General features: G+C 41.6%; 6 protein-coding genes across 9 annotated transcripts in view; 3 read left to right on the plus strand and 3 right to left on the minus strand.

Moving 5' to 3' along the window:
* Positions 1–2,577: 2,577 nt before the first annotated feature.
* Positions 2,578–26,938, minus strand: ubl3a (ubiquitin-like 3a). Its single transcript, XM_012828445.3, has 5 exons — positions 26,169–26,938; positions 9,782–9,890; positions 7,607–7,693; positions 4,759–4,836; positions 2,578–4,417 (listed from the first exon to the last, which is right to left on the minus strand). Exons 1-5 carry the CDS (start codon positions 26,193–26,195, stop codon positions 4,365–4,367), a joined length of 354 nt encoding a protein of 117 aa, XP_012683899.1. The 5' UTR covers positions 26,196–26,938; the 3' UTR covers positions 2,578–4,364.
* Positions 26,939–36,535: 9,597 nt separating this feature from the next.
* katnal1 (katanin p60 subunit A-like 1) lies at positions 36,536–52,347 on the minus strand. The gene is made up of 11 exons (XM_031571789.2): positions 52,239–52,347; positions 51,435–51,606; positions 44,108–44,268; positions 43,639–43,798; positions 43,378–43,505; positions 41,937–42,042; positions 41,164–41,322; positions 40,896–41,022; positions 39,425–39,559; positions 38,119–38,245; positions 36,536–37,304 (listed from the first exon to the last, which is right to left on the minus strand). Exons 2-11 carry the CDS (start codon positions 51,597–51,599, stop codon positions 37,106–37,108), a joined length of 1,467 nt encoding a protein of 488 aa, XP_031427649.1. The 5' UTR covers positions 51,600–51,606; positions 52,239–52,347; the 3' UTR covers positions 36,536–37,105.
* A 1,279-nt stretch (positions 52,348–53,626) lies between these two features.
* hmgb1a (high mobility group box 1a) lies at positions 53,627–57,484 on the minus strand. Of its 2 annotated transcripts, none has more exons than XM_012828444.3 (5): positions 57,335–57,484; positions 55,063–55,223; positions 54,825–54,970; positions 54,428–54,602; positions 53,627–54,324 (listed from the first exon to the last, which is right to left on the minus strand). In XM_012828444.3, the coding sequence occupies exons 2-5, from the start codon at positions 55,207–55,209 to the stop codon at positions 54,166–54,168; spliced, it is 627 nt and encodes a 208-aa protein (XP_012683898.1). In that variant the 5' UTR covers positions 55,210–55,223; positions 57,335–57,484; the 3' UTR covers positions 53,627–54,165. The 2 variants fall into 2 exon arrangements, with proteins under 2 accessions (XP_012683898.1, XP_031427650.1); XM_031571790.2 differs by lacking the exon at positions 57,335–57,484 and adding an exon at positions 56,268–56,412.
* A 5,195-nt stretch (positions 57,485–62,679) lies between these two features.
* On the plus strand, positions 62,680–65,269 carry LOC105901046 (arachidonate 5-lipoxygenase-activating protein). The gene is made up of 5 exons (XM_012828438.2): positions 62,680–62,895; positions 63,033–63,105; positions 64,071–64,141; positions 64,527–64,608; positions 64,976–65,269. The coding sequence occupies exons 1-5, from the start codon at positions 62,826–62,828 to the stop codon at positions 65,136–65,138; spliced, it is 459 nt and encodes a 152-aa protein (XP_012683892.1). The 5' UTR covers positions 62,680–62,825; the 3' UTR covers positions 65,139–65,269.
* A 2,351-nt stretch (positions 65,270–67,620) lies between these two features.
* LOC105901045 (beta-1,3-glucosyltransferase-like) lies at positions 67,621–90,351 on the plus strand. The gene is made up of 15 exons (XM_012828437.3): positions 67,621–67,825; positions 70,600–70,646; positions 71,132–71,162; positions 72,175–72,284; positions 74,918–74,994; positions 75,469–75,580; positions 78,233–78,369; positions 78,505–78,568; positions 79,994–80,122; positions 81,726–81,795; positions 84,058–84,171; positions 86,590–86,689; positions 88,346–88,465; positions 88,790–88,934; positions 89,955–90,351. The coding sequence occupies exons 1-15, from the start codon at positions 67,762–67,764 to the stop codon at positions 90,117–90,119; spliced, it is 1,485 nt and encodes a 494-aa protein (XP_012683891.1). The 5' UTR covers positions 67,621–67,761; the 3' UTR covers positions 90,120–90,351.
* A 19,493-nt stretch (positions 90,352–109,844) lies between these two features.
* Positions 109,845–144,179, plus strand: part of LOC105901033 (relaxin family peptide receptor 2) — a 40,366-nt gene continuing 6,031 nt past the window's right edge. Inside the window, exons 1-15 of one of the 3 annotated variants that reach the window (XM_031571792.2) lie at positions 109,898–110,272; positions 113,912–114,058; positions 115,607–115,687; positions 116,341–116,446; positions 116,817–116,888; positions 118,606–118,677; positions 119,350–119,421; positions 121,747–121,818; positions 123,076–123,150; positions 132,175–132,246; positions 132,966–133,037; positions 133,194–133,265; positions 133,380–133,451; positions 133,686–133,757; positions 134,075–134,304. In XM_031571792.2, coding sequence (XP_031427652.1) covers positions 110,191–110,272; positions 113,912–114,058; positions 115,607–115,687; positions 116,341–116,446; positions 116,817–116,888; positions 118,606–118,677; positions 119,350–119,421; positions 121,747–121,818; positions 123,076–123,150; positions 132,175–132,246; positions 132,966–133,037; positions 133,194–133,265; positions 133,380–133,451; positions 133,686–133,757; positions 134,075–134,304 — 1,369 coding nt within the window. In that variant the 5' untranslated portion in view covers positions 109,898–110,190. Of the gene's footprint in view, positions 110,273–113,911; positions 114,059–115,606; positions 115,688–116,340; positions 116,447–116,816; positions 116,889–118,605; positions 118,678–119,349; positions 119,422–121,746; positions 121,819–123,075; positions 123,151–132,174; positions 132,247–132,965; positions 133,038–133,193; positions 133,266–133,379; positions 133,452–133,685; positions 133,758–134,074; positions 134,305–144,179 lie in introns of all 3 variants that reach the window. The other 2 variants (XM_031571794.2, XM_031571793.2) reach the window with 2 other exon arrangements.

The raw sequence follows: 144,179 nt of genomic DNA on the forward strand, positions 1-144,179 counted from the left end.
GTCCCTCTCTACCTTTAAGAAGCTTTTGAAGACCCAACTCTTCAGAGAGCACCTCCCTTCCTAACTGGCACTTCGACTAGTGCTTAACTTGCACTTATAGCAGTTACATTCCTGCACTTCGTTTTTATTTCCTATTTCGTTTTTCTATTTCTTATGTAAAGTAGTATTTATTGTTACACTAGGTCTCTATTGCTCGTAGCTTGACTGTTCTATCCCTTGTACGTCGCTTTGGACAAAATTGTCTGCTAAATGACTAAATGTAATGTACACGAACACTGCAAATGTAAGTGAATAAATAAATAAGCACTAAACTCAATTACGTTGATATAGCTATAGTGGAATAGAATGGACACATCTACATCCTGCAACAGTCCATCTCTGCACCGTTCAAGTCATAGACATATATAGTTGAAGTTAGATCTGCGTTTACTCGAGGGTGATCGCTTTCTGCTTTGACATGACTCGTTTACGAGTTGCTTTCGTGTAGATTCGGTCGATTCCGACTGCACACGTCACTACGGTTGCGTGCCCTTATAAGGAGCTGGCAGGGCGTGTATGTATGCAAATTCAGGAGCACGAGAACGCGCTTTCAATTTAAGAAAACTCTTCCGGGGGAGCACAGCCCAGAAAACTTCTGCTGCGTAGGACCACATTTTCAAGCGTGCATGAATTTGGCGGATGTCTTTTGCTTACGTTGTTTTTCCGAAGCCCGTAAGAAACATTTCAGAAGAAACTTCAGAAAATGTTCGAGAATGAGGGCCAATGTCATGGGCTGTAAACATCTTGATGACACTGCACACAGTGGACACAGGAACATTAAGATCTCTGGAGATGGACTTGTAGCCTTGAGATTGTCCATGCTTTTCTACAATTTTGGTTCTCAAATCCTCAGACAATTCTTTGCTCTTCTTACTTTTCTCCATGCTCAGTGCGGTATACACAGACACACAACACAAAGATTGAGTCAACTTTGCTCCATTTTAACTGGTTGCAAATGTGATTTCTATATTACCAGCATCCGTGACTTGCGACAGGTGAGTTTAAATACAAATTAAAGGAGCATTACATGCTTGAAATACAATTATTTCTTACAATTTTGAAAGGTGCCAATCATTTTGTCCAGTCCACTTTTGGAGATTTGTGTGGAATCATGTCAGATTTGGCTTTTCTTCTCTGCTTTTTTGCGTTGTTCCAATGCAAACAATAGAAATCAACATGTGAATACCAAAGAATTTGTAATTGCGACATTTTTCTGGGAGAATTGGTACATTATCTGACAGAAGTGCAGGGGTGCCAATATTTTTGTCCATGACCGTAGCTAATGGACCTACTGCCTACTACATAGCGATGGCTATAAAGCATTTCTATGAATTCTCATGTTACACATTTTTGTGTGCTTTGTCATTTATTATTATTACTACTAATACTATTATTATTATTATTAATAATAATAATAATAATAATAATAATAATAATAATAATCTACAGTTAGATTCTGCTCTTTAAGGGGTAGGATGTATATTGGAGGTCCTATGTCCTATGCGTGTGCGTGTCCTGTATCGCCTCCATATATCCACTTGTGTGTTGCAGTGTGTCGCTTGTGCAATAAAAAAACTGACTGAAGTCAGCCTTGTTTTAAAAAAAAAACTGACTGAAGTCAGCCTTGTTTGAAAACATCATCGGGCAAAGATTTACACATTTCCTGTCATGGCTTGCTGGAACTATTTCTGACCACAAGATGGAACCAGACACACAAATATTGGCCAGTGTGGCAAATACATTATGTCTCATTCTCATGTCAAGACCGTTGAGAATAGTATAATGTTCTGTGTTGAGTCTTACCAGAGCAGAAATCACCATCTGAGGTAGGATAACTTATGCTCAGTGATTTAAGAAACCTTTCTGTGTATTGAAACGGCAGAATCAGTCATTCAATGTCATTCAGAGCAAGAGAAGTTATAGTCACTGAGATCACTTTTTAGCAACATATCTACTTTTTCACAGAAGCACACTTTGAGGAAAAATTCTTTCCAGATTTTAACACCTCAGTTAACATTGATTACACTGAAAAACAAAACCATACACTGAGTTTGTCATTCTGTGGCAGTTATCCATGTCGATTGGTGCCACACAGGTCAAAGTACGCCAGATTAACCACTGTGGGAAAAACAAAGGGAATTTGCATCAAGTAAATATTTATGGCAGGAAATCAAAGCTTTCCACCATCACAAGTCACTAAAGTTGTTATGAGACAGGCTGTTGGTGAACAAGGAAGAGGAACAAGGAACTTCATAAGCCTTTGTGACTACACTTCCGAGGTTACTGCTGGTCATATTGCGTCATTTCTCAGCACCTGAAGGATGCGATTGTCATATAAAAACAGCAATAATAGTAGTAAAATGCAAAATTATAGCTTCACATTGACCAAACACTAGTAACACTCAGGTCTTAGAAAGTCGATAATGTACCTCAAACTGGGACAGTAACTTTGTGAGTCGGGTATATGTATGAATTGATCTCACCAAGCCATTTTTCATCAACTGTGAGAAGAAAATACAAAAGAAAATGAAGCACTGATCCACTTCAATAGTTCTTTTATTCTGTTTATAGAGTTTCTCCATTTGTAGTTGGAAGGGGAAAGCATTAGTTCTATTTACAGTCAGTTTGAAAACATTTTGCTATGTACAGATTTGAATCCTGATCAATATGAACAATACTCTTTAAGACCTAGCAATGTGTTATAAAGCATTTCCTTAAAGCAAAAACCCACAAGAGAATTGATCATATCATCAACAGCTGAAAACAAAAAGTAAGGAAAAACACAGTACAACTTGTAAATGATTAGGGGGTATCCTGCTGTAAGTACGAGACACTGTCAGCAAGTGACATTTTCTAATGTACTAATCATATTGACAATCATACACTAAACACCTATATATACCAATAAGATCTATAGTTATGTTCTATATAAGATTCATATTAAATATAATCTACACATATGTAACCTTGGAATACAATTCCCATTTTGGAAAAATATCAAAAGAAACAAAATTACAGGTTAAGATGAAAGAGCACATGCTTCACTGTTGTGCAAATGGATTTCATTACATGAAGACCAAACAAATTCCAACGTCACTCCATAATCATCTTCTGGCTTAGATTGCAAACCTCGATTTCCACTATGTTTAGACAAAAACAAAACAAACAAACATGAAAAAAAAAAACATGAAAAAATTTAATATAAATCGAGAAGTTGTTAAATTCCCTACACAACAAAGCCGTTTCAAACTGATGAAGGCAGACAACACTGATTGGTCAAAAAGTGTGGACTGTTAAAACGCGTTGTTATGCACTGATTAGACCTTCATATGAGAGTAAGGGGAACAACATATCTACCTTGTCTGCATCAAGTATTGGAATTGCACTACTAAGTATTAGGAGTTACATCCATATAATGTGCACTTCAGAAATGCATTCAGAAATTAAGGGAAAAAATAAAACAGATAAACAAAGCATCAGCCAGATTCCCTATGCTTTCAATCAGGCACGTCATCACTTGGTCTACTGCACTGAAAAAATGATTACGCGTGTTGATTAAATCAGTGGTTAGAACACTACTTGTGTCCTGGTCAGAGCAGCACAGCGCGCGCACATGGGAGAAAGCGTCCTCTGCCTCAGTTGGGCAACACGGCTGCCTGGGAACATCCCTTCACTTTGAAAGTATGACGTGGACAACCAATTAGGAGAATAAGTAGCTAACTGTATCTGCCTCTTTATTTCATTTGGTGGGGTGGGGGCTGTACGGCCCATCTGACCCTGTGAATTTCCTTCTCTCACACCGACCGACAGTCTCAAAGCCCCAGAAGTAATGAGAGCAGCCCTGGCTCGGAAGAATCATTTGCTATGTGCAATAACATGATGAACAAGATGGCCTTCTCCATGTGCAAACTATGTGTGTGTGTGTGTGTGTGTGTGTGTGTGTATATATGAGTGTGTGTGCGTGTGTGTGTGTAAATGAGAGAGTGAGAGATAGAGGGAGAGAGTTCATAAAAGGCCATAGACAGGAGTTAAGATTCTAGGGGCAGGATGCATGGACAGCATAGTGCTGAAACTAATGGAGAGACACTAAGCTCTGAGTCCTTCCTCATTCTCTAACCTAGGTCTAATGCTGCATCCTTTTCTTTCCATATTGCAATGTCTTCACTGTTCCTATTCATTCATTTTCTCCTGGACGTGTGTGTGTGTGTGTGTGTGTGTGTGTGTGTGTGTGTGTGTGTGTGTGTGTGTGTGTGTGTGTGTTTCAGCAGCATGGGAGGCAAACTACGAATGCATCCTGTTCAGCTTGGGGGATGGAGGCGATGTATTTACAGAATCACACAGCAGTTGCTCTCTCCGGTCTTCTCGCGGTTTCTCTGCCCTGAAAATTAAAGGAAATTAGTATATAAGACACTGCAGTTATAGAAATGAATCTGTTTTATGTATCTTTACATGGCCTGCCATCGTGCAAAGTTCTACACATACTGTATACATCCACGTACAAACACACACACACACACACAGTGGCACACAAAAGCCTGTTCATTTGAGACTTTTGGAATTAAAGTTGGTGGTCCAAAGAGAACAAGAGAGAGATAGAGAGGAATGGATATGGAACAAAAAAGGACATGTAGAACACAGGCTGTGCAGAGTATATAGTGAGGCCTGCAGCTTGGGAACGGGTGAAACTCGCACGAAGGCATGAAATTCAAAAATGGTTACCTTGGGAATTTGGCTCGGGCAACGTCTCTCTGGCGACTAAATGCATCACTGTGGTCTTTCCATGGGGCAGTTTTAATGCTGCAACACACACAAACACAAAAACATTACAGGGGTTATAGTGAGTATTACTGGGCAGTGCATCAGGGAAGACATCAATCAAATCCTTTTCAGATCCCTTTCTTTCAGCGTGATAAACCTTAATGAGCAGTACCTGTGGAAGGTAATGAAACAGCACATTAACCCTGTATTAAACCCATATTAGGGCTTTTAGAGTGAGTGTCAACATAGGGCAGGGAGCCACAGTAGGCTTCCCTCCTCACGGCAAGCCTGTCTACTATCAGTCTGGTATGTTGGTTGCTGTTCTCGGCCCCAGATGGTGTCGGTACGGATTGTAGAGTCTGACATTTTTTGTTCGAAGACCTGACTGTGCCTTGGCGCAGAATACAAACACCGACAATGATGTGAGGCTTTAATCCAGCCTCATCCCTGGTGCATATGTTGTCTAATGCGAGAGGGAAAGGTGAACGCCCAATCACCATAATGCCACTGTGTGAACTAGATATGCTCGGTGTTGGGGAGGCTACTTTTAACTAGTAGCTTGCAAAGCTATGCTTTCATTCACACTGGAAGAAGTTGAACAACAGCAAAGCTACCCTATGGAGAAATGTAGTTTGATTAACTAAAGCTACTTAGAAAAAGTAGTTAAAAAAATGTTTTTGACAATGTACATACAAAACAAACTAGAAGGGCACTTGGAGGGTGCAGGCCTCGACCCAAAACTAGATGCCCTATCTTGCAATGTTAACGATAGTGAAAAATAATTTGTGGATCCACCCCGTGATTCGGATCTGCTCTGACTACTGACTACAGATCAAATCTGACTACTGTTTGTAGTTTTAGTAGTCAAATACCCCAAAAATGGAATCACCATACAACTATGAATGCAGTTGACCTACCAGCAGGCTACTGCAAAATGCAGTTTAACTACTAGTTTAGTTCACTGCTCCCCAACACTGGATATACTATGTATATCCATATGCTGTGGTGTGCTGGGGAGGCAGCATAAAGAAGAGGGATGCAGGGCGACCAGACAGGCTGGTGAGAAAGGCAGGAGCTGTTGTTGGCACGGAACTGGACTGCCTAACATCAGTGGCGGAGAGAAGGACCCTGAGTAGGTTGCTGACCATCTTGGACAATGACCACCACCCACTACATAGTACTCTTAACGGAGAGAGGAGCATATTCAGTGGCAGACTCCTGTCACTGTCATGCTCATCGGACAGGCTGAGGAAGTCCTTTGTCCCCAGGGCCACATAGCTTTATAACGGCACGCAGAAGGGGAGGGGGAGGGAGATGGACTTCTCTGCATGAGTCTACCTCAGTCTCCCCTCCTCTTCTCACCTCATTATATTCCATCCCACTGTCCATCTTTTTACTGGCTATACTAACCCCTTGCACAGACTTTACTATTTATATCACTTTGCACTATCCTCACACACACAAGCACTCTATCTTTGCACTATCCACACAAGCACATGAACACTATCTCTCTGCACTACTTTCCTCGTGGATATCAACACTGTCACAATGAATGCACACTGTAATATAGGGCCAGATCTATCCTGTATCTGTATACACCCCACTCCCTGTGAACACGTTCTCCCTATGTGTATTGTTTTTTTACTGTGATTTATGTATGTATGTTTGTGAGTTAAGTGTATAAGTTAAGTGTATAAGCTACTGGATGACCTAAATTTCCCTCGGGATTAATAAAGTATCCATCTATCTATCTATCTATCTATCTATCTATCTATCTATCTATCTATGTTGCTGTTTTATAATTGCCTTGTGCTGTATGCTAACTTGAGGTTTATTGGCAGTGGTTGTACATGTTTGATTTGTCATGCTTTTTAAATTTAGAGTTGTCTAGAGAGCTCTTCCAATACATCCTGTGTATTCCTGATGACCATGATTAACAAGGATTTGTGATGCTCATAACAATATGGATTAAACTTGAGTGGGATAACAATCTCATAAAATTAATGAAATATAATAATTGTATAAAACAATCATGTCTTGTATTGCCCGTGTTGCACCCATAAAAGCAACAGGAGCGCCTGAGCAACTGAAAGGCCTATGTGGAATCTTCCCCCTATTTTTCCCCTTTTTCTCTTTTTGGAAAAGGGAGGAGTGCCAGCTTCTCTCTCTCTCTCTCGCTCTCTCTCTGCCTTCTCTTTCCATACCTCCTCATTCTGACGATTCCTTCTACACCCTCTCCTTCTCCTCCCCACCTAGGTTAACCTCTGTCTGAGGGCCAGCCAAACAAAAACACGCCAGCTGCCCACCATTGGCCATAACTATTTCCTTTCCACCCTGTTCTTCTGAAAGCAGGTCTGTCCTCCAGACTGGAACCCAACTGTTCACACACACACACACACACACACAACACTGCCACACAAACATCCCTTCTGCCATTCAATGTATCTATTTATACACAAAACCTTTCATGCCAGCCCCACCTAAATGAAACAGCTTCTTGATCCTTTTCAGTGTAATATTTTTGGTGTGTTTCCGTTGCACGAAACATCCGTTTGTCTGGTGGTCTCTGTCTCTGTCTCTGTCTCTGTCTCTGTCTCTGTCTCTGTCTCTGTCTCTGTCTCTGTCTCTGTCTCTGTCTCTGTCTCTGTCTCTGTCACAGAGCAGCTCCCCCTTCTTACCCATCACCCAGACTTGGGCGGGGGCACTTGGGTGGCAGCTAGAGTCAGCGGTGTCCCAGGGGACTCCTCTCTGACCACGGCTGCCTCAGCAAAGGAACGAGAGAGACAGGTGGACTTGGCGGCGCCCTCACCTCCTAGTGTCACGTTGCCATGCAGGAACCGGCCCTGGTAGATGAGCCTCAGGATGTTAGGACTGCTAACCTGCTCCTCCTCCCAGTCTGTGGAATGAGGGAAAGGGGGAACAAAGAGGAGGAAAGAAAGGGAGCCAGAGAGAAAAGCGGTAGAAGGGCAGAGAGGGAGAGGAGGAATCAGAGAGGGAGAGGAGGAATCAGAGAGGGAGAGGAGGAGGCAGAGAGGGAGAGGAGGAATCAGAGAGGGAGAGGAAGAGAGGGAGAGGAGGAGGCAGAGAGGGAGAGGACGAATCAGAGAGGAAGAGGCAGAGAGGGAGAGGAGGAGGCAGAGAGGGAGAGGAGGAATCAGAGAGGGGATAGAGAGAAAGGTAACATATAGGGACAGGGACAATAATTACATTTTCTCAAAATAGAACCTCAGTTTTAAACATTTGACTTTTTTTGCACAAAGTCTTGCAGTAAAGTTTCAGCTTCACAGTTAAAGGATATACCATAGGCCTACTTTAAAAGTATATGTTATATGAATTTACACCTAATTTTGGTAGTCATAATCTATATTTTCACACTCTGTTGATAGTGAAAAATACATGGTTACCGTTAGGATCAAGGCTGGGGGCTTCTTATGATTAGACCTAGGGTTGGAGTTTATGTGAGGTGAGGGTTAGAGTTCGACAGGCCTTTGGTCCTATCTACATTATTTAGTGACAGTGCCTTTAATGTCTAAAGCCATATGTGGTGTTTACTGAAATAACAACCATCATTTATCCTTGGAATGCCTGACTCTGCATCTCTCTCTCTCTCTCTCTCTCTCTCTGTGTGTGTGTGACCTTCTAGGGTGGCTACGCTGAGGACAGTGGAGCAAGCAGTCATGAGTTTTATATTAAATCCATTTTGCGCTGGTGACGCTCTTCCTCTCTCCAATTACCCGAAGGCTGATTCAATGCATCCCCTTTAGAATTATGACAAGCAACACATTTTTGTATTTTCTTTCAAATGTCATTACCCCATGTGATCATTTCTGGAAAATCTACAAATCCCAGTGTCTAGTGTCTAATGTCAAAATGAATTCAAGTTTTAAATACATCAATTATATATTTTCAGAGGCAATACAACCTTGCCTCTGTGAAGAAAAGAAAGCGGTTTTGTGTTAAACTAGGTATTTACAAGCAACGAGAATTAGACCTGGTTCAAACCCTCACTAGCTGTGATAGAGCTCAAGTTTAATGAGTTTCACAGAGGGCAGGAAGAAACGAGACTGACATGGAAAGACCATCACAGAGAACAGAAGATGAAAGGGATATCTGGACACCATCTGTACCATCATCCTTGCAGAAAGAAGGGAGTTTTCAGCCTGCTCCTTCTGTTTGTGGGTGTGTTTCTTGATAATAGGTTCCAGATACAGGTGCCCTTGCAGAGGTGTTTTGTCTCATGCCAAAGGCTTTGAGCACGTTATCCTCCTAGATTGGCTGATCGTGCTTTACTCTCAAAATACATCCATCCATCCAGCCATCCTTCTTTCTCTTTCTCTTCTCTTTCCTTCTCACTTAATGTTTTTTTTCCCATTCTCAATGTTGACCTTTGAGTCTTAATGTTCGACTTGTCATTTTTCTTTTTTGTGGGGCTCACCGGCATCCATGCCAGTAAACTAAGGTGAATGTCTCCAAAGGGGATTATTTATCTAGAGCTGGGCTCAGATGAGATCAGCTCCGTCGCACAGTAAAGATTAACCAAGGATAATAAAGCATTATGCAAACAAATGAAACCAGCAACCTTCAGCATGGAAGGACAACAACAACCTTGGGGACTGAGACTCTGTCCAGCCCTGTCCTTTACTATAAAGAAGTCATGGGATTATGGTATGCATCACCAGAGTGTAATGTCAAGTGTTGGGTCACTCTTGATTTATTTTTACACAATGTATAGGAGTGTATGAAAAACTATTATTTGTTACACTTAATCTAGAGACAGCAACCCAACATCAGATAAGTGACGCTGCATTGTAGCATTGTCACAGGCATGGGGGTTGTGACACAAATATACTATTGAGCATTAAATGTGGCTTCAACAGTTTTACGTAGCTACTCTCTGGGTGCTTTCACAAGATTGATCATTCGCTGTATCTTGTGCTATAACATATAATTGTGGGGTGCGGGGGAGTTCTGTGAGGTCACTTACCCATAGGCCAGTTATCGTACACATGTTTGGCGATGTCTGCAGCTGAGTCGTTGGGTGAGAACAGGAACTCCTTTGTTTTTCCGCTCACCAAAATGAGCCTCAAGTTGATCTGGAACACACACAAAAGGTCGGGTTGTTAGGACCTCAAGCGGGAGAAAGAGAGCCCTGGGCCCTTCCTTTTTCATTCTCCGGCGGCGTGCTGCCAAGCCCCTCGCGCCACACACACACACACACACACACACACACACACACACACACACACACACACACACACACACACGGTCATAGATTTACTGCCAGAGCTCAGATTGCACTGGAGTATCAGTCATCATACAAATGCCCAGTGAAAACCCCTGTGTGTCTGTGTGTCTGTGTGTGTGTGTGTGTGTATCTGCGTGCAGAGACTCCCTGATTCCAAAACCTTGTGATTTCAATACATTTATTTTCTCTCTAACTGTATATAAAAAATTAAAACATTTGTGTTTGATATTAGGCAAGCCTGTGGCTATAGGGTCAAAGACAGAAACTGCCCAACAGGAAGAAACCTCAAACAGAAGTAAACTCTAACAGGAGAGGAACAATGGAAACAGGAAGTAAGGGGAGCAGGTAATGGAGCAGGTAACAAAAGAAGTAGGTATGAAAACAACACTCCCATGACCTACACAGCAGTATAGATGCTGCTATATACTAGTCAATGGCAATGGTAGCATGAATTGTTACGCTCTGAAACAAGCTGGAGCACTATCTACTCCAGTGATTTTAGACGATGAAATTACATCCATTTCAGAAACCATTTCATACTACTGCTAAAACCAGAGCAACATGCTCCCTGTCGTCTGAGTGTTAAAAAAAAACATATGAAAATCCTTTTGAATGACTCGTTCATGCTCCATGTCCAGCAGGCCGCTATGGCTAGCAGCAGGGCCTATGAGGTGCATGGCTCATGTAACAATATAGATATCTGGGTCATTTCTTTCAGAAACATTGTGAATGTAGATTCCCAATGTTGACACTCTCCCTCTCTTCCTCATGTCATTTATTTGGTCTCTCTGTCTCGTCTCTCCTCTCCTCTCCTCTCCTCTCCTCTCCTCTCCTCTCCTCCCCTCCCCTCCCCTCCGCTGTTTTCTCCCTCCAGCTGTTGGCTAGGCATGTCAGATGCACGTGAGCATCATTATGCGAGTGTGCTTCCATGTGCCTCGTGTATGTGAGTCCACTACATCACCACCCCCCCCCCCCCCCCCCCCCCCAACCTCCACTCTTTCCCCAGCCAAGTACACCCACGCATACACACACACACAAAGTTGGGTGGGTGATGTAACAGAACTAACACCAACGGATATTGAAACAGAGATCCTCCTAAGCACTTTATCAAATCAGATTAGAGCTGCACGCAGGAGAGAACACTCAAACACTCACACAGCCAAATAAAAATACGCTCATATCTCTCTGATAATATCAAATCACATTTAACACACAAAGCCAGACAAATTAATTTCTATGCATTTTGGCAATAGGCACATTACTTCAGAATCAGAATCATGTTTATCGGCCAAGTAAGTTTGTAAGTAAGTAACTGAGTCAGTAATTCTGAAAGCACCGAGCTTCATTACAGTGCATCTCACACAAGGTACACAAGAAGAAGGCAAAACATAATACTCCAGAATCATGAGAAAAATGGGTAACCGGAGTAATAATATTTGTTGGTCTGGAGTTTAGGGAAAAGCTTTGAATAGCTTTGGGAAAATGGCAGGTTGTATATACTGATGTACAGGGAAACACCCCCAGTGTTTAGTTTTGTCCCTCTACAAATCTTTATTAAGAGATATTAGCAGCCTACAAAACACACACAATAACAACACTAGAGGCTGCCCTCACATTCCTCTCTCTGAGGTCGTGCTTAGATTGGGGCAGCCCATGTGCGCACTGCCCCGAGGACTGGAGGACCAGAGTGGCCCTGACACATCCACCAGCGGCCATCTGATGGGCAGAGAGGCCGGGCCGTGCGGTGCGGTGCCCTGAGTGTGAGTGTGCCGTCAGCCTGAGTGTGCCGCACTGGCGGCGGACACTCGCTCTGTGCTGACATCATCAGCTGACCGCGTGCCTGCGCCTTGCGCCTGGCTCCAGATGTCTGCTCCGCTCCTCTCCTCTCCTCGTGGCTGGCCCAGAGCCACGTAGCTGTGGTCAGAGTCCAGAGACTCTTCAAAAACACAGCTGCTGTAGGTCAGTTTTTCTTATTACTGTAAGGTGGGCCTGGCTTTTTTGGGATCCGTGCGGGTCGGGTTAAGCAGCATCTTTACAGTAGAGAACTGTACATTTAAAAGGGCAAGCGTGTGAGAAAGATTCAGTATTCAGACAGAGAGAAAGCCTTTAAGTACTCCTCACGAAATAACACCCAACATAAACTCAGATCCGATTATATTTTCCTCCCATTATAACAAGCAGTGCCATGGCAATATCCAGGTAAGACAAGTACCTGGCACTTTGCATGAAAAAGAAATCTGTTGAATTCCAAACAATGGAAATGCCTCTGAAACACTCTAGGGCTTTCTTCCTTGTTGTTTGCACAAAAACCGTGACGTCATGCCGTATAGTCTTTTTTTCCTCTTGAAAGGAGCACAGGGCTGCACAACAATGAAAAGAGGATAACAGACACCTTGTTCTTGTTTCCATAGCGACAGGCCAGGTTGGGAGCTACAGCTTACTGGGGAAACACCTCCAGGCAAGTGTTCTTCCTGTTCCACTGCTTTCTCTCTCTCTCTCTCCAGTTTTATCCACATCTCTCTCTCTCTCCCTCTCTCTCAACCTCTCCCTCTTATTCTCTCTCTCTCTTTGTCTTTATTTGTTGTGCAGGTAGGCCCACAATGCATGTCAATGAGGCTTCAGAGAGAAGTGAAGGAAATCCATTCAGTGATATGTAAACAAAGTAATCCTGCTCTGAGTAGGGGGTGGTGGTTGGGGGAGACCCACACCTAAGCGGCTCCATGCCCACTGCAGGTGCTCGCCACTGAGCTAAGCTGCGCGTCACTGCAGGGAAGGGAATGATGTCATTGCATGCTAGTTCTGTAACACATGGGAGAGCACACAGGAGGGTTGGGGAGAGACATCCTCAAAGGAACGCCTGACAGGAAACACGGTTAGCTGCCTGAGCTCCTGGGGGTGTGCTCACACACACACACACCCCACACACACACACACACACACACACACACACACACACACACACACACACACACACACACACACACACACACACACACACACACACACACACACACACACACACACACACACACACACACATCCTTCGGGTCTGTGGAGGCTAGACAGTGCATGGCGATGGCTACCCAGGAGAGGAGGGCACTGGAGAGAGACAGAGAGGAAGAGCAAAGGATGACTGCCTACCAGGGGAGGCTTAGAAGAAAAACAACAGCAGCTGACTGCATACAAATGACGAGAAAAAGCCATCATAACAAGTAGGCTTATGCACCTTCAGCTACTGACTCTAAGCTGTTAAGGTAATGGCTACCAGCTTTACGTTTGTGCTGGGACCAACAAGCGCGCAATCTTTTCTCTCCGCTTCTGCCTCCGCCCCATCACATCACATACGCACCCCTTATACACACAGACTGAGCTGTCTTATCATAAGATCCTTATGCAATAGCACATCAGTGAGAGTAACATTGGAAACAACGCCGCTGGCAAGGATTTCTCTAAATAAGTCCAGTGAATGTTTTAGAGTGGAAAGAAATTAGTAAGCTCCCTACTGCTAGCCAAATGTGTACCCATACTAAGAATGAAGCAGTCTGGGAGGGCTCAGCACACCTGTTTAGGAGTCCCTATTCGTTGTTAACAAATAAATAAATAACTACCATCACCAGTTTCAACAGTAAAGCAGTAAATTTGTTCTTGTTCTCTGATGAACACTCTGAACAGTGACTCAGTGATTTCACATTAGACAGATGAGAGCAGCGGATCTGAGGGTGACTAATGATAAACAGGCAAATATCAGATATATATTTGGTGCAGCGCATTCTCTTCTCACAATTGTGGCAGGCAGTATTCCACACAGGACGATACAAAATCTTTCATTCTAACACAATTACATAGAAAAGGACTGAAAGAAATAGAACAGAGCAGGAGAGTGGGTATGAAAAAGACAGAGAACTAAAAAAGGAAGAGAAAAGGAGAAAAGGCAGTGGTTGTGAGAGGCTCGTTCGCTGTATTTTATGAATAATAGGTGATGACGTCAAGCTTGTTTTCAAGAGGAACTGCCCGTGTGATTTATGCTAGAAACACACCGCACGTCAACACACCGCAGACGTAGCTTAAACATTTGTCATTTCAGTTCAAACCAACACATCAGTCAATGAAAAATATGCAGAAAATGTACTTGGAACATCTTACCTATCCTGTCAGGATTTTTTTTAAAGAGATCTCATTTTACCGACTTCAAGTAAATTCCCCTGTTAAGCCAGTCACGGCACTAAGAGTTTAGGGGTCGATCAAAATCATTGGCTTTTGGAAAGCTGAACAGTGTACAAAATTAGAAAAAAACGTCATAATATGTGACAGAAGTAACATTGCTATTTTTTTCCTATTTGCATGTAACTATGGACTGGAAAGCCTTCCAAGGCTTATCATAGTGTATTGACTGAATGATGTAAGGACTGTAAGGATGTATATGAATGTAAGTGTCTAAAAATAGCCCAAGAGCGAGCACAGACACACACCTCATTCCCCTCTCCCTCTTTCCTGCAGCGTCCATTTTCATTAGCTTGATCAATCCAGGCTCGGCCTCACTTCAACAGCTGCAACCCGGCGAATAAAGCAGGAGTGACAGGGCGACACACTACCCCCCTTCTCCTCCCCACCCTTCCCTTCTTCTCTTTTCTCTTCCCTTCCCTACCTCAAGTGTTCCCAGCATTCAGACAGGTATCACTCTCTCAACACCTGACAGCACAGCACTCACGTGGCAAAATGGCAGCCATCAGCCACACTATCCACACTCCACTAATTCCCCCTACTTTCTTTCTTTTTCAGGGGGGCAGGTGTCACCTTGACTTCACATCATTTCCAGGACAGTGACTATTGACAGGAGGTTGTTAAGAAGGAGGGTCAGGGCTTAAGGGCATGAGGCCCGGTGGACTGCTAATCTCAGACTACAAGTAAGATCAGAACATGTGATAAAAGCTATCATCATAAACACTGTTACCACACAGTACAACCTTGCAAACTCATATTGCTGTGAACCTTCAACCATTTCCCCTAATGTCCCAGAAGTGAAAAGTCAAATAATCTAAACCTAGCTTGTCACTCCTCCTAAATGAAAACATTTGGCTCTGTGTAGTTTCATTTTCACTAGGTCCTGTAAATAAAGTACTGAATAGGGATCATGACCAGGCCTTTGTGTAAGGTAACTCAAATAAAGAGCTCCTAAAACAGACCCCAGGGAAAGCAAAGACAATAGACAGAGAGGCTAACTGATTTGGTAGCGTATGGGTATATGATGATAACCACTGATATACTCTGGTTTCAGGCTTGAGGGCATTAACGGGGGCCTGAATGGTGGAAGATTATTCTCCAGTGACCATTTGTTGAAAGGTGTTGAAAATCCTGAAAGCTCTGGGTGTTGATGTTCATCTTCCTGCCTTGCTCCAGACAGAGGGACTCCTGCTTGTTCTCTGTCACTCTCAGAGGATGAGGTCTCCGGTGAACAGGATTAATGAAAAGACCTGACCTTAGACCCAATAATCCTTGAAAAACAACACCAACTGCCCTCCCCATTCCTGGATAACAATGACTTAAGCTAAATCGACCTTCTGTGTGTGCTGGGTGTGCTAGTTGCCTGGCCATTATTACCACTGGTCAAACTACTGGCAGTGGTTGCAGTGGAGTGCCTTTTATGAGACACCAATAACAGCAATGCACTTGGATCCCTCAACCCCCCCTCCCCTCCCCTCATCGCAGCAGCACAAAGGCTCCCTTTTTACCACACAGGACACCAGTCAGTACTCGACCCCGAGTCAGAACATCACAGGAAGCCATTCATCAGCATGTGATGGCTGTCCTGCGTCAGGCCCATTTACGAAAAATGTTAAAACGGGCAGCAAAAAAAAAAGAAAAGGAGATAATTTCATTACAATATGGGCCAAGATTTGAATAGCCCACTAGACATATTTAGAAAGCTGCCAAGAGGCAAGTGGTGGGAAGGAAAAGGGGTGAGGGTTGTGGGGGAGGGAGTGCTACACAGCGCTCTCACGAGAAGCTAATTTGGTCTCCGATGACCCCTGTAGAGTTCAGAGCTAAAAGGTGAGTGGGTGGGGACCCGAAGGTTCCAGGCCTCTGAGTGACAGACATGTCTGTGTAACAACCACAAGACGAGACCCAGTTTTCTGTGGTTGTTTAATGAGGGATCAGTGCCCCACTACCTTAATCTGTTTCATTACAGAATAGGCCTGGCCCTATGACATCACCTGTTTTGACTGCTTGGAAGGACAGTTAATGAGGCAGCAAAATGGTGGTGTTGTCTAGCAGCATATTTTGATATCAGAAAAAAAACATCCACTCTGGTATTACAATATCAAAACCAGTAAAATGTGTCTTTCAACAGGCTGCAGTCTGTTCATTCACAAAGTGATATTATATTTCAGCATATAGTTTTAAGCATGAATAAGTGTTACCAAACATCAAATATAGCCTATTTGGCAAATATCAATCAAATATACCCTAAACTGGTCCTTGGTTCCTCTACAATGTTAAGTAAGACTTCACTGGTGTTATTGAAAGCCACAGCTTAGGTGACTTCCACATATGTTACAATGTGTACATGGCCAGATCATGCTGCAGTAGTACTAAAGCCCCTAAAGTAAAGATTAGCTGTGACATTACCACTCTGACTTATGGTTTAGCCTAGCATGGACAGGTACCAACATTCTATACCGCTACTCTGTGACCAACAGACACACAATAGCAAACCACATCTGAAAAAGAGCCAACAGCTTTTGCTTGTTTCCGGGGATACAGTGTGTTCTCATTCAGTTCTTCATTTGTGGATCCCCACCCTGTTGTCATCATCCCTTTGCTGATCTCGGGTGGGCTTTCTCCACGGGCCAATTACAGACAGATGGAGAGGCGGGTGAAGGGGATATTCAGCTAAGACCTCTGAAATCTCTCTCCAATGCTCCTGGGATCTAATGCAGAGTGACACGTCGATCTGAGGACTGACGTGATTCTCGCTTCCCATGCTGTGTGTGTGTGTGTGTGTGTGTGTGTGTGTGTGTGTGAGTGTGAGTGTGAGAGAGAGAGAGAGAGAGAGAGAAATACAGAGAGTATGAGAGAGGGGGTGAAGGAAAGGGAGAAAGGGAGAGACATCTCGTGAAACTCTCCATAGAGCGTGTGCAGGGAGGATCCTATGTGAACATGTGTGTGAGAGAGTGTAGGTTTGCAGGACTGTGTTATGGTGTCAGGTTATCTTTGAGTATGCATGTGCTTTGCATTTGTATGTACTCCGAGTGTGCGCATGTAAGTATATGGGTGTTGGAAGATAAGTGGTTTACACAGTGTAGTAGAGTGAGGCTACAGTGCCTCTTAAAGTGCTAATATGACAGCTTTCAGAGCACTCAAGCACTGATTCAAAAACACAGGTGTACTCAAGCCCACTCCATTCCATGGATAAAATACTACACCATGAAATACTGAGGACGAAAAGTCTTCTACGTAGACTACGTAGAGTATATACACAACCTATAAAAAGGCAAAAAAAAAAGTACTGAACTAGTATTTCAACAGTATTAGTATGTATGAAAAGCTAAACTTAATTGACTTGGCTGATACGGACACTGGAGCAGCAGGGCTATTTTAATCCAGTCGAGTCACAGCCCAGCATGCTGCCTCTTTAATTTCTGTTTTAGGCCCCTGCTTTCTACCAACGGCCAATTGTTCATAATTGCCAACACTTTCCCAGGGCATGACCTTTGTGCCAGGGTGTGAGAACGAGCAGGTGTCCTCCTTTGACTTCAATTGCAAAGTTCAGACAATTATCCCTCTTAAGAGCCTCTTAACGACAATAATTCACCTATTCGAATAGGAGACTTCTCGCCCTCATCCTGTCGCAAACACAGATGGTGTTTTTTTTTTGTCTCACTGAGGAAGGTGTCACAATCCTTTCAGTCAGGCAGTGCCTCTTGTCACCTCTACTCACCTCTTGGCTTCATATGTCAGTCAGGTGAAACAGTTTCACATCCAAATGAACCTAGAATGGCTAGAGGGATGGCTCTGAGGGGACTTCGCTGAAGATCTACAAGAAGATGTCATCACGCAACTAAGGAAACATGGCCAAAGGCGTTCCCTGGTCACATTTATCAAATGGTTTATCAAAATGCTAGACGGTATCTGCAAAGGCACCACAAGAAGGATCGAGACGCTCTTTCATTAAAACTGCAACTGAGATCTTGAGTCTTCTAAACCAAATTCTCAAAAGAGGCCCGGTTATTTGCTGATTTCCTTACACAAATATGACACACGCAACACAAAGGCTGGCGGCTCTGTAAACACACTGACCCACCTCCAGTGCTCTGAGACCTTCATTCAGCACACACACACACGACTGGAGAAGACGTTCTGCTGATGCAGAAAAATTGCGGTCTGAGAGCAGCCTTGGGATGATGAATTAGTAATGGTATGTTTTACTCCACTCAGCTGTATCTACTGTGCACACACTGTGTGTAGTTAACAATGACGAAGACTGAGGGAGGAAGGAGAACACGATGAGGCCGTGGCATTTGGCTAACTCAGAGGTCTGCCTCACTACACAGACAGGGCCTGGCCTCTCTGAGCCATTAGCATCTGTGGTAAACCACGAGCACAGCACAATAGCAGCTGCAGGTTTGGGCATGTCCAAACGCTCGTTCAGCACTCCTGAAGGACATCCTGTCCAGACACCAATAGGCTGGTATATGGAAGAGACAGACAGACAGAGCGAGAGAGAGAAAGAGAGAGGGAGGGAGGGAGGGAGGGAGAGAGAGAGAGGGGGGGGGGGGGGGGGGGAGAGACAGAATGTACAGAGCAACAAAGCAAACACGAAACCTGGACACTTTAAGGAACTTGAAGTGTTATTACTGGGGAATCAATAATACAGACCATGTGGATGGCTTTTATGAGGGAGAATGCTTACGAACTGAGCTCATGCTTTGACCATCCCTTATCCCTTTCCACACACAAATGCTACAGCAGCCAACCAGGCAAAGCAGATCCAGAGGAATTAGCACAGGTTGAGGCCTCTAGCATTTACCAAGCTCAGGTCAAAAGGCATTCAGACGTAAGACTGCACTGTGAACCTGTCCCTGTGTCCCTGAAGCATGAGCTAGGAGAGGGAGCTGTGATGCTGAATTATTATAGTTGTATGTCATCATCCACACACTAGCACACAGAATGTAAAGAGAGAACCATAACAGAGGAACAGGTATTCCCATTCCTGATGAATATAGGGCAATTTATGCCTGCTTTTGCAAAGTCGGTTATAGCCTAACAACTGTTTTCTGCCTGCCATGGATAATTAAAACAAAGTGAACCATCAAAGGAAGAGGAAGGGCTTGATGCTTACATGGATCCTGATGCCGGGAACCGGCAACAGGATGCATTAGACAGACTATGTCAGTGAGGATCACAAAAACTGGATCACTGAAGTCCCAGAAGACAACACCCCAACACACACCACACAATGCATAAGATGTAATGTGAAAAGCGGTCCATTAAAACTGGTGAGTCTAAGAGGGGTAGACGAAAGGAGAGTTGATGCACGTGCGCACATTCAGAGAGAGAGAGAGAGACAGAGAGAGAGAGATTGAGAGAGAAATTGACAGAGAAAGAAAGAGGCAGATGAGAGAAACATAAATAAACAGTGAACTAGACAGGAGGATGGGACAGAGAGAGAGAGAGACAGAGAGACAGAAAGAGCGAGACAGAGGGAGGGAGACTTGTATCTCTTTGCCAAACGAAAGCAGGCAGCCCCTTGCCCTGGAGCCACTGGGCACGTGCTTTGCAGCAGTAAAGGGCAGACATCTGCAGAGACACGGTGTTGAAGAGGGCAGGGAGGGGGGAACGGAACTGCTGGGCAAATTGAAATGTCCTTATCCTGGAATTGCCAGATGGCACAGAAAACTTCCAGGAGCACATTCTCTTTCATCTTGCTGGCCTCTGTGCTTTATACAATATGCCCCTGTGTCTCGTTAGCGTTGCTCCGTGGCCTGGTCTCGTCAGACAAACACCTCGTTGAACAGCCCTTTAAAAGATACATGCATGGGGTTTTTATGGAGACTTCTTCCTTTCAGACTCTGATTTCTATTTCATAAAAAAAAAGTAAAATAGCTCTACTGTTTATTAACGGCATCTGAGATAAAAACCCTCACATTCCCACATCAGCACATCATCATGTAAACATAATTACATTTTAACCACCAGCGGCAGACATTCTAAAAGCAACACAAAATGTACCAAATTGCAGACCTTTAGTTTTCTCTACCTTGTTATTTAGGCCGTGATGGAACACACTATTATGTCATCACACATCAGCAAGAGCTCCAATCAATAATGCTGCATCCTTAATTACTTAAATGGGTCCATCAATGTGCAATCAGAACATAATCTAAGTGTTCTACAGTCCTACAATGAGTTGAGAAGGATTTACCATTTTCGGTTTTCATTCTATGTTTTGCTACACGTTACATCATCATCATCATCAAAGCTCAACAATGTAACAGGCTACTTTGAGGCCTCCGTTCAGCTGCATGTCATGCAGACCAATTAAAACAGAGACATAACTGCCTTCAGTTTAATTCAGCCCAGCAATAGTTCTTGGAAATGCTACTAGATGTAACATAAATTCTCATTCACAAAACGATACGTTTATTAACACTAACTCCTTAAGACTTTCATTGTCTCCCTCATTTCTACCACATTAAAATCATTGGACCATAAACCAGCCTGTCCACCCCACCTCATTTGGACATAAACTCCCTAAGGTTAATTGGCCTCAGTAACATTTTTACGGTTCTCATGCTTCATGCACACAATGTCAAAACATAAGCTGCCTTTTGAGCTTCCATGCATGTTGATTTGAAGCAAGTAGCACAATGCTATGGACATACCGTGTGCTATTCATTTCTTCAGTTCTTCCATTAACAACATATTTTCATGAATGCTCTACCATTTGAGTTTCCTGGTTGTCATTTTTCCTTCTAACGTGGAATACAGGGTATTCTCAATTAGTAACAACCTCTTCATTTGCAGAGCCTTGCCGAGTAATTGTCCAGTTTGGTATTAGGTCAGACAGGCCATGGCAGTCTGCAACCACCCGCCTTAATAAATGATACTCAACTGACAGGCAATTACCGTCCACAATCTTTTTGTATTTAGGGCAGCCTATTTTAAAATCAATTATTCTCCAGCTCTGCCTACTGTTGCCTCAGTTTGGTGGACTACTGTCTGGTAAATGGTCACAATCACCCAAGCTCGTCTCTCTTCTTCTCTCTGAACTGTAAACTTGTACTGTGCACTACCAGTGTAAGATCACATGCACTAGAGCATTCTAACTAGTTTGTTCATTCTAGTGTAGAATTGTAGATTGTATAGTCATGCTGGTAATTAACCCTTCAATTAATCTGTCATCTCACAGCCGGTTGATTGTACTCTTCCCGGTTTAAGCTCAGAGTAAGCAAGGGAGGGCGATGAACCACAACAGCTTTTCCATCCAGAAATACCTTCAGTGCAACATCCTGTCTAAGCTTCAACAAAAATAATGGACCAGCTGATGAAGCTTCCGTGCTAACCTCTTCAGGCACAGCTCCAGTTGTAGCTGGTTGTCAAAAAATCAGAGAGAATATCATTTTGAACACTCTCTCGCTTAGTTAGCGTGACTGTTGCACAACAATGCTTTCGGAAAATGCAAACCAGGTCAATCAATTCTCAGCTAAAGGTGTCCAGATGAATATCTCAAAGCAAATATTTATCTGCCAAACATTAGGCTGGCAGCACCAGGCTATATGAACTAGGCTATATGGCAGGTATAGGGAGGAGGCACAATACAGAAGAGAATATAGGCCTGTACCACCAGCTGGGAAAATACAATACCAGTATATATATAATATATAGTATATATATAATATAACCAAAATCTTATAGGCTAAGTCTTTCATGACCACATAGGAGAGAGGTGAATTTCTCACGTGACTGTGTTTGATCAGAAATGAACTGTGAGGTAATGCACAAAAAAACAACCATCCAAGGGAAGACAGACCGAATTCAGCACATCAGACAGACTGAGACTAAATCACAAGATATTGACAGCAAGTAGGATGCGCTAAAGGAGCAGCTTGAACAGGAGTGGGCTAAGCATTTATAAATGTGTGCACCTCTCTCAGACTGCTGTAAATTGTCCTCAGTCGAGTTGAAAAGCTCCTTTATTGAGTGAGTCTGTGCCACTTCCTCTCTCCCTCCCCCTCTCTCACTCTCTCTCTCACACTCTCTCTCTCTGTCTCTCCCTCAAGTCTTTAACCCCCTCATGGCCACTCTGCTGCAGGGCTTTTTCCAGGCTAATCTCCTCTTCTGCTCCCAACATTTGATGAACCTTTTTTTGTCCCCCCCACCCTCTACCCTGGAGCATCAACTAAAACTCTAAGTCTCTCCCTCTTCTTCTTCTTCCTCTAACTTCCATCCATCTATACTGACAGGGAGGGGATGCATTCAGGGGTAGCCAACTGTGACGTCCAATTCGGGTCAGGGGTTGGTGGGGCTCTCGTCCATCATGCCTTTTCCCACTCCCGCTCTATAAATGACCTCATCAGCACCCATTGTGCTAGGGTGGAACAGTACTTCCTGCCTTTCTCCTTATCTGGAATATGATTTGTGATTGTGTAAACGTCTAAAATGACACAGCATTTCTGTCAGGAAAAACAGGTTTGGCTTGATAGCCTTTAAAACCTTATCTGCTCCAGGTTGTATTCAAAATGTGCTAACAGCTGGCACATAACCACACATTACATTACATGTATAATACAGCACTAGGGCAAGAGAGTAAGATTACGTTTATGTAATAAATATAATGTACATTCAAAGGGTGGCGCATTTCTTGAAAGCGACATTGTCTAACCACCGTCACAATCTCCATCATTACAACCGTGATTCAGCAATTTGGTGTTTCTCAAACGCGTAGTTCCAACAATCAGTTGCATGGTTGCAAAGTTGTGTGGTTGAAACTACAGCTTGCGACCACCCGTTAGAAGCGTTGTTCCTGGAGAGTTGCTGTTGTCAACATTTTAATTGCGTTAGTTTGACAAGATTGACCATCTCCCTGCCTACCTGAACACCCACCAACTGAGAATTTCACTTCATAAATTCATCATAAATTTAAAAATGAATACTCATCTTGAATAATGTAAGCATTAACATAATTGTAAACAATTACAAACAGCTTATCTGTGAGAAATAACACTGACAGATGTACCGAACAACAATTTTGCTGGGACTATGGTGGTATGAAGGAAGTGGGGATTTGCTACATAGCTACTATGGCTTCGACAAACAATCGTGAGTTGGCCGGTGTTTCAGCCAACAATGCAGCGTACCACCGAGGTTCAGCAGGGACTTCTGTCGTTCTTTGAGAAATGCCCCCCTGAATAGGAGCAGCCTATTTAGACAGAATAGGAGGCTTTTCCTTCCAAATCAATAAAACAACCGCCAAAAGAGTCCATTGGTCTATGGATTCATGACACCAACACTCAGCTATTGAACAGTGTTAATGCAACCACATGAAGTCCTCTAACCATCAACGACTCAGACAGTCAAACTAGACACAATAAAGGATCCATTCACAGATTACTTCCCATCATACAAGCGGAAACTAAACAAGATTATCATATTATATATGTGCAAAAGCTTACAGTAAACTTGTATTATTTCATGTCTTGTTGAAACACAAGAATAATCCTGACTTTAAATGGAATTTCATGTTGACTTATTGCATCCTATAGGAAGCGTGTGAGACTTCACCTGCCCACAGTTCGATGCGAACGACTGAGTCAGAACAGGGGCTAATGAACAACCTTCCAATGAGGGAATGTCAGCAATGTCCCGTTCACCGCCCATTACATTGTTTCAATCTGTTAAGAATTGTTGGGATAGGCTATGACGGCAGGGCTGGAACCTCAAGGGACATCTCCCATTTACCACCCTTCTCCTACAAACATAGTAATCCTTTATTTGCTAAAATTAGAAAGGCAAAGAAATGGTAAAGTATTTTAGTGAAGAAATGTGTGGATTTAGTGTGTGGATTTATCATAAAGGTGCCAAAAAGGATAGCTGTAGTGAAAAGTACAGTTTATTCGTGTCAAATGTCTGCAATCTGCTCAAGACTATTTGACCCACTGCTACACAACATTGGTCTACTTATCAAGCATGTGTATCTACAGCTGTAAGTTGACATCCATGACATCGTTGGAGTTTTAAAACTTTTGAGTATAAGCCTATGCATGTTTCCTACCAATGTGATCATCTCAACACAGTGGACTGTGTTGAGGCAGTTGTTGTGGACAGCTATGTGCTGGCAGAGACGAATATGGCTGGAGTGCTAACAATGTGGACAAACTTGGGAAAATGCTAGAACAAAAGTGTCAACATTTGCAAATGGCTAACGGCACGTCCAGTTTCATTGTGTATTCTGGGGACTGTGGTGTTGTTTGTCTGGAGATGTGGTTCACACCAGTCATGTCTGGATGTACACCAACAAGGCTCAAAGACATCACAAAAGTTCTGTGGATACTACAACAGACAAGAGAGGTGTCTCTACATGGCCATGGTTTTATGAAGAATATCGATGCTTGACGACATCAGTACACTCAGTGTCAGTAACAGTATCACCAAATGCAAAACTTCTGCTAATTCTTGAGCTTTCTTTGTCACAGAACAAGAAGGTCTAGGTTGAGATTGTAATCTACTACATACTTGCCAAACTAAAGTAAATATGAAGTGGTACCAATATCACCGCATAAGAGCTGCCTCTTTTTATTAAAAAAAAGGACGTCTTTTTATAAACACGTCTTGGCAATTAACAACAAAGAAGCCAATGTAGGGTCAGTGGCCTATCTGATGTGCTGTTTCCTTTTAAATGTTTTGAGAGTGTCTGAGAAACTGAGAGGAAAGGAGAAGGGGGGCAAAAGGGAAATCTTCCACAAGGATAATGACACATACCCTTTCACACACACACACACACACACACACACACACACACACACAGTCATTGTTTGACACCCCAGCCCCACACACCTCCCCCACCTACCCACCCCTGGATGTGGACCACACACTGATGTGCCAAAACTGCTCTGGTTAATTTTACATGACCATTACAACAAACTACGAAGAAATCTGATCCCTGAGCCTAACACATAGGTGGTGCAAAAGACACCAGTGGATATTATGCCAACATAACATTCCTTTTTACAGGCATGATAAGACATTTAACTGCACAGTATATCCCACACATACCATTTAGGCTAACTAGTTTTTGGATCACCGAGAGCTCTAAATGAGGAAGGCTCTCTGCTGAGATCTTGAAACCTACCATGTCCTCACAGCCAGTAAGCTGAAAGCTAGATCAGTCAAGAAGCACACAAATCAAATTTCCATATGTGAATGCATGGCCAGAGATTCACTGGATATTTCCCACCTGTTATGTTATCTCTTATCATTTTTGTTATGCTGTCTGACGAAGGGGGAAAAAAATGTCATTACAACACAGCCAAGTGATCAAACAAAACTAACTAGGATATAGGACTATGTGAGTTAATTGAGGAACTACAAACTAGTCCAGTAGGCTACAGTTTCGGCTGAGTTCAGTAAAGCGAAATAGGCCAGACATAACTTCTAAAAGGCGTTCTTACGACTGGCCGATTTGTATGGGAAACAGTTGCCCAGGTAGGCTGTTTCAGAACAATACCCAATATTCAAGGTTGGCGAATTACCCCCCACCGAGCCGTCAATGATTAGCCAACACTGAGCTGAAAAATCAGTCGACGACAAGTGTGCAATGCGTTGCTTATATCTCCTTATCTCTCACTACGCAAAGTAGGCCTAGGTTAGTTCAGCAATGGTTGAATATGAAAATGCATGGAAGTAGTCTCTTATAAAAACAGAGGGGGGACCCGTGAGCGTCATCCGCGTAGTCCTGTACGTTAGCTATTTGCAGATGTTGTCATTCTCAAGACTGTATACTAGTCTCAAAGTTCTACTACAAACCTGAAATTGCACGAGTTTAATGAAACACAGTTAAAAAACTTTATGAGAGTAAGGAACTTGCTTGGTAGGCTATTCCAAAGAGTGACTAATAAAGCGTTCTCACCATATCCGCTGGGATAGTGCCCGTCATCTTAGAACAGTGTCCTTTCGCAGTTTCACAGTAGAAAGTATTTCCTTGAATTCACTTCGTTCTTTTCTGTCTTTGTTTTAACAACTGATTAACCATAGGCTATGCTGAGGTCAATCAAATACCCTTCAAAAAATTGTATTCGTTACTCATGTCCCCACCACGAATACGCAGAGGTAGTTGGGCAAATGCAGGAATGTGTTGTTATATTATTCATTTGTTTAGGAATTCTTCAGATTCACTTTATAAAAAAAATAGCCGAAATTTCTTTTGCGTGGGAGGTCCCACTCCCATTCCCCAGAAAAGAAAATATATCAATATTGAAAAGAGGTTCCTACGCCATAGGAAAACGGAATTATGATGAAATATCCAAGGGTCGACCTCGACGTAATTTCGTGCTTTTTACCAAAATATCTTCAAAAGAACATAGCTTCCCTATTCCGCTAATGTAGACGACAAAAATAATAGCAGTGCGTCCGGTATTTCGTTAAAATGTCGTTTTTCACTAACTGTGCTCCTCTGCGCCGCTCACTGCTGTCATCCTGTCTCACAAAAACATGGCGGCACTTCTCATGAGAAAAAAAACTGAACAAGGAACTGTGGCTGGTTAGCTAGATAAAAAGAGCACGATGTCGTTTGGTAGGCCTATGTAAATGCATAGCCTACGCCTCCGTACGAATTTTGTGAAGGGGCGGAGAATGTTTTGTTTTTTTCTTGGCTATGAAGCACGCCTCCCTCCTCAAAGGTCGATGCTCATATCGCATAGAGCAGCCTCGTGTGATCTTCATGGATTCAGTCAGATGACCATATAGCCAGGTGTTTTTTTTTTATTGAATAGCATACAATTATTTTATTTATAAGTATTGACAGAAGGGTATATGTAGGCCTATAGATTTATTTCGTTTTTGGTAGGCCTATATGTAATTCATTCTAGTCAATAGCATTATTTATTAACAGATAATGTACTAATGATCCAAGCTTTGACAATTCCTACAATATTTTCCCTGCGTGCACAACGATGCTAGTTCATTGTAGCTAAACCTTTAATAGACATCTCTCAAACAATCCTATCAAGACACATTTGTGTATATTCTGGTGATTCTGAATAATGGTTCTTTAGGGCCAAATGTGTTTACACTCAAGTCAATCTATACATGGTTGAATCTCCTTAATTATTAATTTTTTGCATTGGAGGATGGTTGTTGATATGGAGGTTCTTTTCAGAGCTCCTAGAACAGATTAGGCTTTTAATCAGCCGCCAATGCTGTTGTACTATTGTGGAAAATGGTTCTGTGTTGCTTTTAGCTAAACCCAAATCTCATTTCTAGGACACCATAGTGGTTAATCCAGGTACTCCTGCATGTGTGTATCTGTGCTTGCACACAGAGTGGATTTTTACTTTGTATATGTGTGTGAGCGAACACTGTCACCTCATAAGAAATTGTTGTGTTAGGGACACATTCAATAATACAAGCGGGATTATTTACAGAGACAGTAAGCAACAATTTGCCACTTTTTGAAGCATTTTCTTATAAGCAACTAGAACTGGTATCATCTTCAAATTAATTTACATGGTATATGGTCATGTGAAGGACAGTTAAAGACGACTGTCTTTCAAACTAGCCACCTACTATTTCCCCAAAAGACATGAGTTAGCATGCTAGCAAGCCTTTCAGTGCCAACTGTGCTGCATGCCTTTTCGGCAGTTAGATTAGTAGTTTTCTACCAAACCTGCTTACTAGCCTACTGCTTTAATGTGCCAACACATCTATACAAAGTTACAAAAGGCAAAAAAAAACAACAACACTTATTTGTCACACAAACCTTATTTGTCACACATCTCAGTGGAGTAGGGAAAGCTTATGATAGGAGTAAGCACAGACTGAGTGTGGCAGCTTAAAGAGGCCAAATGGAATCCATTTGCATGTGGCCAGCCCTAATAAACAAGGAATTGCATAAAGCTCATTAACCTGGATGTAAAGAGAATATTCCACGTTCCAGCCATGACCTGCCAGAGTCACATACACACAGTACAGTAGTACCTGTTTCACAACAACAGGTGTGTTTGTATATATGCCCCCTTTGGTCTTAACTGTATGTTTAGCTCTATAAAATCCCACCCTGAAATACACATTTAACATTAACTCTTGACCTGTAATTTAAAGGAGCTCCGTTGCTTCATAATGATTTATTTCTAGACCTTCTTGACAGTTTTGCCCACTTCAATTTATTTACTAGACGTTTACTCTCTGAATCACATTTTCAACCTTGTGTTCAGGTAATTATTAACCTTCTCTTTGACAGACATTATTATTTTTTAGTGCCACTGTACCTTAGCCCTGTTTAAAGTACAGACATCACAAGGTATTTTTACTTGTTGTCATCTTAACTATTTACTATTAACTATTATGATTTACTACTATGCTGTTTATTATTATTATTTACTATTAACTATTTAATTACTTTTCATTAAGACAACTGACAAGTTTCTCAGCACCATTTTCAATTTTCATTCTCAATAATTTTTTTTTAAAGAACACAGTTTTACTTCTAAAGTTTTCTCAACTGTCTATGTTAGACCTTGACAGCTTGACACAGGTTGTATACAGTAGATGTCAGTAAAATGGGTGGCCATTGCTTAGCAAAATGGACAGGCCCCAGAAACCCCTCATTCTGGCTGAGCATGCACTTGATGTTTAGTCTTCCTCTGGCTGTCCAGCTTTTTTCCCTCCTGGGAGTGGCGAAAAGAGCAGTAGCTGCATGTCCAAAGAAGACCTTTGGTTAGACATTTAGCCCTGAGCTCTATTATGGTGTATGAGTAACTGAGTTCATGTTGGTGTGTTTGCTGCTATTTTTAATCCTGTTTTCTGCTGGATCCAAAGGGCAAGTGGTAGGGTTGCATGCGGCTGTACACAGATTGCCTTTTGTACTGATATATTTTGGGTTCTGAATTTCTGACGTGCGTATGGCTATGGCTTTCTAAACATGTTCCTCAGAATGGTTAATAAGGTATATTTAAAGTACATTTCAAATATATCCTGTTGGGTTTTACACTGCTGTACAACTTGTACAAATGGACTCATATGAAAGTTTAACAGTGCCAAATGTGCTCAATGCAAAATGGCATGTTGACATTACATTGACTGAATGAAAACACATCACAATAATAATGCCTGAATGTTTATGCACTGCAATTTGACACAAATTGAAAAAACTGCGATAATAATGCTTGAATTTCGCACCTTGCACACCTGTGGAAAAATAAGTCTGGGAATTTTGTGAAATTTCCAAAAACAAGAGTCATATAGTTGTTTGTCTAATTGCTGAACCAAAATTTGCATGTATGTTGATCTTACCAAGTTGTGGCTTTGGTCAGAGGGCCTGTTTTACCAGAATCTGTGTAATGCCGATCATTTTCCTTCATGGACTTTTTCCCTCTGCTTTCCACTAAACAGTTCCTTCTACTTGTGTTTTTCTTTCCAGACAAATGCCAACCTGTCTGGCGTGCCCTCAAACTTTCCGCCATTTCATTTGCATGTATATTCATCATATCATAACGTTTGACTGGATCATTGAGGCCAGTTGATTTGGCGCTGAGGAAACAAAAAACACATTCCAAAAGACACAGAGCTTCCATGATTTGAGATCAAATAAAAAGACTAAATTCTTTTTAAGTGTATAATTATACAGCCCCAGCACCATAACTGTTTGTCCAAGACACATGGAATACTAAAGCGCACACAGAAAATTAACTCCACCCATGTATCTGGGAAAGGATATGTTTTTCATCTTAGAATAATATTAGTGAAAGGCATGCAGTTGGAAAGGACAGATGGAATGGGAGCTGGGCGTGTTTTAGATGGTGAAATGGATGGTTAGCATGTACTTCTGACAATGCTGCAGCTGTCCACTGATGTAGCACCATGTGTATTTATACTGAGGTAATCGACTTAAAATCAATCACATGTGAACACTCTGTTCTTCAAATGGTGACATGGCTCTCTCTTTGTCTTTATCAAAGCCGGTTATGAAAAAGTGTATAAATTGCATCACATAGGAGACCTATAGGAGGTTATTCATTACATCAACGTAATTTAGTGTCATCAAAGTGTTAAAGGGACTAATCTGTCCATTTGGTCTAATTTGTACATAGAAATGACTTCAAATAAGAAATGTATTTCAGATTTAGTCCAAACAATTTGTAGAAATTAAAACTGATGCTATCTCTTCCTAGTTCATTCTTTAGTTATAGGATTTGTGGTAAGGGTCTAACACAGCATTATTCCTAATTCCCTAATTCCTCTTCTTTAAATATCTTTACATTTTCTCTAAATGTCAGACTTACAAACTACAGAAAGAGAGTTGAACTTTTTATAGATCTCTGTGCCTCTAACCCTGAGCAGAGTATCTGACCTGAAGAGGCACGATCCTCTGTTCATCCATCATGAGGGAGAAGACAGGGAAGAAGGCATCTGCCCAGTTGTCTCATAACCCAACAGAACCAATATAAGTGTGTGCATGTGTGTGGCTGTTCTGAACCAGGAGAGACATTCCAATACTGTATGAACTACCTGGCTCGCGCCCTCCCCTCAGAAACATCCATTCGTCACTACTACTTCTCCTCACCTCTCTAAAAACAAAACAACACAAGGGCTTTGTCACCAGTATGACACAATGACCTTTACATTGCTAAAATAAGATCTGTGTTTATGTGTTTTCTATGTGTGTGTGTTGGTCAGTGTATTACCCTACCCCTGGAGTCTAAGTGCTGAGTTTTCCATTGTTATGCTGATGTCATGCCAACTAAACCACACCCTTGTGAGCAGATATAGTCTACGAGGGTGGATCTCAGGTTAGCATTATGGAAACTCAGCGTTGTTATTTCAGCAGACACTGGAGTCTGCTTAGCCAAGTTGCAATCAATATCCACTCCAAAGAGTCAATGACACAGCCAAACAGAGATATCTATCTGGTAGCTGACATGCTGCCGAGAGGTGACTGGCATCTGATAAAAATTTAAACCACTGTCTAGATAAAAACTGAGCCCCTTGTGCCACCTTTGTGTGTGAGAGAGAGAGTGTGTGTGTGTGTGTGTGTGTGTGTGTGTGTGTGTGTGTGTGTGTGTGTGTGTGTGTGTGTGTGTGTGAGAGAGAGAGAGAGTGTGTGTGTGTGTGTGCGTGTGCAGGAGTGTGTTTTGTTTGTTCAGACATCAAGATGACGTGTTAATTTGGAGGAGTCAGGTTGTTATCAATGTGAAATGTGAGTGTGTGTTTGTGTGTGCGTTTGTATCATCACAAAGTCTCTATTTAAGAGCCATCATTAAAACTGTCAAGTCACGCCAAGACAAGGCCTGTCATTATCACGTGCATCCTCCAACGTGAGTTTAAGTAAGAACAAACCTTATAAATAGGGGCATTTCTAGTGGTCAAGTGTTGCTCTGGATAGAGGTTGGCTTTGCAAAAATGGTCATTATATTTGTGACACCTTCTGTAATTACATATCAAGGCCAACCGCCGTGGCCAACCGTTATGCACATTTTAAAGTAACAGTGAGGCTATATCATAATCAATATAAAATATGTTCCATGATTTGTATTGGTTGTTGTCACTGTAAACAAAGAAATGTGTTTATGTTTTCATTTCAATTTTGCATTTAGGACTAAATGCTTGTAATATTTATATCATGATCATTTTTGTAATTATTTCACCACAACAACAATAGTAATTATATTTAATTCTCTGTTTGTCTCAGAGGTATGGACACCTGTTGGTTGAAAGAGTCAGCAGAAGTTATTGTTGAGACTGGCATGAGAAGGGTGCCACCGTAATAAAGCTCACTTCCCCTAACCCTTACCCACTGTAATAAAGCTCACTTCCTCAGAATTCTGTGAAATCAATGCGTCTGCTATGCAGTCCAATCCAGCAGAGCTACAGCACATTAATGACTTTGGGAAAGGGTATATAGCAAACAGGGGATAGTTTCAATGGAGACAAGCATATCCACAACTTAAACAACTAGTGGTAGAGGGTTTGTATGTATGTGTGTGTGTGTGTGTGTGTGTGTGTGTGTGTGTGTGTGTTTGTGTGTTTGTGTGTGGGGAGAGCTCTGTTATGTCACCAGTGCTGGGAAGCCCTGAAGCCTTCGGTGGCTGTTTGTTAATCAACACGGATAACAACCGCCTCCCCACCCCCTTAGGGATATCCTGTATCTGTGTTCTGCCATTGTCATAGCACAGGGCCTGGCTGTCTGCACCTCGTCTCCATACTAAGTGGGGAGGCCATGCGATCAGTACCCTGGCTGCACTCCAGCCACAGCATGCGAGAGAACAGGGGAGTGGAGGGGCTAACAGGAAGACAGACGCCAGTGAGCCAGTCAGTGTGTGGACAGAGGAGAGATAGAGGGCTGAGCAAGAGAATTCACAGGAGTTTGTTAATGGCCTGCTGAAAGTTTGCCAGTGAGGTTGCTCATAGAGTGATAACAGATTTGATTTTCTTCATGGAAAAATGAATTTCTGCTTTCGTGTTTCTATTGCAGATGAAATATTTTAGTTTGATAGTGTTACTGTCTGGAATATAACAAACTTGATCAACAGTCACAGTTGTCTGGAATGGAAAACAGTAATACCCATTCAACACAGGACAGACTTACACAAATACACAAATATTCAAACATACAGATATACACAGGAGTTACAGTTGCAATTACAACCACAGGCAGGTTTCTCAATCGAACACATCATTGTTTATAGGCACTGATGAGCGCAGTCAGTAACACTAATTAGGCATTTTAGTTTTTGCGGTTTTAAACCACGGTTATGCAACGACTGATGCCAACGTTCACTTCAGAGACACGGCAATCAGCCTTGGGTGTGATGGGTGTACAAAACAAATTTAGCGAATGACTTCAGTGACAGTAATATCTCCTGCTCCGGTAGCATAGCATGTGTAGTCGTTAATATGGCCATGGACTGTCATTTGTAATATTATGTTATCCTCTGTTCCATGATCAGTAATTTGGAGTTGTGAAAGAAAAAGAGTGGATTCTGTAGCCACAACTTAACACTATCAATGCCTCACATTTACTGAACAAATATGCATATGAGGAGAGAAACATATGTTGTATTTAGACATGGGTTATATCCCAGTGTTACATTATTGCCCTTATTTCACAGTCATTACTTCCTGAAACTATTTATCATTTGAGGTATTTAGTCAATGAGGCAATTGACATCAGTTCCACATTAACATAATTGTTTTCGCTAACATTGATTTGAAGTCTTGCTATGCTCTTCCTGTGTTTCAGAATGCAGAATATGAATTTCAGGAAGTGCCATTCTGTCTGGAGGGAGAGTGCTGGCATGCATGTGCGAGTATACATCAGCACCCAGAAGTCCTTTCATGTGTGAAGGTTCTTTAAGGGCAATACCCAGCCATTGTGGAACAGAATGTCAGATTGCATCAATGGCGCTGACCCAGGGGAGACAGAGCAGGGCCCAGAAGAGCTGTGGTCCACATCCGTTAGGGGCCCCACCTAGAGCTGAGCGTTAGCAGCAGAAAGCTGTGCCCTGAGATAAAAATCAACACACATGCTTCGGTAACCAACCCTCTACCCCCCCCCCCCCCCCCCCCATATCCAGGCAGCGCAAATAGACCTTCAGAGACCTTTTACCCTTATTGTTGTAAACCTGACAGATTTAGCAGATTTTAAAGGAGCAGTTGTGTTTTTTTTATTGTAAAAAATGACATTAGAATAATGACAATATTCTGAATATGCAGCAAAGATGTAATGTTACCTGGGATTACTGCACATTCTGTGCATCTGAAGTCTTTCTTTCAAGTGTTCTGACGTAATTGCTAAACCTTTTCAGAGTTTGAAAAAATGTACAGATATACAGTGAAAGAAACGAATACTGAGAATACTGGGGAACTCGAAGTCATACCGTCAGAATGACATCATTGTTGCCATCTAATGAGCTGTAATGTAATCTGTTCATCTGGAATTATACAAACGATCATATTCAGCAAACTCAAGGCTAGTAGTGAAATAATGCATGTGTCTGCTGGTGTCCATCTTAATTTCATCAGTGTTAGAATACTTCTGGTTAGTGGCTCTGTGCCTGAACAGAGGCAATCGTAAATGGCCCTGCTCACAGAAATATGACTTGACAGAGGTAGCATAATGGGTCTTTAACAGAGATCTTTTCCCTCCGTTTCAAAGAGCGCATGAATGGTTGTCACCTGCTGCCTTCGATATAGGCAGCTCTCACCACTTCTGCTTCAAAAAAAGCTGGACAGGGTCACTCAGGGGGCAAACCCTCTTCCTTACTGTTCTGGGTAGGGGGTGAGAGTATTTTCCCATGATGCATCTTGAAACTTTTGGTCCTTCATAGATGTCTAAAAATAGAAGCATTAGATGCCCCAGCAAGCAACCCCTCTCCCTACACCATTCCTGCTAGACCGACCACACCATTGGAGTAGGGGAAAAGGCAGTCATTACTTCACTTTTCTACCTTTCTCTTTCTCCAATCTCTTTCTTTCACACACTCTCACACACATCAGTTCAGACACACTTCTGTTCACAATTTTTTTTATAGAACCCAGGACAGAGTTAATGTGTAGAACTGCTGCTGATACTGATGAGGGCACACAGCACAGTCACCCATCATCTCTGGCAGGAATTCACATTCTGTCTCAGGTTTTTGCGTCTTCATACATAGGTACAACCATTTCAATCAGCGGACATTTGCAGTACAATCACATGAGGCATTTTGATAAAAAAGAGATGGAAAGCTACATTTGTAATAGTATTAAATCGTATTATAATTTTGTATCGTAATAAACCAATGTTTTTTTCCTAGCATTCACTTTTCCTATCCGACAGATTTGTGTTCATTCTTTGCCTACTCCATCATTTTCTGTCAGACTGTTCAGTGTCAGTTTTAGAATTCCCATTTGTATTCGTGGTCCACCTATTTTCTGTGACACTCTACCCACCATCACTAACAAAAGCACATACACCTCCATACTTTTGTCCATAACTTGCTCACTTATTTCTCTCTGAATGTCAGCATGGCTGAGTAAGACAGACAGCATGACAAAACGAGACAAATGGCAGCCCATGGAGGTGTGTGTGTGTGTGTGTGTGTGTACACTCACGCAGCGATGACAGTACCAGTGTGACACGGACAGGCGGCTGTCCTTCAGATTTAGAAGCATTGGCATGGGGCGAGCGTTGGCACAGTCACGGCGAGGCCCGTGTGCCCACACTCACACCCCTCACCAGCCCTGGCGGTCAGTGCCAGGCCAGGCCAGGCCAGCATCGTGCATCTGCTGCTCTCAGCAGCTCTGCAGGCTGAGTCACGCCGGCCTGTTGGCAGTCATGAACAGGCCCCACAGACCGCAGTGTGCTCAGTGCAATTTCATTTTTGTATTAGTATTAGTATATGTATTAGTCTCTCACATACATGATGTTGCCCTTTAGAATACTGTAGAATTAGGCAGGGAAATATGAAAACGGCAAGACAAAAATAACCTGAAAAATAAACAAAAATAACAAATAACAATAACAAACATTCCCTTACATGAGTTGTTAATGGGGTAAAATGACTGTACAGTCCAATTCCTTTCAATTTCAACTCAAGCAATAGGCCACATCTTAAGGCAAAGGGGGATTTGTCTTCGTAGTATTCTAGTTGCCTCCCAGACGGAGCCATTTTCTTATGGAAAAAAAGAGGCATTCTTCATAGACAAATATGCCCTTTTCACTCATGGAAACTATTAGAACATTTGTGTGTGCTCTAATCCACTATTTTAAGTCCTACTTCAGGCAACATTTATTCAAAGGACTTATTATTGTAACATGAAAAGAGATTTTCAAAACCTCAAAATAGCTGTTGAATAGATTCATTGTTCTGGATTCATCACGTCCAGTCATACAGGGACGAAAAATGTCTGCTGTAATTTTGAGGTCAAATCCGGTCACACATTAGAGGGTACCCAGACATAGACATATATCTGATAGCACATACAGAGACTTGGGTAATGCATTACATGTTGGGTCTGGATACCCATAGAGGAAACCCAGGAGAACTGAAACCATCCACATCCCTTCACACGTGTGTAAGCATCTGGTCACCCCCCTCATTTACACAGCTTGGCAAGTTTCAGAAAGGAACTGAAAAACCAACCAAGGACTTAGACAAACAAAGATGATTGAACCATGACATGTCTAGCTACATGTCTAGCATTACAAAGCCATAGGAACTGGACACTTTAAGACAACCTCGCTTAAAAGTGGTCCAGGCAAACAGTAGTTTGTCCCCAGAAAAATGACAAAAGTCCCTGGATTATCAACATTTTAATGACAAATTTAGTAAAACTGTTGCGTACCTGAACACTTTCGAATCAGCACTTTTCCCCTGTACATTCATTACATTCAACACACACACACGCGCACACACACACACACACACACACACACACACACACACACACACACTCAACATTACCAAAGCAGGTCCTTTACATGAGGATGACATGCTGCAAATTGGTAACATGACACAAAGTAGACTGCACACGCACATTCTCTTCAACATTCTCTCACAGCCCTTCACACTATTTTCAGTCAGTGCAACACCAGCACTAGTGCTTTATAAGTAAAGGGGGCTCACAAAAATGGGTTTGTACCACTTCAGACATTAAAAAACAAAACAAAACAAGACCTAAAACATTGGAGCCATTTCCCAGGTGCACTCCTAAAACACCAAACTACAGTATTGCTGAACACTAAACAGTTTCAAGTATTCGCCCTGGCAACACAAGACGACAGGACTCAGGAATGATTAGGTCATCCAGTGGTGTTCCTTACACCACTCTTCCCCCTCTCCTTCTCTTCCTCCTCTTCCTCCTCTCCGGCTACACAGATCCGAACTCTGCCATCCAGGACTCATACTTCTCCAGGTCGGCGGAGGAGACGGACTTGGAGATCTTCTTCAGCGTGAGCTCAAAGTCCTCCATGGTGACGGGCATCTGGAGCTCTTCCTTGGAGAGCGCTCGGATCTCCTCTGGGCTCAGGCCCTGGATCCTGCGGCGCATAGCCATCATGGCCGCATCCCTGAGGACACACAGAGCAGTTCCTGTTATATGACGTATTATGACTGATATTAGACAGGAGAGATGCTGTTTACAACTCTACTGCTTTATACCAATGACATCCAAAAGTTGGCCTTTGAGCAGTGTTTGTATTGTCTTTGGCTATTGGGTTAGAAAAGGACAGCTGTTTTATTGTTTTCTCCTCTACAAAGCTTTTACAAACACACTGTTGCATTGATTGCTTTCTCAGTAAAGCACTACAGAGTCCAGTGAACCCACCCAACACATATACACACACACACACTCACACACACACACACAGAGTTACGTAATAATCAAAGGCATGTTTGTGGAATCAGGAATGGCAAATGCCAGGAAGCCATTTGACAAAATCACTGTGCAGAAAAACAATCACAAACTCAGGCGTTTCACTGGAAATATAACAGGACTGAAGGACAGGCAGTACATACACATCCTGTTCTGCTTCAAAAAGAGGAGGAAGTACAACCAAAAGTACAACCACAACAATTACAGGGGGGACAGTCTATTCAATCTTCATATCTTGAAATATCAACTAAATAAAATCTTTAATTAATCAATTTATAGTGTTTTACACTTACACAACATTACAATTTTTTCTAAAAAAGGTGAACAATCTGCAATTAGAAATGATATAATATCTCATTGCACTGGTAATCAGGCCTTCACAGAAATGCCTTTGAAGCATAAGACAATTTCTTCCATTTCATAGATGTGTATCCGCTCTTTCTGCTATTTAACAAACACTCAAAAAATTACTGTGGGACTTCATGCAGCCCTGTGGGTGACTGGCTGACCTGCAGACGTTGGTGATGTCAGCTCCGGAGTAGCCCTGGATCTTCTCGGCGATCAGGGCCAGATTGACGTCGGGCGCCACCTCCACCTCCCTCAGGCTGATCCGCAGCAGTTCGGCACGGCCCTTCGCTGGGGAACAGATTAGAGCAACAGACCAGACCATAGTCACAGGCGCCCACACAGCCTCCACAATGTGTCATCTAGCATGCAGTCACGAGCCACTACACGAGGTGGTGGTGAGGGGGATGTGTCATGATTGAATACATTATTCTTATGTGTGAGCGGCATGTGCTGTGGCCATGCTTGGGGTGTCTGACCTTCATGCCACATTATGGCCATGGTTGGTATTGGTATAAGTGACAGTATAAATGTACCAGGTGGAAGATTCCAGCAGAGGAACATTTTTGGTGGTACTGTTCTTCGGTGGGTTCTTACCCTCAGGCTTGTTTCATAATTAAGAATTTAAAATTAGGATTTATTTTGTAAAGTCATCCCCACTTCCCTTAAATTGTATAAATTGAACTCTTTGAAAGCAAACTGAAAGGGCTCTTGATGCTTTTAATTCAACTTAACCCAATTGAAATCCCCACAACCGTATACATTTAAAGAGGGAGGTCACCCATTTTACAAAATTACAAACCACTTAAATTCCTCAAAAAAATCATCCAGAGTATTTGGAATCTAATCTGATTATTAAAATATCTAATGTAATTATTCTTGAAAGTGTTGGAATTCCTAACCATTACATCGAAAGCAACCAAGTGTTTGCTGGAACCTCATCACAGAGAGTTATCACATGAAATGGTTAAACAAGAGAAAACTGTTGCCTTGTAAACTGAAAAACAATATGGAAGTAGTCTGTAACATGTTTTTCTTCAGTGGTTATTTTGGCAAGCTAAGCTTCTGGTGCCCGTTACCCCTCTTACTGCGATGGATCGTTGCCTATGGTTACTGTCTCACTTCTGTTCATGGGTACTAGCACAACCTTGTCAGCATTGGCAAGAGAACCTGACCGCACGACACCATAGCAACATGATGTGAAAACTCAGAGAAGGAACAGCCTCTCTTGATGCTTGGTCGTACACAAAAAGGCTATATTTGTGACATGGATGCCCTTACACCAGGCTCATCTCATAATCACTGGGTCTTCATCTCCAAACAAAGGCCTGTTGCCGTTACTTCAAGTTACATTCAATTGCTTGATTCTCAATGAGCAAACTACAACTCTTGACAGGATAATGCTTTGAAAATCAGTAATATTATATATCATACATGCGACTCCTCTAAGATTTGTGAATGAGCACTGACCCGTGGGCAGCTGGATGTAGATCCTCTTCTCCAACCGGCGTCTCAGTGCCTCATCGATGTCCCAGGGGAAATTGGTGGCAGCCAGCACCATCACCATCTTAGAGGGATCATCATTCTCCGATGCTCCACCAACCCCTGTGTGAGAGTGAAGTGACAACTTATTTAATTATTTTATTTTATTTTTTAGGTTATTAGACGCTTTTGGACCATCACCTTCTAAAGTTCAAACTCAAAATCTAGATAGGACAGTTTAGGTCAGGGGTACTCAATAGGCGGACCGCGGTCCGGATCCGGACCGAGAGGCAATCAAATTTGGACCGAAGCCATTCTAATTTAAACATGATCCAAGCGAGTTTTCATTCGTGCGCATATATTTTTGCCCTTTCTTGGTGTGGTTTCTATCTTCCGTGTCCAATCCAGGGGTCCAATCAGGAGCTGTAATAACAACATCACTATGACAACTCACTCACTCAATGTTGGCCACGAGCTCTGTGGGTCACGCAGGTTGTGTGTGTCAATGGCAACAACACGGGCAGATAGATTTGTGAACGGTAACTTTCTCAGCAAACGAAAATCATGGCGTGCTTTAAACCCGACAAAAAACGAAAAGTTGATTCCAAAAATCGGCAATTTAAGACAGTGGACTGACAAGTATGCATTTGTGCTGCCTGTGGGGAGCACAAAACCGATGTGTTTAATCGGCAACGAGACAGTTGCCCTTGTCAAAAGTGGTAACGCAAAACGTCACTATGAAACAAAGCATGCACACTTCGAACAAAAATACCCGCAGAACTCTGAGGTAAGGGGCAGAAAAATAAACCATCTGCAATCATACCAAGCAACATGCAGTATAATAGTTAGATCAGCCACACAACAAGAGCGTGCATACCTCAACTTACTGTTGTGAGTCTGCCTTTTCAACCATGAATAAGGTGAAAAACAAATACAGGAGCACACTCACTAATGAACACTTACATCAGTGCCTCCGCCTGGCCTTGACATCTTTTATGCCCAAGTTTAAACCACAAAAAAGTGTCAACTTTCACACAAATAAGGCCAGACCACATCACCTTTCGTGCATAGTTCGAACGTTTATGTTATGTTTTTGGATTTTGACGGTCACTGTTCCGGACCCTGGACTGAATGGAAATTTGGCGAGTGGACCTTTTGGGTTTCTAATTGAGTACCCCTGGTTTAGGTCATGTCTTTGTATTGGGGTGGTTAAGCGGGAGTAAAGACATGATGATGAGCATGGTATGGTGAGGAGTCAAATGTAGTTGTGGAACAATTGTGTTTTTCAAATGCAGTAAACATTTGTATATATGGGCCAGGAAGTGAAAAGAAAGATAAAGGTAGAGTTGGGTATAACCTAAAGGGAAGAAATTAAATTGTGAAATAAGTTTGCAGGAACTGTGAGGTCAATTGGGCAGTTTTTCAGTTTAGTGCGTTTTACTTCTTATTTCTCGCTTACCATCCATCTGTACCAGTACTTCAGACTTCACTCGGCGACTTGCCTCATGCTCATCTGATGTACCCCGTCGCCCACAAATCGAGTCAATCTCATCGATGAAGATTGTACTGGGGGCGTAGAACCTTGCCTAGTAAAAAAGTTAACTTTTATCATTTATATTTTTTATTATTCTTTTATTTTTATTTTATTGTACAACTTATCAAAACAAACAAGAATGTACACACAAGTATGATTTTCACCATTCTTAAAGATGCTCCCACAGACTCACCATGTCAAAAAGCAGTCGCACCAGTTTCTCTGACTCTCCCCGATACTTGGAAGTGAGGGTGGAGGGGGAGATGTTGAAGAACGTGGTGCCACACTCCGTGGCAACAGCTTTGGCCAGCATAGTCTTCCCTGTGCCAGGAGGGCCCACCATCAACACTCCCTGCAGCACACACACACACACACACACACACACACACACACACACACACACACACACACACACACACACACACACACACACACACACACACACACACACACACACACACACACACACACACACACACACACACACACACACACAAAAGCCATGCTGTTCACAATCTGATCACAGCGGCATATGGCAGTGACTGAGGACTAGGAAATCATACAGAGTTGACTTGACCACATTATATAATAAAAATAATTTCTAAGTAACAAAATGACTGTTTTGCAAGAGCAGAGTGCTAACCTAACATTTTAACGAGTGTTAACGTAACATTTTAAAGAGTGTTAACGTAATAGAAATTAGAGCTGGAGAGCAGTAGCATTAATGTCAGATCATACAAGACCATGAGAACTTCAGCATTTAGACTAAACAATGGTGCTACCAAGTGGTTTAAAATGGTAGTGTTGGTGAATGAATACTACTGCTTCATATCACAATGATGTCATCTGCCTGTGGATTAATCTGCATACATGCTTCTGCACATACATGTGTGAATATGTAGTGGGTCTGCATAAAAAAAATCAAATAAATAACAGACAAACACATGCATCTTAAAAAGCATGAACCTTCCAAGGCCGCCGAATGCCCTTGAAGAAGTCTGGCATCCACATGGGCAGTACCACTGCCTCTCTCAGCAGCTTCTTGGCATCCTCCAGATCAGCTATGTCATCCCTGCAGAAGAGAGAGAGGTAGAGGGAGCGAGGGAGAGAGAAAGAGAGAGAGAGAGATTGAGATGGAGAGAGAAAGACAGAGAGAGAGAGAGAGAGAGAGAGAGAGAGAGAGAGAGAGAGAGAGAGAGAGAAAGAAAGAGACACACCAACAGAGAGACAGAGAGAGAGAGTTATCACACGACAGCTTGTGTGACTCCCAGTCGCCATGAGTCATCCACAGCACCTCGCCTCATAGGCATCTGGCCCTCACTCCAGCAGGCCACTCATCAGACCCACTCACAATTTATGCAATTACAGGCAGACAAGCAGCAGACTAAATTGACAGATAAATCATGATTATTTATGACACTGTAGTGCTCTCAGCAATTCATTATTCCACTACGATAAAGATAATGGGCCTCAATTTTCATTAGGTAACTAAAAGGCACAAGTCTCACTGCATAGACATTTGTTATGTCCATTCATTCTAACTCAAAATAATCATATGCACTAGGAATGGAACATTATGGAAGACATGGAACATTATGGAAGATGTCGTGACCAAATCATGTCTTCTCAGCCAAACAACGTGTTTGTATAGCATGGTCCAATAAGACAATGGTAAATATAATGAAATGGTAATTTTTTCCCCCCATTTTGAATTGAATTACATTTCATTATTTGGAGTGACAAAAGCAGATTCGTCCAAACTGTAAATAATTTACAGCATTCCCAGAAAGAAAGAAATAAAAATAAAAAATGAAAATCACATGAAAATAAGATGTACAATTGATATTGTGTAGTTTAATCAGTTCCCATTTATAAATCGTACTGCTTTTTAACTTTTCTACTGCTCATGTTGGCTGCTGAATTGTTCTGCCGATTAGAGCCTTTGGCGTGAAGAGCTGCAACCCTCCCCCTTATTATAGTAATAATGAGTAGTGGCAGTGGCAGGAAGTGAAGCAGTAGTGTCAGTAGTAGTAGTACAATATGATGTGAGGACTGATGACGTTGGGTGCTGTGGGTGTGACCATAAAGCAGTGCTGGGATTAGGTATGGTGCTGAGATTTGATATGGCTCTTGGAGATTTTAGTCGTGATTACAATTTTCCCCCTAAAAAAACTTCATGTCGTGAGACCTTGTTTGCATAAAACTCTTGTAGTGATATTCTTGCCCACATATTGTGGTACTGCAATTCAAGGCAGTAGCAAAATGGGCAACCTATAAAGGACTCTAGTATCAGTGCTAGCACCCTTCTTGTTACCGCCGTCTCATTTACACCCCAGAGGTAAATGATGAAATGAATTGTTTATGGTCGGAAGGCATGGAAAAATGGCAAGTGAACAGCATCAGTTACCAGCCGATGTTGGGATTCCTGGACACAATGTCTCTCTCGAGGGCATCCACCAGGTCACTGTCATAGCCTGTGCCATCAAACTTCTTCTGCTCTCCATCACCTCCCCCTTCTGGGCCACTCTTTTTGCCCTGAGACAATCAACAGCAAAAGGTGATACACAAAGGTGACAACTATCCTATCAAGGTCCTCCAAGTCTGTCCTGTGAGATGGCAGGTTTATCTTCTTATCTTAGGGTTCCTTAACAATGTTGGGTTACATTACCTTTTCATCTTTGGCCTTTGTGACACGTCCATTGCGGGGTGATTTGTCCATTTTGGGGTTCACTTGCCCTCTGACTACTGGTCCCTTATGCTGCATTGCTGGGGAGTCCTTCCTCTGGGGCTTTGCTCCACTATTGGGACGCTTCACCTGGCTTGGGGCTCTGTGGAAAAAAGGACAAATAATCCAGAGACAATGAAATTCCTTTACACTGTTACTGAGCTGTGAAGTGTGTGCTCAAAGACAAAACTTGAAATGCTTTCAAATTTCACCAGCCACTCATCTGGTAGCATTGCTAAACATACCAGCACAGTGTTTTGTCTGTCGTCAGTACTGTCAACTCTGTTGTATTTGACTAACATGAGCTTTCAGCAAAGGCTCGAGGGGGGTTCTGTCCATGAGATGACAGTGAGGCATCTTAGCTGTGTTCTGCCGGAGTAGGGGGCAGAGAGATGACAGTGAGGCATCTTACCTGTGTTCTGCCGGAGTAGGGGGCGGCCATACTGCTGGATCCTGGGGAGCTTCCTCTAGCAGGAAGTTAGGACAGTCCACTGGCTTGTCCACCTTAAAACTTTCCAATGTGTTGACGATACTCTTCACGTACCTGTACTCCTCCTCTAATTCCAGGCGTACCTAAATTCAGAAAGCAGTTTGGAAGTAATTGGTGTTTTTTTTATTATTTACTTTACTGCATACCAGACACTAAAGACATTTTACAGACGGATGTATTCCAATTAGGGCTGTGCAGTATAGGCTATCTACTTCATAAGGTTTACCAATATATTTTCAAACGTAAAATAGGACGAGACAAAAGTGTTTATACTGTAACGGTTACCGACGGCCAGAATGTTTCCAAAAAATTGACCTATACACCTAAAGACTATTCAGACCCTTGCCAATAAAGTGAGTAGACACTAAATATATGCATCTATATTACTTTTTATACAATATATTTGAATGTGAACAATTCGCTCTACAATTTGTGATACAGTTTTCCTGTGTATTTCTCGCCGGAAAACATCTCAGAATGTAGCAGTGTCTCTCATAATGTCACCAAAATATCTGACTGGAAGCGCCCACAGTTGTCCAGTCAATAAGGAATGATCTGAACTCAATTGCTATTGGAAATTAAAATGTATTTTCCATGGCGGATGGCACGGACACTAAAGTGAGTTATAACGTTAACTTTATGGTCAAACACAGCTCAAAAAGTTGTCAACTAAGAAACCAGCAACATGGTTTGTCAGCCAATTTCAGTCAGGAGCTGCACCTTTCTAAATGAACATTGTCTACTTCTCAGAAATACAGAAGACAATTATCGTTCCTGCTAAGATATCTTTATGACTGTGAAATAAATCTCTGGTTCCGTCCAAGGCACTTGCAGTGGTGTTTATTGTAGGCAATGACTGTATGGTGATGATTAGGTAATATGTTTTAGTGTTACCATAATATCTGCGGACAAAACTAAAGCAATCTGGTGATTGTGATGCTTTGTCTACTGCAAAATGTGTCGTGGTTAGGTGAACAAAAGTATACATGTTTGATAGCAGATTACAATCACACAGAGTACTGATTTCATAGTTTTTTCACGGTATAGTATATCATTTGGTGGAACTGTCAAGAGATTTTATCTTTTTGTATAACTTGGGCTTGCTCAACACTTCAGCAAATAAATATACAGTATGTAGCCTATTTTCCGAAGAACAGATTTTTCTGTTTTTCAGTTAATCATATTGTGCATATAATGTACATGCTTTAAATATATGGAGAGAGTAACGTCTGAATTGTGCATATAGGGTTTGATTTCACATTATTTTCTTTTTTAAATAATGGACCTTTTAGAGAATAATGTCTCAAAATAATTTTTAAATGCATACGTACCATGATCCACAAATATTCAACGATTTACAAATGTGTTTGTCCATCCACAGACACAGAACTCCTTCGTCAAGTTCTCATTTGAATAAACATACTATGATTTGTACAAACTATTTGTAAATATATATATATACACTTTATAATTTGTAAATATATCATGCTTTGCGAGTGCGCTTTGTCATTTGTAAATCTGTAATTCTGCGCGTGAGGTGTCGAATCTGCATTTGTGGATCATCCAACACAAGTATTTATCCCGGCTTCCACTGACGTAATTTTGAGACATTCTTTTCACTCTGTTGTGATCCACACACAAATAGGTCTAGATCCACAGAAAGGTCCCCCCCCCCCTTGTTTAGTTAGTCTTGTTTTATTCAGGTCATAGTGTATGTAGTAGCCTAAGCAACAAGAATTGCATTCGGTTGTTGAGAATAAGGCAATGTTATACCAAGTGTCAACAACTTCCTAACACAAATCTGAAATGGATCCTGACAGAAGTCAACAACTGGATAATTGTGTTGCACTTATTTAGCTGTCTGGGTCAGGTATCTGACTAACAGTTAGCTAGCTGCAATATAATTCCTTCACTGAAGATTTGCAAGTGTTAGTGCAAGAGAAATCAAGGCCTGTGACAGGCAAGAATGTTAAGTATTTAAGAATATTGATCTAGCTTTACCTAGTAGACGTTGTTAAACAAATGCTTATAACATTAATGGTCCTCCTAAAATGAACCTGCTATATGTCTATTGCATAGAAGGCAAACTGTTTTAATTCCTGCCTAGTCTTCATCTAGAACACGGGTTTTCAACTGGTTTTGTCCCAGGGACCACCATTCTGACTAGAAAGTAATTTGCGGCCCACTGATGTGCCTGCACACGCGTGCGTGTTTGTAACCGCCGCTGCCACGCCCCCTCCCCCTGCACAGATATTCTGCCTATAACACTTAAATATGTGAAATTATCAGGGTACATCGCTAGCCGCCGCCACGCCCCCTCCCCCTGCACAGATATTCTGCCTATAAGACGATATTTTCACGATATTCAAGAGTAATCTGGAAATGTGTTGAAATATCAAAGCAAATTTTTTTAAATAAAAAAATTCAATGGTAAACTGATCAACATAGGATCATGTAGCGGACCCCCTGCAATGCCGTCACGGACCACCAGGGGGCCACGGACCCCCTGTTGAAAACCCCTGATCTAGAACCTACGATGCTCGAGGTAACTAGTTAGCATTTCATTTCATCTCACATTAGCCAGGTTTTGTTTTGGGGACTATACGGCAGTACCTAGATGTAACAAGTTACCTATTGATCACAGTGACTGGTTAACAGAGAGATAAACGGTACAGCGAGTCGTGTGGCATTCATATTTGCACGGCTTTACCATCATCATATAGCCCAAAGCATCCAGTTTATCAGCATCCATTTTCATTTCAGCTGAGACAGAAAATCTGAGGACGTTTTCTGAGGATCGGTTCTATGACTACATGTATTGCATGTATGACAATAAAATGTGCTTATTGGGGACAAACTCAAAAGCTGACAGGAAGCTCAAGATAGGATGTGGAGGTATCAGTCAGCAGGTCTGACCCTTAACGTGCAATATATATTATGCAATATTATTATGATGTGAAAGAAATCAAAAGTCTCACGACTTGGATAAACTCATTCTGAAGGCATAATATAAATACAGTTTTCCCAGTGCATTCTATTTCTCTGTTTCAGGTTTGAATTTCCTTTCTCAGCCCCTTGCAAATGCATAAATAACCTGTATTGACAAACCGATTTCATGAAAAACTACAGTTTTCTATTCCTTGCAGAACAGCATGATTAGTACATTTTTGTCAAATAGTTTGCTAAAAGCCAACTGGTTCTAGCTGAAGTGTAGGCATTGTGAGAAGGTGAATTCCCCCTTCTCACAGCTTGGCACTAAAATGGAGCCTGCCTCATGTGGCCTTGCAAGAGCGGCAGAGAGACTTGGACTCCCCCACGTCGATGGTTGGGTCCAAATTGGCTGATTGGACCAATTAAGCCCGAGAGGCAGGCCTATTTAAAAGGGTGCCTCATTCCTGGAGAAGGAAGGCATGAGAAAGGCGTGTGAGGAGCCCTGACCTGCTATGAGGTCCAGTGGATAAAGTGAATACTGTGGGCCTAGTTTTGTGCCTAGTATTGTGCTTAGAGTTCTCCTAGTTTTTTTTTGTACTTTGAGTACGTTTGTCTTTTGGATTTATTTTGTTTGTTTGTTTTAAGGACATGTCTGGGGTCAATAGAAGAGATTACCCCCTGTAAAAAAAAAAAAATATATTTTTTATTAGAAGCCACCATCTCCTGCACCATGTTTTTTCCTGACTTCACCACCGACTCCAGTCGCCCACATCCCAAAACGTGTGATGGCCGCCGCCCCGGTCCCTCACAGGCATGAATGAAAATGTTTTGTCTTCCGCGAGACATATACTAGACTAATCACAAATCAGATTTGGAGGGCCATTACTATCAATAATCTTGATGCTTTATATCAATGCCTATAAAAGCCTTGAGTAGCTATATCTATTTCAACTCATACTAGCTTGTCTTCAGTAAAGGAATTATAGGCCTACTGCAGCTTGCTGCTAGTCTGATAGTTGAGTTAGAGGGTTAAATAAGTGCAGCACTATCTATTTGTGTGTGGATCGCGCAAAGAATCTCAAAATTACGTCAATGGAAGCTGGGATGAACGCGTGTGTTGAATGATCCACAAATGCAGATTCAACACTTTGCACGCGGAATTACAGATTTAGAAATAACACTTTTATGAGAAATGCACATACAAAATATGATGTAGATTTACAAATTATAATATAATACTTACAAAAGTACATTAGTTTGTACAAATCATAATGCGTTTATTCAAAGAAGTAAGGAGTTCTATGTTTGGGGATGGAAAAACACAATTGCAAATTGTTGAATATTTGCGGATCATGGTACGTATGCATTTAAAAATTATTTTGAGACATTATTCTCTAAAAGGTCCATTATTTAAAAAAGAAAATAATGTGAAATCAAACCCTATATGCACAATTCATGCAGTTCAATCACGTTCACGCAAAACTACAGTAGTCAATAAATGTCATATCATTAAAAAGGTCTGTTTCTTACTGTAGCGAAGGGAGAGCATGGTCACCCCACCCGGACTCGAACCCGGGTCTACAGGGTGCCAAACATGCGCTCTGACCGCCACACCAAAGAGCCCGGCTCAATGGCATGGCAGCCAGAGAGCATATTCAACCGTAGGGACGATCACATCGTCACACTGCCCTCACCTTCGGGAAGCGCACCCATGCGCTTCACGTACACAGACATCCTCACGCATACACCAATCATGCTTCTCCCATCCAGAGCACCCCACACGCAAGTGCTTCACCCAACCATGGGGTTCTTCACACGGTGCTTCACCCAACCATGGGGTCCTTCACACAGGGTGAACATTCCTGGGGGTCCGTCACACAATGTTCACGGGTGCGCTTCCGATGACCTCACAGCAGGGCATCCCACTTCTGACACCATTTGTAGCGAAAGGCAAAGCGTGGTCACCCCACCCGGACTCGAACCCGGGTCTACAGGGTGCCAAACATGCGCTCTGACCGCCACACCAAAGAGCCCGGCTCAATGGCATGGCAGCCAGAGAGCATATTTATCTGTAGTGACGATCACATCGTCACACTTACATTTTAATTGACATTAACTTGTAGGCCTAATTGTCAATTTTAGAGCAAAAAAGATTAAAGTATTTCAATATTCCCTCGGTTTTCTCAAAATTCCCATAAATCAGCAGCAGTATTCTAGAATGTTGGTGTCTATGGGGTTAAAACCTGTAATTGTACTGTATTTTAATCAGTCTGTTACTGTTAAAAAACGCTGAAGGAGCATTCTGAGAGATACAGTCAAGCCGGAAAGTCTGCACACCACTTTCACCTTCTCTGTGTTTTATTACGTTATAGACTTATACTAAAGTAGATCGAGTTCATTTTTTGCCTTACATCAACACACAATAGCCAATAATGACAAAGTGAAAACAGGTTTTTAGAAAATATGCAATTTCATTTTACTGACAAAAATAAGTTATTTAGGGGTTACATATCTGTACACATCCTTAGCCTAATACTTGGTTGCTGCACCTTTGGCAGCGAATTCAGCGTCAAGGCTTCTTGGGAAAAAAGCTACGAGCTTGGCACACTTGTTTCTGGACTTTTTTTGCCCATTCCCCTTGGCATATCCTTGCAAGCTCCGTCAGGTTGGATGGGGAGCGTCGGTACACAGCCATTTTCAGCTCTTTCCACAGCTGTTCAATTGGATTCAGGTCTGGGCTCTGGCTGGGCCACTCAAGGACATGCACAGACTTTCTCCGAAGCCACTCCTTTGTTCTCTTGGCTGTGTGCTTCGGGTCGTTGTCATGTTGGAAGGCAAACCTTCGCCACAGTCTGAGGTCCAGAGCGCTGTGGAGCAGGTTTTCTTCATGGATGTCGGTGTACTTAGCTGCATTCATCTTTCCCTCTATCTGGACTAGTCGCCCCGTTCCCGCTGCTGAAAAACCTCACCACATCATGATGCTGTCACCGCCATGCTTCATTGTAGGGATAGTATTAGCCAGGTGATGAGCGGTGCCTGGTTTCATCCAGACGTGACGCTTGGTATTCAGGCCAAAAAGTTCAATTTTGGTTTCATCAGACCAGAGAATCTTGATTGTCATAGTTTGAGTCCTCTAGGTGCCTTTTGGCAAACTCTAAGCGGGCTGTGATGTGCCTTTTACTACGATGGGGATACTGTCTGGCCACTCTACCATAAAGGCCTGATTGGTGGAGTGTGCCTGGATGGTTGATCTTCTGAAAGGTTCTCCCATCTCCACAAGGATACGTTGGAGTTCTGTCAGAGTGACCCTTGGGTTCCTGCTCACCTCTCTGGCCAAGGCCCATCTTCCCCGATTGCTCAGTTTGGCCGGACAGCCAGGTCTAGGAATATTCTTGGTGGTTGCAAACTCCATTTACAAATGATGGTGGCCACTGTGCTCTTTGGGACCTGTAAAGCTGCAGAGATTTTTCCATACCCTTCTCCAGATCTATGCCATGACACAATCCTGTTTATGAGGTCTGTAGATTATTCCTTTGACCCCATGGTTTGGAGTTTGCTCTGACATGCACTGTCAACTGTGGGACCTTATATAGGCAGGTGTTGGAAATCCCTAATCATGTCCAATCAATTGAATTTATCACAAGTGGACTCCAATTAAGTTGTAGAAACATCTCAAGCAGTATCAGTGGAAACTAAATGCACCTCAGCTCACTTTTGGATGTCATATGAAAGGGTGTGCACACTTGTGTACATATGATATTTTACATTTAGATTTTTAATAAATTAGCACAAATGTCTAAAAACCTGTTTTCACTTTGTCATTATGGGCTATTTTGTGTAGAATTTTGAGACAAAAAAATGAACTCAATATATTGAAGAATATGTCTGTAACGTAATAAAATGTGCAGAAGGTGAAAGGGTGTGCAGACTTTCCGGCTTGACCGTAGGCCTATGTTTATCTAATATAGGCTACTTAGTTTATATAAATTTTCATTTTCAAATTGTGCATCAGTACATTTTATTTTGATCGCAGTCTGCTTTTAATGGAAGTGCGGGTGATATCTGTGTGTTTATATGTGGTTTTGACTTACAACTGAACATATAGCCCACTTTGTAGGAAATATATAGGCCTACCGATATATATCTTGTATTGGTTTTCAGCCTACAAATAAACTGGGATATTTCTTTTTAGCCAATATAGCCCAGCCCTAATTCACATTTCTAATCATATTGGAATGGTTAACAAAAAATAAACAAATGGGTCACAATGGATATGCTAAGAAAAACTTCAAAAATATTGTAAATAGGGCTGTCCCACCTGCTGCCATTTGGCCTTGAGTGATGGATCCCTCTGAGACTGACAGTATTTCTCGATTTGTTGCATCACACCTTGATAGTAGACCATGGATGAATCATAGTTCCCGAGAAGAGCATACTCTCGACCTTTTTTAGCGTTGTCATAGATCTCTGCCAACTCCGCCATGGCTTAACTATGAGGGGAAATGTTTACATTGGGATACAGCATGACTGGCAACAGTACATCTTTAACAGTTAGAAACTGCTTAATTGGAGTGTTTAATAAGTCATCGTGTTTGAGGCATATGAAGTCTGTGAATTCCCGCTAAAACCTGACATTTGCTATGGATACACTGGTGATTAAATTAACGGCATGCAGAATTTAAGGGTAACGTACACTCCTACTTAACAAACAGGCATGCGCAGAAGCTTATAGTTGTTAATATCAACAGACAAACTAACGTTACATCAAGAGCAAGTGGAACGCTATTGTGGAGTATGAGTACGAACGGTGATTACCATGCAATTCATTCATTGAATAACAAACCATGAAAATAACCTAGCCAGCTCAGAAATCCGTACTTGTAGTTCAACATGGACCAGTAGCTTATGCCCTCTGTCGGTGAAGATCATTACCAGAAACAACAATACCCATCAGGCCCATGCCAAAATACCCACTAACGTTGCGATTTAGGCCACAGACAACACAACAGGATTGACGCGACGTGATCTCTTTACCTCAAACGCGAGATATAATGGTATATATTAATCTATGTAACGCAAAACAACATATAGCTTCAGTTTGCGGCAATATTTCTCATCTTACCTCAGCGAGACAATATAACTTTACTTTTCTGTTGTCCCTTGCGTGGTGGTGTTACCATGGCCGCGGAAAGGAAGCGGAGGAGGCGTGGCATGAGAGGAAGAGGAGGGTGGGACTTGGGAGGTGCTTGGAGAAGCTTAAATGTTGCCACTTCATGAATATCTTTGTTACCATCATTTTGGCATTATCATTCGCTAGACTATAACATTTAAACCAATTCTGCCAACTATGTAATCGCGTTTACAATAAGTCAGACAGCCAAATGTGTGCAGATAGCTTCACCAATTCCAAGGGCAGCCTAGGCCCTGGCTTGTGTATTAAAGGCAAACTAAAATCATTCTGGGAAAAATAAAAACTGTATTACTCTACCTGTCACCAACTTGTTATTTACTCTTAATGCCCTCTGGTGTTCCTCAAGGGCCCAAATAACGTTGGCTCTTAATTGACAGAACTAAGGATCACAACTTCGAACAGAGCGGCCACAAACACATTGTTACAAACTTGTCAAAAACGTAATTCATTCAGATGTCCTCTTCTGTTCGGATGTCACTGCAATCCTCAGCCTTAATGCAGGTATTACCATCTTCAAAAAAGCCAACACTTTTCAGGCCTAGTAAAACTCCTAATATAGGCCTAACAGCAGGAGAGGGCCAATACAACTACTATGAAAAAAGAACCAAGCAAGAAAAGAAAATGTTATCTGAAAAGAACGAATCACACACATGTAAGTCAGTTTACACTTGACATTTATTTGAAGTTTTGTGGAGAAATAAACATTGTTACATGGTGAAGGTAAGGCATTACGCTTGACCAATAGGTGGCATGCTAAGCTTTTTTACTGTAGTGAGAATAAGTGAACAGCAGGTGGCTCATGTTAGATGCAGCCTGCTTTTAAACACTGGGTTTCAGGGGGCCATAGTACAGTTCTCCTAGGTTTTAAATCGAAAGATATTCACCATAGCTGAAACTGTTTATTGAAAAGTAAGCCTAACAGACCAAATTTGATCTGGTTTAGAGGCCTGAATCATTCTAAATTCATACTGTCATTTTAACAGCCACAGTATGGTGCTCCTAAATGGCATCTGGGATTACTCGTGGTCTGACGTTGCTAATCTTGAAAGTAAATTACAGATAATAATAAACTTTAACATTTTCATGTTTTAGTGTCTTCATAGTATTTGAGAAGCAAAACAATCAATGCCACCACTTGGAACTGAATGGCAGGATCACGATGTACATTTTAAGCTTCTTGACACATTGGGCAAATGCAATTATTCCTTCTTATATTAATATTCTTTCAGTACATATGACTCTTGAACACTGCAAAGGGTGTGGACTGTTATCAGAATATACTAATGACAACTACTCACTGGTGAATCATCTACACAGTATTTCCTTCTTAAAAAAAAAGTTTATTGACGTCAAAGCATGTCAATGTCAACAACCACAGCTGCAATTTTTCTTACTGTTGCAATTACAGTGGTATTCAAAGTACAGTAAAAGAACTTTATGATACAGCATTTTTAATGATAATACATAATTTTTAATTATAAAAAAGAAAACACAAAAACATTAGGGTAAAAACTGATACCCCACATGAAACTAGGTTGTGTGCTGTGCACCATTAGGAACTCCACTGACTAAGCCAATTATACAATCCCCATTAACTGTACCACGGAAGAATAGTGGCTTGGGAGCTACCACTAAAAAAATAAAAAAGAGGAAAAATACAAACACAGATGACACTTTTTGTAGTGTTAACTATACAATAAGGAAAAAAGAAACTGTACAGCTTAAAAACATACCATATACACAGCCTTATTTTTTTGTTTTGTTTTGTTTACTTTCTTGTCATAAGTGAAATGTGTACAGGGGGTTAACTGCTTTATAAACACGACTGAACTCTATATGAACTATATATTTAACTGTTCTACTCATCATCGTCTTCCTCATCATCATCATCATCATCGTCGTCGTCGTCATCATCATCGTCATCATTATCTTCCTTTTTTTCAACAACTTTGGCTGGAGCTTTTGCCGACGCTCCTCCTACTTTACCTCCCTTACCTTGCCGATATGCTGCAATATCCTTTAATGAGAGAATTCAAAACAGATCAATTTCAGATATCTTACAATCCCTGTATTAAAATAATTTTACAAGGATTAGATGGATGACATTATCCTGTCTATACCTTCTCATACTTCTCCTTCAGCTTGGCTGCCTTCTTCTCATATGGCACCTTATCCTCAGCTGTCTGTTTATTCCACATCTCTCCCATCCTCTTAGCAACATCTCCAATTGACAGGCCAGGAGTTTCTCCTTTGACCTTGGGTCGAAACTCCGCACAGAAAATGAAAAAGGCAGACCTAAAAGATAACAGATAAACCACAAAACACCCACTCTTAGTAAATGACAGATGATTAATAATTCCCTAATTTAATTATTTATCACAAAAAAAAAAAAAAAAAGGATTTTTTTTTTTATAAAACACATTTATTACAATTTTGATATTTTTTGTATAGATATACACTCACACATATATATATGTATACACACACAGATATATTCTGATTATATTGATCACTTACGGAGGCCTTTTGGGGGCATTGGGATCTTTAAACCTCCTCTTTTTCTCTCCTTTGGGTGGAATGTAGTTCTTCATCTCTCTTTCATAGCGGACCTTGTCTTGTTTGGCCATATCTTCAAACTTACCCTTCTCTTTAGCTGACATCGTCTGAAAAAGCAGCAGACAAAAAATATGTCACTAATTTGTCATTAATTGAATAATTTATTGTACCCTCCATTTAATGGACAATATAAGTTTACCTTCCATCGCTCAGAACACTTCTTGGAGAACTCGGCGAAATTGACCGACGCCTCAGGGTGTTTCTTCTTATGTTCCTCGCGGCAAGTCTGGACAAAGTAGGCATACGAGGACATTTTGCCTCTGGGCTTTGTTGGATCTTTACCCATCCTTCTTCCGTTATCTGTAAAACATCGCCATTAAGCTCTTTATATTTCACTCCGTCTACTGATATGCAGAATGTATCTTGTAATGTGTAGTACGATGCCACAACTACTTCAGTTAAGTTCATAATTATATTTTATTATCACCATTAATTAATACTTATTTCATACCCTAGACTATCTTGGCCTGTGATTAACACAACTCTTTTGGGATATGTAATTCATAGATTCCCTGTGTAAAATGTACGATTAACAGCAACTCTTAGGCTTGACTCCACTATCAAGGCTATAACGCTTACAAAACTACCATTAGCGAAATCTACATATCAAATAATGTATCCATCGTGCCAATGCATGAGACTACACAATCTGATTCTTGAGCGAACAAGTGACGCTTTACTAGTCATTACGGAGAAGTCCGAGACCAGTTTTGACACTACGATGTGTAGGCTACATGTTTTCATTGCTAACATATGTCTAGCATACATCGCACCATCAAAATAAGTTTTACAATAGCTACAATATTTTTCTAAGCCTAGCTTACAACAGAATAAAGAGGGCCAACAAATTTCACGTAATACCTTAACTTCACTAGCTGACACGTCAAGGGCGTAACTTTACTAGTTCGTGCTGTCAAAAAACGATTTTCGCGATTAAAACTAGGCTACAAAACTATATTCTATAACTAACCTCAACTCAGAAATGTGCAAAAAATGACTTGGTCAGCTTGCTAACTCCGTCTTTTGTAATCCACAATGACACAAAAATGGCGAAAGGTGATTATCCTAACATTCTGTTAAAAATGTAAGACACTTAAACGTAAAAACATGTCCTTATAATATTCTTCACGGTATAGAGGCTGTTGGATAGACTACCAACTGTACTAATGGCGCATAACGTTAACATAGGCTTTCTGAGGAAAAGGAGGTCAACAACGACAGCAATATTTCTTCTTCCATTTTGTGAGAAAGCCTTCTTCATGAAAGAAAGTCCACCTCAAATGTCTCCACCCGCCTTCCTGATCGCTTTTTAAATCGACAAATATGTAAAGAAAGCCCGTCTACCTGACAAATTTCTTCTTCGGAAATCCTATGCACTAGCCCCGGTGTATAGTAATACACTGAGCCTGTACTGTGTCTATGTACGGGCTGTATTGAGTTAGTTTGCTATGAGCTTGGAATGGCCGCTTGTCTTCGTCTACCAACACAGGGAATATGGCTCCTTCTCTTTGTGTCAATGCACAGCCATTACACTGCATGCAATAGAGGGCAGAGCGACCGCGATACCCACATCTTTTCAAGAGGATTATTTAGGCCTTATTTGTTGGCGAAAAAATACAGAGAGATATGGATTGTAACGAGGAAAGATAGAACATATATTTTCCAGTGCTAGTTTGTTCATTTACACATCGGTTATGGTAGAAAACACGGCTTGAAAAAGTTGAACCGAACTGCGCTTGTCAACCAGTCTTTGTAACGGGCTCAGCCTTGTTTCCTATGCAAGTAGTCAGCCATTACAGTAAAGCGCAGATCCTGAGGTAATTTTACTAAGAAATATCATCGAGTTATTTGACACTCTGACAGTGTATATGTACATACACATAACATGCATTTCCTAAAAGAACACTAATATTTTCTCATCGTTTGCTGTATATTTCTCAAGATTTCTTATCCTCGCATGACAGGCATCTCCAGGCTCTCGCAATGCACTGCAATGGCTAATGTTACTGTATCTAGCGAAAAGCCTAGCCTATAGCTAATGTTACCATATACCTTGTTTGTACGCAATTCAGCCAGTTGTCCGAAACACATTATTTGTCAGTCGAGTAGTTTCAAGGTAAGTCACTTCTAACAATGACATAATTGTATACAATCCATTTAACCCCCTTATGAAAAATACACAATTTGTTTCCTAGAAATGTATTCATATAATGTTAGCTAGCCTATTTTTGTCTAGAAATAATGTTAATGTTAGCTTAATGATACTGACATTAATATTATCATGTGATGAACAATTTAAAGACAATTGACATTTGAACATTTTTTAATATCGATTGCATTACAACACTGTTCTGTAAATATTATTGTTTTACTTAGCTAAGAACACTTTCTAATTTCATTCAGATACTTACCACTGGCTCGTACTGGTTCTGTGTGATGCAATGGCTGTATGTGAAGGCAGTGGCGATACGCAGTCTCCTCTCTCAGCTCTCAAAGCTGTAACATTACTCTCAGTACGATTGCCCCTCTATTGGTTACCGCCAAGTCTTGGGCTCATCTGATTCGACACGGGCTTTCCATTGTCCTAATAACAAGGACAGTTTGATTGGTTTTCTTTGATGAAACGTCACTAGAGTTTTAAATGGCGGGTTGATATGAAAACTCTCCCTGTATCCAGCTTTAGAAGTGATGCTGGAAGACTGTACTGTTTGCAATGGTTTGCTATAGTATTGGATTCTATGTGTGTAGCAGCGTAGGCTGTTAAAGAAATGGGGGTAAGTGCAGAACTACTGTGGACCAGGGATACCTACAGGGGTGAGATGACATTGATTTTTTTAGACTCATTTGGCAGAAACAGCTGCACTCTATTGCCACAATAGTGTATTTTTTTTGTATTTGTTCCCGATGTATGTATTTATGAATATCGGGTTTTCCAATCATTTCTTCAAAACTGTTTTTTACACAACTCGAACGTCTGTCAATGGAGGTCTGTTGAAAGGAATTACTTAAACGTGCTGAGACCATTCTATGATAGCCTATGGCTCGATTGGGTCGTGTATTATCATAGGCTATGAGGTGGATGGGCGCTTTGTCTCAAACATTACAGAATTAATGATAAGTAGGTTAGGCTACATGACATGATTAGTCAAGAGGGCTTTATTTCTATTGTACTGACTCATATGACTTACTTGATGAAAAATGTATCATATCTGTATCATAAATTCTATTATTTTTGGAAACTGGAAGAAGCCAGGCTAGTCAGTCTCTTTACAGTAGGCCTTGGCTACTTAATTTCTGATTCTGGTGCCTGAAAACTCAGCTATTGTATATATTTAATCAGTTAAACATTTTTGAAATAGATATGATGAAAATGTGCATATGAATATCAAATCATGAATATCAAAATATGAATATCACTGGCATCAAATCACAGTTTACTAAAATGGTATATTGGCTGATTCATTCATATATGTTAGAAAATCCAACGGTGCATGTGCAAATTAGATTCAGGTTTTTTAGTTAGTTATTCCTCCCCCCAAAAACTAATGAAACTAGGTTTTTATCCACATAGTGATAACTGATTGGGCATTAATCAACAAACTAACAGCCATAGGTGTGGACTGGCAGGCTTTTGGTTTTAACTTGTGTGTCAGTGGGGCACAAGTCAAATGTAATGCTCCCCAAGACTTACCCATTGTCACTAACCTACATTGTGTAGGCACTTATATCAGACATACACTTCTGAAATGTCTAGCATTGTCTATGCCCTGGACCATACCACAGTAATCATTGATTATTAGTATTGATTATATACCCTGAATGCATTGCTAATACACAAACAAACACACACAATGTAGACATCAAATGGAGTCGTCACTATTGATAAACAGCTTAATTGTACCTCAGCCTGAATAACTGTGTTGTGCTCTCCGTTTGCTGCTTTGGCTTATCTGTGACATCAGTCAATGAGCATAGCCTATATGGTTCACAATCTATGCTGAGTTAAGGGTAGCATTTTAACCTATGAAGTGGTCTGACATTCTGTGAATCAGTACTAATGTTTCATTAATGTCTCCTAGCAAAAGTAATAAGCATGCATGCTAGTCGCACAGACACTGCTGTCATTATTTGTATAGAAGACTAGATGGGGACCACATCCTTGTTTCTGCATAGCCATTTATATTGATTGGTTAGGGTATCAGAATAATGTGTGTTAAGAATTAAAGGAGTATAATGTGGTTAAATAGAATAATGGATAATTTCTTGTTGTTGTCATGCATGATTCATCATATTTCTCCACAAGCCGTTTTGATCACATTGTCTGTTTCCATGCTTGTTTACCCTGCCTTTGACGAATACAATATTCTTTACTTCTTTAACATTTAGGATGCTCTTTTTCTGACACATCTGGAAAAGTGAGATTAGAGGAATCAGATGGGAAGATCATGATGGTGACATATAAGTGAATATTCAGGCAAAGTGTGATGCTCGAAAATGACTTAGATGTACAATATGTCTCAACACTCTCTAAACACACCATATTCTGCTATCATCATGAGATTTAACTAATGCCAAGTCACATTTATACAAGGTACATGACCCCAGTGAATTGGCATTTTGAAGAAACAACATTCTTAAGAAAAATAAATTCTTACATTATTTCAGTAGTAACCATCCAATTAAAAAACTATTTACAACTACTATACATGTAAAAATGCCTCACAAAATAAATCAACATTAAAACAATTACTTCAACTTTGTATATTCTAAAAAACACTTGATTGTTTTAGATTGGAAACAAACCACCATTAAAGTGTAATTTTGGGAATATACCACTAGGCTGCACTGACGCTTGAAAAATGTGTATAAATCAACATGACTAGGCGCAGAGCAGTGCAGGGAGTAACTGGTTGAGCTCAGGTCCTGGGTCCTATCAAACCCCACTAAAGCAGTGGGATGAGATACTTTGATGAGTAAATAAAGTAATGAATGAGATGAAGTTGATAAATAAAAATGGAAATATAAAAAATGAATACCACTCATTTTTTATGACATTGTTTTAAAACAGGAGGCAATAAGATATATCTGTTGATCTGTTTCATTTACTCTGACATGGACTGATTAGATGATTAATAATGGCTTACTATAAAGCACCATTTATGTATTATTATGTATGACTGACAAATCATATCTTAATCTAATTATTTTAGAATAACTGCATAACCAGATAATGTCTTTTTTTACCACCAAATACCTAGTTAAATTAAGGAACTTTTCCATTTTCTTCCTCTACATTTGTAGCAGTGTGTGCACAGGAGTAGTCACAATCAAGTTCTACAAAGCAAAAAAGGTTGCTGATTCATTTAATATATTCATTACATTTTTTCCATTTACTTAATGAGAACGCAGGGACCATCACTGCATGTACTTGCGTGGTTCCTTTCTGCATAGATTTACAAGACCATAAGCCCCCAGAAATTGTGGTGTGGAGGACGGTTTTCATTCTAAATGCCTGATTTGGAGACTCTGCAGTTTCAACACAGACAGTGACAGTGCAGCGATTTATAGCGAGAGATTAACATTCAGGCTCAACATCAGCGTCCATCAAAATGGAGGAGATGACTCAAATCAAAGTATGAAATAATAATCTTTGTAATATTGCGTAGTGCATTAAACATCCACCAGGGGGTGATATGGGCAATGGAGTTTCTGATGGAGGCTGTCATAGTCCTGCTGTTCACCAATGTTTTTCAACTTTTACATTTGCTCCTCTGCATAAAATGGTACAGGAGTGTGGTGCAATTTACATGGGTGCTGTAACAATTTACACCGAGGACAAAATATATTTAATGTCGTAACAGGGACTCTTCGTCTTTTTAGATGCACCATGTACTTCAAAGCATTCTAAATTTGACAGATGCAAAAATGATCTTGCCGTGAAGTTTAGGAATCGCCCATGCTTCCCACTCTCTCAGTTCAACCACATTTAACCATAGATATTTTTCCTGCTATCTTTGCTGGTCATCTGCTCAACTTAATTAGTAGTAGTATACATTAGTGAATTCAATTTTTGGACTTTTGTACATTGTACATTGAATATAACCTTTTAACTGCTGAATACAATTGTATTGCTATTTATAATGAATCATTCTATGTAAAACACAGCATTTCATATTCCATAATAAACAGCCCACATATCATTCACATTTAGAAATGTCATACTGACAAGTATGAATGACTAAGATTTTGATGGAAGCTTCTGTCAGTCTGCCCCAGGGCAGCTGTGGCTACTGAGGTAGCTTACCACCACCGGTATGACTGTGTATGAATGACTGCTGGACTCTGGACTCTGTAAAGCGACTTCGGGTATATAGAGAAGCGCTATATAAGATTTAATTAATTGATTGATTGATTGATAAGATAAATGCAATGATGCTGTATAAAATAAATGCTGATGACTACTCTGGAACCTAAATGGTGTTTTGATGGCAGGCTTGTATGCCATAGCTTGTATTCCATAGCTTGTATGCCATAGCTTGTATTCCATAGCTTACCGCAATTCTGAGAGGAAGTCAATTCAATTCAGAAGGGCTTTTTTGGCATGACAAAAACTCACTTTTCATTGCCAAAGCATTTCTGATTATACAGGTAGTTGGGGGAAAAAACAGAACAGAGCATCATCAGTAGTACGACTGTGTGTGTGTGAGTGTTGTGCTTGTTTCCTAAGCCCTTGACTGATGACATGACTATCTTTCTCTGTGGCAAGCATCTACATATCATGCTGTGACGCTGTGACGCTGAGATCTTGTTCCTCACCTAATAGTATTCTTAGAATTTGATTGTCTTCAAGTTTTTGGGTACATTATTCTAAAATGAGGAAGTAATTGGTTTTGGATTTCTGGCAGCATAAACTCAAAAAGTGAAACTCTGATTCTATCATGCCTTGGCTGCAGTGTGTGCACAGCCTGTCTTCTCTGTCTTTTCAATAGCCAGGCTATGGAACTCTCTCTCTCTCTCTCTCTCTCGTGGTCTTGGTTTTGGAATACGTGAATGAATGACCACATCAAAAACGACCCTACTGTAACCACATGCAGTGCAAGTTTCTAACCCTGCACCAGAGGTCAGATGACCTACTAGTTTGCATCGTCTTGTCATGAGGCTCAGTGTTTCGTTGAAAAGACACGTTCATCTCCGCACTTTTTCTTCTGCTTACTATTACTACTATTATTTTAGCCATGATCGTAACCCCATGTCAGGCATGCAACAAAACCTACATTTCATTCAAAGGTACAGGTTGTTGATATTTAAGCTCAACACCCAATCAAATTACACCCATCCTTTCCTAAAGCAACTTGTTGATTGGCTGGAATTGTTTATGACTCAGTGACCAGAGTTTTTTGGAGTGTACACTCTGAACCGACAGCTAGGGGACAGTCAGGAGCAATTCACTGAATTTGACAAAAGTGAATTGAATTACAATCGTGGACTGTAACTTTTAATGTTTTTCTTTTATTTTGCTACATTTTTTATTTATAAATGTTTCATATCTTCTGAACAGTTTAATAGTACTGAAGGTGTACAGAAATGTGGGTGTAATTCACTGTATGTAGATCGTAACTAGCACATCATTATTGTCACTCAAAACGAAAACCTGTTCCTGTATCTGACATTACCAGAGAGAGAGAGAGAGAGAGAGAGAGAGAGAGAGAGAGAGAGAGAGAGAGAGAGAGAGAGAGAGAGAGAGAGAGAGAGAGAGAGAGAGAGAGAGAGACACCTCCCAGAGGACAAATATACAAGTTGTGGTGGGAGTCCTCTTCCTCATTTAGCTGTTGCAACTGTGCAGTGAAGACCTGTTCATCAGAAAAGATATTCAGTTAATTTCCCCCCCCCCCCAAATTGATCATGGACATTGATGTCATGGAGAACATCTTCCTTCTGGTGTTGGTTACACTCTTCAGTGTTCTTCAAAATGGTAAGTAAATGACTTACGATTACCACACCATCTGTATCCTTATCAATGCAATAGGGGTCTATTGAACTCCAGTTGTTGGTTCTGATGTTTCGATGTTATCTGACACCCATTGATGTTCCGTACATTTTATTTTTCAGCGTTCATTGCTCTAAAGGTGGAAAAAGAGTGCAAAAAACAAGATGCTGCGTTTGAACGACTGTCATGTGCCAAGTAAGACAGTTTCTTATTTCTGTGCATGTAATTTTGACTGAGAAATAATTGATGGCACACTTATAAGATATAGCAACAATGTCACATCATTGCCAAATGGATGCATGCCTTTTTCCCCTCAGTGTTCCTCTTATACACTAATTTGGATAGTGAAGTAGATATAGGGGTTGTATACTGCTTGCTCTGTTTGCTGCATGTCAAGGTTTCTTTGCATATTAGGCTTACTCCCTGTGTAGGGCTTCTACTAATGTTGTAAACTTTCCATTTGATTTGCATTAGTCAGCGTTTCAGACAAAACCACAAAGACTTTCCCCTGTGACACTAACATTAGCTGCAAGTGTGGAAGCGGACTAATCATGCTGTACTGGCTCCATGTTTCTAACTATAATTACTAATTCTATGTTACAAAATATATTTGCAGAGCTCACTTTGGAAGTGGAAAGAGGTCATGTTTTCAGATAAGATGGAGAGATTGATTCTAACCATTGTAACCAGCAGTCCACATCCTGTTCAGATCTGTGTAGAAGTTTACTGTCATATTTCCGCTAGAGCAGTTCCTTTACAACTTTTAATTGATTTATTTTTAAGATTAACATTATTGAGAACAGATCTTAAACCGAAGGAATGTTATGTGACTACTTGTAAATACTTACAGAGCATATGTATCAGTGCATATATGCACTGTAAGTCAATAGGAAATAAATTTTCTGTGATTCATTCACCAACATCCAGGAAGTGCGTATTGCTCAAAAAATATAAGCTTGTCATTACATGAGGTCATTGCACATACTTACTGCCACTTACAGGAAGCATCTTTTTAAAGCCTGTGGTTTGAGCAATCACCAACTGGTGAAGAAAGGGGAACATGAAGTGTGATGCATCCTCTTGCAAAGCAATTGCAGGGGCACCTATAAACCAACCCCTTGCAACCCCAGCATTTATCATTTATTTCTGTGAATCCTCAGGAGGAACTGCATGGACACATATCCCACATTCCTGGCTGTCATGTGGTGTGCTGGTATCTGTCTCAGTCAGGGTAAAGTGTGCTTCCACATGCCTTCTATCACATCACTGACTGAATTCTCAGGCATTTCTGCTACAATAAATTGTAGATAGTAGTAGAATGTGAGACCTGCAAGTTTTGAGTTTCCGGTGATGGCAAGATGATGTGATACAATTGACGGTTTAATCAAGTACATGTCCATCCTTCCATGAATAAGCAGACTAGTCATTAGTGGTATATAGGGGCGCTACTGGCTCCATAATAAACCAGTTGATAGTGGTGATCTGTGACATTGATTTGTGTTGGGGGTCCCTTAACATGCTAGGTTCATTATCAGATCAGGAAGAGCTCTTCTGTTAGTACTACTGTTTCTGTTTTAACAGCACTTGCTTTGTTGTGTACATTTTTTATCCTTTAGCTCCAGCGGCATTTGCAGGAGGGGTGTACCTGGTGACACGGCAGAAGTACTTTGTCGGGTACATGGGGCAGACATGTCAGAGGTAAACACAGATTACCTTCTCTTTCCAGATGTGTATGTTAATTGAATCTGTCTTGTGTAATCGGTCCCATTACATTTCGGTTCCTTACTTTTGACTGTGCGGAATAGCTAGGCTTTGGCTTGGGTAAAGTACTGGTTATCGTGGGGTCTAGGGACAGGTGGTTATAGTTGAGTCGGGTTGGTTTACAGTTAAGTTGACATGTAGTTTAGAGACAGGGCTATTTGACAAGTATTTGATTGTTCAGATGATTTATTGACTGTATTCTTTCTAAAATGTGCTATCAAAATAACTTGCTAATGTGTTAACCTCATGCAATCTGTTTCACGCAACTTTATTATCACCTAATCGCCCATCTTTCTCACGACAGTATCCCCGGTTATCTATTTGGGAAGCGTATGCTTGCCTTCCTATTCCTAATGTGTTTGGTGGGCATCGTTAACTATCTGCTGGGTCAGTACTGCGGAAGTGACTACAAGGAATACGTACAGACCATCACCAAGGCGGCCTCTACCCTTCTTCTGATTCCCTGAAGCCCACAGCAGGAGCTGCAGAGAATGTGTTCAGGTTTTTGTTTTTGTGTTGATGCAGACACAAGCTTCTCTGTCTATGCATTTGATGAGAAAATTTGACGTGTGAATAAAATCCTTTTTTCTTTGCAAAATGGACTTTCTGTTGAGTGCACAGGGTTTGCAGGACACTGAGATAAAACTGTACCAAATTTGTCGTTATAAATGTGTAGAAAATATTACACTGACAGTGTTCTGAAACTGGATCCAAAGGCAAAGTTTATTTACATTTACATATATACATTTTTTAGACACTTATATACTCTAATGTGTACTTAAATACTCAAAGGCCATTTTATATTTTAGAGAACACAAGTATACCTTAAAATGTTGCTTACTCAGGCCAAACCAGAAGGACATCAGAATGGTCCCTCAGGGTAAAGGAACAATCTGTCCAAGACGTCTCCTTTATACCACTGGGCAGAACATTTTCCCTCTCTCCGTCCAACTGTGCAAGGCTTGGCTAAGGTCGATCTGAGTGGGAAAATGTGTACAGATGACTTTACAGGGAATGGCACATCCACAGTATTTCTAAGTATTATATATATTTACATCCATCATGAAGTTGAGGAAGTTACTGAGGAAAACTGTTGCATGCAGTGATGCAAAGTCATCTTCTGTACTTTTCTCCTGCCACTGAGGACATTGTGTGATCCAGTCCCTGTTCCATTCGCCATCCGACTAAAGGCAGACTTTTTAACACCATTATAAAGTATGCACTCCCTGCAAGATGAGAAAGGGGAAGAGTGATGCTTAAATAACCAAACTCACCACATGCCAGTGGCACATGAACCATCCTTTTGCACTGCATAAAAAAACACTATGTGAGGATTTAGCCATATTTAAGCAAACAGAATAAGAACATACAACATGGCATATCCTCCCTGAAGGCCACTGTTAATAGATCAGGAATAGTTTAACTGGGCTATAATTTATGTCTACTGACGCAATTAAGAGAAATCTTCGTTTAAAATTCCGACTCAGTCCAAAGCTCATAGACGGCGATATTTTGCGCCCTCTCTCGAAGGAAAACCATAATGCATACACTTGCACTTTTTATATTATGCTACCTACCACATCTGAAAAATATTTACACAAAGAATGAGATATAATGGTTAAGGTTAGGTATTTAGCAGACACTTTTGTCCCAAGCGACTTATAAAGACAACCTGCAGCAGGCAACTACCACTGTACTATCAACAGATCAATCTTCATCTTTCTTTGCCCGTATTTAAAGCTCATAGACAGTACATTTCGCTCACTATCTTTAAGAGAAAGCATAATGCATACACCATTGCACTTTTATAACACACTATGTATTTAGTGCAATTTAGAGAAATCTTGATTAAAAACACCCTTGTCTAAAGCATAGACGGGGAAACATAAACCATACACCATTTCACTTTCATACAAAACTACCACATCTAAAAGAAGTACATTTTAAATAAAAAAAGCTTCTACTTATTTGAGAGAGGTCGTTATTTCAGACTCCATCCATGGACGTGCCGAACTCTGACCTCAACCTGGCCGGGCAAACCGAGCCCACCTTGACCGAACCATAGACATATATACATGTATATATGTCTATAGACCGAACTGTCTTCTGTTCACTATTATAAGGCTAGCATTGATGAATTGATCAAAATGACTCATGCATGACTCAGATTGAAGCTGATCATTATTAGAAAAAACATCAACAAGAATATTCTATGCCAAGTCAAAAATAAAAAAGTTCCCAAATATGGATGGCTGTATAGGCTCGATTACCGATAGATTTATATTCGCAAGGGGATAGAAATTAGGCTCATTAATTAATAACAATATTTTTTCTTTTATTTAATGAAGCACAAATATAATGGCAAATATTGGTCTTAAACCACAGTCATACGTCCAGATTCGAGCACAACATTTTTAGGGTCTAAAACGTTTATTTTATCGGAAAGCTGTGTTAAGGTATAGCTAAGAGTGGTCCAGACCGACCTCACGAAAGTATCTCTTAAAGAAGGTATACTTAGCTATGGATAATAATATATACAAAAGAGAGAATAATGATGGAAAGAAATAGTCGAACAGCCTTACAGGACACTTGGCAGGAATAGGCAAATAGCCTACATTTAAAAAAAAGAAAGAAGCAGAGGAGATAAAGAAATTGATCAATTAGTCAAATACTGCATTATAGAGGTATGAGACACGGCTGCAAAAACTATGCTACTTTCTGGCTCTAGCAGAAAATAGTCTGCTAGGTGGATGGAAATATTTAAGGGTAGCTTATCGAACCAGACAGTACTGCCGAGTCGAGATACTTTTAAAAAAATGTATCCTATTACATTGTATTACAAGTATATTATTTTGACGACCCAGTGACCCGTCAAATCTCTGGCTCACAAAGGCCTGTAGAGCAATGAGAGCTATTGGGCTGGCCCATTTTGTACCGTTGAAATGTCGGCCACTAGAGTGCGCAATCTAAAACAGCAGTAGAGAAATTCATCGGTCAAATCCACCTTCTTTCTGGCGTTCATTAAAACATCTTTCCAGGATATCGAGTGGCAGTGCAAACTCTGAAAAAACCATCACTCCACATTACGTTATGACATCTGACTGCTGTTGCACATGGTTTACAAATATATGGTGCTGCTTTCTCCTCTTGCTCGGTAAGTGAGACTGTGGTAACGTTATAGGTTGCATCGCCAAGTCTTAATTACGTCATGCCGATATAGTTCCAGGAAGCTGTGGGTAACAAAGATACAATTTAGATATCTGGTTCTTCCAAACTGGTAGAGGTAGGCTACGCATGCTGCAAGACTGAAAATCAGGGGAGAAGTAGCTTAGAGGAACTTCATTAGCAAACAATTCTGAATGTGGACATTTCCGCTCCCCTTTCTTGACAACAGGATCTAGCTGTGCTGTTGGCTATTGTTTACAATACAGTGCAATACAGCCTAACTGTCTGTTGTTCCATTCCTTAGAGGGATCATTTGCAGAATCTTTAGCTTAGTTTAAGTAGTCTATGTTGTGTTGGTTCTTAATGACTCAGACCTGACATATTCTGATACCACTATTTAGAAAGTCGAGGAAAAACAAACAGCCTTGAGTTGCTTATTGTTAGCACTACGTCATCGTTAGTATGTTTTAACTGGTTAAAACTAATTTAAACTTGTGGTTCTTGTAAGTTACCAGATGCCTGTAGGCTAATATCGTAAGACACAACAGCTTCCACTCGACAAACTGCAGAGGAAAATAACACAATTCGCACACACCCAGGACAAACCTAATCATTCTGTGATGGTTTCCAGGGAAAGATTGTGACTGTAGCTTACCCTGCTGCCCTACTGTCCTACTAAGTATAGCCAATGTAGTGTAGACCTTTACTGAGGTGCAGGTTGTCGAGACAAGCCAAAAGTTGAGATGCTATTTTGCCCATTTATTTATGCAGCCTGTTAACACGGCATAAACTCAATATCCTAGTTAAAGTTAAAGCATTTTGTTTACTTGCAAAATAATGTGCAGGTGTACAATAAATGCCATTGCGATGAACACTGTTTGCATTGATTTTTAAATCAGTTACTCACTTGATGTAAATTGTATATTTCTTGCTCCGTGTCCAAATGTATATGTTTTTGCAGACCACTTTTCTTACTGTTAGTGTACGGTTAGTCTCGGCTGTATTATGATTAAATAAACCATACAAAAGACTGTTTAAGGAAGCTGCATCACTAAATCATTAGGGGAAAACCCCACCCCTGAAACACTTAATGATCCACCCTTTCCTGTATGTATGATGTATCTGCACCATTGGGGAGAGACATGGGAATGTCAGCAGAATGACTTAGAATGGGGGGTCATGTCTGCTGTTGAAATACTTCAATGACATTTCTCCACATTTCTCAGAGTGCCATTTATGTATTATATGTCTGTAATGTATTGGTTGCATTGCATTCTGGGCCACTGAGCTGGGGCCGGGTTGTCGTTTCAACTTCTTTCTTAAATGACCTACAGCAGGGGTACTCAATTAGAAACCCAAAAGGTCCACTCGCCAAATTTCCATTCAGGTCAGGGTCCGGAACAGTGACGGTCAAAATCCAAAAACATAACTCCAACTAAAAAGTTTGAACTATGCACAAAAGGTGATGTGGTCTGGCCTTATTTGTGTGAAAGGTGACACCTTTTTGTGCGTTAAACTTGGGCATTAAAGATGTGAGGGCCAGGCGGAGGCACTGATGTAAGTGTTCATTAGTGAGTGTGCTCCTGTATTTGTTTTGCACCATATTCATGGTTGATAAGGCAGACTCACAACAGTATGTTGAGGTATGCATGCACGCTCTTGTTGTGTGGCTGATCTAACTATTGCATTGCATGTTGCTTAGTATGAGGATTGCAGTTGGTTTATTTTTCTGGCCCTTATACCTCAGAGTTCTGGGGGTAATTTTGTTCGAAGTGTGCATGCTTTGTTTCATAGTTACGTTTCACGTTACCACTTTTGACAAGGGCAACCGTCTCGTTGCAGATTAAACACATCGGTGTTGTGCTCCCCACAGGCAGCACAAATGCATAGGCTACTTGTCAGTCCACTCTCTTAAATTCGCAATTTTTGGAATCAACGTTTTTTGTCGGGTTTAGAGCACGCCAAAATGTACGTTCGCTGATAAACAGATACCGTTCACAAATCTATCTGCCCGCGTTGTTGCCATTGACACACACAACCTGCGTGACCCACAGAGCTCGCGGCCAACATTGAGTGAGTGAGTTGTCATAGTGATGTTGTTATTACAGCTCCTGATTGGACCTCTGGATTGGACACGGAAGATAGAAACCACATCGAATAGGAAAAAAATATATAGCACGAAATCACGCAACAATGAAAACTCGCTTGGATCATGATTTAAATTAAAATTTTGATTTTGGCTTCGGTCCACATTTGATTGCGTCTGGGTCCGGATCCGGACCGGGGTCCGCCTATTGAGTACCCCTGACCTACAGTGTGATTGTTGAACTTTGCTGTGCACTATTCAGTCAGACAAAAGGATAATAAGGCTCACATGCTTAAGCACTTCAGAAATATTGAGGGATTTTTTTTTTCCCAGTGAAGCATTTTTAGAGCCCTTAATCGTTCGTGTGGAGCTGACACTGTAACAGTGCCAACATATTTTTAATGATTAGCTTTTCATGGGCGCAACAACCATTTGCAATTTGGCACCAAAATCAGAAACTTCACAAAAGTTACAGTTTGAGGTTTTTAATTAATTTGTTCTTAATGTAATAACACAAGGCAGTTATTTCAATTGTAAATAATGCAGAACACTATCAATGAGGTCTTTCAATGATATTTGGTTATCTGCATTGTTTTGTCCCTAACCTTCAAGCCATCATTTCAAATTCTTCTTGACCCAGGAATGACAGATGAGTTTGTCTTTCATGTCTTTTACAGGCCTACTCTGCTGCACTGGCAGTAGTGAAAGAGAAGGCACAAAACAGGTGAGGGCAATTAAAATAAACTTTAATTGAATAGGGATTCATCAGTCTGAAAGTTGTCTGAAGTTTAGACGATCTGTGGTTTCTGGCAATGTTTTTAAATTATTTGGAATCAGCCAGCAGTTGAATAGAATAGCATATGTTTAAAAGCAGTGCCAGGTGTTTTTTTGTTATCCACTTACTTCGAGAGTTTCCCCCTCTCTACAAATGAGATGTTTGGGGAGGGACAAATCCAGCCTTACTTTACTCGTTATGTTTTGCTATGGGCCTTTATAAAACTAAGACTTGAGTTATGATCAGACTGTTGACTGAGCATTATTGAAATTTTGTAAAAGCCAATTGATTTTTTCTTCATTACGGACAACAAAGCTTATATACCATAGATGTATGCATGTTTGTTATTTGTTATCACAATAATCACATTTACTGTTTGGGGCAAGTGTTTTTTATGACCTGCAGTGTCATTTTCTTGTCCATTCCATTATCAGGTGGAAGAGCGCACATTGGACAGGCAGACAGGTGAGGGAGTACTAGCATTCCACTGCTTTTTACAATATTTCCCAATTCAACAATGTTACAGTTAATGTTACAGTCTCAATTGTTTAAGTAATAAGTAATTGTAAGTAACTTCAGCCTGTGTTAAGCATGACGTGGCTAACCTAGTATTCTAAATGTTCCTTGCATAGCATAGTGCCTCACAATAAATTAGCAGCAATAATCAGTTTTTCACGAAGATGCCCTCATTTTACATCTCTATGTGAAATAGTCATTACAAACAGGTGAACATACATATTTTCCTCATATTTACCACATTTTTTAATTCAAAGGTTAAAACCACACAATGACTATTTCTCTCTAGTTTTCTTGTCTACGATTTACAGATATGGCTAATAATGTGTCCCAATCATCGCAAATGGACACATTTTGGCTCTGTACTTCTTGCCTTTACTCTGATCATGTGTATAAATAAAATATGAGATCTGAAGCTGGAGATGTGTTGGTGTTTTAGGAACCTTTTAGAATTTGTTTTACTTGTTTGCACGTATAAACATTATGACTTCACACCTTTTGTAAATAAGACCTGGCCTTAGCTCGGCATGATCTAGTAGATTCAAGGCAAGCAAGCATTAGCACTATTTTGTTAAACGTTGTTGGCATAGATATTGGCAAAACGTGCAACAACTATTTTTAGAAAACACTGTGGAATTTATCTTATTAAATATTGATCAAAAACAATCACAATGGAAAACTCATGACAATCTTTAAAAGGTTATTCCAGATAATGTTTTTGTTGGTGCATTGGCAGAACAAAACCCCAAACTTTTCCACTGAACCTGAGCTCTTAATCTCCAAAAGAATTTGATATTTCTCCCACCTCTCCCTGTACCCCTTTTTTAAATCTCTTTCCATGTTTTGTTTTCTACCCTCCTTTGCTGTTCTGTTTACCCTGTGTCTCCCCAATGTAGTGTATCAACAATGGATAAGGGGGCGGTGATTAATCGTCTCTTTTGGTCCCACAACCTCCCTCTAGAGTTGGACCAGGTCGTGTTTGTCATCCAGAGTCAGAAGAACGCACACCACGCCCACTGGGCAGAGCAGCAACGCCAGGACCTTCTCCATCAGGCTGCCAGCCTCCACCAGGTACTTCAGCTCTGACCCTGATGGGGCGTGCATCATGTGTCGTATCATCTGGTCACTACCAGAGTATTTTTTTAAGGAGTTCACAGTAGAATAATCAAATTGCAATTGACATGATGTGTGGATACCAGGTGATCATAATTTTGATAATGTCTATTAATCAAAGATGATTTTGTGAAACAGGGGTCACCAACAGAAGGGTCAGCAGACATGGTGTTATCCCACTGTAACATTTGTTCTTATTTTTAGTACAGGATAAATGGTAGAAATAGTATCTATGATAGTATTTATATTTTTAAGAAATGGGATCAATCTGTATTGGCTGTACATGAAAAATCAGTTCGCATTCCACCCTGATCATGGCAGTGATTGGATGAATGAATGAGTGTCCACTTTTGAACACACCCCTAATTTTGTTGTGTTTTTTTTTTTTAGTTGTGGACAAACAACGCAGTGACAATCAGTTTTTTCATTGATTTGCTGAATTCTGTTGCTCTCTATTTGACTGCAACCATATTACCAGAGGGTGGCAGTAGCCCTGTCCATTTTAACGCTGCTCAGTAGTCTCCCCATCAACGATCAGTTGTCCAGACTAAACATGGCAGCCGACAAATGTATAACAAGAGTTCAGATAACATACAATTTAATTTAAAGGTGAAGTTAAAACCTTAAAGCTGAGGTGAAGAAAATGTATCTACAAGGTGATTACGTAAACACCCTAATTGACAGTGCAGTACAAAAGAGGTGCGTCAGTCCTAATCCTGCGATGTCTGACATTTGAGGTGATCATAGCACAGAGTCACAGAGCAGGAACAGGGTGAACAGTGCATGGCATGGTTACCCTCCACTACTCCTGTATTGACAAAACAAGCAAAAGATTATGCCCTTCCTCCTCGTACATCTAGGATGTTCTGCTTTTCTTATCCTGCATGACCAATTTTCTCTGACAGAGGCAGTGTGGGTGTGTGGGTGTGTGGGTGTGTGTGTGTTTGTGTGTGTGTGTGTGTGGGTGTGCGTCTGTGTGAATCCCCTTTGGTGGCCTGACAACACGACCTGCTGCTCCAAAGACGGGGCTGCTCACCAGGTGTCGTCTGGTTTTTGCGTCAAGAGACAGTGTAGTGTGATTTTCTCTTTGCCGTAGGCCTACTTACCTTCTAAACACATACACCTCGTTGGTGTTGTTCCAGGATTTGTTAATTTTGCTTTCTCTCTTGTTTGCACTGTCAACCGTGAAACGATGTACTACTGACTGGAAACAAAAGACAAATCTGAGAGGACAAAATTCTGTTTCTGTCTCCCTACAAAGATTAACATTGACATGAAACAGTATAAGAGGCTATCCATTTGTATTTTAAAACATGTTAAATCGTGTGTTTTTTTACTGTAGGTTGATACGGGATAGTTTCATGCACATTTTGAACTTGATGTTGAAAAACTATGATGACTAAAACTGTGACAAAATTAAGAGGTTTTGAAGACTTAAATGATTAAATGGAACTGTATTAAGCGATTGGGTCCAAAGACGTCATATCCACTCTGCTTCAAATGAAAATGTTCAGTGTTTTCTATCTGTCCATTGGGATCACTGCAGATTCATGTTGTACTGGATAATGCACCTAATTCCATCAAGCCAATATTGTTTTTTGTGTTAACATTTTGAAGAGGCCCTTATGGGCTGGATGTATTTGTTTAGTGTAATCATTTCCAGTGAGGGTGCAAGACCTTTTCTGTTAATGGTTGTGTGATAAAGAGGTAGAAGTGTGTGTAGATGGAACACAAAGCACTGTGTTGCTCAGTCTTATTACTGATGTTATTAGGAGTATAGTGTTTTTGATGGTGGCTACCAAAAACAATATTATGTGGATATCTGTCTTTAACTAATTAGTGGTCATGAGTATTTTTTATGCTGCATTAGTTGTGCATCCAGTTTATACATAGCTTCATTGTTTTGTGTAATATTGGTCATTGAATTCTATTGTTTTTAGTCTGTTTACCACTAGTTTAGCATCTAATGGCAACACAGTTTATTGGTTGAATGGCTATAGGGGTATTGTCAGAATTAGTGCTTTGATAAATTCCAATATACATTTTTTGCTATTTAATTACAAAATTCACACTTACTTCAGAAGTGATTTGGGTTTTGTGGAATGAAGAGCAGCTTCTTGTAAAGATATCATGCATTACACAAACCATAGTAGTATAGTAATAGGGGTGCTTGCTCCATCAGTATGACTGACAGGTGTTGTATGAAACTCACTGCTGCCTCAAGGGGAGCAAAATGAATACAACTAACAAGGCAACTTACTCTTGACAACATACGCATTTCCTCCCTCACACAGCTTCTTATATCCAACCCTCATTTAAAAACAGGGTTCCCACAGTCATGGAAATCCTGGAAAAGAAATGGAATTTTCAAATTAAATTTTCCAGGCCTGGATAAGTAATACAGTTCTAAGTCTAATGGAACTGATTATGTTATTGTACGGAATTTTCATTAAAGGTTTTTGAAAACTCACGGAAAAGTTTTGAAATGTTGTCAGTGAGAATGGATGGGTGAAAACCACAGCTTGTACATATGTCTTTGAGGTGCCATGTAATCTGTTGTTGTTGTTTTTTTGTTTCGTTTTGATTGGCAGGATCCTCCTGTTGTGTTGTTGCTTCACGAGCTCTCTGACTATGATGGGAACTGGAGCATTCTGCCAGTCCTGCCCCTGTAAGTACTTTGGTTTCATGCGTCATGTGAAACTATTCTTGAAAGGAATGTCAAAACGGTGACGACCTTCATAATCCTTGCCTCACTTCACTGTTGCTTCAGAACTAATTTGGATTAAACTATAGAGATGTTAGTCACATTATGAAATGTAAAAATACAGGCCTGTCTGTAGTCTGCTTGTCCAGCAGTAGAACACAGAAATGCAGAATGACCAGTTTATCATACAAGAACAAAGTCGTAGCCTTGTTTGCTGACCATACCATCAATAATTGACTAAGTAGTCCACACAGGTCATACGAGCAATAATAGACTGTAAGCAGTCCACACAGGTCATATGATCAATAATAGACAGTAAGTAGTCCACACAGGTCATGTCCTTGGAACTGTCCAAGCACAAGATTTAGTTTGTATGTTTTCATAGTTCAAATCATTCCTTTGACTCAGTATTTGTACTGTGTACATTTCCCCCTTCAGCCTTTCTGCTACTTTTGGGAGACGCTGCTTTTGGATCTTTTTTATGGAGGAAGTGACAGTGGTGAAAATTCCAAGGCTTCTAAAAGTCCTCAGCCGTTTTGATGCTGGTAAGGTGAGGTATGCTCACTTTAAAGGCATATTCTTGTTTACATGTCTGGTTTGTTTGTGGTGGACAAATTACAAAACAAAACTATTACAAAACAAAACCCGTTTGTTGACCGCAACGGTGTATTAACCGCAGTTTATTAAACATTAAATGGTTCCCTAAGCTAGAGATAGCTATCATAGGATAGTTAAAAAGCTAGCTACAATAGGTAGAAACCCTCTGGGTGCTTGTGGAGGTTCATATCAACACAAGTTCATATTTCCTTCATGTTAACATGAGTTCATATAACACACACTAGCAACTACCAACTGTGAAGATGGTTCCCTAAGGTAGATATAGCCAGGTTAACTGTGAAGATGGTTCCCTAAGCTAGAGATAGCTAGGATTCCGTTCAAAACAGTCAGGTGGGAATACACAACACCTGTTACGTTGAAAGTGTGAAAGATCTTGTTATCTATCCCATGTTGTTTTTGATGATACATTAATGGGAATCATATGAGAGAGAGAGAGAGAGAGAGAGAGAGAGACCCACTCACGCTTTACCAGGCAGATTTTCTGTGCGTGTTACTAACTTCGAGACGAAAAAACGCATTCCTATTTATAGGCCGCACCCGAGTATTAACCGCAGGACTGCACATTTTTTTTTGGCAAAATTCTAGAGTAGTAATAGTAGTAGTACTAAGAACAAATGTAAGATGGCTACTTTAAGTTATCTACACAAACAAGAAGGCGTAATCGTCAGCTGGAAGCAGGAAGTACTGGCTGCCTTTCAAGCATTGGGGAGCTAACTAACATTACCACTGTAAGATTGCTCGCAAATAGGAAGCTTGTTGTTAAATTAAACCGGGCTGAGAAATTATTTATGGATTGAAATGGTTTGTTTTATCATGTCGCAAGCTGTGCAGGTTAGAGATAACTTTCTCATTTCAGTGATTAGATTTAGCTATATAAACACTGAACCAGCAAGCCAAAGTAAGCAATACTAATATAGTTTTCAAAGATGGTTAATTCTACTTATATTTCATGTAATTGACTACAGCACAAGTCAGTTATGAAATTGTATTTGTATATCTCTGTTCTTTTGGGTTGTCATCAGCAAACAACCAAAATAGCCACACTGTATTCTAGTTGGCAAACTTGCTGACAAAATATTTTCCCCAGTGAACTAGCTAACACAAACTATTTTAAATATAGCCGCAGGCGACAATGAAGGGGCGAGCATCCCAGCAAGGCATAGTTACCATCATACCATGATGTTACTATGTCAAGGGCATTGCCGTAAGCACTAACGACAAGTTTTATGTTAATTCACCAAAGATTAGCCAAGATTTGAGCTCACGTTATGATTGGTGGCTTCGCCGGCCAATATGGTATGCTGTATTGCAGAGTCCCCCTGTGGTCAAATGGCTTTTTTTGCACAACCTCAGGAAGGGGTCCTGAGTCCTTGACCAAGTTTTGCTTTCGAAACACAAAAAGCCGTATGCCATCAGGATAGCTAGCTAAACTGAACAGCATCACAAATGTAATGTTAATTTAATTCAATGTAATGTAACACAATTCAAGATACATTCAGATATTCATATTTGTTGGGTAGTTATTCATACTAGGCTAGCAAAAAAACTTTCAGAATTGCAAACTCACCACAGATAGTCAGCTATGTAGTAGTAGTAGATGTATGTTACTTTATATTTCTAATGGAAACTGAAACGACAATATAAATATTTCTTCCTTGAGCAGATCTCTCAGCATTTCCCTTTCTCCTGCCTCATTTTTTTATTTCATTTTATTTCATTTAATTTCACTATGTGCAAAGTGCAAAGCACACTATGTTTACTAGCCAGGCATGCCACATCTGCACGGCATTAGTTTCTGATACCTTTTCAATCTGTGCCTGTAAGAGGCCTGCTGCTCCACAGCATCTGAAGCAGAGCAGAGGGATTCAGTGTGATGGTCATACTAGGAGAGAGGTAGGTATCAGTTCGGAAGAGTGTCTTCCCTTAGCACGTACAAAATGTTCTCCCACTCAGGATGTCATTTTTTTCAGTGGAGTGGGGTGGTCTTCCATATGATTTGCCACAGGTCACACTGTGCCTCACAAGGTGTACAGAGCCAAAGGCAAGACCGATATCTCCATCAGCAGGACTTGCTATTTAGGAAGAGTGTAAATTGAATGTAGGATATGTGTTTTTTGAACAGAGACACTGGCGATGCACAAATGCATGAATCTGTCTACAGAGAGCCAAATGACTTGGCATCCACCTGATGTGCAACTGTGGGCAGCTGTCATATGCAACTAACTACAAAATCAGAAAATATATTTTCTTACTACTATGAAAGACAACAGATATATATATATATATACCAAGCTATAGAAGTACCTGGAACCACCACCAGATTAAAGGTTCGTCTGCAATTCTAATCCAATACACCGTTTGTCAAATTCAGCAAATTTGTCCTCTAGCTGTCTGTTCTGGGTGTGTGTGGTGTTCGTACATACTGCTCAGACCGAGCCGTAAACAATTCCAGCCAATCAACATGTTGCTTCAAGAGCAATGTTAGGAAGGGTATAATTTGTTACCAGCACCTGGAATTGTATATATGGCCATGATGACCAAATACTGACTAACCATACCCTTTTTTCTGACATTTCATGTTTAGGAATGGTTTCTTGGTAGTCCTCTCCACGATGATGTGTCAACTATTATACACCACTATATTTTCTTCGACGATCCCTCCAATTTTAAGTACCCTGACTTTACAGCTGGTTGGGCGGTGAGCTGTCCATTGCTTAACAGGTTAGCGAAAAAGCTTTCGTAAATGGCTGTATGATTAGAGAACAGGTGAATTCTGTGTCTGCTGTTTTGGTCTCCCGTCCTCCTCTTTGTTGCTGGAGTGCTTTTGCCACCTACCACCTACTCTTCTCTTCTCAGGTTGGCGGAGCGAGTGAACAGTGAGTCCCCTAAGTCAGACTTCACCATCGACCTAAAACATGAGGTGGGTGTGCATTACAAGTGATCTTGGGCCAGAGGCTGTGAAACTGTCCACTCTTGATTAAAATCCCGTTTTCTAAACCACCATGAAATGTAATTCGTTTTCCCAGATTTTGATAATGAAATGTATTTATCAACTGGTTATTCGGCCGAACCTTTGACATTTCATTTTGAGATGATCGGTACGAACTGTGTGGTTACACAACAGCAGTTATGGAAATATCACATCAATCCAAATCACCCTGAGACCTGAGAACCGGTTATCCATATAGTACTTGCTTTCATCTACGTGGCGATCCAAAAAAAGTTTCTTAGGTTTGTGCTTCGGCTGGTATTGTTTGTACTCCAAACACTCATCCATATTTGAATTGTATTCTGAAAAATATGGCAACCTTGGTCTATACTGGATCCTTCCTTAGCACTCTTGGCAAAAGGCATCTTAAACAAAACATGCCACTGACAATTAGCCCACGCTTGCCCCATAGCATCTTTTCAATGGTTTGGGATTCATTCTAACTGTAATGTGGGTTTGGGCCCAAAATATGTCCTACATGGGATCACTGTTTGTTACTGCACCTTGTACAGGGAAGAAGTGATTTTAAGGTGAAGAAGTGATTTTTAGAGGTATTAGTAAAGCCGGAAGGTTATTCCATTTTTGGAAGAAATGACCCATCTCTTTCAAACCCATCACATACAAATAAATTATTGAAATGAATCACTGAGTTTTGTTACAGCAAATATAATGATGTGGTCTGAACTGGCGGACCACTGCAATTACAAGCTGAGGCTAGGTCATTTAGGTCTGAGCTGTCTAAACAATATGAGTTGGTGGGTTGTCTTTCCTTTAATAAACCACTGCATCCTGCCACCTAAGGCTATGGCACGACGCCAAAGCTTTAACCAACTCAAATACAAATGATCAAATGGCACAGTAGATATTTCTATTGGCCAAATGGCACAATCGAAAAATCATTGGACATTGATGAACAGTTGATTGGTGGGAAGAGCGACCACTACTGTATAAGAAATACATGGAGATATGTGCTCTATCATGTAGTATTAACATTGTTATTCTAGTTCACAAAAATTGGCCTCATAATTTAGCATAAACCTCTATGGGACACAGCAAAAAATGGAGCAGATAGAAGAGCATGGTGAACATCAGCAGCAGGATGGTGGTGAAGATGAAAGCCCTCTCAGGAGACAAACTGCTTGCCTTTTATCCACACAATTTCAGGTGTGGACGGTCCCAGAGGCTGTAGCACTGCAGGGGTGCAGATGGGCTTAACAACAATGTCAATGAGTCACGGGTCTGTTCTCTCTGCCAGTGTTCGTTATTCAGAGGCCTTCAGCTGTGTCCCTCCGCCAGAGTCTGACATTTGCTTGTTTTGGTTCTGCTCTAAAGTGATTATTTCCTTAACTCCTCTAGATTGCCCTTTATGTTTGGCATGAGGGAAGAGGTCCCTCCCTTACCCCAGTCCCAGAGTTCTGTGCTGAAGAATTGGACTCAGGAGTCAGTGATCACTGCGCCACTGTTGTCACCAATCTGCCTACCTGCGTATGTATTTTTGCTATCCACCTGATATAGAAGACGTGGTATGTGTGTATGGATGTTTATATTTGATGTGTTAGTAGCACTGCTGTTAGACCATTGTAATATGTGCTTGTATAAATAGGGTTCACAATTGTTCTGTTTTTTCATACTGCATATAGACCTTTAAAGTGTATTTGTATCTTAAACCTGAAAGTCAGCAGCATCAAGTTTGTCTACTTCATATATGGTCATACAGTGCTTAATTTGTAAATTAGGAGTTCCCGGAGCATAGAAAGGGTGCTGTTCCGGCGGGTCAGGGGAGAGGATAAAAATGACAGAATGGGAGAGTGTGTGTGCTTGGGGGTGGTGGAGGGACTGAGTCCAGATTCTTCTCCATCAAAAATCTTTGGAAAAAAATGTCGGATCTGGCACAAAAAGTGTTTGTCGTCATAGATCTCACACTCTGGCTCTGCTTTAGTTATGAAGTTTAGATGTCACCTCTCGCCTCTTGCATACCACTCATGTGAAACTGCAGGTAATCAGATGTGTGCGTTTGTTTGGGAAGGGGGGGGTGGTGGGGGGTGGTGCCTGTTTCTTTAATATCTCAATAAGTCATGTGATTTGCCATCAAAACTTTGGCACAGTTAGTTAAGTTTATTCCCCCAATGAGCTTGATTGCATTCTTCCCATCTCTGAACATATGCAAACACCTGTTTTCTACCTCTCCAATTTTGCTCTGCAATACCATCAAGTTTGCAGGATGCTTTTTGCCAACATTTATAGATTATGTTGAGGTGGTTCATGTGCAAGGAAAGTGAGACTCATTGGAGTCACTTTCTTTATCCATTTATGGTTGCTTGCTCTTTTCAAAGGACAATGCCATCCGTGATCCCTGTGCACTCTTTCTGGTTATGCTTGTGCTGGTATTTGGTCATGCCATCACTGAGGAGAGTCCTGTATAAACTCTGTGTTTTTGGGGGGCAGGGGGTTAATTAAGCCCCCCAATGACCTTGACTGCCTCAGTCCCTTAACTGTGAACACACCCAGACACCTGTTCTCTTGTTTTTCCGAGGATCATTACACATTTTCAGTCTTCAAATATTCACATCAAATATGTGAGATGCTTATTGCTGACACATAACCGTATAATTAATGTTCAAGGAAGGTAGGAGTCGTTGGATTTAGTGTTTTTACTTCTTTTTGCTGGCTCACTTTTTTCTAAGGACATCCTGCCAAATTCTCTTCACGATATCTCTGGTTATGCTAGTGCTGCTATTTTTCCTGTCGTTTTTATTTTCTTCAGGATGGTCTTATCTAAACCGCATCTCCTGTGCCTTGGGCCTGAAATAGGGTAGATAAATGAAACCACTCACTATCACTTCTAAGCTTCACTATGCATTGATTGAATTCCTCATTGTGATAAGCAGGAAGCCTGCGCATTTAGATATTCATTTTAATGTTGTATTGCTGCTCTCTGATGCGTGCAAGATGAGGTAGATGGAAGTACTTCACCTAGAATACTCTTGCATTCCTTGGCTTCTCAGGTAGCTTCTGTTCTCACCTGCTTTCTTTCGCCGTGAGTTTTCTTTTGTTGATGGATTCCCTTTGTTGTTATCTCTAACTTTAGGGAGAGCCAGTGAAACAGGAGGAGGTTTTTGTTGCCGTGAAAACCTGTACGAAATTCCATGCCGACAGAGGTAAGTGAAGTTGTACGACAAAAAAACAAGACTTGTGCCCACTGATGTAGCTGTTTGGCCCAGACCCCGTGCTCCGTGTGATCAGGGTTTACTGGTGCACCATCTGTCCACGATGGCTGTCGGGCAGTTGGGTTGATTTGCCATTCCCATCTGCACCTGCCATTTAGGATGGAGAGGGAGTAATTGTGGTTCAGTTGGCAGCATTATAACACTGGTATCCAACAACATACACGCCGAGAGACAGGTGCTGGAGGAAAGGTTACTCATAACAGAGAAACTTAGATTCCTACAGTTTGCACTGTTTTTGTGGTCCTTCCCAGCACATATCCTGACTTAGATTCCCAAATAGGTATGTTTAGAGTAGAGCATAGTAATGCGACTGTGTTGCCTGCTTTTATCTGGGCTGACACGGACTCATCAAACACTGTCACCCTTTTTCCATCCATTACTTCTAACATTTGTTCATTTGTCCACAGGGCTCATATAAATTACTGTAAAAAATTGTAAGTAAATGGGACCATGTGGGCAGTGGTGGAGGAAGTACTGACGTTTAGTACTTAAGTAAAAGTACAAGTACCCAGGAAGATAAAAGTAAAAGTAAAAGTAAAAGTACTACATCAACAATCCTACTTAAGTAAAAGTAAAAAGTATTTACTTTTAAAATTACTTTAAGTATTAAAAGTAAAAGTACTCACGCAATGGGTTGTCTCTCAATGTCTAGGCTGTGCCATTTTGATAAAGAAATAGCTACTGGTAATAAATGCCTCTACAGATTTCACTACTAGTGATAATTATAAGCAACAACATTTGTTAATTGGAAAGGTTGGTGTACTTATTGTGCCTACCATCTGTAATACTGTTCAAACTATATCTTACAATTCTGCGGATGACAAGTTATCTACCAGGGATTATTTGCAAAGTTAATACCATTAAGCCAAACCAATAAAGACACCATGTGATATCTTTAAATCTTTTATTTAATTGTAAACGTGTAAAAAAGGGAAACATGGAACATGAAAAACAAATGTGATTGTAAAACTGGACAGAACAAGGCACGCTAGCTTGACATAGCTAACCTACCAGCTTTATTTTACCACTACGTTAAATATATAATGAAGGTCCAATCATGTTTTTTTTATGCTATTGCTGTATGTCAACATGCATTTCGCTAGATAACATTATAATATCATGTCAGTAAACGAATTAAATACATATATCAATATTCAAAAGTCAGGGACATTAACTTAGCATAGCAATCCCTCTGCTTACCTCGATATGCTACTTTAAATTTGAGGGCGAATTATTGAAGGCTAGCAACTCCTTTTTTTGAGGGAGACAGGAAACGCATTGAAACCTCCAGGAGTCATTCTTGGGGCCTTTGAACTCGAACATATCTTTTAAATAGGGCCAAGGGTGGCTCATATCAGAGGGCTCAGTTCAGGCCGACTCTGGATCCATGTTGAATAGGCAGTAGTCAAGCTGAATGTTAAACTATAACAGGCAAAGCTACCGCTAGTGCTGCTGCCAAACGCGCACTCTGATATCATTGGAGTTGATAGAGCCACCTGATTGGTTTAAACTTCCAAAACAGCAACGCAATCCATAGTTTTGTGTAGGCAACATTTTGGCGAAACTATGTTCATAAAATGTAACGAGTAACAGCACATATTGTAGAAATGTAGCGGAGTAAAAGTATAGATAATAGCTAAAAAATGTAATGGAGTAAAAGTAAAAAGTATGCACTATTATTTTTACTTAAGTAAAGTACAGATACGTAAAAATTTACTTAAGTAAAGTAACGAAGTATACTTCGTTACATTCCACCACTGCATGTGGGAGATTTCTTCTAAAAGCCTAAACTCTTTGGTGTTGTTTTTTGTCTCTGCTCTCTGTTGAAGCCAAAAGCCTGAGATGAATGAAGCAGTCCATACTGCTAAATGGGACAGATGTTTTTTGGAATGATGTGGAAAACAAGCTAACAAACTGCCCGGCCATGACAGTGATTTACATAATGACTTAAATTATTTCATTTTTTATGTTTGGGTTTTTACAGGGATAGTGTTTATATGTCTACCCTCACAAGCAACTAACATTCCTTTTGCTAACATTACCGGAGAGGCCGGATAATGAGTTTCAGCTCATGCTCTTGAAATACGTAAACAAATCAGAGAATAGAATAAACGTGTCCTTTGGTTTAATTTAATATCTCTCTTTCTATCTCTCTCTCTGACTGTCTCTTTCCTTCTTTCCTCTCTTTCTCAGTCCCTGTGGTGAAACAGACCTGGGCCAGAGATGCAGCTTATCTGGAGTACTACAGCGATACAACAGACCCCTCTATACCTACTATTGACCTGGGGATTCCCAACACTGAACGAGGTATGGGGTCATACTTACAAGTACATTTATTTGTTTTCTGAAATACTTCTATTCATCGTCATTTAAAGGAACATTTGGGGATTTTTCTAACACGGTCCTATTTTTAGATCTTTTTGGGTAAAATGTTTTACTAGGGACACAAACAATAGAAATCGATTCAGTATTGAGTTAGAATGCTAGAACTGGCAACCGAAAAATGGTTATACAATGGAATCCAATGGAGCAAGCATGCACATCAAAGCAAACCACTTGATTTAGACACTGACAGGCTTGTAAATGTGGTCTGACAACTTGGATAAGCGATATACACCTGTGCCTGCAGTCAATTGGCCTACGGTGGTGCTGAAGTGGGCACTCAAAGGAGAGCTCCTCCTTTCGTTAATCAACTACAGGCACTAAGTGGGGTGCTATGTCAGACACCGAAAAAAGAGAACGGTTAAAAGACTATGTGACGATGTGAGTGATCGTCACTACAGATGAGTATGTGCTCTGACTGCCATGCCATCAAGCCTGGCTCTTTGGTGTTGCGGTCAGAGTGCATGTTTGGCACCCTGTAGACCCGGGTTCGAGTCCAGGTGGGGTGACCACGCTCTCCCTTCGCGACAGACTAACTGTACAATGCTCTTTGAGGTAAACAGATGCAGGTGCATCTCTGTAGGGATCCTTTTGATTTATTAGGATGCAGGATGTCAGTTCACTTCTTCTCAGTCCTTTCTCAGCAGAAGATAATAGCTGGCTCAGTTGGCATCAGTGAATCAGCTCCTAGTTGCTACAGGGCCACACACAGTCCTGATGGCCTGATGTTACTGAATGAAGAAGAGAAATAGACATATTTTCCTGTGTGCCTCCTGTAGTTGAATTGAGTAAAGCATCAACCAAGTTGATTTCTGTAATTTGGCATCATAGATAGCTTTCGATGACAAAGGGTAGGACACAGGAGTAAAGAAAATCTTTTTAAAACAGCCTTCTTCCAGTGTAGCTGAACTAAAATAAGTTTCACTGTTGATTGGTCTACTGGAGATATTATGTGGTGTTTTATGTGATAAGATGATATGATATGATATGAGCACTGAACCATGGTGTGTCTAATCGTTTCCGCTGTATAATGAGGTGTGCTTTGTTTCTCTCCTTAATCATAGTTCTTTTCCACCTGCCTCAGTCTTTGTAAAGACCCTTATCTCCATCTTTTTAATATGTGTGGCTGCAGAGGGTTTGTTTACCGCAGAACCGTTTCATTTCAAGTTAAATACCAGAGTCCTGTTTTACTCCAGTCGGCATTGAGTTCATCTCATGCCCAGGTGGCCTCGGTAAATGGTGTGTAAACACACAGGGTTTAGCTCCCAGTTCCATCGAAAATCTCATTTGGTTGGGGCCTCATGAATTGAAAACACACACAAAAAAATCAATATTTCTGACCTAAAAGCGTAGTGATGGAGAAACATTTGCTCATACATCTTGGCCAATCAGCTTGCTACACTGGTGTAGATGACCAATCAGCTTGCTATACTGGTGTAGGTGTTCACCGTTGAAACAAAAATGGAACACATGTTTATACCTGTGCACCATGTCGCCATGATTGCAGGTTCATTTAGTTGTGTCTCTTATAATGATTCAACCAGCACTTAGGGTATTGTGTTTGATGACCTTTTCAAGTGTTTTGAGGGGGCCTTGTATTTTTTATGTTTCTGTATCCCATCATCCATTTCCACATGGGTTCCTTGGGGTGCCTTCTATTAAAGGTGTCATATTTCTCAGGCTTTCTGGCTTTCCTACTCTCCTTTTCTTCTTATTTCCTCAGTACATTTCGCTCTGTTTATCTTACCTCTGTAATTCTATCTCTGACCTTTCCCATTCAATTTTGTCTCTGTGCTATGTCAGGTGAAGTATATTTGCTCGTCTGTCTCCTTCCATGGTATTCCTGCTGTGTGCCATCTACCCTCTTTCTCTCACTTGTTCTCTCTCTCTCTCTCTTTCTCTCTCTCTCTGTTCCATTCTCTCTCCCATTGTGTCTCTGTCTTTCTGTCTTGCCTTGGTAGTGTCATTCATGAAACAACAGGTCACCTCTGAAAGTACCAGTAATAGCTTGAAGAATCTTATCACAGTGTACTTGGAGTTAATGCATATATCTCTGACTTTACTATGTTCTTTGTCTCTACATCTTAACAGTTTAAAGATGGTATTATGACTCATAGTTGGCACTGATATTAGCTTGCTAACATGCTAACTGGTGTCTTTTGGCGATATTGTTGCTGATGTTGTGCTGTGAAGGCTTTTTTTATGTTTTCGTGGGGTGTTCAGACCTGAACCGCAGAACATCTTGCATACCCTAGATGGCTAGAGGGAATGACAGGTGTGTTTATCTGTCCTTCATATGACCTTATTCCATGTTATATGAGAATGCATTTCCTTATATTGCAGGGCATTGTGGTAAAACTTTTGCCATCTTGAAACGCTTCATTAGCAACAGCGTCCCAGAGTGCCACTGGCTAGTGATTGTGGATGATGACACGCTGATAAGGTGACAATCAGCACTCATGGTTACCCACAAAAGAATGTTTTAGGTCTTGATTTAGATGATGGCATGATCTTTTGAACTGTGGCATGAGTTTGTTTTGATAAATGATTAAGCTGTCTGGTAGAGAAATGTAAAACTCTGACTATGACGTGACACCTGGCAAATATATAACCTGTGTTTATGATGGTCATTGGTGGGTTGGAAGTATCAGGGAGGCATCTGAAGTCCAGCAAGATGTTCTTATACAATGAATGCATCCTCGCGGTCGAGAAAAAAGATTATTCTGGCCCAGGAGAGAAGATTTGTGATTTGGGAGATGCCTCCCTGATACTTCCAACCCACCAATGACCATCATAAACACAGGTTATATATTTGCCAGGTGTTATGTCTCTGATCTGGAAGCCCTTTGAAACCTTTTCTTCCACCTCATAGTTGACACAAAATCCAGCTATTTTTTGCTATAGCATTCTAAAAATTGCACAAAATGGGTTTTCATCCATTTTCAAGCTTTAATATCTTCCAGACCATTCATCACATAGGAAGGTCTGTATATCAAGGTTTAACATTGAGCGTTCCACAGGCCTTCAAATTCAAGCACCCAGAATACTATGATATACCCAAGCCACACCTTTGGAAGTCCATTCTTCAAATAATGGTATCAGATTTTAAGCCTAGAAAGTTTGAAGGAGCTAGCTTAAATACTTTTCTAGTTATAGCAATTTGAAAATGGCTCTTCAGAAAACGCTGCTAAAAAAGTGTCTGAAAATGCACATGACATAGTTGCTAAAACATCTTTTTGAGACAAAACTATTGGGAGTAGAGAGCTAATATGTGGGGCTATACCTATTAAGAAGTGTATGAACAACCTTGAATTTTTTCAGCACACAAATTCAAGCACCCAGAATACTATGATATACCCAAGCCACACCTTTGGAAGTCCATATTCTTCAAGGAATGGTATCAGATTTTAAGCCTAGAAAGTTTGAAGGAGCTAGCTTAAATACTTGTCTAGTTATAGCAATTTGAAAATGGCTCTTCAGAAAACGCTGCTAAAAAAGAGTCTGAAAATGCACATGACATAGTTGCTAAAACATCTTTTTGTGACAAAACTATTGGGAGTAGAGAGCTAATATGTGAGGCTATACCTATTAAGAAGTGTATGAACAACCTTGAATTTTTTCAGCCAACTCTGAGATGGTCGAGTGGGGAGATTTTCTTAAATTGGTACGTTTGGGGTGGAATGACCCTTATATTCTAAAAATAAAGCAATTTCACTACTGTGTGTGTCTGAAACAACACTGTCCTAACTCCAGTCAAAAGAGGATTTCAAGTCAAAAGAGGATTTCAAGTTAAAGCATCATATCTTTTGTCACACATCACACAAACTCGGCGTAAGTGGTTTATGTAGTCGTTCCCAGACCTAATAGTTTCCTGATTATTATTATTATTATTAGTAGTAGTATTTATTAATTTATTATAATAATTTATTTATTAATAATAATAATACCCAACCCACTGCTGCTATCCTCTGGTCTTCCATATATTTTGTATGTCACTCTTTGGATAAAAGTATCTGCCAAATGTCTACATTAATAAATGTAATTGTACTTAATAAAGAGACAAAATGTTCGACTCTAAGGCGTGTCTCTGTGTCCTCAGCCTGCCCAGACTCAGGAGACTTCTAAGTTGCTACAACCCCAAAGAGGCAGTGTGCTTGGGTGAGCGCTATGGTTACGGTCTGATTCAGAATGGCTACAGTTACATCACAGGTGGAGGGGGGTAAGGACCATACCTTTACAACACAAACATACACACACCGACGAACATACATACAAACTTACAATACAAACACACACACACACACACACACACACACACACACACACAAAAGGAGTTTACTTTTAGTACTTTGCATTATAGTTAATTGCAAAAAAAAAAAAAATAGTTTTATGTTAATGCTTGTCTTTTTTTGTCACGTTGCATGCTTAAATTGACATGCAGAGTATTTGTCCCTTGCAGTGCCACTGAACTGTTTACCACGCATACAGCCTGCTTGTTCTGTTTTTATTTATTTATTTTTATTCAACATTACTCTGTTGACAGGATGGTTCTCAGCCGCACAGCAGTGCGTAGGATCTTCTCCGGTGGCTGCCGGTGCTACAGTGACGACGCACCTGATGACATGGTGTTGGGGATGTGCTTGAGCTCTCTCCGAATCCCTGTCACGCACAGTCTTCTCTTCCACCAGGTGAGGTGACTGAGGGGCCGGATGTTGGCATGCTTATTAAAACATCCATCTCCACCACATACCAGTGACGCATGGCCTGAGTGAGATACTCAGCTCAGAGCATACACACCAATACTTGCAGCTAATAGTATTTAATTATTATTATTATTATTTTTAGCCTTTATTTGGATAGGACAGTGAAGTATTTGGACAGGAAGTGAGGAGGAGTGAAGAGGTGGGGAGAGGATCGGGAAACGACAGCAGGCCGGAATCGAACCTGTGTCCCTGCGGGCATTGTAGCCCGTAAATGGGGGGCGTATTGGCTCGCGCCACAGTGCCCTCCAATAGTATTTAATTTTATACCATATATTATGAGACCCAGATTTGATCAGTCAGGATTCAGGTTTAATCGTGTACAATGGTGGCCATTCCAAGGAAGTTCCACTCATAGCTTCACCTCAGACTCATCTGATTATCCATTGAAGGCTTGCTTGTTAAATGCTCTCTGAGAACCAGGGGCGACACCCTCAGTATTCATGAGGTCTTGGAGACACAAGTCTCTGAGCCATTTGCTGACACTTTCAATACAATCTCTCAGGATAAACTCTTCTCTAACCAGAAATGATTACATTCTAACCAAATAAAAGTAACAATTACAACTAGGTATAAGATACATTGAATTATTGACTATGGCTTATCCTTATTAACTATAAATCTTAAATGCCGGTTCCTTCACAGCTTGTCCCAGTGCTCTCTTTCCAGGGCTTATATTTAGTTTATATTTACTTTTGTCATTTTGCCATGGGATTACATAAAAGGAGACTTGAAATTATTTTTGGCGTGCATGACCCCAAACCTTTTTAGGGAAGTCTTTGAATGAGGTGTGTGTTTGTATGTGTATGCATCTGTCTGTCTGTCTATCTGTCTGTCTGTCTGTCTGTCTGTCTGTCTGTCTGTCTTTCTTTCTCTTTCGTAAAAATATAGTCACAGGTATGGAATTTCAGATTGATCTAAATTTGTCTTTAATTTTTTCCCCCAAAGGCACGTCCAGATGACTATCCAAAGGAATTCCTTGCCAGAGAGGAACATATCTCCTTCCACAAACACTGGAACATGGATCCTGTGAAGGTCTACAAGCGCTGGCTTATGGACACAGCGGGGGAGGGATGGGAATCTCAATCGAGAAATATTAAGGATGAGTTGTAGAAGTAATGTGTGAGAAGGCCTCCACCCAGAGCCGTGTAAATGAGACTGCTGGGGTGGGTGTGTGTCTGTGAGAGGTGGAGATTTTGGCCCAAAAATCTATCTGGTATCTGTATGTTTCGTTGTTGCTATTCTGTTCTGCTCAATATTTTCAACACTTTGCACTTCACACCTTCAAGAATAAATGAGAGTGTGCCTTTATATTGTTGGGGAATTTTTGTGTGTTGTATGATGATAAAAAATTATTGGTAGCCTGTTACATCTGTAAATGATGCTATGCAACACAGAACACATTGCTCTTGCAAAATAACCAATTTAACATGAAAATTTAAGTTTGAAAAATGAATTTTTACTATGTTGAAAAGTATATTCTGTCTCCTTTCTTTCAAACTTTCATTGTGGGTTGTATACTGAAGCTCTTTTCGGAAACTAATGAAACATCAAAAAATAAATGCACACTGAGGGCTGTGAGGCAGTACTGTATGAGTTATCACCAAAGCTTAGGGACAGTTATCTTTTCTACTCACACAAAACTTTTGAAATAAAATAACATAATTGAACAAAAAATGTTTGTGGTCTGTAAGACATAAGAGTTTGTGACACTGTATGCGACAGGGTTCACATGGACATCTTGGAAAAGTCATGGCATTTTACAATTAAATTTCCCAGGCCTGGAAAAGTCATGAAATTCAGTAAATTAATTTTAATGTTGAATGAAATTAAATGCATTATGTTATTGTGCTGTTCCATTGATTATGTTTTTGTTTTACGAATTTCTGCAGGGTGGTGCAATTTCCACTTGAATTGCCAGCCTTACTAACCTATTAGAAAAGGAATGAAAAGGTTGCTGTTTAATTTGTATTCAATAATTAGGCTCCACTGTGAAGTAAAAGTACACAATTTTGTGTACTTGTAGGTTGTGAGAGGCAATGATAATTATAGGTGCTTGAAAAGTCTTGAAATGTTGTTAATGACAATGGGTGGGAATTCTGATGTGATCATCACATTTCTCTTATTCCTGTTTTTCTGAATGTTCAGTCAGGATAGAGAGGGGAAAAAACACACTGCTATCACTGTCCCGGACTAAACAACCTGAATCAGTGTCATCATGACATCCGTTACCATGGACACCACAACCATTCATATCTTGGCGAGCCATCAAATCACTGGGTGACAAAGAGATGCTCACAGCATACCTTCAGAGAGAGAGGGAGAAAGCCATAGTCTCCCATCTGGCTCTGTGTAGGCTGCTGAAGACTAATAATGAGATCAATCATAGGTTGAATACCTGAATGAAGTGATCCACATCCCAAAAACTGTAGATGATAAAAGGTTTATGAATTCAGTTTCTGTGTATTCCCACTTGCATAACCATTAATGAAGGTGTGAACTGAACTACGGGAAATTGATGTGAAATAAAGGTTGAAATAAAGTCTGAGTCAACAATAAACTATTATGGATTAATCAGGAATAAAGAAAATGTGCTCTACATTAAATAGATTTCATTGAAGTACCTGTTATTTGCCATTAATGTGTGGTGAACATCACACTGCCAAGTCTTGTTTACTTTGTCAATTTACGTCATTTTGCAAATGTGACAGATAAAAAATAAATAAAAATGCTTCTCACTGTAAATTCATATATGCGATTAATTTAGATGAATTAATAGCAAATCATGTGTTAATTATAATTTCTTAAAACTCACTCGACAGTAATTTAACTGCATGAATAGTGCACATAGCTTTTCACATTATTTTCTTTGGACCTATTTTTAGCACTTATAATATATATGCACAATAGGATTAACAATCTGTTCTTCGGAAAATATATATTTATTTGCTGACTTATCGGGAACATGCCCTCACGAGAGAGCAAAGAAAATCTCTTGACAGTTCCACCCAGTGATATAGTATATACCCTGAAAAGGCTACTGTATGTAATCATAGACCAAGGTGATTATAATCTGCTATCAAACACGTATACCAATTCACCTAACCACCGACAGAATTGGCTGTAGACAAAGCACCAGATTGCTTTCATTTTGTCCGCAGATATTATCTATACTAGATACCATACTATATCTTAAAGGGAGGGTCATTGACCTTTGTCTTGAGAAGTGCGTTTAGTGTATAGACGGTATTATCTCATCTTTTATCTCTTTTGTATCAATGTACCTTATATACCGATATATCACCAAGTCAAGAGTCCTGGACTGGAGTAGGCCTACTACAACACTGACACCCGGAGAGGAATGACGGGATTCTATTTGAACCAGGATTTGTATTGTACTGACAGTTGTTGTTTTTTGTCTTGATGGAAACTGGGCTCTTGACTTTAATGTTGTTGGTGAGAGCGCATGTGATCTGTCACAAAGTGTGTTCTTTAGCCACTTGTTTTCTCCTGTCATCTCCACTGTGCAGTGCTTTGTCTAGTCCTTGTTATTATCAGTATACAAGGCTTCATCTGTCAAACATTGAAACAAAGGCAATCACTTGAGCATGCCCAATCATGAATAATGAAATAAATGAAAAACTCTTTGGTACCACCCCAACCCCCCCACCCCCCGCCTAATTACAGAACTCTTCTAACCACTGTGCTAATAACATTGTGTTCAGTGTTTCTGTTTTGTCATGTTTAGTTACACAAATATGGTGATTGTACCCATAAAACTTGAGGTTGGCTGTTGCAGTCATGGCCATCTGCTGCAGGGTCCAGCGGATGACACACTGGCTCATCTGTTGTTGGTCATAAATGGGTGATGACGTCTATAAAGCCATTACTATTACTGGGACAGGGACAGAGGGTAGAGAACGCACCAAACAGTCCACACACAACTTGCAAAGAGTACCCTAGTTAATTTAAGTATACCTTTGTGTTTATTCTACATTAGATCTGTGACATTACATTTAAATGTCCATTATTACAAGCTTCAGTCTTATTACAAGCTTCAGCAAACTGTGTTATTAATTAGGTTTTTCTTTAAATCGATTGACAGCACTAATTATCTGTTTTACTTTGGTCAGTGCACATTTGGTATTTAAATGATAAGGAGTTACAAAAAACTTGCGTGTTACTGTCAAGAGGGGAGCACGGACAAGATTAAGCGGTCAGTGTTTCTATGGAATAGGCCCCAGAGAAGAGAATACTTCCTTTATGAACTTCGGGTTTTGAATTAAAAGGCCATATTCAAAGAATGGAGTTTTGTTGTTGGTTTCAAACAGACCATTGAAAATGCATTGGTAGTCTTTGAGCCTCAAGGATGTTGTTAAATCATTGTGTTTCTGTGAAAAATTTATGAAATTACCATGCATTTCATATTTTATGAAAAGTAAAAAAAAACTTGTAGCTGTCTATTGTGGAAAACCACTCTTCTAATGCCCCCAAAAAACCGGGGTCACACATGCTTGCAGATGTCAAAGTAATGTCTCCTCAGTCATATCAGAGACACAGACATCTGCTTATCGGAGCACTGCCTGTCCTCAACAGTGTTTGGGGATCAAGCTGTGCCCATTCACCCATCTGTATGGCACAGTGATCCGTATCTGAGAGACGGCAGCTACACTGCTCAGTTGATGTGTCCACACAGAGTCCATGCGGCCCTTTGGCTATCAGAAAGACAGAGATTTCAGAGAGTTGTATGAATATGAGTGTGATTTGATATAAACATATGGGTTTATTAAATTACATTATTTCCCTGTTCTTTGTGACATGCTCGTATTCATCATTAATTGTTTTTTAATTGTGCTGTACTTTTTGCACACTCAACTTCTGTGACATCGGCATTCATTTTACAACACGGTGAATATGTGAGCTTGTGGTTATTTTCCACTGTAAGATGTGTTTCCTTTGCAGTTTGCATCTTTTTTCACTGGACTCAAACAGCAGCACAATGAGATTTCAGGACACTTCTTATTTCCATTGAAACTTCATGCTGTACATCATGACACATTGTTTTGCTTGGTTCAATTGAACCGCAGTCTCCTTGCACCCGCAGCTGCCAACGCTATGCGCAGATATTTTGATGAACTTGGCAGTGTTTTTTCTATGGCAAAGAAAGTTCAGCGACCGCCTTACATTCTCTCATTCAACACCTGAGCTCAAGGTGTGACAGGCGTCCCTAATCACAGACTCTGGCTAAGCCTCACAAAGCCACTGGATCTCTGTGCATGATGGGCTAGTGTAATGACTGTGGATAGGGTCTGATTCATGCCCAGCATGATATTAGACAGTGGCACAACAGGTCGTCCAGGGCTAATGGCATGTTTGTATTTCATTAAAGAAAAGAAAGTTTACTGAGTTCTACATTCTCTGATGAGATGAGATGAAAAGGGACACAGATAATTGGTCAATGATTGAGTTCTGGAGGTTCACTGATGTTTTTTTTTTGTCATTTAGCAACTCAGTTGCTGAGTTGCTGATGTAGATGTTTGATGAAGAACACGGTCATTCTCGTGGTGGCAGGAATCATTATCTCTGTGAATATAATAATTGTTCTCAAGTTTCCCCTTAGATCATGCAGTGCCCCTTGTGAGCAGATTTTGAACAGTGGAAACACTGAGATGTATGGTGCTCAGGGTGAGGTGCAATTAGAGTTTCTCTTCAGCCAACAAACTCCACACAGAGGAAACACTGAAGTCAAATTCTGTATCCCGAAAGGCTGATAACTCACAATGTACAGTGCCCTCCACAATTATTGGCACCCCTAGTGAATATGAGCAAACAGGCTATGAATATGTCTTTGCTGTTTATCCTCTTATCCTGTCTTTCACTCAAAATATTCACAAAAAGTAAAATTATTGAAAGAAAAAAAAACTGTTGACATTAAATAAATATTTTCCCCCAAAACATGTGTGCCACAATTATTGGCACCCCTAGAAAAATATTATAATTAAAATCTAACTGAAGTATATGTCCAGTCATGTTTTACATTTTTAAGTTCACCTGTTTGATTAGGAACTCTTCCATGACCAGTTCAACCATGACTTCCTGTTCCACTGGCGTACAAATATGAGGTGACACAGGCCAAATCCCATTAGTCATTCATCACTATGAGAAAGACCCAAGAACACAGTGACGATGTGCGATGAAAGTTGTTGAGCTGCACAAATCAAGAAATGGACACAAGAAAATCTCTAAACAGTTGAAAATACCCATTTCCACCATCATGGAAATAATTAAGAAGTTTAAAGCGACAGGAGATGTTAAGAATCAGCCTGGAAGAGGACGTGTGTGTACATTGACCTCACGCACCGTGAGGAGGATGGTTCCACAGCAACTTTTAGCAGATCAGATCACGGAGGTGGAGAACAAGTTCCCTAACTCCACTTTATTTGTCATGGGTGACTTTAACCACACTGATCTGAGATCTGAACTTCCAAAATACCATCAGCTGGTGCGCTGCGCCACCAGGGGAGAACGGACTCTTGATCAGTGCTATTCTACCATCAAAGAGGCAATAGCGATCATGCTGTGATTAAACTCATCCCCACATACCAGTCCCTACTCAAGAAACAAAAACCGGTCAAGAGGTCTGTCCAGAAACGAACACCTAATGCAACTGAATCACTACAAGCCTGTTTTGACATTACAGACTGGGCAGCTATTAAGCTGGCATGCAATGACATTGATGAGTATGCACACACATGCTCATCCTACGTCTACTTCTGTGAGGAACTCTGCATCCCCAGACAATCCATTGTCATTTATAGTAATAATAAACCGTGGTTCAACAAGGAGGTGAGGCTACTGAGGAGAGAGAAGGAGGCGGCCCACAGGAGCGGAGATAAGGATGCGTACACCAAAGCCAAATATGCCCTCAGCAAAGCCATCCAGCATGCTAAAGGGGTGTATAAGAATAGAATTGAACAACAGGTCGGGGATAAGAACATCAGAGCTGTCTGGAGGGGCCTACAATCTGCCACGGGCTACAAGAAGAAGCCCCCCCCCCCCACCTCTAACGACCAAAATCTACCAGACCAGTTCAATGTGTTCTGCACAAGGTTTGAAGCACCGCGTGGGTCCCCCCCCTCCATAATAATAATTATAATAATAATTAAGACCTTTGTCAGGTTTTTAATGGCACACACGACACCCTGGAACACACACGTGCATATATAGAGGCGACACAGAACACACACACACACGCAGGTAGGCCTGAGGTCGCTGTGAATTTATTTTCTGCATTTTTCCCGTCCTGGACCGTCCTTCCTCAAGGACCCCCCAGGAGCAGTGGGCAGCTTGTAGCGCCCGGGGACCAAGTGAAGTGAACTGTCCATCTTTGGTCAGGGATGGACATGTGTTCTGTTATTTTGCATGTTTTTTCTGTTGGGGTTCTTAATGGAGGAAACCCCTTGTGAACACGGGGAGAACATGCAAACTCCACACAGAAAGGCCCGGGAGATAGCCCACCTGAGCACTGTGCACTCTGGGGAGGACCTGCCGCCCAGAGCCAACAGCGCCCCATGCGGGAATCGAATCCATGACCTTCTTGCTGTGAGGCGGCAGTGCAAGCAGTGCAAGCAACTGAGCCACCGTGCCGTGCCACATCCCCCCCGCCGCTTGAACGCTTGGTGCTCTCCTATCTCAAAGCATCCACTGACCACCTCATGGGCCCCCTCCAATTTGCATACAGACCCAACCGCTCAGTAGACGATGCAATCAACATAGCCCTTCACTATATTCTACAACACCTGGACAATCGGAACACCTATGCAAGGGTCCTGTTTGTGGATTATAGTTCTGCCTTTAACACCATCATTCCCGACCTCCTCCATAGCAAACTGACCCATCTGAACATCCACCCCCTTACCTGCTTATGGATAACAGATTTTCTCACCAACAGGAGACAGTATGTCAGGCTGGGCCCGCATCTGTCACAGCCCCGCACAGTTAACACCGGTGCCCCCCAGGGTTGTGTGCTGTCCCCCCTGCTCTTCTCCCTGTACACCAACGACTGCTCCTCTGGTGACCCGTCTGTCAAGACCATCAAGTATGCAGACGACACCACCATGATAGGTCTCATCAGCAACAACAATGAGTCTGCCTACCGGAGGGAGGTTGGCCATCTAGAGTCCTGGTGTGCAGTCAGCAACCTAGAGCTTAACGTCAACAAGACAGTGGTGATTGTGGACTTCCGTAAAAAGGTTCCGACACATCCTCCACTTGTCATCAACAACTCATCTGTCACTGTAGTAGAGCATTTCAAGTTCCTAGGCACAACCATCACCAACACACTAAAATGGGACAATAACATCACTCAATTAGTGAAGAAAGGTCAGCAGCGCCTGTTCTTCCTCCGGCAGCTGAGAGGACTACAGGTCAGCCCCCCCATCATGGTGCAGTTTTACAGGGCTATTATTGAGAGTGTGCTTACATCCTCTCACTCGGTCTGGTCTGACTCTGCCTCTGCCCGCTCTAAGGCCAGGCTCCAAAGAGTCGTACGGGCAGCAGAGCGCATCATCGGCTGCCCCCTTCCCTCCATCAAGGACCTTCACAGCTCCAGATCCCTCAGGAAAGTAATGAAGATCACGGCAGACCCCTCACATCCTGCCAACAGTCTCTTTAACCGTCTCCCCTCTGGACAGCGATACAGGGCCATCATGACCAAAACATCACCTCAACAGTTTTTTCCCCCAAGCAATAGTCCTCCTAAATAGCTCTCACACACAAACTTTATCGCACTTTATTTAACATTATTATTGTTGCACATTATTATTATTGTCTCCTGCATGGAGAATACCAAAACAAATTCCTAGTATCTGTATACATGGCGAAATAAAGTTGAATTGAATTGAATTGAATTGATCTCCAAGGATCACAGCTGGAGAATTGTAGACATTAGTTGAGTCTTGGGGTCAGAAAGTCTCCAAAACTACCATCAGATGCCACCTACATCACCACAAGTTGTTTTGGAGGGTTGCCAGAAAAAAGCCTCTGCTGTCAATTGTGGGATCGGAGGGGACGGAGCGCATAAGACAGAGCCCAAGTGGACCGGGCCGCCTGTGCACCCAAGATGTATACAGGCCTCACTGCTGTCAGGTTGATAGTCCTCCATCCAGAACAATATTTTCTGGATAGTACAGGCCCAATAATAATATATAAAAATTGGGCAAAGCCAAGCCAGCAAGCCCTTTGGGTCTTTCAAGAGATTGCCTTTTAATCCTGTGTGATTTACCATTCCAGATGAGGGATGCTATGCATTGGTCCAAAGTTTTAAAAGACTTTTTCCTTATCAAGATGGGAATGTTTTGGAAGAGGTAAAGACATTTTGGTAATACAATCATTTTAATTAGGTCAACTCGACCGACTAAGGAGTGTGGCAGGCTGGACCATCTCACCATATCTTGTTTACACTTTTGAAAGAGCAATCCAAAGTTCTTTATAAATAGCAGTGAAAAAGTGGGCGTGATTTCTACTCCAAGGTATTTAAATCCCTTCTTAACTACTTTGAATGGAAAATGTGATGGGGAAATTTGAGAGGCAGCCTGATTGAGAGGGAAAATTTCACTCTTCTGGAGATTAATTTTGTTGCCAGATATTTTCCCAAACTGATTAAGAGTATTGACAATTGAGGGAACTGAAGTTATAGGGTTAGATGTATATAATAGCAAGTCACCTGCATAGAGGGATAACTTGAGAGTAAGTCCACCTCGCACTATGCCTGAAAACTCATCAGATTGCCTAAGGGCAATGGCTAACGGCTCTATCGCAATGGCGAAGAGGAGGGGCGACAGGGGACAGCCTTGGTGGGTGCCTCTACCCAGGGAAAAATATTCAGACTGCTGACCGTTGGCAACTACTGCGGCTAAGGGTTGAGCATATAAAAGTTTCATCCAGGATATAAAAGCTTCACCAAATCCAAATTACTTGAGCACTGAAAACAGGTAGTTCCATTCAACTCGATCGAACGCCTTTTTGGCGTCAAGTGAAATCACCATTTCAGGACAAGGGGCTGAAGGGGAATACACAATATTTAGGAGTCTTCTCAAGTTTGAGCTAGAGTGTGTATTTAAAATAAAACCTGTTTGATCTGTAGATATTATTTGTGGTAGTAACTTCTCCAGTCTAGCGGCTAGGATTTTAGACAGAATTTTATAATCGCCATTCAGTAAAGAGATAGGGCGATAAGAAGCGCACTGTAGTGGGTCTTCACCTTTTTTAGGGATAAGTGTAATAGCAGCTTGCCGTAGGGTTGGTGGAAGCGCTTCAGACGACAAGGATTCATTAAACATGGCTTGAAGCAGTGGGGATAGATCAGGTGCACATTTTTTATAGAAGTCTGAGGTAAAGCAATCTGGCCCAGGTGTTTTATTGCATTTTAAAGATTTCTGTGTATGAGATCTCTCCCCCAAGTGGTGGATTGTGCTCGGAAGGGAGCACATCTGGAGGGAAATGTAAGTTTGTCAAAGAAGCTCTCCATTTTTGGGGAGTTTTCATCCTGTTCAGAGCTATATAGGTCACTGTTGTTTAAAGACATTGTTAATCTCCAAATGGTTGGTCACGATCTCACCATTTTTACCATGAACCTTAGGTATGAGGCAAGAGGAGGCAGATTGGCAGGCTTGTTGGGCTAACAGTTTGCCAGCCTTATCACCAGACTCATAAATATTATAACGGGTCCTGGTGAGTAGATAAGTGGCTTTGTCTGTGGTCAGTGTATCGTATTCTGTCTGCAAGCCAGCCTTTCTTTATAAAGACTTGGAGAGGCGTATCGTTTGTCAATATCAGCTAAGGCTTGGGAGATGGCCATTCTTGCTTTTTTAATTCTAGAGGAGTACTCAATTATCTGCCTTCTAAGGAACGCTTTAAGCGCCTCTCATATGGTTGAGTGGGAGACCTCTGGGGTTGTGTTAGTTTCTATAAATAAATTAATCTGGGAGGAGATGTGATTTACAAACTCTTTATCAGCCAATAGAAGTGGGTTAAGCCTCCAATGGCGGGAGGGTCTGAAGCAATTGGGTAAGCTCAGTTGAAAGGATAGAGTGCCATGTTCTGAGACAAAAATGGTGTGATATTGGCAAGAGTCTGCACTCCCTACTAACCTTTTATCTATCAAAAAATAGTCAATACGGGTGTAAATATGATGGACACTGAAGAAGGAGAAGCCTTTTTTATTGGGATATTTAAATCTCCAAATGTCTGAAAGACCAGATTGTGCACAAAAACCATTAATGACCTTGGCTGATTTGGTGAGAACCTGAGGTCTAGCTGAGGATCTGTCTAGTGTGGAGTTGAGCACACAATTAAAATTGCGTCCTATTATCACGTTGTAATTGTGATGGGCAGGTATGACAGAAAAGAGTTTTGTAAAGAAGTTGTGGTCATCAAAATTTGGGGCATAAACATTGACAAGAATTACAGGAAGATAGAATAACTGCCCAATGAAAATGACGTATCTCCCATTGGTGTCGGCAGTCACCTCTTCTGCTTGAAATGCGATATGTATATTATTGTGTATAAGGATTGCGGCCCCTCTGGCTTTGGCGTTAAACCGTGAGTGGTACAGTTGTCCGACCCATATTCTTTTAAGATAACTGACAGCATCAGTTTTTAAATGAGTTTCCTGTATAAATGCAATATCTGCCTTTAGCTGCTGGAGATAGGATACTATTTTTTGTCTTTTCACTGGGTTATTTGCATTAAGTGAAACACACTGTATGGAATGATACTATGTGGTAACTCTAGATGTCTAGGTGGCTCTTTCTGTACAAACAAACAAAGAAACAAACAAACAAACTAGGCTGACTCACGTCAGTTTTTTATTGCACAAGCGACACACTGCAACACACACGTGGATATGGAGGCGACACAGGACACACACACACACACACACACGAATGGACGCACACTGTATGGCTGTTTGCCAAGACCAATCAGAATTATCTATCTAATATTATATAACTTTTTATGAGCTCATTGTGAGTATTATCTCCTCTGAGGGTTGTGTTTTCCATGGCGCCTGATGGGGCCCCTGGAATGTCAATTAATCACTTTTAGAGTTTGTATACCGTTTTCCAGCTGTTCAGCCTATGTACTTGTTAAATGAGGCCTTTCATACTGATGGGTCAATCCATGTTCATCTAGTCTTAGAAAAATATCCTACACCATTTATGAAGAAAGTTGACTAATATGAAGTCCTATGGAGTAGGCCACGGTCAGAGTTTGCATAATAAGATGCATCTGGAGTTAGCTTACTCACCAACGCGAAGTAGATAGCCTACCCACGCTACGTTTCAGCCTGCGTGGAAGTATCCCAGCCCTGTTTGCCTGTACGTCTTTCCACAAACAAGACAGCTTCGTCGGGTGAGAGACAAAAAAGCTTCTCCTGTCTGTCCTTGTCGGTAACCTGGAGTTTTGCAGGGAACAGCATCCAGTAGTTGAATCCAGCATTTTTAAGTTGCGACTTCACTGGGATAAATGCAGCTCTCTTCCTGGAGATTTCAGCGCTGAAATCTGGGAAAAAATTAATTTGTGATCCGCGAAAAGAAAGAGAGGTGGCCTCTCTTGCTAGCTTCAGAATGAGTTCCTTGGTTTCGAAGTGGTGAATTTGCACGATAAGGGGACGTGGTCTGGAGTCAGCTGGATTCTTCCTGACCATGGCGATCCGATGAGCCCTGTCAGCGATCGTTGAGGTAGGGAAAGCCTCTACCAAATGTTTCTCTCAGTAGTGTGTCAATGAATGAAGTGGGATGCAGTCCCTCAACTTTTTCAGGCAGACCTATTATGCGAATTTTGTTTCGCCTGGATCGGTTTTCTAGATCATCCAGTTTAACTTTCAGCTCTTCATTGTCTTTAGAGAGTGCTGCACAAGTGAATTCAAGTCTCTCAAGTTTTGTATGCATGTCGTTATGCGAGGTTTCCAACTGTTGAATTGTTTTGTGGTGTTGGTCGATAATGGCTCCCTCAGCCAACAGTTGAGCAGAAAGTTTTGCTATAATGCGTTCCTCCATATCTGGCAGGGTTAGCATATTGCTAGCCTCAGAGTCCGGTTGTTCCACTAGCGTATCTGTGTCGGCTTGTTATGTCTCTTTAACTTGTTGGTCTACCGTTTGGCCTGTTTTTCTATTGATTTTTTTTATATTCTCAGCTAAAATCAGCGTTGTATGGAATTAGACGGATTTAAAAAGGAATTTGACCGAATGAGAACAGAGTATTCCCGGCTTGCGACCTACTCCACCATGCGTCAAACAGGAAGCAAATGCTTATGTTTTTGAAGAGTATATAGTCCAGGCAAAGTAACCCATTTTGGAGCCAAAATTAGAAGTAATTGTAAAATATTTTTTTCCAGCATAGATCATTTCTATGAGGTGTCCAGAACAACATACTAAAAGTCCTAAGAAATCCTAGTTGAGGAAATTCTCATCAATCTGATATGTGTGCTAATAATGCCAGGCAATAATTCACCCCAAAAATCAAAATGAAACTTTACACAATGAAAGTACCAATGAAAAGTAAAAATGTTTGTATTACAAGTTTCTTTGAAAATGAATTTGAATATGCAAATGAGCTATACACTAATCGAATATGCCCAAAATACACCCAAATAGGCTTAATTTTTTCCTTTACTCCTACCACAATAAAACGTTATATAGTAAAAGTATACATGAAAAGTAACTTTTTTTGTATTACAAGTTTCTTTTTAAATTAATCTGAATATGCACATGAGCTCCACACTTATTGAATATGTCCTAATTTGCATAGGCAGAAACACCATACAGGTACTACCAAGCCAGGCAGTTTTCAGGTTAGAGACCAGTCTAAAAGCAGCATTGCCATCACCCATTGGCAGTAGGATGATTGGATGAAGATTGGGCCAATGTATTTGTCATACATATGAATGGTGTTTCTGCCTATGCAAATTAGGACATATTCAATAAGTGTGGAGCTCATCTGCATATTCAAATTAATTTCAAAAGAAACTTGTAATACAAGTTACTTTTCATGTATACTTTTGTGACGGGTGGAAGGGGTTGCCCTTAGCAGGTGTACACTCAGTCACCTGATTGTGCCTGGCGCACGTGACGTGACGTTACACGGTAGCTCACAGTGACCCGCACTTCCTATTTGTTTTAAATGCCATTCACGCGGCAAACGCAGCATGTTTGGTTTGGCTCTGTCGGCGGTGAATAATAAGCACAATACGGATCTGCTTGTTCATTGGAATATAACGCCAGTAGGATTGTGAAGTGTTGCCTCTAACAGACGAACAGGTAACTCATTGTTTGCACTGTTGTGTATGCCGTGGCATGAGACGCGTTGCAATACATCTAATTAGCAACTGCGTTTGTTGTAGTTTTCACACCTACAACGCATTTGGAACACTGGCGTCTTAACATCGCATGCGGGACTTTATGAGGTATTTGGAATACATTTTAAAAGAACCAGTCTTTATATTAAATGGCTCAATGTTTACTGTATATAATGAATTGTTTTTAATTAATTGTGAATTGAATGTTTACTGTGTACAATGAATTGTGAAATGGCTACAATGAATTGTGATTTGAATATTTACTGTGTATAATGATTATAGCTCGACCAGCATCAGTATGCTTACAGGGAAAACAGGTCCACTGAGGATGCTATCGTCACAGCCCTCCATACAACGCTGACACACCTGGACAAGAAGGAGACATATGTGAGACTCCTCTTCATAGACTACAGCTCGGCTTTTAATACCATCGTCCCCAACCGGCTGATCACCAAACTCCTTGATCTGGGCCTCAGCTACAGCCTGTGTATGTGGATTAAGGATTTCCTAACAGATCGCCCCCAGACAGTGAGACTGGGTCCTCACCAATCCTCGAGCCTGTCCCTCAGCACCGGAGCTCCACAAGGCTGTGTATTGAGTCCCCTGCTCTACTCCGTCTACACATATGACTGCACCAACACCCATACTTCAAATACAGTAATCAAATTTGCAGATGACACGACTGTGGTAGGACAAATCACCAACGGAAATGAAAGTGCCTACAGAGACGAAGACGAAGTTGACAGACTGACAGGATGGTGTAAGCAAAACAACCTGACCCTGAATGTCAAAAAGACAAAAGAAATCATAGTTGACTTCAGACGGCAAAAGGCAAACCCTCAACCCCTCATCATCAATGGTGAGGAAGTGGAGAGGACCTCCTGCTTTAAGTTCCTGGGGGTTATGCTCTCAGAGGACCTGAAATGGATGAGTAACACAACCGCCACAGTCAAGAAAGCACAGCAGCGGCTCTACTTCTTGAGAATACTGAAGAGAAACAACCTGTCTTCCGAGCTGCTTAAGTCTTTTTACCACTGTTGCATTGAAAGTGTCCTCACATACTGTATCACTGCATGGTATGTCAACTGCACAGACAAGGACAGGAAATCCCTCAGTCAGGTCATAAGGTCTTCGGAGAGAATAATTGGACTTTCACTGCCTCCCCTGGACGACATCTTTAGGACACGCTGCCTCCGCCGAGCATGTGGCATTTTGAAGGATGAGACTCACCCCGCAAACCATCTCTTCACCCTGCTACCCTCTGGCAGGCGCTACCGGGCCACTACAGCCCGCACCTCCAGACTGCAGAACAGTTTCATCCCCAGGGCCATCACAGAACTAAACAATCACACAACCCTCATACCCTCCACCCAGCACAACTGCACTTTTTTTTAGTGGTTGCACAAACAAATTTCGTTGTGTATCCAATGCACAATGACAAATAAAGTCTATTCTATTCTATAGCTCTGTCCTTTTGATTCTAGGAACACTGTATATCACTGTTTTTCCCATAGCTAATTTATGATAAGACAAGCACTTGTATTGAGCTACTAGCCTGCATAGTGTTGCTGTAAAACCACCTTCCGTTTACTTGTTTGTGTCTTGGCGAGTTTTACTTTCTTTCTGTTTTATTCCTTTGGGTCAGTCGTAGCTGGGGCTATCATAGAGGGGAGTTCTTATCCGCTTGCAACTTGTGTGTGCTGTGCAACGCCCGCTACTAGGGGCCGTAGTGGGAAGTGTGTGATTTGTGGTGTAGTGGATAGCCATTGCGACTTGCCGTTGGTGTGGTGTGTAGTGGTCTAGTATCAAGATTGGCTACTTGATACAAACCCTTTAGTTAGTCTTACCTCTAGGGTGGGCTTTAGCCGCGGCTGACCTATTCTTACCCTCGCCCTTAAATGTCTACCCTGAACAGGGCTGTACTTCTTTTCTTTTATGATTTGGATTATCAGTGAATACCGTACCGTCATTATCAATTATAGGCATTTGTCAAGTCTCATTTACACTGTCTGCCTTGTGTAGATAAACCATCTAATCCATCCAGTTACTTATTAAAGATATATTTATTGTGGTACACAGTCTCCTCCACTCATTCATTCCTTTGGAAGTAAGAACCGGAACACAGGGGAATAGTGACCTTGGTGAGGTTACATTTTTCTTTTACTATGTAAAGTTTTATTGTGGTAGGAGTAAAGCAAAACATTAAGCCTATTTGGGTGTATTTTGGGCATATTTGATTAGTGTATAGCTCATTTGCATATTAAAATTCATTTTCAAAGAAACTTGTAATACAAAATGTTTTACTTTTCATGGGTACTTTCATTGTGTAAAGTTTCATTTTGATTTTTGGGGTGAATTATTGCCTGGCATTATTAGCACACATCTCAGATTGATGAGAATTTCCTCAACTAGGATTTCTTAGGACTGGTATGTTGTTCTGGACACCTCATAGAAATGATCTATGCTAAAAAAAAATATTTTACAATTAGTCTGTCGTAAAACGCTACTTTGCCTGGACTAATAGGCCATAGACATCATAGATATATATGAAGGCCTTTATACATATATGTCTATGGTATAGACTAAATTCATGATTTTCTCCAATGGTAGAAATAATGTCCCCTCCACCCATTAGATGTGCACCCGTTCTGGGACTAATATTGAGCAAGTTCCTTGCTATAAATACCTAGGTATCTGGCTAGATGATAGGCTGTCATTTAAATCACATGTTCTTGACCTAGCTAAGAAGGTTCAAATTAAACTGGGTGCTCTTTATAGAATAAGATCTTGTTTTACTTTTGAAAACCGAATGGAAATAGTGCAATCAACAATTTTGTCAGTTCTTGACTATGGTGACATTGTTTACATGTATGCTGCACCCTCTACCTTAAAACTCCTGGACTCTGTTTACCATAGTGCTATTCGCTTTGTTACAGGAGACGCTTTCAGGACCCACCACTGTAACTTATACAAGAATGTTGGTTGGTCCCCTCTAGCAGACAGGAGGGAAAAACACTGTATTTTATTTGTTTATAAAGCCTTAGTGGGAAAACTGCCTAATTATCTCATGTCACTTTTAAAATTAAAATCCATCTGTCATAATACATGGTCACAGAGCCTCATCTCCCTTGAAATCCCCCTTACAAAAACTAATATAGGTAAAATAGCTTTTAAGTTCTTTGCTTCCCATAAATGGAACACTATTCAAGTGGAGTTGAAATTAACCAAGTATTTGTCTGTCAACCAATTTAAGAGCCTTTTAGATAATAAGGATGTGCCTCAATGCTGTTGTTTTAAATGATTCTCTGATTTAATTTTTTTACTTTATGTTATTTTATTTATTTATTTTTTATACTTAATTTCTGAGTTGTTTAATGTGTTTTTTTATTTATTTTGTCTGTTTTGTTTTGTTATGGTTTGTTTATTTATTGTTCTTCTGTACTATGTAGCCTCAATCAGGGCATTGCTGCAAAAGAGCCCTGTGCTCAGTCAATTTCTCCCTGAATAAACAATGATGATGACGATGATGATGATGATGATGATGATAGGCAACACCTTTCTCTCAATCTCTATGGTTGGAAAAAAATAGTGTGAGTGCTCAAAAGAGGACGTGCAAATAAATAATAGTGCTTGAACACCAAATGAAACAGTTATGATGTCTGATAGTTGTTTTTCTCTTTCTCTCTGTTGCTCGCTCGCTCACTTCTGGTTTCTATGTAAATGAGAGTGCATACTGGAACTGACAATAACTTCTGTTGCACCTCAAACAAATACAAAATTAACCAGATAGTGCTGTGAAAAAGGTCAATCTCTATGATATAGAGATTGACCTTTTTACAGTGCCCTCCGCATCTCTATGATATAGAGATTGACCTTTTTACCACATATACAGTGCCCTCCGCAATTATTGGCACCCCTAGTGAATATGAGCAAAACAGGCTATAAAAAAATATGTCTTTGCTGTTTATCCTCTTGGTCTTTCACTCAAAATATTCACATTCTCATTGAAGTAACATTATTGAAAAAAAAAAAAAAAACTGTTGACATTAAATAAATATTTTTCCCCAAAACATGTGTGCCACAATTATTGGCACCCCTAGAAAAATATTATAATTAAAATCTAACTGAAGTATATTTCCAGTCATGTTTTATATTTTTAAGTTCAACTGTTTGATAAGGAACTCTTAAGAGGTCAACCATGACTTCCTGTTCCACTGGCGTACAAATATGAGGTGACACAGGCCAAATTCCATTAGTCATTCATCACTATGGGAAAGACCCAAGAACACAGTGACGATGTGCGACAAAGTTGTGGAGCTGCACAAATCAAGAAATGGACACAAGAAAATCTCTAAAGAGTTGAAAATACCCATTTCCACTATCATGGAAATAATTAAGAAGTTTAAAGCGACAGGAGATGTTAAGAATCAGCCTGGAAGCGGACGTGTGTACATTGACCCCACGCACCGTGAGGAGGATGGTTCGACTGGAAAAAGAATCTCCAAGGATCACAGCTGGAGAATTGTAGAGGAGAGTTGAGTCTTGGGGTCAGAAAGCATCCAAAACTACCATCAGACGCCACCTACATCACCACAAGTTGTTTTGGAAGGTTGCCAGAAAAAAGCCTCTGCTGTCAATCAACTACAAACTAAAGCGCCTACAGTTTGCCAAATGTAAGTCAGACTTTCAATGGGGCCGAGTTATATGGTCAGATGAGACCAAAATAAAGCTTTTTGGCAACAAACATCAAAGGTGGACCCCCATACCCAATGTGAAGTATGGTGGTAGATCTTTGATGTTGTGGGGCTGTTTTTCTTCCAAAGGCCCTGGACGTCTTGTTAGGATACATGGTATCATGGACTCCATCAAATACCAGCAGATATTAAATGAAAACCTAACAGCCCCCTCCAGTAAGCTTAAAAGGGGCTGTGGTTGGACCTTCCAGCAGATCAATGATCCGAAGCACACCTCAAAATCAACACAAAAATGGTTCACCGACCGCAGAATAAAGGTTTTGCCATGGCCATCACAGTCCCCCGACCTAAACCCCATAGAAAATCTGTGGGATGAGCTGAAGCCGAGTCTACAAACGTTGACCTCAGAATCTGAAGGATCTGGAGAGATACTGCATGTAGGAATGGTCTCAGATCCTGTGCCATGTGTTCACCAACCTCATCCCGCATTATAGGAGAAGACCCAGAGCTGTTATCTTGGCAAAGGGAGGCTGCACAAAACATTAAATTAAGGGGTGCCAATAATTGTGGCACACATGTTTTGGGGAAAAATATTTATTTAATGTCAACATTTTTTTTTTCTTTCAATAGTTTTACTTCAATGAAAAGGTAAGATTTTTTGTGAATATTTTGAGTGAAAGACCAAGAGGCTAAACAGCAAAGACATATTTTTTTATAGCCTGTTTTGCTCATATTCACTAGGGGTGCCAATAATTGCGGAGGGCACTGTATGTCTATGGTATAGGCAACACCTTTCTCTCTTGATCTCTATGGTTGGAAAAAAATAGTGTGAGTGTTTGTATTGTTAGGGAAATAGTGAGAAAGACCAAAGAGGGAGAGAGACGGCTAATATGTGTTCTGTGTCGAAAGATTAAGGTGAGAGAAATGGAGTAAAAGGACTTTCAGAGAACCACACGTGAACCACCTGAAAGGAAACATCTCTGCTACTTGAGTGATCTTTTTATGTATGCAGATTCAAATGTGATCTTCAATTTGCACCGGTCAAATCTCTGGCTTAAGAAAATGTCATACTGTGCCCTTGTTGTGAATGAAAAGAGGATGTGTAACTGTAAATATATAAAAGTGCTTGAACACCAAATGAAACAGTTATGATTTCTGATAGTTGTTTTTCAAATCTGGCTTAAGAAAATGTCATACTGTGCCCTTGTTGTGAATGAAAAGAGGATGTGTAACTGTAAATATATAAAAGTGCTTGAACACCAAATGAAACAGTTATGATTTCTGATAGTTGTTTTTCAAATCTGGCTTAAGAAAATGTCATACTGTGCCCTTGTTGTGAATGAAAAGAGGACGTGTAAATATATAATAGTGCTTGAACACCAAATGAAACAGTTATGATGTCTGATAGTTGTTTTTCTCTTTCTCTCTTTTGCTCGCTCGCTCGCTTCTGGAGAGTGCATACTGGAACTGACAATAACTTTTGTTGCGCCTCAAACAAATACCAAATTAACCAGACAGTGCTGTGAAAAAGGTCAAACTCACTCTGTCCCTTTCAAATGAGAAAAGACAAAACTCGGATGAAGGTATTCAACTATAGACGTACATTTACATTACATTTAAATTCATTTTCTATCGATCAGGTTGCTTGCTACTTTGTAACTTTGTAACGTCTTTCTTTCTTTGAAACATTCGATGCGCAGTAATATGGAATGTTATCATAGAATGTTATGAGGACAACTTGAAAGGTAATTCTGGATTTTACAACGCATGGAAAAAGATTTAGCCAATCACAATCAACTACTGGAACAATCAGTTTTAGAAAAGAATCCATAGCCTATCTGCATCAAAAATTGGGGAGTGCCACCCCGTGACGAAATTTACAACTATTTTGTCACTGGAGAAGAGATGCGCTCTCCGCGGCGACTGCAGTTGATTATGAGACGCGTGAAGGTTGTGTTAAAAAGCAGTGGGACAGGAAGACAGAGGGAACAGTCACCCATGATTTTTCACGATTGTCCGTTTATGTAGTTATGTCGGTGCGCTTCTGGACTTGGTGATCCCCATTCCCTGATTTTGGTGATAACCTAGAGGAGTACCTATCCCCAGGCGCTCATACGGAAAGACCACACCGACAATGCAATCTGTCAGACCTCCTTCAGCTTTGGATGTAGCTTTCTCTACGCTGTTTACACATCTACTCTTGACAACAATTAAAGGTAAGATCTTTTGTCTTTTGAATTGTTATTCTTGAACTTAATATTGGATGTATTTAGTAAGTTTGCTTCTCTTTCAAGCATTTCGGACTCCTGATATTCCAAAAAGCGTAAACACAAACACAGAAAACTGAACTGTGAGTTTCCATTTTTCATCCGAATTCTGAATTCCATTCATTCAACCGATACGTACGGACAATGTATATACAAGAGCTCTTACATGAATCGATCAGCATTAGCTTTCCCCTTTGCTTCTCCTTCTCTCGCGTGATTTCCCAATTCAGATCAGGCTGGACTTCTCCGAGAGTAACTTTTGACCGATTAAATGGAATTCAACACGGAGAACAGGCTGTCCCAGGGCTTTAAATATGTATCCAAAACTATGTACTTCAATCCCCTTAATCGGGCATTCGTTGACATTTTTATGGTAAGCGGTGCGTAAGAAAATGATGCAGAAAGCGGGAAGACGCATGGCATGCCTTTTCAACAACAAAAAAAAATCATTTGCAAAATACTTAATTGCTTTATTGCCAGTGCTACCAACCGCCCGACTGACCTGAAAGCAGACGGCTCTAAACCTTTGTCAATAGTTCACAAATGTTAATCAACTAATTGTTCAATTAGGTAGGCTACCAGTCGGAGTTAACATAGATCATGTCCTGATCTTGAATGAATCTCCTTGTTGCTCATGTTGTGATATTGGATTTGCTCTCAGTGGACTATTGTATCTCTCTTAAACGCTAGAGCACGTTTGAAAAGGACGAAGACGTTGTGTTCATAAACAAATGCAACGGAAATATTAAGGAATGTGGAGGTTCTCGATAAGGCCTGTCAGGAGAAATCACACATGCCATATTCATGTTACTTATGAATTATAAAGGAATATTTACAAGGAGTATATAAAGTGTCAGTTTTTCTTCCTTCAGAGTTGTTCTTCTTGTCCCTGCGCGCCGACTGATTTAGATCGAGAGATACCGCATCTGCTTAGTCAGCTGTTCAACTCCAGTCTGATTGGGGTGGGATCTGAGGTGTTGTCCTTAAGCCCTTTAATGCACGGATAGGGGCTCCGTTAATATCAAATCAAAGAAGGCAATTCACTTATGGTAATGAAGATGTTGATGGAAGAGGTAGTGTCACACCAGTAGTTGTACATTTGATACTGGCTGTGTGTATAGGGATGAAGTTTTTTTTTTTTCAGTGTCAGCAAAGGTGTGAGAGATTGGAGTATGTCAGTAAGGTTGACAGTGCAAAACTTTTGAAACATGGTTATCATTACACTGGTGAAGTGATTCTCAAATTCGGAACAAGTACAAACTTTATGTGCTTCCTGTGCTGGATTTGTCTCTCGTTGGACCAATTGGACACCTGTTGAAGTGAACAATAACAAAAACAACAGTAGCAGGCATAGTGACAGGCAAGTTGCAAGGGTTGTTCACATTCTCTCTGTGAGTTCCTGCATTTGTATTTGTATTCCTGCGAGAGGTTGGGGCTTCAGGTTTGTCTTAGCAGTATGTCAAGGACATGGCAGCCTCCCATGGGAAGATCTCGTAAAGCTTAAAATGGGCATTGTTGTTTCCGACTGAGGAATAGCGGCACCCTTTTCCCTGCTGCAGCAAGCTCTGAATGTTCCAGTGATCTCGGAGCAAGCCACAGCCCCTATATGCTTGTTTATATTTGGAGGGTTTAGACAGAAAGTTGTGTTCATTGTTTGATGATAGTCCTCAAGGTTCTACACTGTGTTTAAAATGAAAATGGATACTCATGTCGATGTCTTTGTGTAACTGAAGTGGAAACATGTTGACTTTAGCAATAATGCCTCGTTTGTACTACTGTGCTCTTCTGCTCTGACTGACAGCAACTGTAATTTACTGTATGTCAGTGTTTGCTATTCTCATCTTAAGATGCAGCTTACTAAACTTACTAAACTGATTTAACCTAAAACATTTATGAAAGGTATAAATTAATGTAAGGTAAAGAACAAAAAACAGCATACAAACTAGAAAAAGGGCCTTATGCTCATTTAAAGTAGTCTGTCGTATCTGTCCTTTGATCTTGCTTGGGCTCACATAACTATGGGTTTTCTTTTTAATCATCTCTAATAATAGATTAGTTTAGTTTAGTGTGTTAGTTTTTCCAAAGCTGTGATTCTCATTAGTAGGAAAAGGGTATCATGTAAATTTTAAACATACAAACACAATATGGGTCTTTTGATCTAGCTTGAGTCCACAGACATATTTGTATATTTGAATGAACTCTAATATCCCTGTGTGTCAACTGAATTCGAAGCCAATGGCCTTCGTGAGCAATGTCATGTGTTGCTGCTGGTCTGTTGGATTAATATTTTCAAAGGTGTTGATACTCCTTTGCTTTTGGTCCTCTTCCCCTTTATCTGGGCATTTTATCAGTTCAAGTTTTTTGTCTTTTTCTGTTTATTTATTTAAGCTTTGGGGTACACCGAACTGTTGATGAAGGAAGATAGCAGGCCATGTTGTAAGCATTACTGTGTACTCCACAGGCTCATCTAACGCTTACTAAGAAATGACATTTAATGAGTCGGAGCTTATTCTCACCACGGGTGTATTACTCTGCACAGCTTGGGTTTTAATAAATGTATCATGTGCTCTGTTATTCTGGTGGGTGAAGAAAGCACACTGTGTAGCTGAGGAAAGACCAGGCTGTGTCTTACCTGGTTTGCAGTGAGGCCTTGTCACCATTCCTGGGCAAAGGTGATTGTGCAATCGTGTTCCAGAAACACACTGGGATGGATGGAAAAAACTTCAGATGCCCAAGGAGGAATCATAAACTGCTTCTCTGTCCACGTTGAATTGAGGGGGGAAATAAAATCATGAAGTAAAACCGAATGCCAACGCTTTGCTTTTATTTTTCCCATCTGGCGAGTGCAGGTTGGCCATCAAGTGTGGTCAGTTTAATGGACTGTGCGCTTGATGGCCAGAGAGGCAAGTTAACTGCCGATGATATTTGTATACAGCTCTGGAGCTGGAGCTGGAGCTCGTGGAGTGCCATGATTTTATAGTCTTTGTATACGGTTTTGGAACATCTTGCATTACAACGACTGGATTGTTAATTAGAACATTAAGTAGAGGATGCACTGTCTGCTGTTGTTTGTCATGTCTGCTGCTCTACTTTCAATACACTTGGACATGCACCAAGATGATCTGTCACGCCAATCGGTCTGGCTTGGAGCTTGGACACCATATTTAGTCTTGGGCAGGGATTTATGTTTTGTGCCGTGTGTGTATCTTTTCCTTTTTCTTCACACGTCAATAACTGTAGAAGGGAACAGAAAGTACCATGTCAAGTATATCAGCACGTTTTTTTGTATCCTTTATTTTCAAGCCATGTTATTAAACAGAGATGAATTCATGAACATCTCTCTTGCCTTAATTGGATAGACAGTGTTGTCTCTTCCTTTAAACTTGGTCCTCTGTTCCCTTCCTTGAAATTGAACACAACTTATAATTGGCTCCTTATTTTAAACGTTTTCCCAACTAATTTGTATAAAACTGAATAACACTTAACCAATGCCAGTCCATGCTGATTTCTAATTTGACACCACACGAGCAGATAAGTGCCTCTTCTCCTTTCACATTTCTTTCCTGTCTTTCTGTCTGTCTTTGTCAGCCGAGTCCACAGTAGGCAGCCGTGCAGCTGTGCAGGGATGCCCCCTAGGCCAGTTCCCCTGTGGGAACCTGAGTGTATGCCTGCCTCAGGTGCTCCAGTGCAACGGACACAAAGACTGCGCCAACGGGGCAGATGAGGATTACTGCGGTGAGACAATGCCACAGTTTTTTTTTTATTGTGTTTTGTTTGTCTTTTTCTGTGTGTGTGTGTGTGTGTGTGTGTGTGTGTGTGTGTGTGTGTGTGTGTGTGTGTGTGTGTGTGCGAGAGAGAGAGTGAGTGAGTATTTGAGATGAATTAATTCAATGTACTCTTTATAACAAGGTTGGCTGGCCAGCCCTGTCTGAAAAAAGGGATGGTCATTGGAAGACTTTCATTTACAAAACGGTCATTGGGCTAATGCCACTATACTGTATCTCTCCTCTCTCAAACACTGGAACTGTAATACCCTCAATACCCGCTCCCAAAGCTGGCCTTCATTATATCTGCCACATGTTAACACCAAATTGGGGAAGACAGCCTTTTGTTATAAGGCACCCTACATTTGGAATGAGGTCCAAAAATCTTTACGGTTGTGCTCATTTATTTCACTAAGGGAATTCTCAAATCTTATCACATGTACAACAGACTTCTCGTGCAATGATTGTAACTGTTGACTCAACCATAGTATTTTACTGAATATTCAAAATTGTTATTTATGATCGTTCCCTTGTACTCCTGTACTATTTTATATGCATATTTTTTTTTTTTCAATGTATTAACTATTCATTGTACCCTCGGCGCCATTGTAAATGAGGGTCTTATTCCTCAATGTGTTTTCCGAGGCTTAAATAAATCAATCAATCAATCAATCATTTTAATTCTACTGCAAGTCACTTATACCATCCCAGGCACCTTATTCATGTGTATCTATTTATTTATTTATTTTGCAACGTACCTCAGGGGGAGTACTTGTACTCCATACCACTGCACTTGCTGTTATTTGTTAGTTATTCTATTTTTGTGTTGTGATATGTTGTTCCCTCGTGTTTCCACATTTTGTTGTGTGCAAAATACAATGACAATCAAGGCTTTCAATTCAATTTTCAATTCAATTCAATGTTGTTTTCCTATGTCAGAGACTTTTGGCAGTGCGGCTTAAGCCCAACGCATCTGAGCCCATCTGGGCAGAGACAACATCGTTTTCAACTAAAGTGAGCGTGTTATGGGTATGGGCTGAATGGTCACAGCTGGAAACATAAATGGCATAAATGCAGGCTAGATTACCACATTTTCAAACAGAAAGGATGTCTACAGAGAACATCATTCAACGTCTAGTAAAGAAGTAACAAATAATGTTATGAATTCAGCCGTGACTTGCATGTGCTATATATTCTCTGTGATTGTCACTGTGGATATGGGGAATATTGTCTAAAAAAAACAATGATTTTTTCTTAATTTCTTGGAACAATTATGGAAGAAAAAGTCCTTTTCCGTGAGAGTCATATTTAAGTGCATTGATGCCGAATCTGCTTAAAGGCAAAAAGGATGACTTCTGCCACAGCAGTCACTCACCATGTAATTGGTGGTGGTTGCTCTTCAAGTCAGAAATGGCAGGTCCATTCAAGCTTAGAGAAGCTTCAAGCTGAGAGATTTGCATTACTCTATTTCAGTGTTTTTCTGTCTCTTCTTTCTTATCTCTTCTGTCTCTTTTTTTAGGCGACAACAGTGGTTGGGCCGACATTTTCGACCGCAAATTTAAAAAAGGAGAGCAACCGGACCTTCACAATAATGGCTGTTGTAAGTTACCTGTACAGTGATATGCATACTGATATACACATGCTTTATTCTGTGATTTAAATGTTATAATATTGTGAGGAAAAGGAAACTTTTACTACTTAATTTGTATGGAGAGGGCTGTCATCACTAACACCTGAGAAATAATTGTCAGACCTGACATCTTCATGAACAGGAAGTGATGAACGCAATTATATGCAGTACATTCAGTCTGGGGAAATTCCACATCAGTCACCCTTTGTAACATAAAACTTACTTCAAATAAATGACAACAAACACAAACCTGGAAAATCTAAAATGCAGATGGCATGAATATGATATGCAAATGATGTGCAGGTGGCACAGACATATTTCTTCCCTACATATGGCTAAGTGCAATAGTGCCTTTTAGAGGTTTGTTCTTGAAAAACAGCTAAAACTTACATATTTCAAAGTGCTTTACATAAACACATAGAACTAAACTAATTATATCATAATTATTTAAAAGGTTCGTTGTGTACAAAGTAAAATGAAAACACACGAAAATAACACACATTTTTCTGCCATGTTATCTGTGACATCACAGTGTCTATCCTGTCTGGCAATCTGTAGTCTGACAAGAGTGTGTGTATGTATGTGTGTGGGTGTGTGTGTGTGTGTGTGTGTCCTAACTGCAGTTCTTCAGTACTACCCAGACAGATGTGACTGCACTAAAACAGAACTGGAGTGTGTTGATGTTAATCTACCTGCTGTGCCGATGGTGTCACCCAACGTCACTTTGCTGTAAGAACTATGAGCCTCTCAGCATAAACATTTGGCTGTCTTCTGCGAGAGTATATCAGCCAGGAACTGCTGTTGACTGCTGTGGTTTAAAACTAGATAATAAAACATGAACTCTTTTGGTTGAAATTCACATGAGGCATGGCCTGTCGTGTTTCTGCAGGATTTTGGCTTGGCGGCAGTGTGCATAGGAGGGAATTCACATCCAGATAAAATGTGTCATTTTTTTTTGTCTAAGTATCAAACTTCAGTGTGGTTGTGAAAAACATGCAAAGATAGCAGGGGAGCGCTACATAACTGGTTCAGGCAAACAGTGTCTTTTTAAAAACCTTTGATTTTCGGTAACATCTGACTTGTCCCTGTAATAAAACAGGTCTTTGAAGAGCAATGCCATAAGGGAACTATCTGATCATATCTTCTTCAAATACTCCGAGCTTCAGAGACTGTAAGTATCATAGTCTTGGTAAACTACTTGATCAACTCCACCAAATACAGTATATGTTTAATGTCCATATATGTAATCCAGCTGAACTCTTTTGGCCAAATAGTTTCATAGCAAACATGACACAGCTATGTTTTTCAAAACAAACCATCATTCAAATATCAGTTGTTACCTACCTGTTATTCTTTCCCTCAGGTAAATTTACCTCAAATAATCATAAAACTCTTTTCCTCTGGCCTCTGGCATCTTGTAGCTCATATTTTAAACACAGTTTCTTCTGCATTCTTTTGACAGTCATCATTGGCAGTTCTCAGTATTGCCTTGGCTGACCAATCACCAGCATGTTGTTCACTCCCCCTTAACCCTGACGACTGGGACATTTTGATGTGATGTCTGAGCAAAATGGCTACTGATTAGTGGAGCGAGTGATTTGCAGCCCATAGTAAAAAAGAGAAGTAAAACTCAGAGGCTCTTGGTAAGGGCCAGTCCTGGCTTATACGTGTCTCCCCCAACCAGGATTCGTCCGATTCTTTTTTTGATCCTTTTCATAGCTCATGGTGTTTTCTTTTCAGTCTGAGCATGTCTGGGGTATTGGCTGATAAAGCCCGGTCAGATGCCCGGTCACCTCATTCATCATCATTCTCAGGCATAATTCCCAGAGGCAGGAATACTATCATTAAAGAAATATTTCCTGATTGTTTCAAACGTATGCATAGGCAACAAATGAATCACAGATAAGACCTTGTATACATCTCTACACACATAGAAAATACTTCAACTTTTTTGATAGCTGAGCAATGAGCAGGAAGTACTGTGTATAAATGAAGCAGCTATGTGACTGTCCATGCCTGCCTTATTTGTCTCTCTCATCACAAGGAAAGTCAAAACAAAGAAGCATTTCATATCATAATTGTATTTGGGTCAATTTTTCTGCATTTTCTGGCACTGGGTCCTACCTTGTGTCATGGTTGGAGTAATAGTTGTTTCCCTGTTGGATTTTGACCTTTTTTGACTGTAAATTGCTGGTGTTTGGACTGCTGCCATGTCAGTGTTTGCTCCCTGCCTGTGTGTGTGTGCAGTCTTGGCTGTCTTCAGCTGTAGTTTGGTTTTGGTAAATAAACTCTACGTTTGGGTCCACATCCTGGTGCCTGCTTTAATAGAGGTGTTCTTCTTATCTCCACAGACAGTTTGACAGAAAACTGCAGGAACTGTAACTGAGGAAAAGGTCTTATGGGAGAAAATTATATTAGTCATTAGGCCAATCTAGCGGCTGTCCAGAGGAAACAGAAACACGGCAGGACTGTTTTGCTCTGAGCTCGAACCAGCCCTGGACCTGAGAAAAGACATCCCTGCTTTCCCCCGCAGAATGTAGACCCAGATCAGGGCTCTGGCTTTTACTCTGTATGCTGCAGAGAGGTGTCAGTCCTGTCCCCTATTTGAATAAAGCAATCAGGATAATGGCATGCAAATTAAGACATTTGTTTTTGACAGGCTCACTCAAACAGGCTCCCTTAAAACAAAAGAGAGAAGGAGAGAGGACACATTTATTTCAGATATAACTATCTTTTTTTTTTTCTCACAAGGTCACAACAAGGTCACAAGAGGGGCAGTTCACTTAATGGGCCATTGCATTACATTACATTTCTTCAATATCTTGAATAGACTATGTGTCATAATTAGACATAATTAAGATATCATTTTATAATTTCTCTCCTAAAAGGTTTCTTCAGAACAACAGGATACAGACAGTTTCAAACCATGCCTTCAGTGGACTATACACACTCAGAATACTGTGAGTCACTTCCCAATCCTTGTGCTTTATAGAGATTCAGAGAGAAACAGAAGTGATTTGCTTTATTAACTGGTAGCCTTGTTGCTTTGTTTCAGCTGTTTCACTTTATGTGTATCAAATTAATTTTAGATTGGTTCAGATGATATGGGATTTTTATCTGGTATATATCAGGCTAGGAGGATTGCAATGGACACAGTGCGGGATAATTTAAAGCTTAATGCACAATTCTCAGTTATTGCTTTGCTTTTACCAAAAATACAATTTTGCCTGACAAATGTTCTCATGAAACATGTTTAATGTTCTGGTACTCAGCCTGTTGCTGCTATGTGAATGTGACTAGTATTTAGAGGTTCATTGTCTATGTGTACAGAGGAAGGCTGTGGCAAGTAGGCCATGGCCTAGGGTTAGGTCGGTTGAGCCTTTTATTTTGTGTGTGGTTAAGTGTGGTTTTGTCTGCTTTCCAATTTACCTCTGCTTGAATAATGCTCTCTTTTCATCTAATCTTTTTAAATGAATAAGTCTCGGTGAATGTGCCATGCTAAAGGAGACATCTTTGTGTCACGTTGCCTCAGACTGAACTGATACATTGTCACACAAAATGGAAATATGTGTCCTGCAGATGTAGTTCAGCTGCCAGTAACCCTGAACTGAACTGAATGTGTTCTTCTGCAGGTTACTCAGTCAGAACTACATCACCTCCCTTAGTGCTGGGATGTTCCGCGACCTCCAGAATCTGAGCTGGCTGTAAGTAAATCGCCACGTATTCCAGTCATGCCCCAGACAAGCTTTGTTTTCTCTGTTCCTGGTTGAGGGCTGCTGTCGAGCATGATCAGATAAGTTTCAGGGCCTCATTTACTAACAGAATTCCGCCCACTTCAGGCGTAATTTCTGCGTAATTGCAGGTAAAGACATGGAACCGTATTTATAAAGGCGGCGCACTTGAGTAAAAACGCAGATTGCCCACTGCTGGGAGGGTATAAGGGAAAGTGGGTGTTGGTCGCAAAGAGATGGGAGGAGATGCGTAAAGTGCGCCTAATTATGTATTAGTAACGAAACAAGGTGTTTTAGCATGACATATTAGTTGCTAAATTAAAACTGTGCGTGCGAGAAATTTGACACAATTAATAAAAAAAGAAATACAGAAATGTTATTTGTTTAAATGTTTATATTTGATATATCATTTAATATAAGCTTATACAAAATTGTCCCACCAGCGTGCTGTTCTGCCAGGTCTTACCCAGAATCGTCACTCAATGTATGGTTTGAACCGTATTCTTTGCCTTTTCCACCCATCGTTCAAGCACACCGAGTACAGTGCTCGCCTTCTGCGTAGGAGTAACGCGTATCTATTCAGGAAAATAACTTGTACCTGAAGTACACTAACTAAACTAAGTAAATTGTAGAGACAGAGCAGCATATTCATTTCACCTTCCATGTTTATTTTGACGTTATAGCCTCTCGAGCGCAAGCTACCCCCAGTGCCATGGCAACGTCAGCATATCTGAAAACCTCCGTTACCCCTGACAACGTAGTGTTGACTGGTGGTCACCAGTGTAACGACCCTCAGTTATGCAGGTGTTGGGTGATATACAGTCCGACCAGGGATTCCACACAATGGCTTTATTACTGCATTCACAATTAAAAATACATTGCATGAGTTTTTCAGCAATCGCGATAGCATTCCAGATCTGAAGTAACGTAAAAACAATATTGGGACAATGCTCTCTATAACTCATGCGGTTACCATCAAAACTATTATCTCGATTAAAACCCTTGCAAATTGCTGTATAGCATTACATTTCGAGAGCATCAGTTGACTCAACTTATATGTATATTTATTCAATCAATGATTTATGAATAAAAATTGGTTAATTTATTAAAATATCAAATAATTCATGGAGCACTCCCAAAAGCTAATTTTGCTGTAACCTCGTGAACCAAAAGCTCTAATTCTAATTCTAATTCTCACTCATCATCCATGGTGGCAGGAACATGCAGGCCCTTTCTTCCCTATTTTAGCGGCACGCTATTAACACTAATGGGCGGGGCTAGGCGCTGATTACGCGACGAGATTCTTGTTTGATAAATACGATGCAAAATGCGGAAACACAAAGTGCGCTATATGCGGTTTGGCAAAAGTGCTGATTACGCTGCGCTCGCAAATGTTAGTAAATGAGGCCCTCAGTGCTGTACGTCATTCAGGGCCTGCGCCTTTTGGTTGCGTTCCTGCTAAAGACCTGTGCTCAGACCAGTGGAGTGTGTTATATGGTGCATGAACTGAGTGTGATTGTGTTTGAATGTTCGTGCAGAAACCAACAAAAGGATCAGGGTTCAGGGATCAGCGTTCAAGGTTTACGCTGTTGTAGACTGTCTGCCAAAAGGAGGATTTGTTGATTTGTGTGTGTGTCTGTCTGTGTGTGTGTGTGTCTTAAAGACTCTCAAAGAATCAAGTACGTGAGCTTGGCTAGAAGGGCTCATTTTGATCAAGAGATTTATGTCTGAGGGTGTGGAATGTATTCCATTAAAGACCAAGCAAGATAAAGATGATTTGTTAATAGTAAGAAATTAAATGAAAGTGATGAATAATGTCTGGATGATGAAAAACAAATTACATTTTCCATAAACATTAGGAAAGAGTTAGAAATGTAAATTATTAATTATGTTAACTCAGTATACAAGCCTGAGATGATGCAGGAAGCTTAGGAACAGAACGGGATTTATGGAGAGTTTTTATAGACAGAGAAAGTTTTCCTGCCTCATGCCTTTTCCATTTAACATCAGATTTATCTTCTGCATTAAAAATGCCATGTAGATAAATTGTCCATCTCTACTGATGAATCCAATGCAATTAATTGTAACAGATGGTGCAGAGTAGACTAACAAAACAATGATAGGCCTGGAGGGAAAGAAGAGAGAAATTAATGTCTTAAAGAAGTCTGACTAAGATGCTGTAGGCTCTCAATTTTCGGTACATTGATGAAATATTGGACATTTCTCTTCGGTGAATAATTAAAACTGTCATTTTCAAAGGTTGTAAAACGTTCTCAATGCTGTGCTGTTATTTTTTAGAATTTTGGATCACAACCCTCTAAAGACAATATCCGAGGACACATTCATCGGGCTGAAGTCTTTGATGTTCCTGTGAGTATCAGCAGACATCGAAAGCAAATTCAATTCAGTTACAAAACAGCACCATTAACAAGGACTGCAGTCCTCATTAAATCTGAGGTTCAAAGCAAATGTGTTCAACTCAAAGGTGAGGTAAAGCCATAGGACAATAATCATTTATAAAAGGAAACAAAAACAAAAGAACCAAGCTCATCTACCCAGGGAAGGCTAGAATGTGTGAGCCTTCACATATTAATGGATACAATTTTTGGTATCTCATTAAAAATCTGCTCAAATATATTGTTTTCAAATTCCATACACACACTCCTGTGACTGACATAGCATAAACGCACTGTGAGTCGATCTAGCAGATTAGTACTTTATGACGGGCTTTGTGACCAATATCTTTGGGCAGTCTTTGGCTCTGACTAAGCAAAATATTAAGTAGTCTCAGAAAAATGTAATTTCTTGATGCATGATACCCGAGAGCCAATTTGGTCCTCTCCTTTTCAACATGGCCCAAGGCACTCCTCATCTGACTGTCCTTGATGAGATTTTTTTCAGCAGAATGAAGAGGTTCAGAGGGGGAGAGAAAGGACAGACTCTCATCCCTCAGAGCCTCGCTTTTTCATTATTTTCATTTTGCTCTCAATCCAACTTTCTCTGTGCTCTGCTCCTGTGACCTCTGATTATGGATTTGTTAAAGGTAATGGTTTAAACATATCTGCATTAACAGGACTGTGATGTGCACAGCTAAAGAGGGGGCATTGTGTCTTTCTTTAACTTTAGATCCTTTAGTTTCTTACCTTCTCGTTGGTTTAATCTGGTTTATAGACACCTGGATGCAGTTTTTACATTGGTTTAATCTGGTTTAATCTGGTTTACAGTTTAAAGACACCTGGATGCAGTTTTTACATCTGGAAGCACAACAAAGGTCCACACAGGTCACATTACCCAACAAACACTACAGTGTTGTCTATAGCTCCAAACGAGCCATCACAGTCACACCCTTCTCACAAACAAGGCACTTCTTATGATGGTCCTTTCCTCGCTTGTCCAATAACACATTCCAAGTTGTTAGATCATTCAACCAATTCAAACCTGCTTGCCACAACACTTTTGACAAACTCCAACCCAGAATTGAGCACTTTAGCTCCTATCTTTGTACTTTTAACTAACTCTAATTAACTAACTGAAATGAATTGCAACCACACAGGCCATATGTAATCTCAAATGTTTCAGCACTTAAGGGCATGTTTGTGAGCTGATGATGTTTGTGTTTTCCTCCAGGTCCCTTGTGAACACGTCTCTCACACAACTGCCTGACTCCAGCCTGTGCGGCCACATGCCCTCCCTCAGCTGGCTGTAAGTACTGCTCCTCTCCAGCATATGTTAGACTGCTTGACCTCTGCATTCTGATATTTCTCTTATACTTATTGTGAAACTTGTTAACCACAACTGGAGTCAGATGCAATTTTACAAAGTTCCAAATTTCCAACTAATTGTATGCCCCTATAAACTATTTTTATTTGTTTCTCTGAGAACTATTTTCACCTCCTCCAGTAGACTTAGGGCATTTAGATTTTCATCTTTTGATAAACGAAAAACAGTCCGAACCACTTACTCCATTATATATGACTGTGATCAATCTACAGGGGTCACTGCAGTAATCCTCTCTCTCTCTCTCTCTCTCTCTCTCTCTCGCTCTCTCTTTCTCTCTGTCTCTCTCTCTCTTTCTCTCTCTTTCTCTGCCTCTCTCTCTCTTTCTCTGTCTCTCTCTCTCTCTTTCTCTCTGTCTCTCTCTTTCTCTGCCTCTCTCTCTCTCTCTTTCTCTCTGTCTCTGCCTCTCTCTCGGGACACAACCCCTGGGATTCCCTGGGGCATAAAGATCATGCTTAAGCATAGTAATAGACTTATGCTGTGACGTCTTTGTGGAGTCTTATCTGATTTTATAATCTCAATTAAAACAATAATAGCGTTAAGCTATCGCTACATCTTCATCAAATGGCTGTCAACTCAGTATACAAGCCTGAGGTGATGCAGGAAGCTTAGGAACAGAACGGGATTTATGGAGAGTTTTTATAGACAGAGAAAGTTTTCCAATGGATAGGGACTTCTATCAAAGCACTGCATTTATAACTGCACTTCCTCTGTAATGGGTTTATAGTAATCTTATTGCCTGTTTTATTAATCTGGGAGTAGGTGGTGTTGTTGATGTAGCTGCTTTGGCCGTATCATCTGGTACAGTGCCCACTAAATATAGGGAGATTGGAGAGGTTTTTTTTCCCCTCTTTTCATATTCAGTGTGGTTTCTGATAGAGGATGTTGTCTTTGTGAAATATCTGGTAAAGGTCTCATTGTCAGAAGTAAGTACTTGACTCGGTGATGAGAATGCTGTTCAGAATGTACTGGAGAGAGAAATGAGATTCGGTGATTTAGTCGTTCGGTAGCTGGATGTCTCCACTGACCCCTTCCTTGAATGGAAAGAAACTAGCTTATTTGAGAGGAACTCGAATTTAGATTCTTCACCATTAGTTTATCAGTTCATGACCTCTAGCACAGACACACACACCCACACAGACACCCACACACACAAACTACATGCCAATTGTTATTAGAAGAGCACTTAACAAAAAAAACAAATAAACTTAACAAATACAAAATGTAACTCATAACTACAGAGAGAATCAAAATGATCAGAAACACTATGATAACTTCATGTACTTGAATAATGCACTTACCATTCATTGGTAAACTAAATGTCTGAATGCACCAATGCAGTACATTTGCTATCCAAGTCAGACCTTTTTTTATATGTGAAAGTCATGCTTTGTAAGCAGTTGACCTATGTTTGATTCCCAATTGCTGCAGGTTGTCAGTGAGTCGCTTTGGATAAAAGCATCTTCTAAATACCTGACCTTTACCTGTAAAGTGGACTCATTTTCACAATCCTCAAAGGACGCTCTCTGAAGCTAAAACAGTGGCGGCTCCTGAAAAAATTCTCAGGGGGGGCAAATTTTTTGATAATGATTAAGGCGACCCATTCAGTAGGTACATTAAGTTAGCTGATTAACTCATACAGCAATACCTTTTTGTCCACTATTGGCAGCACACAACAGTAATATGTCCCCTCTTGCTACATAGCTAGAGTAGCAAGTTACAGGTGGAAAGCTATGGAAGAAAGTTGCATCCAGGAGCCTTCATAAGCAAACATGATGTGGCTCCACATTAAATGATCCCACTTTTTCATTATCCACGTGTCTCAAATGTTGTATGATGTAACATAGCTTAACAGGACACATGATATGTCCAGTAACATCATAAAGAAGGGGTAACATAAGTCAAAACCAACAAAATGTATTGACTGATCTTGAAAGTATTGACTTACAAAAGCAAAATAAGTCATCACATAAAAAATTATTCAGTGTTAGTGCAAGAATCGAACTGTGAAACACACTGTAAAACCTATGAAAAGTGACAGTGGTATATGAAATACAGACCGCGTTAGCCACTTTCATTCGAATTCTCCCTTTGTAGAAACCTGTTGAATGGATACATTTGGTCTAGGAAGTCCTAATTGTTTTGTTGTCAATTTATCTTCATTAGTACGCCGACTAAAAAGGAGTTTCTGTCAAAGAGCGAATCGAGTTACTGGACAGGGCAGCCATCTTGACAGAATATGCCTCCGTCGAAGCTGTATGACGTTCGTATAGGCTTTTACGTCCACTACTTATGACAAGACATGGAGGGGCGAGCCCTCCCGGAAGCCATAGAGAATGCATTGAGAGCTCTGTTTTGTGAAAAAAATGGATTTAACATGGGAGTCAATGGGAGAGGTCTGGGGCGATTTTCATTTCAGTGAGAGATGGGCAAAGGAAGGGAGAGCTTGCTTTTTTTCTTTCATGGAGCTGACCAGTTGAATGGTCAGGGAAGAGCAGCATTGGCATGTGTCTGCTCTTGTTATCTCTTCTGAATACCACACTGATGTGGTCAATCCCCATTCTATGACAGCGTTGTAACTGCAAGGCCAAAGTGAAGTGAAGTTGACTAAAAAATAAATGAATACAAAATGTGAACAACGCCCCCCTTGCGCACCTCTCACTGAGGTGGTTGGACGTTCCTTGTTATGTTATATTAGTTGGGAGACCATCAGCAGGAGTACCATAGACACTACAGCACATCTCTCTCTCTCTCTCTCTCTCTCTCTCACTCTCTCTCACAATTTGCATTGGATCTTTACTGGGCATCTTTTCTTCTCCTCCCATCAAACACACACCCAGTGTTTCACCCAGTGTCTCTGCTGTCTGAGGGACTGTTGGCTTTGTTTGTGGTAATAAACATTGAATAAGTGGGAGAGGGCCATCTTCATTCTCGTTGACAGTGGCATCTGACAGGGTGTGGAAGTTGCATTTAAACGCAAAAGGCAATTCCTCAAGTTGAGTACACAAGTGTGTGTCTCGTTTATTTTGACATACCAACAGGAATGAATGACAAGATGCCGCTGCCCTGTAACCTAACACACATGGGGCTCGACGTCATCACAACAACAGAATATTTAAAGGGACCGCGATCCCGGAACAGTCATACTTATACACGTAACACATTACTTAAATTACCTGAAACAACAGTGTGTAGAACCACACTAAGAACAAGGGTGAATTATGAAATCACGTTCACTACACACGTCCCCCCAGAATTCACCATATAACAAAAAAATTATCGGCGTGGTGGTCGTATTAATCGGCCAGAACGGCTGTGCTTTACAGGGGGTCGAGGCGACACTACCGTGGCAGGTGTACCACCATGACACGGGTGTGGGGCATGGAGTGTGGGAGTTTTGGGAGGGAGGGGAGCAGGGGGTGGGTGCAGAGCTGGAGGACGCCCGCGTCGTGGGGGTTGGGCCAATTCAATGGGCCTAGCAACGTCCAAATGAGCTGGTTTGAGGCGGTCAATGGAGAGTCGCTCCGGTTTACCACCCATGTCCACCACAAAATGTTTGTCTCCCGTCTCCAAAACACGGAATGGGCCCTCGTAGGGCAGGCGTAGCGGTCCCCTGTGAGCGTCGTGGCGAATGAAGACGTATTTAGCCGTCTGCAGCCCAGCAGGGATGTGCGACTGAGGGAGGCCGTGACGGGAAGTGGGGACAGGTGCGAAAAGCCTCGCATTGTCCAGTAGCGCGGCCCGCTGGAGAGTCGCAGACCAGGGAACGGTGGAGGCAGGAACAAAATCCCCTGGAACCCGCAGTGGCTGGCCATAGACAAGCTCCGCAGATGAGGACTGTAGGTCTTCCTTTGGTGCAGTCCTGATGCCAAGCATCACCCACGGGAGCTTGTCGACCCAGTTGCTGTCTTTGAGGCCGGCACGAAGAGAAGCCTTCATCGACCTATGAAATCGTTCACAGAGTCCGTTAGCCTGCGGGTGGTATGCCGTCGTGCGGTGGAGTTTCGCTCCGAGGCTCTGGGCCACCGCGTTCCACAGCTCAGACGTGAACTGTGTGCCCCGGTCAGAAGATATGTCCGAAGGGGTGCCGAAACGGGCAACCCAGGTGCCGATAAATGCCTGTGTCATCTCGACAGATACCAACGATGTCAGTGGCACAGCCTCGGGCCAACGGGTGGTCCTATCAACCATGGTCAACAGGTAGGTGAAACCATGAGAGGAGGGCAGAGGGCCAACCAGATCCACGTTAACATGGTCAAACCGCCTCTCTGGCACCGGGAAAAACTCTAACGGGGCTTTAGTGTGGCGGTGTACTTTGGCCCGTTGGCACTCGATGCAAGTGGTAGCCCAGTCTCTTACGTCCTTTTTGAGGCCGTGCAAAACAAACTTCGCCGCCACCAGCCTCTGTGACGCTTTCGACCCAGGGTGGGAGAGACCATGGATGGCGTCAAAAACGCGTCGTCTCCACCCCGTGGGAACGATCGGCCGAGGGCTGCCTGTGGAGACGTCACACATGAGCGTGGTGTCGGCTTCACCAAAAACCACATCCTCTATTGTCAAACCTGTAGTCGAGGTCCTCAGGGTGTGCACGTCTGGGTCGGTGGTGTGATCCGCTGCCATGCGGCCGTAATCCAGACCAAGATGGACTGCCCCTGCCACAGCCCGTGACAGGCAGTCCGCGACCTGGTTGTCCTTACCGGCCACGTGCTGTAAATCCGTGGTGAACTCGGAAATGTAGGACAGATGACGTTGCTGGCGGGCGGACCACGGCTCGGCCACCTTTGCCATGGCGAAAACCAGCGGCTTGTGGTCAACAAAGGCGGTGAAGTGTTGACCTTCCAGCAGGAAACGAAAGTGCCTGATGGCGAGGTAGAGACCCAGCAGCTCCCGGTCGAAAGTGCTGTACTTACGCTCGTTAGCGCGCAGCTGGCGGCTGAAGAAAGCAAGCGGCTGCCAGGCCCCGCCTACCCACTGCTCGTAGACGGCACCGACAGCGTAGTCCGAGGCGTCCGAGGTGATGGCGATGGAGGCTGTGGCTGAAGGATGTGCCAGCATGGTGGCCTGCGCCAGGGCTGCCTTGGTGTCAGCAAAAGCCTTGTCCCTGTCCTCAGTCCAGTCCACAGCGTGCGTGGGCTTACCTTTCAAGGCCTTGTGCAAGGGCTGCATGAGTTGAGCGGCTCGAGGGATGAAACGGTGGTAAAAGTTCACCATGCCGAGGAACTCCTGCAGGGCTTTCACGGTGAGCGGCCGTGGAAACTGCGTGACCGCCTCCACCTTTGATGGGAGAGGGACTGCACCGTCCTTGGTGACTGTGTCCCAGGAAGTCAATGGTGGAGAGACCAAACTGGCACTTGGCAGGGTTCACAATCAGGCCATGTTGGTTGAGCCGCTCGAAAAGTGTTCGGAGGTGCAACAGGTGCTGAGATTTGGACGTGCTCGCTACCAGAATGTCGTCCAGATACACAAAAAGAAAAGGCAGGTCACGTAAAACAGAGTCCATGAGGCGCTGAAAAGATTGGGCTGAGTTTTTAAGGCCGAACGGCATCCTTAAGAACTGAAAAAGACCAAATGGCGTGATCACTGCTGTTTTCGGAATGTCCAGTGAGTGCATGGGCACCTGATGATAGCCCGGGACGAGGTCTACCTTAGAAAAAATCACCATACCGGCCAGGTGTGCTGAAAAATCCTGTATGTTCGGGACTGGGTATCGGTCAGGTGTCGTTGCCTCATTAAGCCGCCGGTAGTCGCCACATGGGCGCCAGCCGCCACCAGGTTTGGGGACGATGTGCAGGGGCGACGCCCACAGGCTGTCGGATCGGCGGACTATGCCAAGGCGTTCCATGTTTGAAAACTCAGTCTTAGCAACGGCAAGCTTGGTCGGGTCGAGGCGCCGAGCACGGGCGTAGACGGGTGGACCAGTAGTGGCGATATGGTGCTCCACACCATGCTTCACAGCAGACGCAGAGAAGGTGGGCTGAGTGAGTGCTGGAAAACCAGCCAGCAAACGGTGGAAGTCATCCGATGGGGAGAGCATGCTAGACAGTCGTATGGAGTCAGCCCCGCTGAGTGTGCACGTATAAGAGCAGAACGTGACAGCGTCGATCAAACGGCGGTTCTTAACATCCACCAACAGTCCATGCGCACACAAAAAATCAGCGCCAAGGAGGGGAACGGCGACTTTTGCCGTTACAAAATCCCAGCCAAAACGATGCCCTCCAAAACACAACTCAATGTACCTTATTCCATACGTGCGGATGGGGGTCCCATTAGCAGCTTCCATCGGGGGGCCATGGCTGTCGGTCACCATGTCCAAACAGGATGCAGGCAGGACGCTCCTCTGTGCACCCGTGTCGCACAGGAAACGTCCTCCGGAGATGCTGTCACGGATAAAAAGCAGCCTGCCTACGCCGCCGACACTCATGGCCACTAATGAGCGCCGGCCCTGGCGTTTCCCAACCCGCCGAAACTGCATGGCGAACGGCATTTAAGAGCATTCGGTCCAAACTTCTCGTGATAGAAGCACAAGCCTGAAGAAGACTGCTGGGGGCCTGAAGACTGCTGCCGACCTGAAGACTGCTGCCGACGAGAAGAGGTTGCTGCGACAAGTGTAGAATCCTCCATTGTCACAGGAGCGACGTGTGTGGGAAGAAGCGCGGCCATGACACAATGCCCTTGACTTGCCAGGAAAAATGTATCAGCCTCTTCAGCCAGTTTTCGATAGTCAGTGATTGTGGTGTTGGCCAATGCAGCTCTGACTTGGGAAGGCAGCTGACGCAGGAAAAGTTGAATGAAAAGAAAATCGGGTCTGTGCTCACCCAGTAAATCCAGCATACGGTCCATGAGCTCAGTTTTGCTATCACCCAGTCCTTGGAGGGAGAAAAGCCTGCTAGCTCTCTCAGCGTCGGACAGTTCAAAAGTCTTTAACAGGTGGGCTTTGAGCGCTGCATATTTCTCCGTAGCTGGAGGATGTTTAAGGAGACTCACCACTCTGGTTGCTGTTGAGTTACCGAGGGCTGACACAACGTAGTAGTACCGTGTTGTATCAGCGGTTATCTCCCGCAACGCGAACTGCGCTTCAGTCTGGGCAAACCATGCCGACGCTGACGATTCCCAGAATTCGGGGAGTTTGAGGGTAACAGCGTTCGCGGTCATGGTCGAGTCGTGTTTGTGAATACGTCCAGCAAACAAACGTCGGGCTCACCAGTGTGGAAGTTGCATTTAAACGCAAAAGGCAATTCCTCAAGTTGAGTACACAAGTGTGTGTCTCGTTTATTTTGACATACCAACAGGAATGAATGACAAGATGCCGCTGCCCTGTAACCTAACGCACATGGGGCTCGACGTCATCACAACAACAGAATATTTAAAGGGACCGCGATCCCGGAACAGTCATACTTATACACGTAACACATTACTTAAATTACCTGAAACAACAGTGTGTAGAACCACACTAAGAACAGGGGTGAATTATGAAATCACGTTCACTACAAGGGACCTTTTCTGTGTCAGCACAGATTAGGAGTCAGTTGCAGATGCCAAACCACCATCTGCTTGTTCAGCTAGCTGTGCTGTGGCGGGCTGAACTCTTCATCATGGCGGCAGCTACTGGGCACCTGGTGTGGGTGCTGGCTCGACCCGTCACTATGCTGATCCCCCTGGACAGCATGACAGGGTTTTCGTTATGAAGGTTTTATAGTGCTGTTCTTTCATAATCGCTTTACAGTTTTTTTTACAATCGGTTTGACACTATTGTTGGTGCAATTTCAAAACCCTTCGCTTATTCACCATATCAGTAAACTATGTGGACTAAACGGTGGATACTTTTGCATTGTCTTGATATAAAATGCATCCAATGTTCACTTCTTGTGAAATTCACGAATGCCTCTCTCAGTCAGTGTATAGAGCTAACTCTATACAACTACAGCATTAAGCTGCTCTGTTCAGAACAGTTAACTCTCAGTTCAAAACCTGACAGATTTTATATCACTGTAGCTGGAAAGTGCTGTATTTTGACAGACAAATGAAACTATATGTTTGAAATATAACAGATTACTCTAATTTTTGCAGAAAATGTATTCCCTTATTTTGTTTGCAGTTTTGTTGCCATCTATACAAAAGTGGTCATAGTTGCATTGAAATATGAATGTATACAGGCAGTTGTCACAGAAGAGATTTTTCCATTATTATTGTTGCATGTGTAAATCATGAGGTAATCAGTGAATGTGATCCATGGATGCAATTACAGTAAATGTATCACACTCATTAGTAGTCTGTTCAGTACTGTGGCAGGCGAACCATGCAACACTAATCTATGCAGAAATAAAAGGTACGGCAACACATAATACAGTAAATGCTTCAAGTTGTCTCTGTTTTGTAGTCTGTTGTATTTTGAGTGACAAAGTAGTCTTTCTGGCTAGCGCATTTGCTATAGTTAGTCACTTTTGGGTGAAGTATCAAGTGTTTTTGCTGATGTACTGATGTGCTCAGCTGCATGTTTGGCACTGTGAAGAGTTTTGGACATGGACATGGTATTGTGGGATTGTAAAACGCCGGAGTAAAATGTCATGCTATGACATTTTTGAATACTATATGCAACCTTATGATTGCTAAAAGCATTGATGTAGGCGATGAAGTTGTACTACAAAGTTCATGGTGACATCTGACTAACATGACCTTGGATCAGTGATATACTGGCCATCGGCCATCGGCCAACCCCCATGCCCCCTGACCCCCCCAGACCAGTCCTAGTGGACAAGTCCAGGGCTGAATTTCTCTTCCTTGGGTTGTGTTTTTGAAGGTGATGATATTAATTGGCTAGTACATGTTAGCACCCTCAGGACAGGACACCCTCAGTCTACAGCCACAGACAGCAAGAGACTCTTTAATGTGTGTGTTTTAGATGTTTATGTTTTTTTTTAAAGTGCTCCCATGGTGTTTTCTCCTTGTTAGGGATTTGGCTGAAAACCACCTGGAGATGATGACTTACCTCGGGCTTATGGACTGCAGTGACCTCACAGTATTGTGCGTACAGCTCAGATTGGGATCTGCGCCATGCTTGTACAATAATCCACCCCATATGTGTTTGTAGGAGTGTGTAGCTGCAATGTATGTGTGTGTGTGTGTGTGTGTGTGCCACCATATGCAGCTACTACTACTTGATCTTCGGTGCTTGTCTGTAAACATTTCTACAAATACATATATACACAATCTATGGTGCATTTAGGTGGATCCATGCCCATGTTGTAAGAGACCAGTAGGGTCTCCATGTAAGTCCTCTCTTCTGTTAGTTTCTGGAAAGGGAGGTAGTGAGTGCATTTGGTCCTCAGGAAAAGCAGCATCCACCCTGAATCCACTCTTGCCTTGTGCTGAGTCTTTGTGCCACCAGACAAAGGGATATAATAAGGCAGGATGTCTCTTTGTGGAACTCTTCAGTGTTAAGGTGTAATGATTACTATGATTCGCTGTTCTCTGCTGCAAGGTGGCAGACTGAGCAGGATGGGAGAGTGTGTGTGCGTGTGTGTGTGTGCGCCTGTACTGTATCTATTTTTGTCTGTAGTGGGTAGTGGATGTGCCCTAGCTAAAAAAGATAATCAGATAAATCGGAACTGAATCAATGGAGAAAACTTGGTTTTGTGTCTCAAATGATTTGTCTGTCATAATCCATGTAATGCTGTCTGGGTGATAAGAGGACAATTGAAAACAACAAATGAATTACATTCTTATTATTTTCACCTCACCAGAACGCTGCGTGACAATAAGATCAAGACTCTTCCGGAAAATTCCTTCCAGTCACTTTCAGAGTTAGCAGAACTGTAAGTCTGATTTAACAGTCAAATGGTTTGATCAAACTTGTCCTTGAGGCCTTCAGTTTTTTATTACAAGGAGCTCACAGATATCCATTTATTCATCACTTTTAAAATGACCTTGCTGCAGAATTTCATTCTGTGGACCTGTTCTTTTGCTATCAGGGACTTGTCCGGTAACAGGATTTCGGTGCTGTCCAACAACACGTTTAAGAGTTTAAAAACTCTTCTCAAACTGTGAGTCTGAGGTGCACAACCGTTCATTTTGATGAGCGATGATATTACCATTATGTTTCCTCAAGAGGTTTTTTCATGGTAGTTCTTGTATTAACACTTATTTGTTTGCCTCAGAAACATTTCCTACAATCCACTACATCACATCCATGCAGGTCACTTTGATCATCTGATCCAGCTTGAATCCCTGTGAGTTACACATTTAGATTGTTGTAATTATAAGATATATATAAAATAATAAAAATAATGAATATTGTATATTATTGTTTATTACGTGCAGACAAGACACATTCATTATGCCCATGTGCATAAGAGATGTTATTATTAGATGCACATTATGTTTCTGATTAACTGTTTTGTCTTTCTCCCTTTAACAACTTCCCATTAAATGATTGTTTCTTTGCCATCTCTCCCCATCTTTAGAGGGCTGGAAGGCATCGAGATTCCAGATATCCACACCAACATGTTCCTTCCCATGAAAAATCTTTCCCACATGTATGTGTTTCATTTAGCCAAGATATTTCCATATTTTTTCACATTTTTACAAAAATATGCCAACTTTGAAACTGGTACCCAATACTCTGTCTATTAAAAACAAGTGGATGAAGTTTAGAAGTCGTATGCTTGCCTTTTACCTTTCCATGTTGGCTATTTAATTGTTCCTTAGACATCCTGAACTTTCCTGAACAATCCTGTCTTTCACACAGATTGTCATCCATGCTCTCCCTAAACTTCCTGTCTTTCACACAGTTTGTCACGCATGCTCTCTCTCTCTCTCTCTCTTTCTGTTGAGTTTGCTGTTTGTCTCTCAGATACTTCAAGGATTTCCAGTATTGCTCCTACGCCCCTCACGTGAGGAAGTGCAAGCCCAACACAGACGGGATCTCCTCTTTTGAGAACCTGCTGGCCAACCTCATCCTGCGGGTGTCTGTCTGGGTCATCGCCTTCATCACCTGCTTCGGCAACCTCTTCGTCATCGGCATGCGCTCTTTCATCCGGGCGGAAAACAACCTGCATGCTGCCTGCATCAAAGTGCTATGTTGTGAGTTCAGACTGCGTACACACACACACACACACACACACACACAAATATTGGATATGCAGACAGGTGCACATGTGTAGTCAGTACTTCTCAGACCAAAATGTCACTTGCACTACTCTGATGAATGTGAATTGCATGAGTGCAGCTCTATTTGAGATGAAAATGAATGAGATTGCAGCTATTGAAATGCAATCTTTTTCAAATTGCCCGTTCTCCTGACTATGTACCTATCTTCTGACTATGTAGTTTTGGGAGGCCATTATAAGAGCGATAGAGAGCGTAGTCCACGTGTGCGTGGATGATTATGCCGTACCTGCAGAGTACAAACATATTGAATGCAAAAGAATGCTTCACAGAAAAATGCTCTTTAACCTATGCTCTTTAACCTATGGTCATACAGCCAGTTTGAATGCATTCATGAATCTATCCTTCCATGACCCAGTTCTGGGGATTTCCCCACTGTTTCTCTCGTCTCTACTGGATAAATCAGTATGGTGTCCTGTGCCCATTACCTTGTGATCCAAGCTTATGATCCCTTTCAAAACGGCCTTCTGGATTCTCCTGGGGAGATGCTTTAAGTAGCTAACCACTTTCCAGTAAGTCTGTGTGATGGTTCCTGAGCTAAGTTATGACGCTGACTGTTTTTGAGAGTCCTTGGCAAGTGCTACATAGTGACCGGCGTAATTAATGGATAAAATGCAAAAAAAGCCATCCCCATTCAGTCACTTTAATCTGTTCAGTTTAATTCTCTGATTAATTTATTATGTGGTGGTGGTGTTTCGATACAAAATAGGCTTTCTTAGAGTTGATTAAAAGGGAGTTAATCGAAATAGGCTAATAACAGATAACTTCAAACTCAAGTTTTATTGGAGTCAGGATGCATAGAGCTTTTTTCTCTCACTTTTGCTGAATGTTATGGGACATGACAAGCTTGACAACTACGTCAGTTTTATTTGAAGGCTGCTTTTGTCCTGGTCCATTGTCTCTTCAGTTTCCAGTTACATTCCAGCTCTCTGTCAGCAGTCACCTCACCTGCCTTAAAAATACACTTCATGCCAGGCGTAATCCCTAGGGTTGAAACAGTGAGAGAGTTTATTTGTTCAGGTCAAGCTTATCAGTCGGGCAGGTGTTTAGATGTAGAAAATGCATGATAGAATTGAGGTGCATGAATCAACACTGATAAATTTCACACACAAACCCCCTTGTTTATGTCAGTGCACAGAGTAATGACTTACTCAGGTATGTGAGAGGGACCGCTAGGCCTGCATGTTCACATTTCACCTGTCTCCGCAATTCATATTTTTAATATAGCCACTCAGTAGTTGCTTATCACCAACATCCACTTGCATTACAGTGGCTCTGCTTTGTCAGGGTTCACACTCTAAGCATCGACCCCATGACCTTGGCTGGATTAGAGAAAGCATCGGCCAGACACAAGATTCATTCAGAACTTCTTGACCCAATTAAGCAATCATTCATTAAGCAATCCACAATTCAAAATACAACAAAACAATATCTCAAAAAAAGCCAATCCATAGGTACCAGTAAATATATTCTCCTCTGGATTAAAGGCCACATATGGAGGCTAATGAAGGAGAGAGATCATGCCCTGCAGACTTTTCTTGACTCTCCTGCCTCTCTAAGAAACAACGTAACAAAGGACATCCGAAAACAGCTAAAGCAAACTTGTTAGGTGTATACTACCCTTTTACTAACTTGAAACATCTTTTTGCATTTGATCAAGTATTGATTACTCTTATCTAATTTATAACTACTGTTTACTGCTGCTATGCATGTCAGTATCAAAGTATCAGGTGTCCTTCAATAAATAAATAAAATTAAATGTTAACTCAGAACCAGCTGTCTCAACTACTACACACACTCAGCTCCCAGAACAGGACATGCCTGATAGGTGATAGGTGAAAATTCACCCTAGTTACCTCAGGACTCCGGAGCTGCATATAAGTATATTTATTAGACAAACAACAATCGGGCTCACTCCCAGCACAAGGCTGAAAGTGAAGCAATGATAAACACATCGCACAAGGTTTATATAGACAGAAGTTTAGCGTTCAGTAGGGATAACCACGTGGTGGATTTCTGAAGTCCGAGGCAAGGATGGAAGTTTTGCAAGGTTGGAAGAAGCACAGTTCGACCCTTCTTATCACTTCTGGTCTAAACATGCTCTTGTACATATGCAGACTAAGTGACACCTAATATTCTAAGTTACACACGCAGAAACACAGAAAAGCCATGTTCCTGCTTACATAAGTACATGATTCATATAAGGTCATTAATAATAAAAGGTACTTGATTCATATATTCTTAAGTCATTAACAGTGCTTGGAAATTATCTCCATCAGTCCCTCCTTTTATCCGTTTCAATGGATAATTCAAAATCACAGTCAAAATCACAATTAAAATTAAAATCAAAATCACAAATCATCTTTCTTAATTCGTCAATTATCAATTTCAATGGATAACCTCAAAATCATCACTGAGCTTCATCACATGGATTTTCGGAACAGAGATCATTACTGAGCATTATTTCATCTCATCATAAGTCAATCATTTAAAATGTCATCATATTTCTCATCACACATTTGTATACTTTGCATTTGTAGGCCAACATAGTGGATGTCGACTGTGTGTGTGTCATTAGCTCGCCTAGGCTTCAGATTACATTCAAACAAGGCCTCTTTGCTGTGTCCTTGAAGGCCCTGTTCCCCATCAGGCATCCGGCAGAACCCAACCTTGGTTTCAGCCTCATAGGTTCCTGCGGAGCACAGAGAGTTCTGAGAGCATTTTGCTAATTCACATTTTTGCCATATATTCTGCAAATGTATATTCAATCTCTTGTCTGATTCAGCAAATGGTTTGAGTGTTTAGGCAGTGTAGATTCTTCCATACATAATTTCAAACAGTGATAACAACATGCATGCTTAATTCACTAATTTCACTCTTGGATTCTCAATTAGCTTTTAATAGTTTGGTTCATTCTTTTCTACCAGTCCGGCTGACTGGGGGTTGTATGAACAGTGATTGTCTATGGCTAGACAATATTTCTTTCTTTCGTTGGGATTTAACTCAATAAAATCAATAATGAATAATTAAATATCTTTCTCATAAAATATAAATAAGAACTACAAATATATGCTTACTATCCCCACTTATTGAGGCATGTTTTCACCATGGCTCAATATTGCAGCATATCTTGTAGTATTGTGAGATCTAATTCTTCAATTGTGTAGGTGTCAAATGGTTGTTGTAGTGCAACCTGGTTTGTGGCCTTGTCTGCTTTTTGGTTTCCCAATGAAACCGGGTCTTTTGCATGTGTGTGTGTGCGCAATCAGGGAAATCAGTTCCACTGCTTGTGCAGAATTGTTTGGAAGTAGTGGCTATGCGTTCAAGGTTTATTTGCTTGAACCATCAACAAACAATAGTTAAATCAGCTTCTGGAAAAGGCATATCTTGTAGGTCAGCTCTGGCTGCCATAGTTTTTATCTGTTCTCTGCCGTAAGTAAAAGTGTAACTGGGTTAAATGTCACGCAGCGCTCAATATTGATATGAGGCTGAGTGAGCAAAAAAAATAAAAAATAAAAGTAAGCATGTGGAAATTTCAGTGTAAGTGTCTGTTTAGTACAATAGGAGCAGAGGCCTGCAGCCACTACTGCTTGTAAACATTCAGACATTGCTTGGGCTACTGGATCTAGCCGTGTGGAATAGTATGGCACTGGTATCAACTTTAAGTCCCCACTTATGCATTAACACAGATGTCATATAACCTTTTTTACAGTCTACAGTTTGTACGAATGGCTTGTCGTGTATGTGCTAAGACATAATTTATTTCTTTGTCTGTGGCTGAGGTGTTTTTTAAAGATAGCTGCTCATTTTGTGGCCTTGTTTCTGCAAAAAATCTTAACAACAATGTTGTTTACAGGTCTTCTTATCTGGAGGAACAGCATATTCTTTTGAGCCAGCACTCAGCCCCCACCCAGCCTGTGTTAGTCCAATGCATCAATCTAGGTTAATGTAGTTAGTGTGACAGGCTTAAATTTCTCTTTAAATCTTTTTTTTTTTTTGGGCTCAACAGTGTATATTCTATAATATTTTGGGACATCATTGTTTAATTTATTCTAAAACCAATGTATTGTTGGAACAATTCTAATGCCCAACCCACATACATCTCTTCCTAATAAGTTTGTAGGACCTGTTTTTGAAACATATTCTGTATTTTAAATATCTCTCCTGTTTTCAGAGTCTGCTTTTAGATGTCTCTTTCTTCTTACAACCTTACTGTTCTGGGCATCTAATTCAAGTAATCAGAGTCACACAAAACAAAACAAAACGTCTCGGTTACTTACGTAACCTCGGTTCCTTGAGCAGGAACCAGACATAACAGTATGGTACATGACACTAGTCATGAGCCTAAATCGAAGCATTTATCCATTCACGCCTGAAAGGCTGCGAGATCTGTCAGCGTGCACTCCTGAGCCCGCCCCCTCAGGAGTCCCTATCTTGCGACGCGCCCCACAGATCAGTCTTGGAATGAAAACTGAGCAAGAATATCAAACCAAGGTCACACTGTACACGCCAAATTTGTTATGTCTGGTTCCTGCTCAAGGAACCGAGGTTACGTAAGTAACCGAGACGTTCCTTGTCGCAGTTCACTGCGACATAACAGTATGGGACCCTATACATTCCCGCGTGATAATACAGTGGCAGCCAATCACACACACCAGCTTTATTGAAGCCTTTGCCCTCATAGAGGTTCATACGGCCGCTGGCGGTGAACATATTAACAGGGCAACCTTTTTTATAGGCGGCAAGGATCGTGATCCTGCGCCTGTAGGAAACCACCCTGGAATGTTTCATGTGCAACATAACATGTAGACACCAATGAACACACTTATCATATACATCGTTCTCAGGCCAGGGGATTCAGAGATCGCTTGCCCGCAGAACGCTATGAAGAAAACTAGGTTCAGCCACATCTAACATATAGAATCTAATGAAAGTGTGGCGAGAACTCCAGCTTGCAGCTTTGCAAATATCTTCCACGGAGACGCCCTTTAGTAAGGCCCAGGAAGACGAGACCCCCCGCGTAGAGTGCGCATGCAACTTCTCCGGGGGATCTAAAGACAAGCTCTTATAAGACAACACGATAGCCTCTACTATCCAACGGGAGAGGCTCGGTTTTGAAAGAGGTCTGCCTTTTGCACGTGCACCAAAGCACACAAATAGCTGATCTGACTGTCTGAAAGCTCTAGTGCGCTCTGCGTAACAGCGGAGAGCGCGCACTGGACAGAGCTTATTCAAACGTTCCTCCTCTGCTGAAGCAAAAGGAGGAGGCGAAGAAACTGCTAATTCAATCACCTGATTGCGGAATGGGGTTACCACCGCTTTAGGTGTGTAAGCAGCATTAGGTCGCATAATCACTGTCACCAGCGATCGAGAACTGAAGGCACGATGGGCTGACTGACAGGGCTTGCATGTCACCAACGCGCTTTGCTGACGTTAACGCCAGCAGCAGCGCAGTCTTTGAAGAGACAAACTTCATGTCCACTGTCTCCAGGGGCTCGAACGGAGGCCCTGTGAGAGCACGTAACACCACTAGCAGATCCCAAGAGGGTATGAGGTGTCTCTCTGGCACCCTGAGCCGTCTCACCCCCGCCATAAAGCGTGACGCTAGCAGGTGACTGCCAGGAGAACTGCCATTAATGCCTGCGTGGCAGGCTGAAATGGCAGCCAGGTACACTTTGAGAGTGGAAGCCGCCTTCCCCTCATCAAACAACTGCTGTAGGAATTCTAGAATAACGCCCAGCGCGCAGTTAATGGGGTCATGCTTACGCGCAGCACACCACCGCTCAAAACTGCGCCACTTCAGCGTATACAGAGCCCGTGTCGACACAGCTCGGGCACTCTGTATTGTAGCCACCATCGCATCCGACAAGCCTGACGCTATGAGCCTGCACCTCTCAGGTGCCAGGCTCTGAGACGCAGGGCTCTCAAGTGTCACGCATTGAGCGTGACAGTCACTCATTTCGGTCTTTAATCACGCACTCCCGCCACACATCGTATTTCTCACGCTGAAAAAAAACTCTAGGCTATTTAATGTGCCGCAGCGCGCAAACATGACCTGGCCGCGCTGCCCTCACCATGGAGGAATCAAGCACGTCTCCCCGAATCCCCTGGAGTTCTGCTGTGAGGTGCCACATCTGTTGTATCTGGGTAAGATTTAATCCAGCAACCAATGAAAATAAAGCATCCTGGAATTGCGCGCGACTGATCTTCCGAAAGTTTCGTTCACCTGAGGAAACCACAGGAGCTCCGAGCATCAGTCTTCTACAAAGAGTAAGTCGTCTCCTGTTTTAATGTTACAACAAATTCACAATGGTTTGACACAAGCAATGACAACTTGACTGCAGTTAGAGAATATTTCCCAGATGATTAGCATCAGTTTTTAATGAGTGTTTGTAGCCAACACAGTTTGCCTTTTCACTATAGCTTTGACTCCGAACTTCGTTAATAGGCTATAATAAATTTGAGTAGGCCTATTAAAAATATATATAGCCTATAATTTGAACGAATATTAGGCAGCCCTTAATATTCAATTATGTTATGGGCATTATTTTTTGTAAATGTGTTTGCTTGAACATTCTATTCAGATTCCGAGGCTTCTTCACGCCTGGTGAAGTTGTGAATCGCGAGCTCATTAGGCATACTAGCATGTTATAAATATCCTGGCCATGGATGCATTAATCATTGCATCTGTCTTTCAAAGATGTCAGGTAAAAAACAAATAAGCATCCTGTCCTTCGCCCAAAGGGGAAAGCCCCCTAAAAAGGCCAGATTTGGCCCAGAGAAGGTCGTAAATACATTAGAGGAGGAGATGGTGGAAGAGGAAGAGACAGTACAGGTGGAAGAGGAAGAGACAGTACAGGTAGAGGAGGGAGAGACAGTGCAGGTGGAGGAGGAGGAGACGGTGCAGGTGGAGGAGGAGGAGACGGTGGAAGAGATGGCGGAAGAAACAGTGGAGGAGATAGCTAGAACAAAAGGGAGAAAAGTCCCAGGAGCAGCCACCTACAAGACCTAATAGTGAATGGACCTCTAAATGGCCATGTATTACTGTAGGAAGCACCAGCTCATATTACTGGTGCTCTATCTGCCGCCAAGAGACCTCCTGTTCCCATCCAGGTGTGCAGGATGTGACAAGGCACATAGTAAGGGGCATTGGCAGGAGCAGGCACTGAAGTCAACCAGCACAATTAATACATCCAATTCTATGACTATGGCATATATAATGGGAACCAACACCAAAAATGATAAAAGAGTCCAAAAAGGCAACAAACACCTACAATAAACACAAGTCATAATTCTCTCTCTCTCTCCCAAATTGAATAAATACTTTGTAATTGGTTGAATTGTCAGTGCCATGTGTCAAATCTTTTCTGCAAGTCTGAGCAATTATTACCAACAACAAAACACTAATAATAATATGGGGGGGGGGGGCTGGTCTGTGGGCATACGGCAGGGGCGGGGCGGGCGGAATGGGGGTGGGCCGGGGGCGTGGCCGGGGGGGGGGGGGATGGATATGTCACTCTTGCCTGTCTTCAAAACTTGAGAGCCCTGGAGACGCCACCACTCCGGATGGGGGTGCCACACTGTCCTGTGCGCCTGCGTTAGGAGGTCTCTCCGCAGAGGCAGCTCCCAAGGCTGCTGCACTGACATATTGACTAGATCTGCCGCCCACGGCTGATTGGGCCAGTGGGGGGCTATCAATATCAATTCTCTGCCCTCGTCCGCTACCCTGCACAGCACTTGCTGGAGGAGCGGGATCGGAGGAAAAGCATATAGGCATAGAGCTGGCCACTGGTGGCCCAGCGCGTCTATGCCTAGTGGGGGGTTGTCGCCCCCTTAGCGAGAACCAGAGCGGGCAGCAGGTGTTCTGCCTGTTTGCAAACAGGTCCACCTGCGCCCTGAAAAAACGCACCCAGATCTGTTCTATCACTTGTGGGTGAAGACACCAGTCTGCTGCTCGAGGATCGCCCCTCGATAACAGGTCCGCACCGTAGTTGAGGTGACCTGGTATATGAACTGCCCTGAGGGAAAGGACGTGCCTCGCTGCCCACAGGAGCAGGCGAGTCGCCCAATGGTGTAGTGACTGGGAGCGCACTCCGCCTTGACGGTTTATATACGCCAAGGTCGCAGTGTTGTCCGTCCTCACTAACACATGCTGACCACTCAGTCTGGGCAGAAAGTGTTGTAGAGCCAGGACTGTCTCCCTGGTGCACGCATGTTTTGATGGCATTTATTCGCTCTTGAGACAGCCTGACCTCCATGGAGGTGGAGTCTAGAACTGGTGCACGCATGTTTTGATGGCATTTATTCGCTCTTGAGACAGCCTGACCTCCATGGAGGTGGAGTCTAGAACTGGTGCACGCATGTTTTGATGGCATTTATTCGCTCTTGAGACAGCCTGACCTCCATGGAGGTGGAGTCTAGAACCATGCCTAGAAAATGCATAATTTGCTTTGGGCACAGAACGCTTTTTTCCCTGTTTATCACAAAGCCCAGTCGATACAGGTGCGCCACCACTAGATGGCCGTCCTGCACCGCTGCAGCCTCTGAATGAGCAGTTATTAACCAGTCGTCCAGATAATTGTATACGCGTAAGCCGCGTAGACGCAATGGGGCGATGGCTGCTTCTACGCACTTTGTGAATACCCTCGGCGCTAGAGCTAGGCCGAATGGGAGTGCGTTGAATTGGTACGCTATTCATCCGAATGCAAACCTCAGATATCTCCGATGTCTGTGGTGGATCGGAACGTGGAAATATGCGTCTTTTAAGTCTATCGTGATAAACCAATCGTTTGGCCTTATAAACTGCACAAGCCGGTGTGGGGTCAACATTCTGAACCGTAGCGGCATGAGTGCTTTGTTTAACACACGTAGATCTAATATTGGCCGATAATTCCCGTCCTTTTTTGGGACCAGGAAGTAACGGCTGTAGAAGCCTGAAGCTTCCTCCTTGGGAGGGACTATGCTCATCGCTTCTTTTCTGAGCAGGGAGACTATCTCTTCCCGTAGGAATTGAGACTGCTCTCGCTGCACCACAGATTGGATCACTCCGCTGAATGGCGGAGGGGGACGGGCGAATTGCAGCACGTAACCCTTCGTGATCGTTCTTATCACCCATGGTGAAACTGCGCATGCGTGCCAACTCGCCGCACGACCAGCCAGGTTGTGCTTTGAGTTGAATTTGTCGGGAACTAACCCGCTCATGGTCAATGAGTCTAAACCTAGATCTACACCCACTCCGCCTAGGGAGGGGGACGAGATCTGGGGTTGCCCCCTCATGTTTTTGAAAAAAAATTGGGGGGTGCGATTGCACTGTGTGCATCGCGGGGGAGTCGCACAAGCATGTCTGGGCACTGCACCATCTGGGACAGGAGTTAGGACATATGAGTGTGGTGCTTGTGAGAACCTGCTTACCGTGCTGGACATGATTTTCACATGTGAGCGACGGGCTGATTTCTGTGGAGGCGGTGTGGGCTCCACCGCTCCCCCTGTGTGACCATTGGCTGACTGTCACCATCAGGAAGCCTGAGGTTTACCTCTGCCCCGCCCGCGGCGAGCGGAGTGCTGCCGCAGGGCCTGGGCTGCGCCCTGGGCAGGGCGCGCAGCTGGCTCCTGCTGTGCTGCAGGCTGAGCTGGAGGGCGAAAGGGGTGTCTCTGCCAGCCTCGCCCGGTGGGCACCTTCGCTGGAGGAACTGGCGAGCGGAACCCGCCTCGCTTCCGGCCCAGTGTGGGTGTGGTGTGTCCTGAGGAGGACGTCTCACCCGGGCCGCTAGAGCGAGGCATCCAAGCCTGGA

This window comes from Clupea harengus, chromosome 8 (genome assembly GCF_900700415.2).
Source record: "Clupea harengus chromosome 8, Ch_v2.0.2, whole genome shotgun sequence".
Lineage (NCBI taxonomy): Eukaryota > Metazoa > Chordata > Actinopteri > Clupeiformes > Clupeidae > Clupea > Clupea harengus.

Excerpts from the sequence above, each read along its gene's own strand:
- ubl3a (XM_012828445.3), bottom strand. The coding sequence starts at position 26,195 with ATGACGGGCACTATCCCAGCGGATATG. Across the intron at positions 9,891-26,168 it reads GCACTATCCCAGCGGATATG|ATCAACTTGAGGCTCATTTT; the intron begins GTGAGAACGCTT and ends TGTGTGTTCCAG. Across the intron at positions 4,837-7,606 it reads TGGCAACGTGACACTAGGAG|CATTAAAACTGCCCCATGGA; the intron begins GTGAGGGCGCCG and ends TGTGTGTTGCAG.
- katnal1 (XM_031571789.2), bottom strand. The coding sequence starts at position 51,599 with ATGGCGGAGTTGGCAGAGATCTATGACAACGCTAAAAAAGGTCGAGAG. Across the intron at positions 44,269-51,434 it reads TCAAGGCCAAATGGCAGCAG|GTACGCCTGGAATTAGAGGA; the intron begins GTGGGACAGCCC and ends TTCTGAATTTAG. Across the intron at positions 41,323-41,936 it reads GCATTCGGCGGCCTTGGAAG|GGAGTGTTGATGGTGGGCCC; the intron begins GTTCATGCTTTT and ends TGTGTGCTGCAG.
- hmgb1a (XM_012828444.3), bottom strand. The coding sequence starts at position 55,209 with ATGGGTAAAGATCCAACAAAGCCCAGAGGCAAAATGTCCTCGTATGCC. Across the intron at positions 54,603-54,824 it reads AATGCCCCCAAAAGGCCTCC|GTCTGCCTTTTTCATTTTCT; the intron begins GTAAGTGATCAA and ends GTTATCTTTTAG. Across the intron at positions 54,325-54,427 it reads TGAAGGAGAAGTATGAGAAG|GATATTGCAGCATATCGGCA; the intron begins GTATAGACAGGA and ends CTCTCATTAAAG.
- LOC105901046 (XM_012828438.2), top strand. The coding sequence starts at position 62,826 with ATGGACATTGATGTCATGGAGAACATCTTCCTTCTGGTGTTGGTTACA. Across the intron at positions 62,896-63,032 it reads CTTCAGTGTTCTTCAAAATG|CGTTCATTGCTCTAAAGGTG; the intron begins GTAAGTAAATGA and ends TTTATTTTTCAG. Across the intron at positions 64,142-64,526 it reads TGGTATCTGTCTCAGTCAGG|CTCCAGCGGCATTTGCAGGA; the intron begins GTAAAGTGTGCT and ends TTTATCCTTTAG.
- LOC105901045 (XM_012828437.3), top strand. The coding sequence starts at position 67,762 with ATGACATCTGACTGCTGTTGCACATGGTTTACAAATATATGGTGCTGC. Across the intron at positions 74,995-75,468 it reads ATTCTGCCAGTCCTGCCCCT|CCTTTCTGCTACTTTTGGGA; the intron begins GTAAGTACTTTG and ends TTCCCCCTTCAG. Across the intron at positions 88,935-89,954 it reads ACAGTCTTCTCTTCCACCAG|GCACGTCCAGATGACTATCC; the intron begins GTGAGGTGACTG and ends TTTCCCCCAAAG.